General features: G+C 43.7%; 2 protein-coding genes across 5 annotated transcripts in view; both read right to left on the bottom strand.

Annotated features, from left to right (window-relative positions):
* The window catches only part of SPTAN1 (spectrin alpha, non-erythrocytic 1), a 119,775-nt gene extending 72,509 nt beyond the window's left edge, over nt 1-47,266 (bottom strand). For all 4 annotated transcript variants that reach the window (XM_089669021.1, XM_089669022.1, XM_089669023.1 and 1 more), the window contains exon 1: nt 47,114-47,266. The gene's annotated coding sequence lies outside the window, so the exon portion shown is untranslated. The remainder of the gene's footprint in view (nt 1-47,113) is intronic.
* A 19,426-nt stretch (nt 47,267-66,692) lies between these two features.
* On the bottom strand, nt 66,693-134,783 carry GLE1 (GLE1 RNA export mediator). The gene is made up of 16 exons (XM_089669020.1): nt 134,599-134,783; nt 121,488-121,685; nt 121,285-121,410; nt 113,322-113,470; nt 113,169-113,229; nt 102,540-102,788; nt 101,949-102,168; nt 92,963-93,075; nt 92,103-92,172; nt 86,365-86,504; nt 86,022-86,212; nt 83,903-84,032; nt 82,310-82,414; nt 74,216-74,298; nt 67,267-67,330; nt 66,693-67,188 (listed from the first exon to the last, which is right to left on the bottom strand). The coding sequence occupies exons 1-16, from the start codon at nt 134,692-134,694 to the stop codon at nt 67,129-67,131; spliced, it is 2,055 nt and encodes a 684-aa protein (XP_089525146.1). The 5' UTR covers nt 134,695-134,783; the 3' UTR covers nt 66,693-67,128.
* Nucleotides 134,784-144,179: the final 9,396 nt, after the last annotated feature.

Raw genomic sequence — 144,179 nt, 5'->3', positions numbered from 1 at the left:
GGACCGTCCTTCCACGAGGACATAAATAGTAACACGTCAAGGAAAGAGGGACCGTCCTTCCACATGATGACATAAAGACATAGTAACACGTCAAGGAAAGAGGGGCCGTCCTTCCACATGAGGACATAAAGAAATAAGAACACGTCAAGGAAAGAGGGACCGTCCTTCCACATGAGGACATAAATAGTAACACGCCAAGGAAAGAGGGACCGTCCTTCCACATGAGGACATAAAGAAATAGTAACACGTCAAGGAAAGAGGGACCGTCCTTCCACATGAGGACAGCTGGGAGCCATGCTGATGTTATTTTTGCCAATTTTAGTGCCTTTTCCCCCGACTTTCTGACTGTGAGTACAGCTGGTCACACCAGCAACTGTGTTCAGAGTTCAGCACAGGGCTACAGGAACTGGTTACAGACTGAAACCAAAAGGTTTTGAAAAAGGAGCCTCTTGTTAAAACTCGCATCATATGAGTGAGCAGGGCACGTGTCCATGTTAAACATTAAACTATCGCTTTCTTGTCCTGGATAGAATGGAAATACATGCTGCTCCCAAGCTTCCTTCCAGGACCTACAGCCTAGACAAAGATCACATGTTCTAGGGTTGCAAGGGGCATTAATGGAGCTTTCACATCACCAGAGACTATGGATGGTCTATTAGAAATCACACAGATCTTGTCTGGTAGACTTCTTCTGTGGATCACAGCAGTGCAGTTCGTTCTGCACTCCTGTGACCAGTTTTCAGCTGACTGAAGCCTGCTGTTGGCTGACCTCACTCAGCCGATCCAGGCTGGGGAAAGATCCCGACTTTAAAGTCGGGATCCACCCCAGAGAGCGGAGTGGCACCTGGCTCAGCCTCTTAGCGAACCTCTGAGAGCCTGAGCGAGCCACTCCCTCCCCCTCCATTGACTGATGCTGAATCCACCTAGGTAACTATATTGGGGGGGTCCCTACTTTTCTTTTAAGGCACAACAGTGCTTAACACCATGTTAATAAGCACCTAGTTTTTTTGAATAGGAACTCTACATACTGTAACTAGACACTTGAGAACACACACAGCTACATACTATAATTTACACTACGCAGGTCACACAAAATATTAGTGACTACAGTTCCCGTTTATGTGCTGTACTACATTTTACTACAATTACAGTTGCATTCCTATAACCAGTAATGCGGACTTTTCCAATACAGTGGACTAGTGGTTGGCACTTTTGCCTTGCAGCACTGGGGTCCCCAGTTTGAAACCCGGACAGACACTATCTGCATGGAGTATGCATGCTCTCCCTGTGCAGGTTTCCTCCAGGCACTCTGGTTATCTTCCGCACTCCAAAGAACCATGATGGTTGGATAATTGGCTTATATTCAAATTGGCCATAGTATGTGTATGTATGCAAGAGAGGGATCATAGATTGTAAGCTCCTTGACAGCAGACTGATATGCATGTACAGAATATGTAAGTGCTTCGCAATTTGTCTGTGCAAAATATATTCCTGTAATATTATACAGGCTCAGTGCCCTGTGTAGCCATTACTGTTATTTTATAGCTTTCCTGGAAACTGCTATCACTATAAAGGCCCCTTTCAGCAATGCAAACTGCCATTTATGCATCCGACCCACATTTCACAAACTGCCAAACATTCATTCAATGGGAGCTGATGACATCAGGGCCTCTCTTACATTTCATACAAAGTTTTATAGGACGCATACAGCAGAACAGACCAGGATCCGTCAGCCACAGTCATATTACAACATGTTAGAACGTTTTTACATCCAGGACTATTCCCTGCATCCCTTTAAATTCTGATACTGGTTATTCAGTTTGCCATGAGCCAAGAAGATGCAAATCTCTAATTTAGCTGCACCGGTTCCCCCTTCTTCATGACCCACCCCCCACCCTGGGAATGCCTCCCTACATGCACCAGATGCACTAACCTATTTTTGCTTTGCCTCCGTCAAAGTCTTGAAGACAACTGCAGGATCAGAGCTGGAGTGGAAATTACAATAAGGAAGACAGATGGTTCCACTCACATTCCATTGCTGGCTGACCACACCTAGACTTCGCTCTCCTCCCCCCCCCCTCTGTCAGCACCCTGCATAGAGAACGCCTTCCTGCATTCATTTCCAGGCTGGATAGATTGTCACCCAGCCAGCAACATTCCACCGCCCTCATCCCAGAGCCAGACAGCAGCTGATCAATCTATGATGTAATGTACGGTCAGATGTTCACCCCAATATTCAGGAACCCCTTTGGAGAGCTCACATTTGTGATACTATGTGGGAGCACTAAAAGCAGCACTTGGCTCCCATCCCTACTGCTAACCGTGTAAAACCGTTTATCAAGCCTCAGGGATCAACATCAAGTGTTCAGGGAAGTAATGCAAATTGGTTCCAGCTCTAGAATGACAGACATCCAACAAGAGAAAGTCAATATTGCTGGAAAGTACATGGCACCTAAATACCAAGCGGCATAGCTCCCAGCTCTGAGAAATTTATTTTATTTATTTCAGGTACTTATATAGCACCATCAATTTACGCAGCGCTTTACATATATGTTGTACATTCACATCAGTCCCTAACCCTCAAGGGGCGTACAATCAAATGGAAACCTGCCATGTCTTTGGAGGGTGGGAGGAAACCAGAGCATATGGAGGAGCAAAAGGAAAAAAAAACAAAAACACGTAGTTGGGACTGACACCCAAATGGGTTGGGATTCAAACCAAGGACACTAGTGCTGCAGGTCAGGAGTGTTACCCACTAGTCAACTCTGCTGCCACTTGGGCAGACAACCAATGGTTAAAACCACTGCTAACCTCCACCTCCCCCCAAGCAGTGCTTTTCCCTGATACTTGTATTTGAAGTTCCTAACCAAGCAGAAGTATCAATTCCACATCGGGGTATAGGAACCAAACAATGGGAGTATGGGACTGGTTCTCTGATTGATTAGAAATGTAATGGGATTCTCTGCACTGACAAACATTGACTTGATGGGGTTTATTTACTAAAGCTGGAGAGTCCAAAATCAGACTCCCTTCTGCCTAGAAACCAATCCGCTTCTAACCTCAGCTTGTTCAATGAAGCTTTGGCAATGAAACCTGGAAGCTGATTGGTTTCTATGCAGAAGGGAGTCTGATTTTGGACTCTCCAGCTTTAGTAAATAAACCCCATCAGGTCAATGTTTGTCAGTGCAGAGAATCCCATTACATTTCTAAAGCTGGAGAGTCCAAAATCAGACTCCCTTCTGCCTAGAAACCAATCCGCTTCTAACCTCAGCTTGTTCAATGAAGCTTTGGCAATGAAACCTGGAAGCTGATTGGTTTCTATGCAGAAGGGAGTCTGATTTTGGACTCTCCAGCTTTAGTAAATAAACCCCGATGCGTCAGATGACATGGAAACATTGTACCTCAATTTCGCGTTTTAATTGAATAAAAGCAAAAATCTCACTAGTTGGAGCCAACTTATGAATTTGCTGTTTTTTTAAATAAAAATAAAGAAGGATTTTATTTTCCCAGCTATTTATATGGTAACACTCAGAACCAGGCAATTAAAGATTCAGATTTACACAGAAAGACATACCATGGGGTCTATTGAGTCAAATTATTTTTTTTGCCTGAATATGGATCTAGGTTTGTCCCAAGCATGTACAATCCACTTACTGTCGACTGACTGGAAGTCTATTCCAAGCATCAACTACCCTTTCAGTAAAATAATATTTTCTAAGATCAGTTTTGAACTTTCTTCTACTTTGTTTGAATTCATGTGTAGCACAGTGGTTAAATGGTTAGCACTTCCACCTGGCAGCACTAAGGTCGTTGGTTTGAATCCCAGCCACGGCACCACCTGCCTGGAGAAGAGAACAAAGGACGTCCAATCAGCTGCACTCCAAACAAACAATCCACTGGAGTACCTGGAGGAAACCCACACAACAGGAACATACAAACTCCAGGCAGGTGGTAAATGTATTACCGCTGCTCAAGGTAGGGAGGCTCCCAATATCCAAGCACAACGCCTCCTGTAGGTGCTAGCCCAGTCGTGTGCTGCATAGATGAGAACAAAGGACGTCCAATCTGCTGCACTCCAAACAATCCATTTTATTGAACCAAGATAAAACCACGACAGACAGTGGAAATTCATTGGGGAAATGAAGAAGTGCTGTCTTTACCTGCCAGTGCCCCACTGTCTGTATTGGTTTTATCTTGGTTCAATAAAGTGGATTGTTTGGAGTGCAGCAGATCGGACGTTCTTTGCTCTCATCTATGCAGCACACGACTGGGCTAGCACCTACAGGAGGAGTTGTGCTTGGATATTATATCCCTACCTTGAGCAGCGGTAATACATTTAATCGCCTGCCTGGCGTTTGCATGTTCCTGTTGCGTGGGTTTCCTCCGGGTACTCCGGTTTCCTCCCACTTTCCAAAGACATGCTGGTAGGTTAACTGGACCCTGTCTAAATTTGCCCTAGTATGTGTATGTATGAATGTAAATTAGGGACCTTAGATTGTATGCACCTTGAGGAATAGGGACTGATGTGAATGTACAATATACATATATGTAAAGCACTGCACAAATTGCTGGCGCTATACAAGTACCTGAAATAAATACATTTCTCCATGTTCTTGGTCTTGACTTCCTAAAATTCTGCCCTCTTGAACCCTATTCACCCCTTTAGGCTGCATTCACACCTGAGCGACTTGGAAATGAGGGCAGAAAACACGAGTCGCACTTGCGATGCCATTATTCCTTAATGAGACCCCAAACGCAGGTAAGTCCCGTGTTGTGTTATGTTATGTGCGTTCCGTGTGCATAAATGCAAGTCGCTAAACGCACTTGGCTCAGTGTTAAAACTGGTACTGGAGCTGCTTTACCCCATTTGTTGTGCAACTGGCAACCCATTCGCCTAGTACGCAATACGCTCAGTCTGTACATATGTTCTTATAGTCTCTCCCGATAGGTTTTATCCCCCAGACCCTTCACCAGTTTTGTTGCCCGTCCTTGCACTCGTTCTATCAGATCAATATCTTTTTGAAATATTGGAAAGGTCTTTAACATGTTAAAGCTAATATAAAATCCCATCTGTTAACGTTACACATACGGTACTTACTGTATGAAAAAAGAGAAGTGGACCACTTTTATCCGGATATCTAAAAAGACAACCCCCAGCCCCCCCCCCCCCAAAAAAAAGAATTTCCCTTTAGTTCTAGCAGGCTGCAGTGACCCGTTGTGCAGAGTTACTGCATTCCTCCTTTCTGTACTGAATTTTTTAATAAGTAGTATGAATGAATATTTAATCACTGTCAGCTGCCCAAGATCCAGCCTTGTAGAATGTAAAATTATAGTTGTGATCTTTTATTGATGAACCAGCAGCCTTCCCATCAACACCAGGGAGAGAGAAAATCACATAAGGGCATTCCTAAGCTCGAAACGGTCCTTTGGTCTCTCAGAATCTACCAGTTATGTAAAATCTACCAGTAAAATGGAGATCTTTGCAAATCAGTGGATGCCACTCTGACCAGCTACTGGAGTCTGGTGTGTGTAAGATGGCCTCAGCCACCAATCTGGCCCTGCCCTCCGACATGGCTCGCCCACCTCTGATCAAGCCCCCTGATGGGCGGGGCAAAACAGAATGTGGCCGCTGCAGATGCTGAGGCCATGCTACACACACCGGACTGCAGGGACTGGTCAGAGCGGCATCCACTTCTCTACTGTCCTTGGTCATTGGAGCTAACAGCTAATACTTAGGGCAGCACAGTGGCTAAAAGGTTAGCACTTCTGCCTGGCAGTACTAGGGTCACTGGTTTGAATCCCAGCCACAGCTCCACCTGCCTGGAGTTTGCATATTCTCCCTGTGCCTGGGTTTCCTCCGGGTTCTCCGGTTTCCTCCCACACTCCAAAGACATGCTGGTAGGTTCATTGGATCCTGTCTAAATTGGCCCTAGTATGTGTATGTATGAATGTAAGTTTAGGGACCTTAGATTGTATACCCCTTGAGGGTTAGGGACTGATGTGAATGTACAATATATATGTAAAAGTGCTGCGTAAATTGACGGCGCTATATAAGTACCTGAAATAAATAAATACTTGGGCTGGTCAAAACAGGGGGCCCCATGTTGGCCACAATGATTCCTCCTGTGGACCTTGTCAGACACAATAGTAATACAGGGGTCCTCCACAGGGACCAGAATGGAGGGAAATGCTATGCTACACACCCTGGAGTGTGGGGTAGGATTGGTGGCTGAAGCTCTGCTACAGAGCAAAGTTTCCACAAATCTTTGATGAATGTTTTATTATTCATGCTTCATGCCTAAATAAAAATAACTTATCACTTATGGGTGATGTGTATATGTTTTTTTTCCTGTAATGTTCAACTGGTTTTGACATCTCTTATTATACACATAAAATCGCTTTTATTATTTTTATACTTTAGGACTTATTTACTCTTTACATGGAGATAGTTTTTTTTCTTTTGGCATTTTGTTTTTATTTATAGTTTTATTCTTTGTTTTTATTTATAGTTTTATTCTTTGTTTTTATTTATAGTTTTATTCTTTGTTTTTATTTATAGTTTTATTCTTTGTTTTTATTTATAGTTTTATTCTTTGTTTTTATTTATAGTTTTATTTTTGTATTATTTAAGGTTCAATGTGGACAGATTTTTATTTTACATACCATTCGCAATAAAGTTTTTTTTAGAGACCAAATGAGGAATCTGCTCTATCTAGAAAAAAATTTTTATAATATAAATAACATGCCACAGATTTTTGCTTTGCACATGGTAAAAATCCATAGTGAGTCTATAGAATGTATACAATGTATCTTTCTCTACATACTAGCCCTGAACGGGAGGCAATTCCCCCAAAACGTGTTTCTTCCACTTGTATATATTTTTATCTTTGATAAATGACTAACAATCCACAAGTGAGACATTTTTCTAGACACCAGGCACTTCTCTCCGATCAACCAAGTGTCCCCTGTGGTAATGCCCCCATTGTCAGTATCAGAAAAGTAGCAACCCTGGACCCCACAGAGTCTATCACCTACAACTGGGATATAATCCAGTGGAAGCAAATCCCCCTATACCCTCCAAATAGTAATCTGCCTCCAGCAGCTCCAGTCCAGTGCTGTCTTCTGCCAAATTACAAATAAGTAAATGGACACAAGTCATGTTTCATCACGTGATTCTGTCATTTTTATTTAGTAACCCCCCCAACAGGGTCCCTTTAAAATAAAAATGCACTCCGTAATCGTGATGCTTGGTAGCAGAGTAGCCTAAGGGAGCCTCTCTCAACTGGGGTGCCTTCAGAGGTGGCTTGGCAACATGTTTAAAAAATGCCCCAAATGTATAAAAGCCAGCAGATGGAAAAAGCCTGCCTTTTAGTTACACAAAGCCACAGGTTGTCATTGTACACCATTACCACCTTCTAGTCGCTGGCGTCCTGACAAAACAATGACATCGGTTGATAAGGAGGATGTCAGCTGCCTGAACAGCATCCTAGTTGGACCCTCTCCTGCCCCTCTCCATCAGTACTGGGGTCACATTATCTGAGTGATGGAGAAAAACTGAGGGAGAAGAGAAACATTGGAATACTAGTCAGTACCAGTGTGTAAAAGTGTGTTTGTTTTGGAAGAATATATCACCTCTAATGTTGGGTGTCCTACGCGTGTGGATGTTGCGGTGTTATATAAAACTATTAGAATAGTTTTTCACATTTCAGAATGAGGTGCCTCAAGACTGTCCATCATTTTAAAGAGAGTGCCTCTGGACGGTTGTCCATAATTTTAAATGGTGCTATTGACTGAAAAAAGGTTGAGAAACACTGCCCTTGCCAATCTGTAGCTTTGGCACCAAAAACCTGGGTAGACCAATGTATGGAGGACACAAGGCACTCCCCCGTTCCATCTCAAAGTTCACTGTTCACGATTGAATGGCCTATCAAGCACTGTCATGTGAAGCCGCATGGAAGTATAGGCAAACTGAAAGGCAGTCATTTCCTAGGGTTTTCTGGCACTACTGCAGTTAAAGTGAACTTGAGCTTTTTATATGAAAGGCTCTAAGGAACAGGTTCATGTCAAGGTTTTCCACACCAGCTTTACATATTCACATTCTCTTCACCACCCTGATAGCAAAGAAATGAAGCCACATGTACAGTGGATATAAAAAGTCTACACAACCCTGTTAAAATGTCAGGTTTCTGTGATGTAAAAAAAAAAAAAAAAAAAAAAAAAAATAGACAAATCAGAACAGTTTCCACCTTTAATGTGACCTATAAACTGCACAACTCAATTGAAAAACAAAACTGAAATATTTTGTGGGGGGGAAGTAAACATAAAAATCTAAAATAATGTGGTTGCATAAGTGTGCACAACCTCTTATATTTGGGGATGTAGCTGTGTTCAGAATTAAGCAATCACATTTAAAATCATGTTAAATAGGAGTCAGTACACACCCGCCATCAGTTAAAGTGCCTCTGATTAACCCCAAATAAAGTTCAGCTGTTCTAGTAGGTCTTTCCTGACATTTTCTTAGTCGCATCCTACAGCAAAAGCCATGGTCCGCAGAGAGCTTCCACTGCATCAGAGGGATCTCATTGTTAAAAGATATCAGCCAGAAGGGTACAAAAGAATTTCCAAGGCATTAGAGATACCATGGAACACAGTGAAGACAGTCATCATCAAGTGGAGAAAATATGGCACAACAGTGTCATTACCAAGAACTGGATGTCCCTCCAAAATTGATGAAAAGACGAGAAGAAAACTGGTCTGGGAGGCTGCCAAGAGGCCTACAGCAACATTAAAGGAGCTGCAGGAATATCTGGCAAGCACTGGCTGTGTGGTACATGTGACAACAATCTCCCGTATTCTTCATATGTCTGGGCTATGGGGTAGAGTGGCAAGATGGAAGCCTTTTCTTACAAAGGAAAAACATCCATCCGGCTAAGTTTTGCAAAAAACACATGAAGTCTCCCAAAATCATGTGGGAAAATGTGTTGTGGTCTGATGAAACCAAGGTTGAACTTTTTGGCCATAATTCCAAAAGATATGTTTGGGGCAAAAACAACACTGCACATCACCAAAGGAACACCATACCCACAGTGAAGCATGGTGGTGGCAGCATCATGCTTTGGGACCGTTTTTCTTCAGCTGTAACTGGGGCCTTAGTCAAGGTAGAGGGAATTATAAACCGTTCCAAATACCAGTCAATATTGGCACAAAACCTTCAGGCCTCTGCTAGAAAGCTGAACATGAAGAGGAACTTCATCTCTCAGCATGACAACGACCAAAAGCATACATCCAAATCAAAGAAATGGCTTCACCAGAAGAGGATGAAAGTTTTGGAATGGCCCAGCCAGAGCCCAGACCTGAATCTGATCAAAAATCTGTGGGGTGATCTGAAGAGGGCTGTGCACAGGAGATGCCCTCACATCACAGTATCTCAGAACTAGAACTAAGTGCATGCAGAGCTTCCAGAGGGGGGGGGGGGGGGGGAGCGAATTTAGATCAAGAGGTATTAAATTCTGGACAGGGACAAGGTCAGGTATATTTAGAAAGGGGAGATCCCCATGCCTGCAAAATTACAATAGATGCCCACGTTAAGTCACAAGATTTGAACTTTAAAATCCTCATGCTTTCAATGAGAAGTTCCAGCAGACTGGCCTAACAGCAAACATAGGGATTTACTGCAACCGACATAAAGAAGAAGGGAAGCACCACCTAAGTGCCGCATTAAAATCAGGCGGTTTATTCGCAAAGGGTTAAAAACTCAAGATTACAATATCGCTCATTGTATGTATAGACCTCATCGGCTGCTCATGTCCATCCTGCAGGTACAGCCACTGCAATCCAACAGCTGTGGATGGTGAAGTTGGGGCATGGATGCCCTCTGTACACTAGGAAGTCCTTTCCAACCAGCATGGAAAGCATGGGTGGGTGTGATGTCATCGGAAGAGAGGGAGGACTGGAAAGTGACATACTATGCGCTCGGAGTCTCAGCTCCTTCTACAGGCCTCTAGACCTTGTGAGTGTTTTTTACCCTCTGAGAATAAACCGCTTGATTTTAAAGGATAAGTTCACCTTTGCAACATGTTCCACCCGTTTTTAGGGTGGAACATGTAACATGTTCCCATAGCTGCACACGCACCCCCCCCCCCCTTCCTGATAGTACAGGGAGAAGTTTCCCCGTACTCTCAGATTTAAAAACAGCGAGGCTCCGCCCACACGGCCGCGTCACTCATTCACTGTGTCCTGTGAATGAGTGCCTACAAGTCCCGGCAGCCTTAGCGGCTTTCAATGAACTATCATGGCGCTGTGGAGCACCGTGGTAGTTCATTGACGCTTCCTGTCAGAATATGTACTTGCCATATAGGATGTACATCAAGCAGATATTCTGACAGGTCTGCAGGAGACCTGCATGGCATCAACCATCTACTGATCACTGGTGCAATGCTTTACAGGCTCCTTTGGACAAAAATAATACATGCATATTTTTTTACCTGCAAAAAAATGTGCACTTATTACTTTTGTCTAAAAGGTGAACCTATCCTTTAATGCTGCACTTAGGTGGCGCTTCCCTTCTTTATTCCCTTACACAGAGCAGGCCAGCCTCTGAGGAGGACTGCCGTGGGTGCTCATTAGCGATTGTGGACTGTGGAAATTTTATTGGCATTTTTATTTCCAAGTGTTCTTAGAGTGCATTACATACAAGCTGGACAATGACTTTCTGCCATACAAAAAATGAGAGGCACCATTCTGGTAGGTTGTGTCCCCGGTGTCTGGTTAAGTATCTCGTCATATTTGCCTTGAGTAAACCTTAGGACTGACTACTGAACAAGAGAACAGGAGGAACAGGACAATATGTGGATGGCAGGGTCAGATGTCGGCAGGGTCAGATGTCACCAGGATCCTTCAGTGGTCAGATTTTAGGCAAACAAGGAAAAAAAAATTAAAATTAAAAAAAATGTGCAAGGCCAATTTTTTTTTTTTCAGATAATGTATATGCTGTAAATGACAGGTCTACAGCAAGGGTTAACACACAGCTCCTTCACAATATCCGAGAGGGTTCATTTGGCAGCAGTTCTCAGGACCCACCCAGTGAAATACGCACACACCGAATGGGGCCCCATCCTCCCGGAATGGAGCTTCCTGAACATTGTCTAGCTGAGCCAGAGATGCAGGAGATGGGTGGATGTGGGCCTTCACAACACAAACACAAAGTCCTGCCTAGCCACATAGTCCCACAGTTCATGGAAAGGTCTACAGTAGGTCTTCCATTTTGCTCATTTTTATTGAATTATTCCAGCATAAGTACAATGTCCAATATACTATTTAAATGCCAAGAGACTGTATTCTGAAAAGAAGAGTGCACCCTGAAAGTCACGTCTTACAAATAGGACGCAAGTTCTTCCTGCGCTCCTCCTATGGTATAGCTCTTGGACATTCCGGAACAAAGGATGGAGTAGCCCCCAGAAGGGAGATCACATGTTTCAACACAGGAGCACCACTACTTTATGGTAGAACTCACTTCCATGCAGAGATTCAAAAGAACCCAACAAGACATAAGAGGAAGAAAGGGTCAGGAAAGAAGAGGGGTGGGAAAAAAAAAAAAAAAAAAGGAAGAAGGGGGGAGGTCTCAGCCCTTCATCCAATCGTTTAGAGCATCCAATAATTTTTCAATAATCATCAGCCAAGAAAGTCTGGCTTTAAAGTTGTTCTAAAGGCTCACAGGTTTTTTTTTCCTCTGTGCTTTCTACGCATGAAGGTTAATAAACCTTCTGTGTGCAGCAGATCCCCCAGCCCCCCATAAAATTTACTTGAGCCCCATTGCAATACAGCAACGTCCACAAGAGCCTCAGATGTCCCGGAACTCTCTCTCTCATTGACCGGGACTGCAGCAGAAGCCATTGGCTCCCGCTACAGTCAATCACAGCCAGTGAACTGATAAGGAGAGAGCGGAGGGCAGGGCCAAGTCACGGCTGTGTGTGAATGGACATGCAGAGCAGTGGCTCAGGCACGAGCCTGCTCAGGTGCCCCCATAGCAAGCTGCTTGCTCTGGGGGCCACTTGGCAGGAAGGAGGGGCCAGAAGAAGAAGACCTAAGAGAGGAGGATCGTGGCTGCTCTGTGCAAAACTACTGCACAGAGCAGGACCATATGACAGATCTGTCATTTGAGAAAAAAAAAAAAAAAAAAACAAGTTTGCCTTTGAAATTGCCTTAAGCAGTTCAAGTGGATTTCCAGGGTCTTCCAATGGCGATTCCAGTGGCTGCTAAAAATGTTAAAGCAACACACACACACACACACTCTTAAATTATATTCAGCTTACTAAAGCACTGTAAAATCTTGAACAAGATATGATTTTCTGTAAAAATCAAATTTTTCACCTTTTTACATCTCAATGCTGCAGATCTCCATCAGCGTCTTCCAGCAGTTTTCCATCTCCATACTCTCTCCAGCTGACTTCGCATAAATGCTCAGGAGGACCATGCCTATGCATTCTGTGTCAGCGTGGCTGCTTGTAATTTCAGGCTGGGGTGCTAGTGACAGGAGCACAACTAGGAGACAGTTGTCACCCTATAACAGGAAGTGACTGAACAAGGACCGTCATGGCAGGACCAGGTATTATTTTAAAGAAAGCCACGGATTGGAAAAAAAAACAAAAAAAAAACAAAAAAAAAAACAACAACTTCTGAAATCATATTAGTATGTTAAGTGTGGTTTATCGCGGTGTCATGCTGTGATGAGCAATCTGTGATGGATCACTTTTCACAGTAGTACAGGTGCAGCTGACTGACATTTAGAAGTGGACAATATCCTCTCCTGAATGCCTAGTTTTGTTTTTTGATAGCCAAACTGTCTCATGATTGTGGTGAAGCCCCATTCAGTTGAGTATGTTGTATTAGGCGTTTTTGCCATTCTGCAATTCATCGTATCATGTGTATACCCTTGTATGGCTGTCTTTGCAACTTAAGGGGGGGGGGCATAAAAATGCAGCTCAGCGACCTACTATTACCACCACTGCAAGTGTAAGGCAAGATTTTAGGAAGTGGGTTTAGATCCCCTTTATAGTGTTACTAAACCCAGGACCCTGCATTCACTCTATCCGCTCTCCCCGGACCCTGCATTCACTCTATCCGCTCTCCCCGGACCCTGCATTCACTCTATCCGCTCTCCCCGGACCCTGCATTCACTCTATCCGCTCTCCCCGGACCCTGCATTCACTCTATCCGCTCTCCCCGGACCCTGCATTCACTCTATCCGGTCTCCCCGGACCCTGCATTCACTCTATCCGGTCTCCCCGGACCCTGCATTCACTCTATCCGGTCTCCCCGGACCCTGCATTCACTCTATCCGGTCTCCCCGGACCCTGCATTCACTATATCCGCTCTCCCCGGACCCTGCATTCACTCTATCCGCTCTCCCCGGACCCTGCATTCACTCTATCCGCTCTCCCCGGACCCTGCATTCACTCTATCCGGTCTCCCCGGACCCTGCATTCACTATATCTGGTCTCCCACAGTACACAACATGGAAGTGCAATCATTTCAGTAATTATAAACCGCTAAATACCTTTTCTCATCAGCAGTTAGAGCAGTCTTGTGACTTCCATCAGTGTCCAGCAGAGCACTGGTTAAAGCTTGTAGGATGAGTTTATTTATCCCCAATTGTCCTATGAGGCTGCAGGATCCCCTGACCATCTGTCTGGACAGTGCTGGCCACATAAAAAGATAAAACTCTCTAGCAATACACATCAAACTGAGCATGTGCAGCTCGTGTCCAAGCCTCTGTTCTAGCAGGAGTAATATTGGGGATATTAGAAGAAGGGGAGGATCAGAGAGGACAGGGTCAAACAGCCTTTTTACACAATGCAGAGGATTAACCCCTTAGGTTCCACAGTGAGTATAACAAGCATGCTTTACTGCATATACAGACTGATTGTACTGTTGTGGGTTTAGTAACACTTTAAACACAGGAGAGCACACACACATCTCAATACAACTTGCAGTTTTAAAATTAATTTCACACCAATAAAATGCAGCCATTGTGTCTGTACTTGGGAACCTAAGGATTCTGGGACATGGAATGCTATTGATCACCATAGTCTTGGCGATGTAGAAATACAGATAATTCAGTGTTGCAGTGCAGGAGGGGAGTCCTCTGCAGAAGGAAGGTTCAGGAACTGGAAGGTCTGTCTGTGCAGCTCTGGGATGGCTGCTGACCATCCTGATTTCCATGCTGGAATTAACTAGATAAAAGGTTATAGTATACTGTGATAGTCAGCAGACTAGACCATTGTTCTAGAAATGCAGCGAGGCGGCACTAATAGACTGATCTTTCCTGCGGCAGATTAGATGATGTCATGGTGTCTGGCCATTGCCAAAAAACAAGGATCAGCAGCCGCTCTGCATATCCCCATCTCCTGAACTACTGCAGACAGCTGCAGACTGAATCCTAACATCCTCACTGCAGGTCTGCAGACACAGCAGGGGCCCTTCTACATACTACAGCTCGCTGCAGGAGCCCTTCTACATACTACAGCTCGCTGCAGGAGCCCTTCTACATACTACAGCTCGCTGCAGGGGCCCTTCTACATACTACAGCTCGCTGCAGGGGCCCTTCTACATACTACAGCTCGCTGCAGGGGCCCTTCTACATACTACAGCTCGCTGCAGGTCTGCAGACACAGCAAGGGCCCTTCTACATACTACAGCTCGCTGCAGGTTTGCAGACACAGCAAGGGCCCTTCTACATACTACAGCTCGCTGCAGGGGCCCTTCTACATACTACAGCTCGCTGCAGGGGCCCTTCTACATACTACAGCTCGCTGCAGGGGCCCTTCTACATACTACAGCTCGCTGCAGGGGCCCTTCTACATACTACAGCTCGCTGCAGGTCTGCAGACACAGCAAGGGCCCTTCTACATACTACAGCTCGCTGCAGGGGCCCTTCTACATACTACAGCTCGCTGCAGGGGCCCTTCTACATACTACAGCTCGCTGCAGGGGCCCTTCTACATACTACAGCTCGCTGCAGGGGCCCTTCTACATACTACAGCTCGCTGCAGGGGCCCTTCTACATACTACAGCTCGCTGCAGGGGCCCTTCTACATACTACAGCTCGCTGCAGGGGCCCTTCTACATACTACAGCTCGCTGCAGGGGCCCTTCTACATACTACAGCTCGCTGCAGGGGCCCTTCTACATACTACAGCTCGCTGCAGGGGCCCTTCTACATACTACAGCTCGCTGCAGGTCTGCAGACACAGCAAGGGCCCTTCTACATACTGCAGCTCGCTGCAGGTTTGCAGACACAGCAAGGGCCCTTCTACATACTGCAGCTCGCTGCAGGGGCCCTTCTACATACTACAGCTCGCTGCAGGGGCCCTTCTACATACTACAGCTCGCTGCAGGGGCCCTTCTACATACTACAGCTCGCTGCAGGGGCCCTTCTACATACTACAGCTCGCTGCAGGGGCCCTTCTACATACTACAGCTCGCTGCAGGGGCCCTTCTACATACTACAGCTCGCTGCAGGGGCCCTTCTACATACTACAGCTCGCTGCAGGGGCCCTTCTACATACTACAGCTCGCTGCAGGGGCCCTTCTACATACTACAGCTCGCTGCAGGTCTGCAGACACAGCAAGGGCCCTTCTACATACTGCAGCTCGCTGCAGGTTTGCAGACACAGCAAGGGCCCTTCTACATACTACAGCTCGCTGCAGGGGCCCTGCTACATACTACAGCTCGCTGCAGGGGCCCTGCTACATACTACAGCTCGCTGCAGGGGCCCTTCTACATACTACAGCTCGCTGCAGGGGCCCTTCTACATACTACAGCTCGCTGCAGGGGCCCTTCTACATACTACAGCTCGCTGCAGGGGCCCTTCTACATACTACAGCTCGCTGCAGGGGCCCTTCTACATACTACAGCTCGCTGCAGGTCTGCAGACACAGCAAGGGCCCTTCTACATACTGCAGCTCGCTGCAGGTTTGCAGACACAGCAAGGGCCCTTCTACATACTACAGCTCGCTGCAGGGGCCCTGCTACATACTACAGCTCGCTGCAGGGGCCCTTCTACATACTACAGCTCGCTGCAGGGGCCCTTCTACATACTACAGCTCGCTGCAGGGGCCCTTCTACATACTACAGCTCGCTGCAGGGGCCCTTCTACATACTACAGCTCGCTGCAGGGGCCCTTCTACATACTACAGCTCGCTGCAGGGGCCCTTCTACATACTACAGCTCGCTGCAGGGGCCCTTCTACATACTACAGCTCGCTGCAGGGGCCCTGCTACATACTACAGCTCGCTGCAGGGGCCCTTCTACATACTACAGCTCGCTGCAGGGGCCCTTCTACATACTGCAGCTCGCTGCAGGTTTGCAGACACAGCAAGGGCCCTTCTACATACTACAGCTCGCTGCAGGGGCCCTGCTACATACTACAGCTCGCTGCAGGGGCCCTGCTACATACTACAGCTCGCTGCAGGGGCCCTTCTACATACTACAGCTCGCTGCAGGGGCCCTTCTACATACTACAGCTCGCTGCAGGGGCCCTTCTACATACTACAGCTCGCTGCAGGGGCCCTTCTACATACTACAGCTCGCTGCAGGGGCCCTTCTACATACTACAGCTCGCTGCAGGTCTGCAGACACAGCAAGGGCCCTTCTACATACTGCAGCTCGCTGCAGGTTTGCAGACACAGCAAGGGCCCTTCTACATACTACAGCTCGCTGCAGGGGCCCTGCTACATACTACAGCTCGCTGCAGGGGCCCTTCTACATACTACAGCTCGCTGCAGGGGCCCTTCTACATACTACAGCTCGCTGCAGGGGCCCTTCTACATACTACAGCTCGCTGCAGGGGCCCTTCTACATACTACAGCTCGCTGCAGGGGCCCTTCTACATACTACAGCTCGCTGCAGGGGCCCTTCTACATACTACAGCTCGCTGCAGGGGCCCTTCTACATACTACAGCTATTGTAGCATTTTATAAACCCCTGCCCAGCATCCCCTGACATTGGGGACCTGTTTTTTATGTACCCCTTATGACACCCGACCTGTCACAGTCACAAGCAGTCTATTTCCAGTGCCCCTTAATCAGCTCCTGTTATGTCATTAAAATGAAGGAAACTAAAATGTACAGAAGAGACCTCTGCTGCCGATGAACGCTGCTTTGCTGCTGAGAAGTGCTCACCTAGTGAAGTGAACCCAACACTTCTGGGAGTGTCGACCACTGTGGTCCACCTCAGATCCCGCTGGCTTACGCCTGCTGACCTGCATGACATTGGCTCCATCTGTTGACCTTCATGTCACTGTAGCAGGTAAAGAAAGCTGCAGGGGACCATGGAGATCGACACTCCCAGAAGAGTCGGTTTCCAAGCAATGGTGCAGAATTCAGCGGCACAGATGACAAGACAGGTGCATACTGCAATCTTTTCTTTACAGGTAAGTACTATGTTCAAACAGTAAAATGATGTGACAAGATTTCTTTAAAACGTCCATAAAATGGTTTTATACACAGTCCATTATATTCTTAAATGTGCTGACTTCGAATGGTGCAGAAATGAATTGCTTAGCTGTCAATCGAACACTCTTGCTTCATTAACCTACAACAAATAAAGGACTTCTGACAAGCCAGTGGGTCAGTGCAACAGCCAGGAATCTAGCATTTTCAGAAAGATGTCCACCAGATCAGCTTCTGGATTTCTCAAAGAAAATGCTTACTTTGAGTGTACAAGATTTCCTTTTTATTTCTGAAAAAGGTCCCCTGTAACCTTCATCTGTTGCTAGAACTTTGTGTTTATTAAACATGCTCACATCTCTACTTTTGGACTGTACCATGCTACCTTGTTTGATTGCTTACACTAATACAAATTAAAAAAAATGGAAAAATGTCAGATCTCATAACCCAGACCAGTGGCCTCTAAAGTGTGGCCTGGGGGCCGGATACAGCCCTTTGCATGCTTTTATCTGCCATTGGGCCATTATACCCCCCTACTGTCAGAAACAGTTCCCGCCCGACACCCACAACAGGGCACCATTCCTGGCACCGACCCCAAAAACGGGGCACCATTCCTGGCACCGACCCCAAAAACGGGGCACCATTCCTCCCCCCGACACCAAAAACGGGGCACCATTCCTCCCCCCGACACCAAAAACGGGGCACCATTCCTCCCCCCCCCCCCCGACACCAAAAACGGGCACCATTCCTCCCCCCCGACACCAAAAACGGGGCACCATTCCTCCCCCCCGACACCAAAAACGGGGCACCATTCCTCCCCCCGACAACAATGGGGCACCATTCCTCCCCCCGACAACAATGGGGCACCATTCCTCCCCCCGACAACAATGGGGCACCATTCCTCCCCCCGACAACAATGGGGCACCATTCCTCCCCCCGACAACAATGGGGCACCATTCCTCCTCCCGACAACAATGGGGCACCATTCCTCCCCCCGACAACAATGGGGCACCATTCCTCCCCCCGACAACAATGGGGCACCATTCCTCCCCCCGACAACAATGGGGCACCATTCCTCCCCCCGACAACAATGGGGCACCATTCCTCCCCCCAATACCAAAAAATGTACGCCATTTACTCCCGCTGATATCAAGACATCTTCTATTCCCGCTGGCCGCCGGCCAGCCCTCCTAACGTTTGAAGGACAGTAAACTGGCCCTTTGATAAAAAGTTTGGAGACCTCTGACCTAGACCATGGTTTCTCAACCAGGGTTCCTCCTACGGTTGTTAGGGGTTCCTTGAACAGTGAGCACTTTCTACCCCTCATATAAAAAGTTCCCAATGACCCTTTCATCCATCTGTAAGGGGGTGATTCTTCCCAATGTCCAAAAGTGTAAGGAGCATTCTTCCCACTGACCATCACACTAAGGAATCAAGAGTTGTAGATGTAGTCATTTTAGCAGGGGTTCCTTGAGATGGAAAAGTTTTTAAGGGTTCTTGTGTGGAAAAGGTTAAGAAAGGCTGACCTAGACATTTACTACAGTGGGCAGATCTGCGTGACTGACCCAAATGAAATGTAACTAAGGGCTGTCGTAGTGGGGAAGCCTTTCTCAACCAGGGTTCTTCCAGAGGCTGCTAGGGGTTTCTTGAGCAATTTCTCCCTCTCAGATGAATAGCCACTGACAATTTAAGGTATATGTAAGTGGAGATTCATCCCAATGAATGCAAATGTAAAGAACATTCCTCCCAGTGACCTCCAAACTAATGTACTGTGAGCTGTAGACAACTATTAGTAGGGTTCCCTTAGCCTAGAAAGTGATTGCATGGGTTCCTCCATGTTAAATAGGCCGAGAAGGGCTGTAGTAGAGGACCATACAGTACAATGCTGAAACGTCGTCTTAGACAAGTATTCAGCCTACCCACCATTACGACCAACCCATGCCAGTGAGTGCAGGGTGACATTCCACCATGGTATACATGTGGGCTGTTTATTAATTTACCAATTAGGGATGGATGTTACACCATTTTATATGCTCTGATCTAATTAGTGATTTTGTAGACTTGTTTTAGTGAAGTTGTCCTTTAAAAATGACCCTCATCAGTGAAACAAAGTAAAATACTATTCAGCCCCTCTGGAATCCTTCACTACCTAGCGCTGTACAAAAATGGTCTTGGTTGGGCCCTTTACATACATACTCATAGCCACCCCAGAAGTAGAAGGAATGGGGCAAACAGCACAGACTGGCAGTGGACACACAACCTGTCCAAGATGCAAAGACTCCGCAACGCTGAGCATGAGCTGCTTGGTAGCCACATACAGACAAAAACTAATGTATATACCCTAAAAGGCCAACGTGAATATGGACTCTGAAAGGAACACTTTGAGTGGTGCGATTTGCATAGGCATTTATGTCTTAGCAGTGTCTATCAGCACTCTCCAGCTTTAGATAAGGCTGCATGCCTACACTATGGAAGGCCTAGTATTAGAGAAGTGGAACAAGTCATCGGCCCCTCCCTTCTGCAGGCAGCTGATAACACAGACCTACAGCTAGGAGCTCATAACAGACCTAGCTTGGAGCTCTCATGTGACCTTCTAGAACTATTGACCGACATGTAGGACCATAATGGCTGTTGAGGACCATTATTCCAACAGTTGCACAGCCTTTCAACAGAAACATGCCTAGGAAGTGCCCCTCAAAGAGCCTTGGTGTTGGGTATTTACTAATGCATCATGGAACACCTACATTGTGAATTTTTGGAAATAATTAGAAGCGACAACTTAAGTCCTAAAATAAAAATTCAGTGTATGAAGCCCAGCTACCTGCTGGACATGTGGTGGCATGACCAAAAGTGGTGTACGCAGCTGAAGGATAGGTTCACCCTCAACGCACATCTTTTCAAGGGGGGGGGGGGGGGGGTGGGAGTGCATTTATTTATCTTTTTTATTTATTTTTTTAATATCCACTGGAGTCTATAAAACATTGCACCAGTGATCAGCAGATCATGGGTGCAATTCCAGACTCTCAGTTCGCTGTCTGCCCATACCTCAAGTTACTGAATTGCAAGAAGATTCCATGAAGCACCTAGAGCGTCCACCAGCACCCTCACAGTTTATTAAGAACTACAAGCTGTCAGCCATGATGGATGACGGTAGACGTAGTTCATTCATTCAAAAAACTCTGAATGAATGACATGGCCATGTAGGCAGAGCCCCAGACGGCCACACCGTTTTTAAATTGTGACAGTGGATGCAGGGACAAGATCCCTGACTGACTGCCCCCAAACATGGAGGGAACATGCAGCATGTTCCGAAGGTGAACTTAAGCCAGCCATACATGGAATAAAATTTTGATCCATGTATGGGACCCTGGCTGTACACAAGTCAAACTATCGATCAACCTGTGTACAACCAGCCTGTTGGGTTTTTCCCGAACACTTAGTGCCACCGACTAAACTGGCAACACTAATCATGGTCTTCTAACAGCAGGGAAGGCTCCCTGCTGGCAGAACACAATGGTGTTGCAAGACGCATTTCCCCCATCCTCACTAACTGCTGATGGGGTAATCAAGCAAATTTCCTGTGGTAGAAGGAAAGAAAATTGCATAATCTATTGCCTGCCTTAGCCTTTTAAGTTGGCATGGCCTCATGTCACACCTTTCCCTCAATGCTTTGCTAGGATTTAAACTAACCAAGGCTCTACGCTGTAGACACAGGGGTGTCAAACTGATGGCCCTCCAACTGTTGCAAAACTACAAGTCCCATCATGCTTTTGCCTGTGGAAGTCATGCTTGTAATTGTCAGCCTTGCAATGCCTCATGGGACTTTTAGTTCTGCAAGAGCTGAAGGGCCACCAGTTTGACACTTGTGCTGTAGAGTATGCATAAGCTCTATCATTGGGGTCAGTGGGAGTAAAATAAGTTCCATTTTGGTTGGGATAATATAACATTACATATTGTTGGTGTTATTGGGAGTAAAAGAAGCCCCACTGTTGGGGTCTGTGGAAGCAATGAGCCCTTCACTGGTCTCTGTCCACCTGGACCATACAGCAGCCCTCTGCTATGCATCCTAGATCCACTTGGACAACCTTGGGGGCACAAAAACTTGTCGCAGTGTCCAAAATCCTGGGACTGTCCTGCAGAATCCAGGATACTTGGCAATGATGTTCCACCTGTATACATCCAAGCTTGGTGCTCCCGGGGTAAGACAAGAATGCATGCTCCAAGTGTGTTGTTTTCAGGATTACCAGGTGAAAAAGCAACAATTGCTTGAAAAATGAAAACTAGTACAGCCACAAAGTCTAAATACTAGTAAGCTGCAACAGACTACATTATGGTTTGGGGTTTAGATTCCCTTTAGATGCATCAGTACATGGTCAACCTTCGAATAGGACTCATTTCCACCTTACAAATGAATACACCGCACTATACTCCTTCCTAGGAATAGAAGATACAATCTGCCCTGTAGTAGCAGACCGTCTAGCCTGATACTTGGCTACATTACAGTGCAAGCAGTTCATTCATAGTTCAGCCATATTAATGGCCAATCCATGTGCACAGGCTGGCTGTATGTGCCAAGCCTACAGCTGCTGTCATCTGACATATTTTACAGCGTATTAAACATTTGCACCATGCGAGCAATTCCTCTCTGCTATGCAGGGACACGGGGAAAAGTATCCTAAAGGCCTGATAAAAGACATTCCGCTAAGAATATTTATAGACTTGCAATGCAAACGCTTAGCACTTTCTACTGGATGTCCTGGATGGAGCTCTCGAAATGTGTCACAAAAGGTGTGAGAGAAGCACACTAGTGCCCGGAATACAGATTATTCCAGCATGCTGCCACCTTATTACAGATTAAATAACTAGTGGTTCAGATCGGAGATACAAATTGCAGCTTAGTGGTGGTGTAGGAAGGTGCCAGGGTTTTACATTTTCCCCATGGGGTTACAAGATCATCACTCTTAAAAGAGAAATTGTCCCTTTGTTCATTCAAGGTAAAGTAAGGCTGGCCATACATTATACAATTATCTGGAAATTTTTGGTTTAGATTTACCAAAAACCATATAATAGGAGGACAAACCCAACAACACTTTCAGTTGTATCCAATTAGGCAGGCCTTTGTACTACACAGTTGAAGGTAAATCTAAAGGAAATTGGAAGATAATTGAATAATGTATGACCAGCCTAAAAAGGTGCGTGGATGTTCTTCTAGTCGTGAACAACTTCCAATTTGTAGCCTTAGCTGGTTAGTAGAAAATTTCCTCCCAATAATTCCAGCCATGGATATTTTATACACAGAGTTACATAGGTCCAGCTTGGATCAATGTAACTATTCTTTTGGCTTCCCTGGCTGTCCCTCCCGGAAGCCGGAAATCACCAATGTAAACACTGCTACTACAGTCATCTCCTGTGCTTCCGGGTCCAGCTGCATTCTAAATACAGGTGGCATGGGTGCCGCTCAGAGAATGCTTTGCATCATCCGAATAAATGCAAAGCATTCTCTGATTGGACAAGGAGGGAAGCGTGACATTTCTGCCCCACCTCATTCAATCAGAGAATGCATTGCATTCATTCAGGAAATGCAAAGCCAAGTAGTCAACCTGTGTTCAGCTTGGCCCAGGACCCGGAAGTGAGCGGAAATGATGGAAGTAGCGGTGTTTATTTCCAGCTTCCAGCAGCATCAGCCAGATACGGTCTATACATAGTAAGATTAGTCCAAGCTGGACCATTGTACCCATGTATAAAATATCCATACCTGCAATTCTCCTTTAAGTGTTGTATCATTGCACCTCGTATGTCGGCATGTCATAGCAAGAGAGCTGGTTCTCTTCAGTGAACTAGCAGGGAGAGAATTCCTTCAGCCAAAATAATTTATCTTCCATGTAACAGGATCACTTGGTGGGAAAACACGATGGTTAGTAAATACTACTGAAAGAACCACATGAAATGGTCAGAGCACAACTGCCAATGATGTAATCCACCATGACTCACCATGGTTTGGCCACCAATATTATTCACTCGGTTATTAAAGGGAAGCTGGGAGAACAGAACCTTGATGCCACCATTGCCAACTGGTTTATTGAAGATGCAAGCGTTACTAGAATCACTGACCTGTATGAAGCAGATAACCTGTGTCAGGATCTGGACTCTAGCTATGTGTATCTGTGTCCTTTGTAGAGTTTGCATTCTCAAACCAGGTTAGCAAGAAGAGTGGAAATCTTGTTCCTAACACTGACCCAAACATTGATTGCTCTACTTATGTGAACCCTAAACATATCCTCCCAATAAATGACCTAGATTGTAAGCTCCAAGGATCAGGCCCTCCTATCCCTCTTGTATTGAACTGTATTGTTGCTGTATTGTCTCCCGTTATATTGTAGAGCGCTGAGCAAACTGTTGGGGCTATATAAATCCTGTATAATAATAATAATATATAAATCCTGTATAATAATAATAATATATAAATCCTGTATAATAATATTAGTAATAATAAATGACGTAACCCTTTAACTTGGTTCTACACTTAACCCTCAAGCCTTGGCTTTGAGCTATTCAGGGTAAAGCCACAGCACCTGTGTAAAGGTCCGCACCCCAACGATCCCCCAACACTCCTTCTGACATCACAGCCACCGTGTGTAGTGTCAGCTGGTGGCGGAGCTCAGAGGGATCAACCTTATCATAGGACTAGTAAATTATCACTGTGCCTGATGGGATACTGCGCTGCAAACATGTGCCTAGCGTATGACTTGCACTTGTGACACTGCCGCCAAATGTGACCAGGGGGGTTTGGGTGGGCGAAGGAATGTTTTCTGTCCTGTGAAACAAAGCCTTGCGGAATGTGTGCAACACCATCAGGCTGCCTATGCAGCATACTGGGGGGTGGTCAAACCACAGCTCAACTGCCTATTTTTGCCCCCCCCTCAACTGCAATTGTAAACCAGCCACAAGGGGTACAGTAACATAGTACATTCAGCTCCGATAAACAAATAAAAATATCTGTAAAGTGCTGCATAAAATTGTCAACACCTGTAATAAATAAATATTTTTATTTATTCCATTTTACATTAGATTTGTGTGTTAAAACCCCTTTATGGCCATTACTAGGAGCGCACTATTGAAAGCAAGGGCTTGTTCACACTTGACATCATTTCTAACACTTAACAAAAGGTTCCTATAGCATTAGGCCGGCCATACATGGGTCAAAATTCGACCGATTTTTTTGTCCGAAAATTGGACCTAAGAACAATCGGCCGATTTTCGCTCTGTTAGTGGGTCAATGGCACCAGCCGATTTTTGTGGTTCCTCCCCTTTTCAGTGACCGGGCATGTAGGAAAATTCGTGAAAAACGACCGATTTTCAACTCAATGATGGTCAAATTCTACGATAGTTTTTCCGAAAAGAATATGCGCATGAGCTGTAACCTGGAAGGAACAGAAGTTTCACCTGTTATATGGGGTGAACTTTATGACTTGGTCAGCCGATTTTCGAAATCATTGATGGCACCATCGGATTACCAAGCAAACAACGTTTTCGATTTTCGGACGAAAAATTGTTTGGAATTAGAAGTAAACGCTCCTAAAAGCTAGTACAAAAACACTCTATATCACGTAGGATGTCCACACTCTCTGACCTACCATTTCCTTTATTAGGTCTGCAGTCTCTGACAGTCCTCCCAAGCATTACATATACTGAACATTATGTGTGGCCCTTGGGTGATGACGGGGACACCATTTGAGACCACCTTTAGCACATAAGTCGACAACCTCTGGCCTAGGCAATGCAATGATGTTGTCACACACCTACCAGCTGGATCCTGGGAAATACAAAGCATCCACAATCTTGGGGAAAGATACTTTTATAATGGACTAGAGTGTTTAACAAGACTTGTCCCACTCTGCATTCCCCGGCAGTCTTCCAATGGATGGCGACATACAACCAGTGATGTGGAAGACCGGGAGCAAGGCGAGTTCTAGAACACGGGTGTCAAACTGGCAGCCCTCCAGCCAAACTTCAAGTCCCATGAGGCACTGCAATATTGACAGTTACAAGCATGACTCCCAAAGGCACAGGCATGATGGGACTTGTAGTTTTGTTGGAGGGCTGCCAGTTTGACACCCCTGTTCTAGAAGAATACAAAATCAGAAGCCCTGATCTATTCCTGGTCAATCAGAAATGAGTGCAGACACTAGATTCCAACAATGGCCCAGTACATAGGTAGTGTTGATGTAAATACCATGGCTGCACCAATTCCACTCAGCTGGCTCAGTCTGGCATTTACAGAATGAAGTCTTGCTATCAGCAGAGATTCTGGTCTGCAAGTCATTCTCTGATGTCAGCAATCTACTCTCCACCGACCCACAGTATAGATCCTTGGCAATCTCCCAGATGAAATTCCTTTAATATTTTATATCTACAGATCACTTTAGGGTCCATTCACACTATTGTATTATGCATTGTGGGCCATTATTCTGAGAGGCACTCCGTGTACCTAGACAGTGCAGAACACTTGCAGAAACATCTGTGCATTGCGGTATACTGTGTTAGAATAAAAATAACGCATGTCTGTTATTCAGTTTAATCACTTACCTACCAGGTACTTTCACCCCTTTCCCGCCTATGGCAATTTTCAGTGCTGTCGCAGTTTGAATGACAATCGTGCGCTCAGGCAACACTATATCCAAACAAAAGTTTTATCTTTTTTTTTTTTTTTTTTTAACAAATAGAGCTTTCTTTTGGTGGTATTTAATCACCACTGGGGTTTTTTATTTTTGCTAAACAAATGAAAAAATATTTGGAGGAAAAAAAAAATTCCTTAGATTGTTATAAAGTTTTGTAAATAAGTGATTTTTCTCCTTCACTGATGTGTGTTGATGAGGCTGCACTGATGGGCACTGATAGCCTAGTGGAAGTGGGAGCAGGTTCCTGTCAAATTTGAGTACCCGTTCTCCAAAAGGTGCCAATCCTTAATAGCGGAACTTCTCCTTTTGGGTGGAGCTCCACTTTAGATAACACAATTGGTGATATACAAACACTGCCTATATGATTATAACTAGGATACAGTTAAAGTGTTCCTAAACCCCGGACCCCGCATCCACTAGATCCGCTCTGCCCGGACCCGGCATCCACTAGATCCGCTCTGCCCGGACCCGGCATCCACTAGATCCGCTCTCCCCGGACCCGGCATCCACTAGATCCGCTCTCCCCGGACCCGGCATCCACTAGATCCGCTCTCCCCGGACCCGGCATCCACTAGATCCGCTCTCCCCGGACCCGGCATCCACTAGATCCGCTCTCCCCGGACCCCGCATCCACTAGATCCGCTCTGCCCGGACCCCGCATCCACTAGATCCGCTCTGCCCGGACCCCGCATCCACTAGATCCGCTCTCCCCGGACCCCGCATCCACTAGATCCGCTCTCCCCGGACCCCGCATCCACTAGATCCGCTCTCCCCGGACCCCGCATCCACTAGATCCGCTCTCCCCGGACCCCGCATCCACTAGATCCGCTCTCCCCGGACCCCGCATCCACTAGATCCGCTCTCCCCGGACCCCGCATCCACTAGATCCGCTCTCCCCGGACCCCGCATTCACTAGATCCGCTCTCCCCGGACCCCAAATTCACTAGATTCACTCTCCCCGGACCCTGCATTCACTATATCTGGTCTCCCACAGTACATACAACATGGAAGTGCAATTCTTTTAGTAAATATAAACTGCTAAATACATTTTCTCATTAGCAGTTAGAGCAGTCTTGTGACTTCTATCAGTGTCCAGCAGAGCACTGGTTAAAGCTTCTAGGAGGAGTTTTTATTTTCCTCGATTGTCCTAGGAAGCTTCAGGAACCCGACCCTCTGTCTGGGTCGCATTGATTGGCCCTGTACTGATAACATGTATTCTGCCAAGAACCCCCCCCCCCCCCCAAAAAAAAACCCTGCGCACTAAACAGAACAGAACCTTGGGGGCAAGCTGCACATGCTCAATCAGCAGATGGATTGAGTACTGTGGATGAAAGGGAGGATCAGAGAAGACAGGATCAAAACAGCTTTTTTTTTTTACTATACACAATGCGGAGCATTGACCCCTTAGGCTCCACACCGAGTATAACAAGCATGCTTTACTACATATACAGACTGATTTTACGGTTGTGGGTTTGGTAACACTTTAAAAAAAATTACACCTTAGAATCCAATGTTTGATCTTTTCAAAAACTGACTAAACAATCATATAAATTCGACCAGATCTAAGAAACCAGAGCTGATGCAGTCTAGCCTATGCAATTTTCTGATCAGTGCACCAAATAACCCCAAGCACAGGTACAAAAAGCAAGGCACCAAAAAAATAAAAATAAATAAAAATCTTTTTTTTTTTGGGCTGGGTGTAATAAATGCATCCGTATTTGCAGCAAAAATGTTCAGTTATACATTTTGTCTCCCTGCAAAGCATCCATCAGTGGACTGGGGGTGCAATGCCAGCTCTTCCACCTCTATGATCGCATTGAGACAGTTTTTCAGCTACTGAGGAGGAGGACTGAATGAATGATGCAGCTGAGTGGGCGGAGCTCTGCTGTGCAAAACTCAAGTGACGGCAGCTGCAGGGGAGCAGTAAAACTCCTGTAGGAGTCACTTCAAGCAGTGGGTGCGAGCTGATTTGGGGGGGGGGGGGGGGGGGTCAGCTTGGCACCATGTTACAGTCCAAATATGGGTGTAACAGAGTTAGCCTTTACAGCCCGACCAAAGCCTCAGTTTAAATCAGCTAAATATATTTCAGGTTTTCTCATCATAGCAGCTACAGTCACAAGTAGAAAAGCCTGCCCCTGCCAGAAGCTGCAGAGCTGGACCCAGGGGCGGACTGACCATTTGGAAACTCGGGCACTGCGAGGGCCCGGAGTCAGTAGGGGGCCCCATGAGATGTCCGTTACCTTTTTCATAGGCTTTTTTGAGTTTGGGCAAGGACACAGGGGCCCCATGATCCCCTATTGTTCGTGGGCCCCATGAGTTGTCAGTCTGCCCCTGGCTGGACCCTTATTCTAAAGCCGTGAGCTCTTTACAGAGGTGACACCCCCCCGATGGATCAAAGCTGCAACTCTCCAATCAGCAGCAAGGATGAGCTTTGCTGATTAGGTCTGACTCCACAGGGGGTGTGATGTACCTCTGCAGAGAGCCCACTGCTTTCCCACAGAAAGAGTACCATTCCACAGCTGCTGGCAGGGCACACGATCTTCTCAGGCTGTGGCTGCTTTACAAAGAAATAAAGCTGTATGACTTTGCACGCCTTTTGTTTTGATGCAATGGAATGTTTTTAGTGGATTTAACTTCACATAACCCCTTCTATTGCACTTGCTCCATATTTTACATTTTTATTTTTTTTAAGTAACAGAGAAAAAATAAATAAAATGGCAAAGTATGTCTAAACTCAGTGCAAAATGTTGCAGTTTAATTCGGGGTCCTTGTGACTGTATCAAAAAAAAAAAAAAAAAAAAAAAACACCACACACAATGTTTTTGTTTCTATTCCAAGCCATTTTCTGTAAAATACCAAATAGAAATTAGTTATCAAATAAAAAAAGAAATTTTGAATAATTTAATGCTCCGCTATATATCCGTTAGGGTCCCTTCGATGGATGAAAAAAATTCCAGAACCTCTGGCAGAAAAAGCAGCATAAAAAAATGGTCATAGCAACTCATATTGTACAAGATATTAGGCGCATTTATGGGCATCTGCTTTTAGAAGTGGGTTTTCCCCTAAAAACATTCCCTGCTGCTCATTTTTCACTATAATCAATGCACATTTGAAAAAACACTGACTGCTCCTAAACACTTCATTTATGTGCGTCAAGCGTGCTTATACCCAAAATCTCCTCTCAAAAACGCACTCTTTCCAGCCTGAAAATGCTCCTCTGTAAATATGCCTGTAAACACGCAAATGTGTATGGACAGACTTATACAGACTGAAGAAAAGGAAAAAAAATGCCAAAAGTCTGTATAAAGCAGCAAAACACATCAAAACACATCAGTCAGACAGGATAACAATCAATATCTGAATAACTGAGGAAGCATTTTAAAATGAACCCTCCCATCATTAAGACTAGGCGCACACCAATGATGTGCGGGAAACCCCACGATCCATGCACTTTTCCCGCACCACATTCCAATAACACTGCCCTTGTGATCTGCAGTGGGTGTCAGTGCAATCTTAGCAACATCCTAAAAACACATGTAGACAATGCAGTGCCGTTTGCCTCCACCAGATCGGATGGTACATAAACGACCATGTGATCCAGTTGCAGAACAGTTCAAAAAATTGCTGCATGCATGATTTTGCTGTGATTTGAGCCCATTGATTTTGAATCGCACTAAATCACACGTGAATTAAACAGGAATGCGGTGCGGTTCCTGAGCGATTCCCATGCAGTTCACAGTGTGAACCGAGGCTAAACAAATTGAAAAAACAAACTTCCATTTAAGTGACATGATGGATGTAAATTTGTGCATACTTTGCCTTTATCCAACAGCTGTAAAATGAGAGTTGAGGAAGAAAAAAAAAAAAAAAGCAGCAAAAAGGAGAAAAGATCAAAAACATGGGAAAAGGTCTGTTCTGCAAAGCCACCATGAGAGCACCATAGCTGGTCAGTGTTTAATACACAATATATTCATACCAATAAAAAATATAAAATGAAGAACATAAAAATAAATAAAACCCAACAAACAAAACTACCCTTTTCCAGACGACGTCTATTTCTCCTACACCTTATCTATCCAACTTTCCATACAACTTTATGAAACACGTTGGCTTTCCCTGCATTTTAATGAATTGCACCCTCCGTCGTGCCCACAGGCAGGTCATCGTCCTGAATAACCGATGCAGTATTTGGCAGTAATGTGTTGTGGACTGACTGATGCTGCAGAGATGATCCAAATCCCGCCCAGAGTACTGCAGAGAAGTCCTGTACTAATGTATCAGGTGCTGCATCAGAACCAGCACAGCAGAATTTCACTGCACCAAAGCGGACTCTACGGCTTTATCATGAATGATTTAGAGGATGACATTTCCCATAGTGGGGATGATTTAGAGGAGGACATTTCCCATAGTGGGGATGATTTAGAGGAGGACATTTCCCATAGTGGGGATGATTTAGAGGATGACATTTCCCATAGTGGGGATGATTTAGAGGATGACATTTCCTATCATGGGGATGATTTAGGGGATGACATTTCCTATAGTGGGGATGATTTAGAGGATGACATTTCCTATCATGGGGATGATTTAGAGGATGACATTTCCCATAGTGGGGATGATTTAGGGGATGACATTTCCCATAGTGGGGATGATTTAGGGGATGACATTTCCCATAGTGGGGATGATTTAGGGGATGACATTTCCTATAGTGGGGATGATTTAGGGGAGGACATTTCCTATAGTGGGGATGATTTAGGGGAGGACATTTCCTATAGTGGGGATGATTTAGAAGATGACATTTCCTATAGTGGGGATGATTTAGAGGATGACATTTCCTATAGTGGGGATGATTTAGGGGAGGACATTTCCTATCATGGGGATGATTTAGGGGAGGACATTTCCTATAGTGGGGATGATTTAGAGGATGACATTTCCTATAGTGGGGATGATTTAGGGGAGGACATTTCCTATAGTGGGGATGATTTAGAGGATGACATTTCCTATAGTGGGGATGATTTAGAGGAGGACATTTCCTATAGTGGGGATGATTTAGAGGATGACATTTCCTATAGTGGGGATGATTGCAATGTAACCATTATGTTCTGGACAGAAGACATCAAGCTGGTCTTGCAGAACCGTCTGCTTTGCTAGGTCCCAAATGGAATTTATTGCCTTGGAATTCAGAGGACGGTAAATGTTGCTGTATTCTACAATAAATCAGAACAATTCAAACTGAGCAAATGATGAAATAATGCATCAGCAGAGGAAATCCATAAGTCATGAGTAGACTTGTTATACATTTCCTATATGGTTCAAGTGTGGGAGCCTCCTTATTGGTTCTTTAAAGCAGAATTCCAGGAATACAACAAAATCTACTCTTGCATTGTTCCTCGGTCCCCTGCACTGCGAGAGTTAAACACTCCTTAATGCAGGCCATAGACGGGTCATTTATTGGCCGAATTTTCATTCGCACGAAAAATCGGCCGATAATCACGCAGCTAGTGGGGCCAGCCCGTCGGCCATTTTTCACGGATCTCCTCATTTATTTTCATCGGTCATGCTGGAAAATCAGTGAAAAGCGACCATTTTTCGCAGACATGGGTGGCAGCATCGGCAACGGGGCTGACCGATTTTTCGTTTATCGGCCAAAAATTCAGCCGATAAACGGCCCATCTATGGTCTGCCTTAGTCTAGGGGTATGCAGACAAAGTGTATTACTTAGCTTATCCCTTGCTTTGGCAGACTCCGGCACAGGGCTGCTGGTGGACGGTCCCTTGATGTCATTAACCCTGTAATGTAAATGAAGAGGCAAGCATGTGACTGTGGGCTAAAGCCCAAAGAATGGATGGGGGGGGGAAACCGACTGCATGGAATGGGGACGCCTGCCAGAGCCAGGAATAAGGCATTACACCTTGTACTTCCACCCCTCGACTAAATGAGCTTTTAACCCCTGCAGTGTGGGCACCTTAAGGCCCCCTTTCACACTTCCACTTGTCTGTTTTTCATCCATCCACTGATGAAAGAAAAAACAGACATTAAAGCGGAGTTCCACCTGAAAAAAAAAAAAAAAAAAAAAAAAGTCAGCAGCTACAAAAACTGTAGCTTTTGACTCTTAAATTACAGGCGCTTACCTGTCCCTTGGTTCAGAGGTGTCCTCCCCACCACTGGTTTCACCGGTCGTCTTATCTCCTTGGCGCGGGCATCTTTGGTGTGGGCACCCGGCTGTGACACTTTGGATGCTTGAGAAGTGCTGCGCTTTGTGAATGGCCCCGTAGTCTTCTGGGACCTGTCACATGTCCCAGAAGACTACGGGGGCATGGGGTTGAGGACAACTTCCGCTCGTAGTGGAAGTAGGTACCTGTCAAATTTGGGTACCCCCCGCTTCCCAAAAGGTGCCAATCCTTAATGAGGAGTGGGGGACAAAGGCTTAAAGCCGAAGGTCCCCTTTTGGGTGGAGCTCCGCTTTATAGACATTTCTATGGAAAAACGAGATGTTGTCCACTTCCATTCAAGTCTGCATTTTTGTTCCATAAAATAAAAAAAATTATATATAATAATATATATATATATATATATATATATATATATATATATATATATATATATATATATATATATATATATATATATATATATATAAATAAAAATGATCCATTTTTTCATTGAAAGAACACCACTGAACTGATAAAAAACAAAAAAAAAAACAAAAACAAAACACACTACAACAAACACCAGTGTGAAAGGATCAGAAAGCTGAAAATGAGTGGTCAAGCTCGACATTTAGCCCTGGATCACACTGCTGCAGATTATGAAGTTTTGACTTAAGTCAAAGCAAATTTAATTTAATGGGGGCTGTCTTAATCAATGTGACACAAAACACAACACAAAAAACGCCCAAAACAAACACCACACACAGGTTCCTACACTACTTCTCTGCAACTTTGGTGCCATGGACTGCAATGTTAAATCACAAGAAGTTGCACAACTCTGGGGGTGGCAGCAGTGTGAACTGAGCCTTAAAGAAAGGCTTGAGCTTCTTGTATCTCTAGATCTACTTGTTTGCAGATTTTACTGGAGGTAACCTTTAGTTACAGCTGAACCGTGGGCGCAAAAACAAACAAATACATTCAATAGCCACAAAGGATATAAACCCACTTTATGGTTTTATTCTATGGTTGAACTAGATGGACTTCTGTCTTTTTTCAGCCAGACTAACTATGTAACTTGTGCACAAAAACATTTGCAAACCCAGCTGTTACCTTGTAAAAGTAGCCGTGATCTTGTCACTGTGCTGCGCATAGCCTGTGCAGAGAGCAGATCTGTGGAAGGGATCCAGCAGGCTCCACCCACTACAGAAGGGGGCGGAGACCAGACAAGTCACCCTGCACAAGAGGAGAGATCAGCGGTGACCAGTCTTTATTACAGGAAGCTCCCAGGGAGGTAAAGTGTCACACTGGATTACTGCACAGATCTGGGAGAAATACATAAAGAACACCATGGTTCTAGGAAGAATACACATGAACGGATGTAATTATCCTGGAGTTCAGCTTTAAGAGCTGAATCATCACGCTTCTCAGTTTAAATTGCTCAGCTTTGTTCACATTACATCATTCTATTCAAAAGTGAAATTGCCTGCTAGCGGCCATCATTTACACCCTCCAACAAGGAGATTTTCCAGTAGCAGCTTGCGTCTCCACCCCTCCCACAAGACAATGATGGAGTCCGTCTTTTGCATTTGGGTTCCATATTCTAAAATGATGAAGAATCCATTAAGGGAGGACAATATACGTGTGGTCTTAGTTGTGCCGATTTCAGGGACCATTGGGGACCCCGAGATATATACAAAGCCAGCAAATGGTTCTTATCTGCCAGTAAGCAGTCGATTGTAAATGAATTTTATCATACAGTGCCTTAAAGGGGATTCACTCTGTGTATGGGATTTACCATTATGGGACTGCAGCAGGAGGAGACTGAGCATAAAGCTGCAAGGCTGTACCTGCAACACTGCAAGAGGATCTCTGCTGCAATCCTAATGGTCATACAAAGTCCTAATGGTCATACAAAAACCTAATGGTCATACAAAAACCTAATGGTCATACAAAAACCTAATGGTCATACAAAAACCTTAACACTATCTGGGTTTTGCTGAAAAAAAAAAGAAAACTATAAAAAAAAAACCCACAGCCGTGCGTCACTCATTTGCAGTATTCTGTGAATGAGAAAGCTACAAGTCCCGACAGCCTTAGCAGTTCTCAAAGAACTACCCAGCGCTGTCATAGTTCATGGATTCTTCCTGCTTGCTTGTACAAGAAGCTACACGAACAGGTCTGCAGGAGTCCTGCATGGCACCAGCCATCTGCTGACCACTGGTGCAATGCTTTACAGGCTCCTGCATCAAAATAATTGTGCAACACACACACTATATATATATTTTTTTTCCAATAAAAGTTATTTTAGGTTACTGGATATATAGGACAGCACAGTGGCTAAATGGTTACCACTACTGCCTGGCAATACTAGGGTCGTTGGTTCGAATCCCAGCCACGGCACCAACTGCCTGGAGTTTGCATGTTCTCCCTGTGACTGCGTGGGTTTCTTCTGGGTACTCCGGTTTCCTCCCACACGCCAAAGACATGCTGGTAGGTTAATTGGCTCCTGTCTAAATTGTCCCTAGTATGTGTATGTATGAATGTGAGTTAGGGACCTTAGATTGTACAGCCCTTGAGGGTTAGGGACTGATGTGAATGTATAATATATATGTAAAGTGCTGCATAAATTGATGGTGTTATAGAAGTACCTATAATGATAATATTTAAACACAAATTTTATATATATATACATACATATACACACACACATTTTTTTTTTTTTTTTTTTTTTTTAAACTGCCCATTTTGGTTTTCAGCCAAGTGCACCCTGAATTTTTGGTTTCGGTCCAGATTTTTCATTTTGGTGTACCACTACTTAGCACCTCACATATCCATAAAATAACAGTTTTGGAGGTCATCTTTGTACACAATTCAAGCATTGACATTTTTAACAGCAGAACATTTCCTAAACCATGCAAATAAAGAGTATAGCACATGCAAAGACCACACAATACAGTTTGCCATCTGACACCCTTCAAGAGAGAAACTGCATATAAAATAACCACAGATCAGTTGAAAAGCAATAGAACTAAAAACAGAAAGATAAAAAAACAAAAACAAAAACCCAGCACACAACACACACCTTATAGTAGATAACATGAAAAGCAAGGAGTGATCACTGCAACACACCAGATACCTGTAATACCTGAATTCGGATTTTACGAAGGGTGAACATGGTGGAACACAGACAAATGACACCCTTAAAAAACAGAACAAATAATTATTGCAAATGCATCCAGATAACAATAGCACCACTCAACACCTCCTATGCTGTACTCCAAAGAGACCCACTCACTAGGGTTCAGCCGAGTTCTGGTATAGTGCCAACATCCAAATTAATTAGCATTTTTTATCACTGAAGCGCTTTTGTCCCCCCAGGAAATAGAATCACGACTGATCAGTTGAAGGTCGTACTTTTACAAAGTCATTTTACATGAATTCCCCAGCCATAGGTCCAGTTTACACAGGCCTCAGCCAGTCAAGTCTAGTTTGCATAGCACTAGGTACAGCAAGCATGTACTGACCATTGAAGCACAGATATGTGTAAAATAAAAAGAAATTAAAAAAAAAAAAAAAGCCAAGCATCTTTAGCACAAATCAGCAATACATAGCCATGGCGCCATGTTTTGTCTTTTTTTTTTGAACTGTGAGAAATCCAGTGAACTCCTAGTTCCCAGAGTTCTTTGCCTCTACTGCCATGAAATCCCAAGCAGTGTAATCAGTCCTGCTGGACTATAGAACACCTCCATTGTCATCACTATAATGTAAGGAGGAGGTGTAGTGTAGTTCAGCAGGGGAGAACTGGGCAGGCCTGAAAACACTGCTGGCGATTTCAGTGAAGCACATGCAAAGCACCAACGGCATAAAGAGCTCTGGATTGCTGGCAGGTTATTTTGTTGTGTGTGTATTGAAGAGATGTACTGCATATGTTTTCTATTCTGCCCAGACATACACTTTAAAGCCCTCTTTATCTTCAAACAGGGAGGGGGAGTGCTGAATGCAAAAACTAAAAAGGGGGACAAAAGCCTTTAAAAAAAAAAAAAAAAAAAATATATATATATATATATATATATATATATATATATATATATATATATATAAAATGCAGTTAGAAATATTAGTTAAAATGATATATTGATGTAAAGAACCTCAAATAAACAAAAAAAAAAAAAAAAAAAAAAAAAGGATATACGTTGCCAGCTTTTGGTGGTGCTGGACAAGGTCTACTTTCAGCGTTCTTCGTGGCTGTAGCGCTCCATTGCACACACCCTCCATAAAGATGAATGCCGATTTTCAATCCCAAAATATGGGTTCGCTGAAAGTCCACTTTATTTCTCCTAATGCTGACAGCATTAAGCAGGGGTCTTGTAATTTATTGTAGTTCACAAGCACTGACTAGGTCTATCAACGCAACAGATGACAGTGGCCAAGCATGGGAAGATGTTTCACCAAGATTGACATACAACGGGGATAGCTAGATCTAGCTAGAAATGCTGCAAAATGTAGCACACTGACTTCTGATCAATGGATACAATGGTTCCCACTTCTGAACCTGGCTGGCTGCTCGTCTGTCTCCTAGCTTGCCTCTGTTAGGCTGCACATTACCAGGTAGAGCCTCATTCTTGGCACCAATGTCAGGGCATCTACTGAGGACATAAAGGCTCTTTTTCATGTTCTTTGTCATCAATCAATCCTTTGTATGAGGGATGAATTGTACATGTTAGATTACAGTAGGAGTCTCATGCTGTGTGGAAGTTCAAGCCCAGCTGCCTTTACCATAGATAACAGGGTATGTCTGGAATCTATAGAAAGCTCTCCACTGGGACTACAGTTTAACCCAGGGTTTCTCAACTAGGGTTCCTCCAAAGGTTGCTAGGGGTTCCTTGAGCAATTTCTGCCTCTCAGATAAGTTCCCACTGACATCATTGATCTTTTCAGCTATCAGGAAGGGGGGAAATCTTCCCAATGACCGCAAGTGTACTGAGTATTCTTCCCACCGACCATCACACGGAGATATTTTTAGCAGGGGTTCCCTGAGACTGGAAAATTATCTCAAGGGTTCCTCTGTCTCCAAAAGGTTGAGAATGGCTGGTTTAACCCCTCACTCAGGGATCCTCATCTAAGCAATGCCTGGATGGGTAAGAATTGCAAGTTAGAAACAAAACTACTTAACAGGTGGCTGGAGATGGAAGATAATCTCTCCACCTCCGATGGAAGAGGATCAATCTGCATACTGTAACACCAATGGCTACATTGCCAAACTTACTGATGCAGGGAAAAGGGCCATTCCCATGGAGAACTGGAGAAAGACTGATACAAAATGACAGCTTCTGTCAAAGAGCAGATAGAAAAGTCCAGTTCAGTTATCAGAACTATGCAGGTTTGTTCCATCTTAATGCCATTCAGAGAACTGTAGGGGAGATGTTGGGACCAATGTGACCCTAGTCCGACACAGAGAGCAGTGTACAGGCAGTAGTTTGACTCCATAATAGAGGACAAGATCAGTACACCCTATATGAGAAGTGCCTCAATTGCAACTTTTCATTTCTATCAATTCAGAAAAAGATGGAAATTTAAAGTGTTCCTAAACCCAGGACCCTGCATTCTCTGTATCCGGTCTCCCCGAGCCCTGCATCCGCTGTATCCGCTCTCCCCGGACCCTGCATCCGCTCTCCCCGGACCCTGCATCCACTGTATCCGGTCTCCCCGGACCCTGCATCCACTGTATCCGGTCTCCCCGAGCCCTGCATCCGCTGTATCCGGTCTCCCCGGACCCTGCATCCACTGTATCCGCTCTCCCCGAGCCCTGCATCCGCTGCATCCGCTCTCCCCGAGCCCTGCATCCGCTCTCCCCGAGCCCTGCATCCGCTGCATCCGCTCTCCCCGAGCCCTGCATCCGCTGCATCCGCTCTCCCCGAGCCCTGCATCCGCTGCATCCGCTCTCCCCGAGCCCTGCATCCGCTGCATCCGCTCTCCCCGAGCCCTGCATCCGCTGCATCCGCTCTCCCCGAGCCCTGCATCCGCTGCATCCGCTCTCCCCGAGCCCTGCATCCGCTGCATCCGCTCTCCCCGAGCCCTGCATCCGCTGCATCCGCTCTCCCCGAGCCCTGCATCCGCTGCATCCGCTCTCCCCGAGCCCTGCATCCGCTCTCCCCGAGCCCTGCATCCGCTCTCCCCGAGCCCTGCATCCGCTCTCCCCGGACCCTGCATCCGCTCTCCCCGGACCCTGCATCCACTGTATCCGCTCTCCCCGGACCCTGCATCCACTGTATCCGCTCTCCCCGGACCCTGCATCCACTGTATCCGCTCTCCCCGGACCCTGCATCCACTGCATCCGCTCTCCCCGGACCCTGCATCCGCTCTCCCCGGACCCTGCATCCGCTCTCCCCGGACCCTGCATTCACTGTATCCGCTCTCCCCGAGCCCTGCATCCACTGTATCCGCTCTCCCCGAGCCCTGCATCCACTGTATCCGCTCTTCCCGAGCCCTGCATCCGCTCTCCCCGAGCCCTGCATCCACTGTATCCGCTCTCCCCGAGCCCTGCATCCGCTCTCCCCGAGCCCTGCATCCGCTCTCCCCGAGCCCTGCATCCGCTCTCCCCGGACCCTGCATCCACTATATCCGCTCTCCCCGAGCCCTGCATCCACTATATCCGCTCTCCCCGGACCCTGCGTCCGCTCTCCCCGGACCCTGCGTCCGCTCTATCCGCTCTCCCCAGACCCTGCGTCCGCTCTCCCCGGACCCTGCGTCCGCTCTATCCGCTCTCCCCGGACCCTGCGTCCGCTCTATCCGCTCTCCCCGGACCCTGCGTCCGCTCTATCCGCTCTCCCCGGACCCTGCGTCCGCTCTATCCGCTCTCCCCGGACCCTGCGTCCGCTCTATCCGCTCTCCCCGGACCCTGCGTCCGCTCTATCCGCTCTCTCCGGACCCTGCGTCCGCTCTATCCGCTCTCCCCGGACCCTGCGTCCGCTATATCCGGTCTCCCCGGACCCTGCATCCACCATATCTGGTCTCCCCGGACCCTGCATCCACCATATCTGGTCTCCCCGGACCCCGCATCCACCATATCTGGTCTCCCCGGACCCTGCATCCACCATATCTGGTCTCTCCGGACCCTGCATCCACCATATCTGGTCTCCCACGGTACACAGAACATGGAAATGCAATTATTGTAGTAAATATAAACTGCTAAATACCTTGGCTCATCAGCAGTTAAAACAGTCTAGATCAGGGGTACCAAACTGGCAGCCCTCCAGCTGTTGTGAAACTACACGTTCCATCATGCCTCTGGTTTTGGGAGTCATGCTTGTAACTGTCAATCTTGCAATGTCTTATGGGACTTGTAGTTTGGCAATAGCTAGAGGGCCGCCTGTTTGACACGTGATCTAGAGCACTGGTCAAAGCTTGTAGGAGTTTTCAATCTGCTCTAGGATGCAGAACCCCTGACCTCTGTCTGGACAGTGTGGATTGGCCCTGTGCTGATCACATGCACTCTTCCAAGGAAAAAAAAAAAACAAACAAAACTTTGTAGCAATACACACCAAACTGAGCTTGTGCAGAGTGTCTACACATTAATTTGTCTTATCAAGAGATAAGAAGGGGACACTGGAATAAGGGGAGGGTCAGAGAAGTCAGGATCAAATAGCGTTTTTACACAATGCAGAGAATTAACCCCTTAGGTTCCACAGTGTAAAGCATGCTTTACTGCATATACACACTGATTTTACGGCTGTCAGTTTAGTAACACTTTAAACAATCCTCAGAATTAGAATTCTGTTTCGATAGTAAACAAGATATAGGAATATTAGGCCACATGCATGCAAGCGTCCTTCAAAGGAAGCCCGCCATGAACATCAGTAGCTGCCAGGGCTAAAAAAAAAAACTCCTTTTAAAAGATATCTGGAGTTTAGCCGACTCAAAAGCTAAGAATATTCTGTTTCAGAGAAAGGAAGCTGATCAGAAGTTTGAGTTCATTGGCTGCAAGCCTGCTCAGCTCAATTAAAATATTGAGCCCACATACAGTTGTGCTCAAAAGTTTGCATACCCTGGCAGAACTTGTGCAACTTCTGCCAGGGTATGCAAACTGTATATCCGAGTGACTAGCATTATCAGGATATTCGCAATGGCAGCCCTCGTCTCTCCATTCTGCATCCTATGCTGCCCCTCACCTACCATTAGCAACATAAAAGGGTGAAATCTCATTCATTGCTATGGACTGTATGGCATCTTTGTAAAGATCAGGGTCTCCGATTCTTATTCCAGCTATGTATTAAATACACAAACACCTTTACTTTGATCAAGCCTCCAACAATTTACACCGCGTTCCAAATTATTATGCAAATTCTATTTAAGTGTCACAAAGATTAAATATTTTGTTTTTCAGTTTAACTCATGGATGGCATTGTGTGTCAGGGCTCTTTTGATCACTGAAATCAATCTCGGACACGTGTGATAATTAGATTGGCCGGTGACCCCAATTTAAGGAAAAACTACTAAAGGAGGGTGTTCCACATTATTAAGCAGAGCACCATTTTCAAGCAATATGGGGAAGAAAAAAGGATCTCTCTGCTGCCGAAAAGAGTGAACTAGTTCAATGCCTTGGACGAGGTATGAAAACATTATATATTTCACGAAAACGTAAGCGTGATCATCGCACTATTAAGAGATTTGTGGCTGATTCAGAGCACAGACGGGTTCGTGCAGATAAAGGCACATTGAGGAAGATTTCTGCCAGATCCATGCATCAGATCAAGAGAGCAGCTTCTAAAATACCATTACATAGCAGCAAACAGATATTTGAAGCTGCTGGTGCCTCTGCAGTCCCACAGACATCAAGGTGTAGAGTCCTCCAGAGTCTTGCAACTGTGCATAAACCTTCTATTCGGACACCACTAACCAATGCTCACAAGCAGAAACGGCTGCATTGGGCAGAAAAATACATTAAGACTAATTTTCAAACAGTTCTGTTCACTGGTGAGTGCCGTGCAACCCTGGATGGTCCAGATGGATGGAGTAGTGGATGGTTGGTGGACGGCCACCCTGTTCCAACAAGGCTGCGATGTCAGCAAGGTGGTGGTGGAGTCACGTTTTGGGCCGGAATCATGGGAACAAAGCTGGTCGGCCCCTTTAGGGTCCCCGAAGGTGTAAAGATGACCTCTGTAAAGTATGTGGAGTTTATGACTGACCACTTTCTTCCCCGGTACAGAAGGAAGAACTATGCTTTCCATAATAAAATCATCTTCATGCATGACAATGCACCATCTCATGCTGCAAAGAATACCTCTGCATCAATGGCTGCTATGGGGATAAAAGGAGAGAAAGTCATGGTTTGGCCTCCATCCTCCCCTGACCTCAATCCTATTGAGAACCTTTGGAGCATCCTCAAGCAAAAGATCTATGAGGGTGGGAGGCAGTTTACATCCAAACAGCAGCTCTGGGAGGCTATTCTGACATCTTGCAAACAAATTCAAGCAGAAACTGTCCAAAAACTCACAAGTTCAATGGATGCAAGACTTGTGAAGCTGCTATCAAATAAGGGGTCCTATGTTACAATGGAACGTGACCTGTTAAAATGTTGTTAAAAGTTAAAATGTTGTTAAAAGTTTGATTGAAATAGCTTTTGATTTCAGTAAATATGCTGCAAACACAACAAATGACAATTTTCAGTTCTTTACAACCTATAAAGTGTTTTGACACTCACTGTGCAGAATAATTTGGAACAGTGCATTGGAAGTGTTTTATGTTTAAAAAAAATCCTGTTATCATTAGGAGGTTTGTTCAATAAAATGTGAATTGTACCCTTAATAGTTGATAACATGAGAATTATGCTGACTGTTCTTTACATCAATTATTTAGGCAAATGAGAAAAATATAATTTGCATAATAATTTGGAACATGGCGTATTGTAGCAGCACTATGGCTTTCTCGGGTGGCCCTGGGACATAGGTGAAGTGCAATCCAATCTGAGTGCTTATGGGTGGACTGAGAAATGACAGAATGACAGTATGCGACCTCCGTACCCATTCCAGGACTCCTAGATCTTAAGCCAGAGCTCAACACAACCAAAATGGACTTTCCTGGATGAGATAAGGTGGTGCCAAGGCTGTCTGCTCAATGTCCACAATAAATTTGAGTCACAATCGTTCCACGGACCTATGGAACTTCCAACCATCATCTAGACCAGGGGTGGGCAACTGTGGCCCTCCAGCTGTGGTAGAACTACAAGTCCCAAGAGGCAACTGACAGTTACAAGCATGACTCCCAAAGGCAGAGGCATGATGGGACTTGTAGTTCACCAACAGCTGGAGGGCCACAGCTGCCCACCCCTGATCTAGACTGTTAGATAAACCTGACAGTTTGACAACAAGATTTGAGGACTATGAATAAATGCATTCCTAGTTCTCTACTGCAAAGGTAATGAATGTTCTCATGGATGGGTCACAATGTTAAGGAACGTTGAACTTAACATATATGTGAAAATTGCATTGTAACCGTTGCAAACAGGGTGGGGCACCGACTCACCAATTGGCAGATTGTAGTATGTGATCGTAGAGGCAAAGGGCAATACTGAAAATTCTGCAGATTAGTATCCAGATTGGGTGTGGTCAAGGTCAGAATTCACTTTCCAGCATAAACTATGTATCCAACAAAATGAATACATAGTATTGATTACAGCTTTATTTTTCTCAAAATGATGTCAGTAGAACATTTAAAGTGTTACTAAACCCCAATACCCGGCATTCGCTGTGTCCGCTCTCCCCGGACCCCGCATTCGCTGTGTCCGCTCTCCCCGGACCCCGCATTCGCTGTGTCCGCTCTCCCCAGACCCCGCATTCACTATACCTGGTCTCCCACAGTACACAGAACATGGAAATGACACTATTTTAGTAAATATAAACTGCTAAATACCTTTTCTCATCAGCAGTTAGAGCAGTCTTGTGACTTCAGCAGAGCACTGGTTAAAGCTTGTAGGAAGAGATTTCTTTCTGCTCTAGGAGGATGTGAAACCTCTGACCCTCTGTCTGGACAGTGCTAATTGGCCCTGTACTGATCACATGCACTCTCCCAAAACAAATCTCTAGCAATACACACCAAACTGAGCATGTGCCTATGGATTCAGTCTGTATCAGGTGGTCACTTCAACAAGAAGAGGGGCAGAGAAGACAGGATCAAGCAGCATTTTTGCACAATGCAGAGGATTAACCCCTTAGGTTCCACAGTGAGTATAACAAGCATGCTTTACTGCATATACAGACTGATCTTACTGTTGTGGGTTTAGTAACACTGTAATGCTAAAGGTTTGGAGTACTCAGATTTAAACAATCATGGCAATTATTCATTAACACAAACTAGAATGTACAAAGGGCAGTAAGCCAATAACATTTTTTTTTTCTTTGGACTGAAGAAAATGTAAAATATGGCTGCAAGCATTCACTTTATGAAGCTACCTTGGGACTTCAGATGATGGAGCTTCCTTGCATGCACCATCCATCCAACTGCCAACATTCTATTATCAGTTCTGAGAATGTTAGGCAAACGTCACATCTAGTCTATGGAGAAAGTGATTAGGAGCTGGCTTACACCCAGAGAAACCATGGCACCCACAAAAAACCCAACTCAGCCAATTCTTCCCCAAAAACACTCAGCCTGGTATCACGGAGGGAGTAAGGACCATGAGAAACCATGGCACCCACAAAAAAACCAATTCTTCCCCAAAAAACACTCAGCCTGCTATCACGGAGGAAGTAAGGACACTGTTGCCCATAACTATAAGCAGCCTGGCTGGTCCGGCATTATTTTTGTTGGTAGTCATCTTATCACTGCTCTTTGCCAGGTTATACTAAACAACCAAAGCTCTTAATCCGGCCATAGACACACAGATACCTCTATCACGGATGGAGGAATCTCCCCTGCTGGCTATGGTATGCTGACAGCTGATGCCTGGCCAACAATTTTCCAAGCAGCTCCTTCAATCTTCAGATTGAAGGTTGATGAGCATCAGGGCCAACCATGAATCAATTTTCTGCCAATTCACCAGAAAACACATGACGTTCGATCCATTTATGGCCAGTTTTTGGAATGAGGATTTAGGTGTAGTCCAGTTTACTTCCATTGATAGCCAAAGCAGATAAAAGAACCTTGTATACCTTCAACTATCAGAAAGACTAACAAAATATAAACTTTAGGCAGTACTAATATATATATATATATATATATATATATATATATATATATATATATATAAAAGAAAAGAACTGAAAAATGCAGCAACCAATCAGATCTCTATGAAGGTCATCAAACCACCAAAGGAAGCATGACTGGCTGAAATAAGTACCTCCAAGATCCTCTAACCGACTGAAATGGGAATTTACTAAAGCTGGGTATACACTAGTAGAATTTCATTGGACATTTGTGTGGGAAGAACATTCGCTCATTTTTCTAATCATTACTGAAGCCAAACCAATGTCCATTCCTGACTGCAGTGGCAAGATAACTTGGAGGAATGTGGAACAGTTGTGAAGTAAACGAATTTCTAACAGTGCATATGGCTTTCGTTTGCTGAAGTCCATTCATTCCAAAATCAAATGTTAAAAAGCAAACAAAATCTTGAACTACTTTCAAATGTTCTGGGAATTTCCATACCAATTCTTGTTCCACATTCTACTTGAGACTGGAGTAGACAGAATCTGGAGCAACCAATCGGCTTCCAGGTTTTATTTTCAAAGCTCAACTGAACTAGGTAAAGCTAGAAGCTGATTGGCCACTATGAGAATCAGTCTGCTCCAGTTTTGATGCGTCTTACACCACCACCCTGGGCTAGATGTCCTTACTGTACCGTGAGCTGGATGCCCCCATTGCAGCTTACTGATGCAAAGAAACCCCCCCCCCGCCGCCCCCAATAATAAAAACAAATGCATTCAACTAGATGGTTTATTATTGGTCATATTCCGCTCAGCATTGTACAGGATAGGAAGTGGGTGCAGGGAGCATGTCCTTGTCACAGAAGCCAGCACAGCTCATATTTTCCTGAATGACATTCCTACAGCTAACGCCCTACAACACCCACAACCCAACACAAAACATTCCAGCTCCATCACACAATGCAACCACCCCTCTCCACAACTACACCAGCAGGCAAAGCGTTAACCCCGCTGTCAGGAGCCTTGGTAACCAGATTAAAAATGCATGCTCTGCTGGAGGAGAGATATCGGATAAAAATAGGATTGTTTACGCAGGAAAGCCGGAGATGGTGTATGGACAATGCAGATCCACCTTCTACACGTCTGCCATCACATGCATTGTCTGCTAATCGGGAGATGGTGTATGGACAATGCAGATCCACCTTCTACACGTCTGCCATCACATGCATTGTCTGCTAATCGGGAGATGGTGTATGGACAATGCAGATCCACCTTCTACATGTCTGCTAATCATTCCCACCCAGCGGGGGATCCCAACACCATTGTCACAGGGAGAAAATACATTCCACACCCTGTACTGGCCGGGCTGTCATCAGCACTGAGCTCTCACAAACAATGCCATGGACAGACTAGAACATGCAACACAACCCTCTAGGTACAAGCAACCAATCAGAATGCAGGATTTGCAGCAGATCACTGGAATAGATCAGAGGTACTCTGTAGTCATTTTCTGTGCTGATCCCCCCAGTGCAGATATACTCTCCAGAATTTTCTGTGCTGATCACCCCAGTGCAGAGATACTCTGTAGTAATATTTTCTAGGAGGATCACCCCAGTTCTATGTAGTATTTTCTGTGGTGATCCCCCCAGTACTATGTAGTATTTTCTGTGGTGATCCCCCCAGTACTATGTAGTATTTTCTGTGGTGATCCCCCCAGTACTATGTAGTATTTTCTAGAAGGATCACCCCAGTACTATGTAGTATGTTCTAGAAGGATCACCCCAGTACTATGAAGTATTTTCTGGGAGGATCCTCCCAGTGCAGAGATACTCTCTAGTAGTATTTTCTGTGGTGATCCCCCCATACTATGTAGTATTTTCTGTGGTGATCCCCCATACTATGTAGTATGTTCTGTGGTGATCCCCCCTGTGCAGAGATACTCTCTAGTAGTATGTTCTGTGGTGATCCCCCTCATACTATGTAGTATGTTCTGTGGTGATCCCCCTCATACTATGTAGTATGTTCTGTGGTGATCCCCCCATACTATGTAGTATGTTCTGTGGTGATCCCCCCATACTATGTAGTATGTTCTGTGGTGAGCCCCCTCATACTATGTAGTATGTTCTGTGGTGAGCCCCCTCATACTATGTAGTATGTTCTGTGGTGATCCCCCCATACTATGTAGTATGTTCTGTGGTGATCCCCCCATACTATGTAGTATGTTCTGTGGTGATCCCCCCATACTATGTAGTATGTTCTGTGGTGATCCCCCCATACTATGTAGTATGTTCTGTGGTGATCCCCCCATACTATGTAGTATGTTCTGTGGTGATCCCCCCATACTATGTAGTATGTTCTGTGGTGATCCCCCCATACTATGTAGTATGTTCTGTGGTGATCCCCCCATACTATGTAGTATGTTCTGTGGTGATCCCCCCAGTGCAGACATACTTTGCAGCAATGAATATTTCACATTATGACATTATAGAAGCCCAGAACATGCCCATTACACAATCACAAAGGGAGCTCCTGCAATAGCAAGCTGGCCCAGGTCACCTCCCATTCATTAGCACAGGCCGGGACACTGGTAGGAAATGCATGGAGCAGAGGGGGGCCCTGTCAGTACAATATAAGCAGCACAGAGCCATGACAGCCCCGGCTCTGGAGGAGGAGGAGGATGGGGGGGAGGGGTGCGGCCTCACCGGCTCTACAAGGGTCCCGCACTCTCCAGCTTCCGCGCTCAGGATCTCCGTATCTCCGACTGAGAGTGTCGCGCGCGGCTCGCCCTACTTGTACCCGGGGCCGGCTAGGTTGACGTCACCCTCCGCAGCTTCTCCGGAAAAGCACGAAGAGGCAGAGCACGGCAGACACGCCCCTATACTCCCGACTGCAGCTCCAACACGAAGCAGAGCCGAGGCTTTCCGGAAATTGCCGAGGACAAGGAAGGATGAAAACGCTGGATTTCGAGGCCAATGGCTGCGTGTGGGGTGCATAGAGCAGGCCTCAGAGATGGAGAAATGCAGAAGGAGGAGGATGGCGACCCTTCTCTACCATACACACAAACTGAAACTCATTGTTTATATCAGCTACATACATTCCGGGTTCAGGAAAAGAAAAGGTTGTCAATGTCATAAGGTTGTCAGACACTACAATGTCAGTGTAGTCTCCTTTAGGCCTCCTTCACATGGGGGGGTGGTAAGATCTGTGCCCAGGTATTGTTGTGTGATACCAGCATTGGGATGTGCAGGTGTTGTGTTCATCCCTGTGATTGCAGTCCAGTACATGGCACCCCCCTCCCAGGACTTGGCCCCTGCACCCAATGTGACATCCATGTGGGTGCTCCACCCCCAACACACCCAGGATGGGGTCAGGGACATACACACCCACACAGATGTCACATGGGACACAGCGGCTATGTCCATGCTACCAATAGACATCACTGGGACTACCATTACAGAAGTCCAGTACATGGCCCCTCCTCCCAATGTGACATCCAATGGTAGATTTTGGTTTTGTGCTGCCCTAGGCAAGACTAAAATGGGGTGCCCCCTCCTCTAAATATGTCCTACCCCTTCCTGTTTAAGATCCACCACTTCAGGACAGGAGGGGGTCAGCGGGAAGGGGGGCAGGAAGCACCAGTCCTCCAAGCTCTTACCTGTCCAGCAGTGGCTCCTCCAGCTGGTGTCAGGATCTGTAGCTGAGCCTGTGTCCCATCTGCACCCAGCAGCTGCAACAAAGTGTGGGGTGGGGGGTTCGGACCTCATCCTCTTCTTCCTCTGCTGGCCTCACCCAGCCCGCTGCACACTCACAGCAGGCTGCGACCCGCGAGCGCTCCTTGAAGAAAACCAGGGATCCGGCCACCACTCCACCCTCCTCTACAGCCAGGCCCTTGGCCACTACTTGTGTGTCACCCCCTGTAAAATTCTGGCCAAGGCAAACACCTTGTTTGTCTTGCAGTAGATGCTCCCCTGGTGTCATCCGGGTAGGGTCAGGGACAGGCAAGCACTCACACAAATATACAGGGACACAGCAGCTATGGCCAGGCAGATGCTGTGTCCCAACAGACATCAATGAGACTACAGCTGCAGAGCACAGATGTAATTCCCCCCCCCCCCATGTGAACAAGACCATACCACACCCCATGCAGGCCATCCCATCGATGGCAGCCATCACATCCCAATATGACATCTGAGCGGGTACAAGTCCTCAAATACAGACAGTATGCATTTGGGGACCTGCACACATGGATGTCACATTGGGAGCAGCGGCAGTGTCAATGCAGCCAACTGACATGAATGGGACTGCCTGTACAGGGGTACACAAATACCTGTACATCCCTGTGGGGGCAAACACAGCCCTCACTTGGTGTAAAACTCCCCTCTGTTAGCCTCTGTGTCCATGTATACCTAGATGTTTAACCCCTTCACGCCAGCGCCTCCTGGCCCTTTAAGGGTTCCAGAAGCCGGGAGGCGGGTGGGGTTTAAGGTCATGTGACTGCCGTGACATGATCGGGAAAGGTCCCGATCGAAAGAGGAGATCGGAACCTTTACGTGAGTACCAGACATGTGTGCTGGGAGCTTTTTGTATTTTTGCACATGCTCTTTTGACACACTTTTGATGCGTTTTGCATTTTTTTTTTCAACTTGTTGCTAGGCGGATTAAAACACATCAAAAACGCACTACATGCTTTTCTGCAGTGTCTCCATTGAAGTCTATAGCACCAAAAATGTAACATTTTGCATTTAAAAAGTCTCTGACTCTGCAAAAAATGTACAGGGTGAAAACGCAGAGATGGGAACCCATCGCATAGGAAATCATGTTAAATGGACTGCTGTGCGTTTCTGGAAACCGCAAGGGCGTGAACCTAGACTAAAACGTGTTTAACTGCATCTAAAGATGTGTTAACACTTGGGGCATTTAGCACTTGAGTGTTTTTTCATTTCTATGGCCAGAATAAATGAATATTCCAGCCAATTAAATGAATAAACGGCAAAGCACTTGACATGCCTAAACGAGTCTGAAAAAAATCACAGCTTAGGTGCATTTTTGAAGCTGCTTTTCTCCTGCCAGAAGAAAAATGTGCAAAAGAACCCAGCATGCATGAAGCCTTAGATCTACCAACAGCTATGCAGTACAAGATTGATGGGATACAAACTGATTGGATAGTTTAGGGTCCTATCACAGCTCCAATCTATTCAACAGAGATCCCTGAGCAGATCAGAGCAGCAGATGACGTTTGTCATAATTGTGATATTCAGCTTTTTTTTTTCCTGTGAACTGTGGCTGACCAGTGGTGGTTCTATGGAGCAGCCGGCCAGATGTAAACATATCCATACTTCCAATCCATCATGTTTTAGGCCTAATTTAGATGTGCAGGGTGGGGTGGTAAAAATACTTTGTTGAGCTGTGTTTTTACCACTTTCCCCTTAAACTGCAAATGGCAGGGGTGTTCACATGTCAGGGTCACAATGCTTCGTGCCCACAGCAAAATAAATCAAGCAAATGTCACAATTGGCGGGCAGCAAGGCTGTTTAAGCACATGGGGAAGCATTGCAAACCACCTGTCAATCACCTGTGAAAATTGATCTGCACACAGATCACATGATACGTGGATTTAGTGTTTTGCTGTCACAAACATTCAGCAATAAAAAAAATCACAACAAACAAATAAGTCAACTCATGGGGCCCCATGATCCCCTATTGCCTGGGGGCCCCATGAGTTGCCAGTCCGCCCCTGGTTGTAACAATGCATCTGACCACCCTTACACAATGAACACACAGCAGAATATCAGCATGCGTACTTGTGTGAAGGAGCCCTTACAGTTTGTTATCTTTAGAAACTGTCATGGATTGTGTAGAAAAGCGTGGGCTCTGCCACCATGCTCTAAAAAAGGAACCTTGCTCTCTGCGGGGAAGCAGTCTAACATGCCCCTTGTTAATCAAGTGTCCAAAGCTCTCCAATCAGCAGGAAATATGAACTTTGCTGATTGTCGAACTATAGGACTGACTTAACAAGGGGTGATGGGATCTCTGCAGAGAGGCCACTTCTTTCACGCAGAGCACAAAGGCCCATCTCTACAGCATACCAGCAGGAGACAACGTTTTCTACTGTCCCTTGTAATGTATTCAGTCGATACACTGGAGGTTCAGTTAGGCATGATTATTTCTGTTAAAACAACCTTGACACTACTTAATAAAAAAAATAAAAAAAGCAGAAGCATGTATAAAAAGAAAAAAAAAAAAAAAAAGGAGCTAAATCTGCAACTGGTGCTCAAACTGCCATGTGTGGATGGATGCTGTGTCTCCTCCGCTGCTGTTGCTATAGTTTCCTCCTGCTGGCCACTATGTCCCTACAAGACACAGTACTGTAGGAGCTGGTGGGTAGAACCACAGTACACATTCAACATATCCAAAAAAGTTAAATACCAGTTGGCTGTAGATATGGCTAATTTTCAAGGTAAGTACTGGGGCCTACGTTGATCTATTTGAGACACTTCCAAGATTTAGTGACAGATGCAGTTGACCTCCTTTTACGCTCCTTTAACATGAAGGGTCTGATCAGGTCCACCTCTATGGACCAGCGGGTGTAACTGAACTTGTGTCCATTTACCCCCCTTCCTCCGATCTGGTCCACTAAAACAAAACAAAAAAAAATGAGACAGGGAACCGTTCCCCCGTCATCTAGGCAGAACGGATCGGCGGGCAGTCGGGTGTTAACAGACAGCAGACTCCAGGGCGCCCATAGAGTAGAGTGAGTTCTGTCTGTCTGTGCTCTGTATAAACTGAGCTGACATGGACTGGTCATCCTCTGATCAGCAGGGAATCAGTGGACAGATCCCTTGCTAATCAAAACAGAGTCCACCCCATGTGAAAGGGGCCTAAAGAGGGTTTCACATGTCCATATATTTGTAGGAGGATGCAAAAACCAATCTGAGACTAACAAAATCCCATCAACACAAGCCATTACTAATCTTCCTTTACAGGGTGCTTCTGCTTTAGTTATTTTCAGGTTATTTTCAGATTGCTTTTTAAAGCGGAGCTCCACCCAAAAGGGGAAGTTCCGCTTTAAGGACTGCTCCCCATTAAGGATTAGCACCTTTGGGGGGCGGGTACCCGAATTTGACAGGTACCCACTTCCACTTCCGGTTGCCTAGGCGATTGGAAGCGGAAGGTGTCCTCCTTCCTTGTAGTCTTTTGGGACACGTGGCAGGTCCCAGAAGACTACAGGACCATTCATGAAGCACAGCGCTACTAGCACATGCGCAGTGGGCACCCAGCTGTGAAGCCAGCAGTCACAGCTGGGTGCCCACACTGAAGATGTGAAACGGGCTGCGGGGGGGGGGGGGGGACACCGTGGGACCGAGGGATAGATATTTTTTGACAGGGTGAGTGGAACTCCGCTTTAAAACAGTTTAGACTTTTCTAACTTACAGTTTAAGGCAACCTATTCTGAGAGAAAACAGGATTTTTGGTTAACGTGTAAAATATTTTACTTGGAGTACCTCATGAGACACAGAGCATCTTCATAATCATTACAATAGGGTTATGCGGCTACCTACATGTGACTGGACCTTGGCCAAAAACAAGACAGAAGTCCCCCCCAGGCATAACCCCTCACCATTAGGCAAGCCTTTAGTTTATGAAGCAAGTCATGAACCACAAAGGAAGAGGGCCAGGGTCTCTGTGTCCCATGGTGTACTCTAAGAAAAGGATTTTAGAGGTAAACCAAAAATCCCATTTGTTTTATACTACAATGTGGGATACATAACGACTTTATAATCAGCACAACCAGGATGTCCCAAAGCAATGAATATGAGGGGAGGGCAAAATGGCAGCAAGTCAACTAGTCCCAAACAGCTGAACCAAAGACAGGTTAGAACAACATGCAGCAGCCTGCAAAACATGCCCACCAAAGGTAGCGTCCTCAGTGGCATTAACATGTACATGATAAAAACCTCATAAAAATGCAAAAACCAAAGACAACATAGCAACTGTACAAAATTTGAGCTATCAAAGCCTGAAGTCGAGAAGCCCAGGAAGCAAGTGAGCTGTCACTGAAAATGAGGGAACATGCCCTTTAGACTGAGAAATAAGCTGGACTGATCGGACTAGAAAATGTAGCCTTGAAAGCTGCATGACCCTTCCTTGGGCCTTCAGAAAGCACAAAAAGGGAAACCGATTGACTTCATGAAACACCTGACAGCATGGGCCACATCCAAAGTGTATACAGCTTTGTCCCCTGGAGCCTGTGGCTTAGGACAGAAAGAAGACAACCCAATGTCCTGGTTGAGATGGAATGAAGGAACCATCTTAGGTAAAAATGACATCTGAGGCCATAAAAGCACGTTGTCACAGTGGAGTACCAGCAACATTTCATCACAGGAATGAGCAGTCAAATAAAGAACTGAGTGGAAAAAGCAGCAACCAGAAATATTGAGCCAGAATGACTAAAGGAATATCCCAGGGTCAAATGCAAATTTCTGTAAATTTGGAAATACAGAAATTGCCAAGTTGTGGTCCCACAGAGTCAGTGGAATTTGAGGAGTGAAACAATACACGTGACAATCTGCACGTAGACAAGCACCAAGGAATGTGAAGCAATTGGTTTCTCAAAAGGAACCACCAAAGGACAAAATCTGACCCTTGATCAAACTCAAGGCCAGCCCCAGATGTACTCCAAATTGGAAAAAAGCCAGGATGTGCCCCCCAGCAAGCTTGTGAGGAGAAAAAAAACTAGTTTCACATCAAACAGCAGTTTAACTAAAGCAGAATAACTCAAGCAGCAGGAAGAAACAACAAAGAACTTTACTGCATGCTGGATGGACTGCAAGCAAACACCCTGGGAAACATCTCCTACAAAGCCTGAGTCCCACTCCATCTGCCTTTTAATATGCCACCTCTACTCCCCCTTTTCATATTACTATCCTGTGTTCCCAAAATCTCATTTCTTTACCCCTCTGCTCCACCTCAAAGCTTATACATCTCACCCTCACTGCTACCATCTCCCTACTACTGCTCTCATCACCTCCTGCTGATACTTTACTCACCTGCTGACCCAAACACCAGGACTGGAAGGCATGTGCACTTTCTTTACCCTCCTTCTCCTAACCTCTGGGGATATCTCCCCAAACCCTGGTCCTCCACTATCTCACCCCCAAACCAGGCACCCTCCTTCCTCTATGAATAGCCGCAATCTGCTCAATTTAATCTCTTTCCCGGTGCTCCTAAAAACAAACCTCCCTTTTTCATGTGCACTCTGGAATGCCCGCTCTGTCTGTAATAAGCTCACCTCTGTCCATGACCTTTTTGTCTTCCGCTCCTTTAACCTACTGACAATTACAGAAACCTGGCTTCAAGCAGCAGATTCTTCTTCTCCTGCAGCACTTTCCTATGGAGGCCTTCTCTGGACCCAGACCCAGTGGTTGGAGTTGGTTTCCTTCTATCCCCACTGAGCACCTATTATGTCCTCCTTAACCATCATTCTCTATCACTCTTCTTTCAAGACTCATTGCATTTGGCATTTTTTTCCCCATTTCTTTGAGGATTGCAGTGATCTATCGGCCTCCTGGACTGGTGTCTCGCTTTCTTGGTGACTTCTTTGCCTGGTTACCCTACTTTCTCTCCTCGGAAATACCCACTATCATTCTTGGAGACTTTAACATCCATATTATTGTCAACAACCCAGCTACATCCCAACTCTTCAACCGAAACCTCATCTTTTGCCTTAACACAATGGACACAGTCCTCCACTCGCTCTGGTGGGAATACATTAGACCTTGTTTTCTCCCATCGTTGCACTCCCTACAACCTCACAAACACCCCCTTTCCTCTCTCTGATCACGATCTCATCACCTTCACAGTGTCCTCATCTTCAAACACTTATCCCTCCAAGTAGCAAACAATTACCCGCAGAAACCTTCACAACTTTAACCCTTCTCTTTTCCACTCTGTAACTGACCGCCTCTATGACAGAATCTCTCCCCTGTCCTGCCCTGACCTGGCCACTGCTGTCTACAATAGTTCACTTTTATCCACATTAGACTCACTTGCTCCTCTAACTACACAAAGTATCAGGCCCCAACCATTACAAGCTTGGCAGACTGACAACACCAGAAATCTTAAGCGACATAGTAGTGCACTGGAGCGATTGTGGCGTAAAACCAAATCTCAGCAAGCATTCACGCTTTATAAATCTGCTTTCTTAACATACAATTCCTCCCTCCATGCTGTCAAACAAGCCTACTTTGTCATTCTCATCAATAGCTTGTCATCCAGTCATCATCTCTTCTCTACTTTTAACTCTGTACTTTCTCCACCTCCACCCATTACCTCACTTACTGCTTATGAAATTGTAAATCATTTCAAAAACAAGATTGATGCAATTCGTAGGGGCATCTCCACTGCATAGACATCCATCCCACTTAACATACCTTATACTAAACCTCCCTCAACACCTTTCCTCTTTTGACCTTGCTACTACTGAAGAGATCACTAAGGTTTTCACAGAAGCCCATCTCACAACCTGCCCCCTGGATCCTGTCCCCTCACAACTACTACGGTCACCCTCTTCTTCTATCCTATGCTCCCTCACTCACATCTTCAATCTCTCCCTCTCTAACGGCGCCTTCTCCACCCCTCTAAAGCATGCACACATCACTCCCATACTTAAAAAGCCCTCCCTGGACCCCACCAACCTGAACAACTTAAGACCCATCTCCCTGCTGCCATTTACCTCTAAACTCCTAGAACGCTTAGTCTACAATCGCCTGAGCTCCTACCTCACTGATAACAACCTTCTTGACCCCTTACAATCTGACTTTCGCTCACTCCACTCCACTGAAACTGCCCTACTAAAACTCACTAATGATTTACTAACTGCTAAAACCAATGGCCACTACTCCTTACTACTTGACCTCTCTGCGGCTTTTGATACTGTTGACCATCCCTCCTCCTCAAAAAACTCCACTCTCTTGGCCTCCGAGACTCTGCTCTCTCCTGGTTCTCCTCCTACCTATCGCAGTGCTCCTTCAGCATTACCTATAACTCTGTCTCCTCCTCTCCACTCCCTCTTTCTGGAAGGGTCCCTCAAAGTTCTGTCCTTGGACCCCTTCTCTTCTCCATCTACACCTCCTCCCTTGGTCGCCTGATAAACTCCCATGGCTTTAAGTACCATCTCTATACTGATGACACACAAATCTATCTATCTTTCTACTCCTCACCTCACCCCTTCAGTCTCCTCTCGCATTACGAACCTACTAAGTGACATATCGGCATGGATCTCACTCCACTTCCTGAAACTCAATCTTTCCAAAACTGAGCTCATACTATTCCCTCCAGCCCGTGCCCCCTCCCCTAACTTCTCCATCAAGATCAATAACACAACCATTAGTTCCATCTGTTCTTTCAGCCCCAAATCCAATCGCTGTCCAAATCTTGTAGTCTTCACCTCTGCAACGTCTCCAAGATACGCCCGTTCTTAACCTCTGAAACTACTAAGCAACTTATTCACTCCCTGGTTTAATCTCACCTTGACTATTGTAACTTCCTCCTCATTGGCCTACCTCATCGCAGGCTATCCCCTCTTCAGTCTATCATGAATGCTGCTGCCAGACTCATCCACCTTACTAACCATTCCATATCTGCCACCCCTCTCTGCCAATCCCTTTACTGGCTTCCCATTGCTCAATGGATAAAATTCAAAACATTAACAATAACATATAAAGCTATTTATAACTCTGCCCCAAATTACATCACCAATTTTGTCTCCAAATATCACCCAAACCGCACTCTCCGCTCCTCGCACGACCTCCTGCTCTCTAGCTCCCTTGTCTCCCCCCATGCTCGTCTCCAGGACTTCTCCAGAGCTTACCCCATCCTCTGGAATGCTCTACCCCAATTTATCAGATTATCGCCTACTCTGCTCACTTTCAGGCGATCTCTGAAAACCTCTCTTCAGGGAAGCCTATCCTGCCCTCAGCTAATAAGGGAATCTTCTATTCCTCCTACCAGTTCATCCCCCACAGTTATTACCTTTTGTACCACTAGCCCCTCCCTCTCGATTGTAAGCTCCAAGGAGCAAGACCCTCCTAACCCTCTTGTATTGAACTGTATTGTCTCCCGTTATATTGTAAAGCACTGAGGAAACTGTTGGCGCTATATAAATCCTGTATAATAATAAACAAAACAAGATTTCAAAGATCTGTGGTAAATCGTTGTTGAAGTCACCTTTCAAGCCTTTAGTAATGTAAGGAATAACTGAATCAAGCTCCCCAGCCTTTCAGTTGTAAAGAGGAAGAAAGATTTGTCCTTGTGACAGAAGGTCAGTTGGCTCTAGAAGACCCAAGTGTCATCTGCCGACATGTTCACATTATTAGCTAGTTATTACCATGTACAGATTACCTAGTTCCCCTTGGCTAGACTAAGGTTAGAAACACCAATATACCTTCTATTTTAATTCAGGGAAGCAAATGAAGTAGAAGCTATAACGGCAGAAAGGCATATATTAGGGAGAACTGGTCCCATGGCATGACCAGAGAATCCGCCGGAATGCTTGAGGATCTCCTGTCCTGGAGACAAATCTGCTCAGCTTTGCATTGAACCTGGACACCAGTAAGCCCATGCAACGTGAATCGCAGACAGCAAAGTAAAGTGGGGTTCTGCCAAAACAAGATTCCCTGCACCTACATTTTGTCCAAAAATCCACCCCAGTTCTGCAGGCTAGTGTCCATCGTTAGGATGCTCCAGGATAAAGAGAGGAATGATTTTCCCATCTCCAACATCTGTGTGGAAATCCACCAGTCCTAAGAATCTAATGCATGGATTTAACAGCAGTGGGGGATCCCAACTGTGTCCTCCTGTTCTATGAAGCAAAGACATTCTATTGGAAGGGCCTGGAATGAACACTGGGCAAAGGGCACTGTCTCAAAAGGAGGCAGCCAACTTTCCCAGAATCCTCATGCAAAAGCAAATTGAGGGACATTTCTGAGACTTGAGCCTTAAGAGCAATACATTTTTCCCTAGGGAGGAAAACCTTTCGCGTTGACAGTATCCCGTGTCAGGCCTAAACATTCCAACCATTGGGATGGGACTAAGGCTGACTTCTGTAAATTCAAATCCAAACCAAACCTTTTCAGAGTGCACACTGTGTGAGACACATTGGTCCCCAGAAGTAAAGCAGATTGCTCTTTCACATGTAAGTTGTCCAGGTATCCTATAACAGAAAATACCCCAGGTATGCAGTAGCCCCAGAACCAGGCCAAAAACCCTTGTGAATGATCAGAGAGCTGAGGCCAAGCTGAACAGCCAGGATGCAAACTGAAGTGGTGGACACCCCCCCCCCCCCTCTTTCAACCACACAACCTGCTGGGAATATGAAAAATCAGAACATACAGGAAAGCATCTTTGAAATCCACTGTCAGGAAACCCTGTTGAAGACAAACCACCACAGGCCATACCGATTCAATTGGGAATATCCCCACTCATGGAAAACTTGCTGAGTCGCTAGAGATCCAAGATGGGACAAACACTGCATCCTGGTTTCGGAACCGTTATAGGTTTGAGTTGAAACTGCAAACCTTTTCATCCTATGGAACCAGAAAGATTTCTTGCTGAATAGAAGATAATTGAGCCTGCAGAAAAGCAAATTTTTTGTGCACATTCAAGAAAACATTGGAAAACCCAGAGTACTGAGGAGGCTAGCTTTGAAACTCCAGCTTGTCACTACAAGCTGAGATATTTTCTGAAATTTTCCCCCATGCCAAACCTCCATGAGGGCCTCCATCATTGAGGAGGGCTTATTCCCCAGTTTAGCAGGCTTTGGGGTCCATGTTTTTTTGTTTAAACAGAACTGGGACTGGTTGCTTTGGCCTGAAACCCGAGGCCTGAGATTGATGAAAAATGCTTTTTTGAAGTACAAGCAGTGGCAGGTTGTGAACCATGGGCTTAGCCTTCTTTTCAAGCGCTAAAAGAGTACTCTTAACCACAGTAATCTTCTGGATGAAATCATCCAAGCAGGATCAGACTAGCATTTCCTTAGAAGGGGTGAACGTTCCACATGTTTCTCACAGGGCAATACTGCAGATCAATACTTCAGCCATAAGATCCTGCACATGTGTACGGAGAGGACCACAAAACAGTGTATGTAGTTCTTTCATGTGTCCAGAGAAGCTAACAGCAGTTCAAGTCATCTGAAAGGACACTGAGCTAAAATGCAGCAGCACGCCGGAATCCCAGGAAAGTTTCTATTAAAATCTGTCAGTGCCCCTTACGAATTCACCCGCTAGGAAATGTTGGGAATTCTGTATTCCCACCAGGCAGGCTAGGCTGTGACCTGTTAACGCCTTTGATCGGTCTGCTGGGACCTGTAGTCCCACTAGGCACCACTAATGCTGCACCCTGTACCTGCTGCTCTCTGTGGGAATCCAAGATGGCTACCGCCAGAGCTCTCCACCCCCACTTCTGATCTCACCAGCCATTCCATGCATGTGTGCCAGCCTAGTCTAGTTTAAAGTAAATGCAGGGGTCCTAAAGGGGCCACTCTGCCACTGTTATGTAGCTCTTGGAGGGGCCCGGGATAATGTACTGTGACAGATACACACCTACACTGTAAAACAAAAACTCTTTGGCACAACAAAAATTCCACCCACCAGAAGGGATGGGGGGTAAATGGGGTCACCAGATGTTGACCTCAGAGCACTCACCAGTCTACAGCAGGGCCACTTAGCAAGTCCAATCTTTACCCATCACGGCAAGCTCTGCCACCATGTCTGGGAGGGGAATTCCTGTCCTGTCTTTTTCCCAGTGTTGAATCACTTGAAGGTGGCTGCATAACTTATAATGATTATGAAGATGCTGTGTCCTGTGATCTACTTTTAAGGAATAGAGCTTGCCTTTGCTAGCCTCTTTGTGGAAATGCCAACTAACTGGCTTGCATGCTGACCATCCTAATTCAGTAATTTCACCGACAGCACACGCATACAGCAAGTGAGTCCATTTAAACCATGCATTGCGTTATAGCAACACATTAGAGTGTGTTGTTTTCCAGTGCCTGTGATAATTTGACGGCCAATTGGTCACGCAACACTATACTTAACTGTATTTGAAACTAGACACTCCAAGGTCATCTCATTTTTTGGAAATTAAGATACAGGCTGGTATTGAGTTTAAAACATGAGACATGCTCGTTGGGGTTTCGGGGATTCTATCCTCTCTTGGATTCAGGCCTTGTATTCCTTTCCTTCGGCCTCCGTTAAATACGCTGGGTATTTCTCGGATCCCTTTCCTGTTGGGCGAGGGACGAGGCAGGGTTGCCCGCTGTCCCCGGCGCTCTTTGTCCTGGCGCTTGAGCCACTGGCTTTAGCGCTCCGGACCGATTGCAATATATCGGGGGTTCCATATGCGGGACAGGAGTTTAAGCTGAGCCTCTTTGCGGACGATGCCCTCTTGACCCTTACTAATCCTCTGACGACGCTTCCTAACTTGCAACGAGTTCTTGAGCGCTTCTCCTTGATTTCGGGTCTACGTATCAATTTAGATAAAACCGTCGCTCTCAATATTACTTTGGCTTCAGATTTGGTTTCGCGCCTACAATCCCACTTCCCTTACCGGTGGGCTTCCTCTTCTCTGGAATACTTGGGCATTCGCTTGACCCCCACCTATGACTCCCTTTTTGCTGCAAATTATTATCCTTTGCTTAGCTCTTTATCTTCTCTTATGCATTCCTGGCAATTTCCGCACCTGTCTTGGATAGGACGGGTTCATTCAGTGAAAATGACCATTTTGCCGAAATTGTTATATTATTTTCGCACCCTCCCTGTGCGGGTTCCTCCTCACTTTCTTCGGTTGCTTCAGGCGAAGTTTATGCGTTTTATTTGGGCCGATAAACACCCCAGAGTCTCTAGAAACACGCTCTTTGCTCATAGACTCCAGGGTGGTCTTGGGGTACCCAATGTAACTAAGTATTATCAGGCGAGCCAGATTGCCCCGCTGTCTATGTTGCATGCTTCCTCCGATGTTCCTCTCTGGGTCCTGCTGGAACTACCTAATTGTGCCCCTATCGCACTGTCAACACTCCTATGGCTTCCCCCTGCCCTGCGCCCTATGGCGCTGAGTCCGATGTTGCTCCATGGCCTACAAGTCTGGGACTCAGTACGTTACTCCAGTGGCCTGATGTCACCCTTTTTGCCCTTGCTTCCAATCGTTAACAACCCTCTTTTCCCACCGGGTCTAGATCACCCGAGGGCATTCTCTTGGTGGGTGGCTCATGGTTTCTCACAGGTGCAACACTTTTTGACTTTTCGGTCCTTTCCCACCTGGAATGTCCTTCGGGAGTCTCGGGATGTTCCCCCAGCGGAATTTTTTCGGTACCTTCAATTGCGGCACTGGCTACTTTCGCTGAGGGCCACTTCTGCTTTCCCATATCAGAAATCTGCCTTTGAACGGCTTTGCCAGCAGCACCCGGGCGCCCCAGGCCTTATCTCCCTTCTTTACGCAGCTTTGAACAGACGCTCGTCTCACACTTCTCTTTCATATGTTGTTCAGTGGGAACGCGACCTGGGAGTGGCTGTGGATCCGGAGGACTGGAGTAGGGCCTGGTCACTCATAGCTAAATGTTCATTTAATACGACCACGCTGGAAGCAGCCTACAAGGTGTTGTTCCGTTGGTACTGGGTTCCAGCTCGTCTGGCCCAGGCTAACCCTGCCTGTAGTGATCGATGTTTTCGGGGTTGTGGCCATCGCGGCGATGTACTGCATATCTGGTGGTCATGCCCGAGGTTGGTTCGTTTTTGGTCTCGTGTGTTTGGCCTCCTTTTCACTTTGTTCCATCTCTCTATACGCCGGGATGCTCGGTATGCTTTGCTTCATTGCCCCATACCGGGCCTTTTGGCTCGTCAGCAGCGGTTGGCTTCCTATTTGTTTTTATCGGCTACTAGGACAATTGCTCAGGCCTGGAAGAGTCCGTTTGTACTTTTCCAGGGGGTGCGGGATCGTATGACTACTATGATGCTCAACGAACAGATGTCGAGCATATGCAACGACTCTCAACATAAATTTTTGAAAGTTTGGGAGCCTTGGTTGCAATACGCCTTTCCCACGCTCCCCCCGACCAGTGTGGGGAGGTAATGGAGTTTGGTATTGGCGCTCGTGGACCCCTGCTCTTTGGTGTGGTTCTTTTTTTTTTTTTTTTTTTTTTCCCCTTTCTTCTCTGCTCTTCTTCTCTCCTTTTCTGTTTGTTTTGATGTGACAGTGGACAGCTGTCTTTAGTTGAGATAATCAAAGTCTCACTGATGTTACTGTAATCTATGTGCCATTGATAGCCCCTGCGTGGGCATACGTTTTGCCTTATTAGAATTAGAGCGTTGTCTGCTCTATTTTGCCTTTTTTATTGGTGCAATTGATAGCCCCTGCGTGGGCGTATTTTGTTGCTTGTGTTTTACACTGTTTAAAATTAATAAAAACCATTGAAATACAAAGAAAAAAAAAAAAAAAAAAACATGAGACATGGTGATGGGGCACTAGATACAGGAAGAAGTGAACTCTAAGATGTAAACACTACACTGTTAACATCTATGATCACTGTGATTGGTCTCTCTGACCAATCACAGCGATCTCATGGTACAAAGTCGCTGAGATTTGTGCTGTACGCCGTTGTCTGTGAATGGAGTCGTCCAAGCATGACACCATTCAGACATTAATGGATGCAATAGGTGTCTGACAGTGCTACTATAGCTGTGCGTGAAGTGCAATACACAATGAATGGCACTGCACAGCAGACTGTATGCCCCCAGCTACATCACCAACCTCATCTGCAGATATCACCTATATTGTCCTCTCCACTCCTCTCAAGACATCTGGATCTCTAGTGCCCTTGTTATTGCCTAGCATGCTTGCATCCAGGACATTTCCAGAATATATCCTATCCTCGAACTTCCTACCCCAGTATGTCCAGTCAGCTCCTACCCCGTCTGCCTTTAGGCGATCCTTGGAAACTCATTTATTCAGGGAAGACTTTCCCTGTGTATACAATGGAGCATGGGGGAGCTCTTGTCCATGAGCATGGTATTGACAGCTCCAGATGATCCACATTGGCTCACAATTGATATGATCCAAAAATATTCAGGCAGAATAAAGGTGAATAAAGCACCTGGACCGGATGGCATACACCTACGGGTCCTTAAAGAATTGAGCTCTGTCATTTCAAAGCCATTGTTTCTAATTTTTAGGTATTCATTAATGACTGGCATAGTACCATTGGATTGGCGTAAGGCCAATGTGGTGCCAATATTTAAAAAGGGGTCAAAATCTTTACCAAGTAATTATAGACCTGTTAGTTTAACTTCTATAGTTGGGAAGATACTGGAGAGTTTAATAAAAGACCACACAGATGAGTTCTTGCTGGAAAAAAATATTTTAAGCAACAGACAGCATGGATTCATGAAAGACAGAAGTTGTCAAACAAATTACAAGCCGACCTCAATGCACTGTTTAATTGGGCAACTATGTGGCAAATGAGGTTTAATGTTGATAAATGTAAGGCTCTGCACTTGGGGGCTAAGAATATGCATGCATCATACATACTAGGGGAGTACAACTGGGGGAATCAATGATGGAGAAGGATCTGGGGGTTCTGGTAGATCATAAGCTTAATAATTCTAAAGTGAGCAAAATCCTCTCTTGTATTAAAAGAGGTATAGACTCCATTGAGAGAGATATCATATTACCCCGGTACAAATTAGTAATAACTCATCTGGAATATGCAGTTCAATTTTGGGCACCAATTCACAAAAAGAACATTGGGGAACTGGAGAAAGTACAGAGAAGGGCAACCAAACTGATACGAGGCATGGAGGAGATCAGCTATGAGGAAAGATTAGAGGAACTGAATTTATTCTCTCTTGAGAAGAGGAGATTAAGGGGGGATCTGATCAACATGTGTATATACATCAGTGGTTCATATAGTGTACTCGGTGTAGAGCTATTCACCCTGAGATCATCACAGACGACAAGGGGAGGAAAAGAAATTTAATCTCCAAACACGGAAAGGTTTCTTCACAGTAAGAGCTGTGAAAATGACTCCCTCAAGTGTTGGGTTCTGGCCAGCTCAGTGGATTGCTTTAAAAAAGGCCTGGATTGTTTCTTGGATACACAGAATATAACTGGATACTATTTATAAAGTTGATCCAGGGGATATCCGATTGCCTCTCGGGGGATTAGGAAGGAATTTTTTCACCTGCAGGAGCAAATTGGATCATGCTTTGCTGGGTTTTTTTGCCTTCCTCTGAATCAACTTTGGGTATAGGATTATAACTTTTTTTTTAATTTTTTTAATGGTTGAACTGGATGGACTTTTGTCTTTTTTCAACCAGACTATGTAACTATCATACCTCCACCTAAAAACTGTACTTGAGTCACCTCCATCAGATCATCCCCTGCAGCTATCACCTTTTGTACCACCTCCCCCTCCTTTTAGATTGTAACCTCCAAGAACAGGGCCCTCCTATTCCTTTTGTATTGAACTTTATTGTAATTGTAAAGCATATTGTAAAGCACTGCGCAAATTGTTGGCGCTATATAAATTCCATCAAATAATAATAAATAGACCCTTACACTAAATAGTTATGATACTTAGCTGTCAACAGATCTAATATGAAGGCACCTAAAGTGTGACGATCGCATGTCAGACCGCTGACCTTCTCACCAAACTCGTGACCGAAGGACTAGCCAATCTGAAACCGCGATGTCACGTGCGTAACAATGCCATGCCCAGCTGCACCCTGCACAACGATTTTCCAGCTAATGGACCACAAATCGATGTAATGGCAGCCTGAATGCGATTGTTACTGGGTCAGGTTAATTACGCAATTAACCCTTCACACTGCCACCACCTCCTTTTTGTACAAAGAAAGAGGAAACTCAGCAATATCAGCAATAACACTATGATGATTGAGATAATCGTCTGTATAGCACTGTCACCACAGACAGGTTATACAGAGGGTTAAACACACACACAGTAGCACTCTTTTAGAGGCAGAAATTCGTAAGTTGCATTAACGAGCTATAGAAACATTTCAACACGTTCAGAAAGAAAGATTTATTACTAAAAGGTCAAAAGGGTGCAATAAAAATATTTACAGAAAAAAGATGTAACCAATATATATATATATATATATATATATATATAAATACACAGAGAACAATAGCTTAGCAAAGAGGTAACAGAAAGGAGGTTAAAGGGATAAAGTACTTGCCAATCAGCCTTGGGTTAAGCAAATCAAGTTTCAGAGCAAAAAGGGCTCCCAAGTTGGTTCTGATGTTAAATGGGAGAATTCTTCAACTCTTAGGCCTGAAAGCCTATTTTGTAGTCCCCCAGCAGGGGGTGTCTCTGAAGCCAAGGACCAATACCTCATTTGGGGAGGGATTGTCTCGGCGGAGACCTAAACTAGAACCAAAATCTCTCATAGCTCATAAAACTTTTCCTAGGCACAAGTACCATTCCACCCACGGGTAGATTAATATGCAGACGCATCTGAGGAATGGTTACATGTGAAATATGAAATACATACTTGAATGGTTCCAGAGATGTAATTTTCTGCTTTCCTAGGTATTCCAGTCAGGGAGTGTGACCTATCAAACAATTTGTCTGATCGTGGCCAATCTGAAGATATGCCTGGCTTTTATGTACGTCTCTTATGTCTCATATTCCAAGATATGAGACATAGGGGAAAAATGGATTTTAAAAGTGTTATCTAGTTTCTTACTCCTCTGGAATGTCTTTGAACTCAGGGTGGCTTGGGTTATCTTTTTACGAGGTGCCAGATTGCTCAGCTTCCCAGCCAGCCCGGCACCCAACTCAGAGATGGTTTATAGCTCGGAGCTGTGCCCTGGCAAGCCTGTGACACTTCCAACACACACACACCGACCAAATGTCACTGTGACTCTCAGAGAGGGAGGGGTAGAATGAGGGGAGATATGTTTGTACAAGATGGATGATCCTTTGCCAAGATGGAGGTTGGAGCCAAAATGGTTGAACTGCGTCCATCTCTGTGGCATGATTGCTACATAAAGGACTAAACATTCCTGTAAAAGTCTTGAATCCTTAAGTGCTATCAGTTGTCTCTTCTTATTGATAAGTCAGTAAGAAGGGATGAGCTGGGGCAGACCAGCTCTCAAAACTACTAGGTATTGTCTAGGCGTACCCTGTGATTTAAAGCTCCCAAGAAGCTTGAGAAGACTTGTGATATCAGATTTTTTTAAATGGTCAATGTCAGGACTCAGATGTCATAAAATCAATAGTGGATATTGTGGCTTAGACCATTGCTGTAATCATCCCTCACCCTGTGTCTATGGCTACCTTTTGGGCATGTTGAAGCCAACTGAATGATCAGATATCCAGTTACTTTTTGAACCATCATGGAAATCTACTAAAAAAAACATTTACACCTTTTTAAGTCCTGTATCATCATCACGAGTCTGAAATCTTTCTTTCCTCAGTGGCAGCGATTAACTGGGCACATAGGTACGCCAAGCCAGAATACAACTCCCACTATCCCCTGGGCTGCCTGCATGGGCTGGTGTTGGGGAGTGGCAACAGAGATTCAGGAAAATATACAAGCTTTTCAATGGCTGGCAGGCAGAGATTGACCAAGGTTAATGACACTGGGGGAGATTTACTAAAGCTGGTTCACTCAAAATCTGGTGCAGCTGTGCATGGTAGCCAATCAGCTTCTAACCTCAGTTTGTTCCATTAAGCTTTAGCAATAACACCTCTAAGGTGATTGGTTTCCATGCAGAACTGCACAAAATTCTGAGTGAACCAGTTTTAGTAAATAAACCTCACTGTGTGCAAAGCGGAATGACAGATCTAGCAACCACCTGCCCCCAGTGTCTACCTCCTACAAACATAATGACATCGGCCCTGCCACAGTCTTTTTCATAAATTGCATTGGGGGGGGTAACCAACTCAGCCACTGAATCGCTCTATAATTAAAAGACTTCTCTTTTGTGTTCAAATGTAGATTTTATAGGATGGTGATAAATGGAGTTCCTATGGAATGACTTGTTTAGCCCTGTGCAAATTGTCAGCATTGTAGCCCTTGTTATTACACATTTAAATTCCTGTCCATGTTTGATTATAGAATGGGTTGACATTTAACAATACTGTAGTATCAAAGTGCATTTTGCAGTGTGCTACCAAACTGCTGCATGTTCATTTTTGGGCAACAAAGCCAGTGTTTGACAACATGTTGGCATATGATATACTAGAAAGACTTTGAATGCAGTGGGTTGACTTAGAATTTTACACATTTATTTAAAAATATATATATAAAAATATTGAACAAATGCATTAAAAACTCAAGCTTAAAAAACGAAAAAGAGAAAAAAAAACATATCATATTGCAGATTACCATCTTTAGATGTAGTGGTTGCATTGATTTTCTTCTTTCCGGCAGCATGCCCCCCTCCCTCCTGTTTTTACATGATAATTCTGCTGGCAAAAAACTTTCTGTCCTTGGTGAGGGGGCTTTGGGCAACGCTCAGTGTACTGCATCTCTGAGTAGCGTTATTATTGGACAGAAGATTGTTAGGCATTTCAACAATATTATAATTAATAGAATAAAAGGGAGTGAATAAGAGAAGTTCATTGTGGAGGTTTCCAAACACTTTGAATTCACTGCTGCTTCAGTTATTTCAAACTCCAAAAAGTAAAATTAAAGTTTTTTCAGGGTGCAAAATATTGATATCCCTTTGGCAGAGGTATCATCTTTTGTTGTATGATTTTCTGTTAAGAAACGAAACAAACATGTAAGTAAGGTAGTCATTCAGAAGTTATCCAGAAAACTAGACCATATCAACTTACCTCCAAAAAGAGACTTAGTCGCACCACCGCCCCCATTTGCCCCTCTGGAGTTACCAGCTTGATTCTGTAGGGAAAAAAAAAGAAAAGAAAGGTATCCTAAAATTCAAACCCTTTTCTCCATTGAGGGACACAGGCATCTTACACAAGTGGATTATACTGCTGCCTTCAAAGAGGATTGGACATTGGCATCAAAAACTAATGCTTGTTTTGTCCAGAGAGCAGTGACCATAATGGAGGGAACAGTGTCTCTCAATGTCAAAAGTATTTTACATTGTAAGTATAAAAACCAGGATTTTTGTATTTACTGTAAAATAATTTTATTGGGGTCCATTGAGGGATACAGGAAGTCATTTACTGTCAGGTTATACTGTAGCCTACAGGAGGATTGGACAAACAAACAAAAATTAATCTGTAAGCCCACCCAGGATAACTCCTCCTCTACCCCTCGTCCACTGAAGGACAAAGGAAGTCAAATACTGCAACTAGCAACAAGCTATTAGGACGAAATAAAACAGAACTGGAAACTGCGTGCAGCCCAAGAGCCATCTGAAGGGCCAGCGCCCAACCAGACACAAGATGAAGCTGAACCCTCTGTTTGATAGGGTAACCTTCCAACATAACACATCAACCTGATGTACAATACCTAGAAAACACAGACATAATTCAGAGAGCAATGAAACAACATGGAAGGAAGCACCAAAGAATCTACCAAGAGAGAAGCTGAACAACCTGAACCCTCCAAGAATTGAAACAATAACAAATTCCCATTGGGGAAAAAAATGGCAACAACCAACATGATTAGCAAGGAAACATCAACAAAATTCCGGGTAGAAACAGATACCAGGGACCTTGAGAAAACAAAAGAACAAGACCAACTATATAGAAAAAAAATTATCCCATGTCTCTAATCACTTGACCCCATAAAGGACAAGAAACAAGAACTCAAGATTTTCTTGGAAAAGACAATCACCTCAAACCTAAGTGAGACTCACCAGAGAAGAACCCAAACTGACCACAAACACAACCTGCTAAGGGAGTGAAAATGACTGCTAAGTCCTACTGAGAATCCAGGATTTGATACCACAAAGTCTGCATGACTGAAGGAGAATGTGTATGGAAAAACAACCCAACAGAGGTAGGCAGGAGAGGAAGGATAGAACCTAACCATAAACTGGTGAGATGGGTTAACCAAGTTATGCAAAAGACCTCTGGGGCAGGCTCCAGGAGAAGTCTGCTGAGAATATATCCTGCCTAAACACAGAGTACAGCTGGCTTTAACATGGATCGAAATTTGGCCGGTTCAGCAGGGATCCATGTGTGGCCACTGTGGTTGAATAGAAGTCGATCTATTGATTGAAAACACTGAACCCTAAAGAAACCAGATCTGGACAGGTCTGCTGATCACTGGTGCAATGCTTTCCAGGCTTCCACAGACAAAAATAATAAATGCACATTTTTTTAACCTGCAAAAAAAATGTGCATTTATTATCTTTGCTCAAAAGGTGAACTTATCCTTTAAGGAGGGATTCCAACTACTAGTCAGTAGAATTATTAAAGGTAAGCATGTCGTCTTCTAAGGTAGCGGTTTCCCTGTTAAGGTGGTTTTTGGCAGATGCACGGTGAAGAATACTTGAAAAGTGAGTGCATTGGAAAGGTCTTTGCAGCTGTGGGAGCTCTGAAAGACACAGGGATGGAGACAAGTTGATCCTTAAATGAAAGGCAGATCACACTGCATCAATAAGAGCTAAAATGGTCTCTTGTAAGTCTGAGGTCAGGAGGTTGAGATGCTCCAAGAACAGTCTCATCATCAGATGTGTGAGCTCTTACGACTCTCTGCAGTTAGTATCTACAAAGATTTGTCTGAACTTGGCCACAAAGACTTGTATAATTATAGTGGATACATCTAATGACAGGGTAAGGAACTCCACCTCACACAATGGAGTTAAAGACCCTATAACCACAGGGTCACTAGATTCCAAATTACAGATGTCCGTGCACTTGGGGATAATAGCCTAAATGATCCTAGAACAATAAGAAATTATTAGCAGATTGTGAACACTCATGGCAGAGGGACTGTCCCACCATATGGTGGTGATGCAGAGAAGTTCAAGGTGCAAGACAGAGCCTCAGATACTCATAAACCCAGGCAGCTGATGGTTGGGCCAGTGTTACTGTTGGAGGGCAGTGGGAACAAACCAAGGACTAGGCTACCTCAAGGCAATTTTGCAATGCAGAAGCAACAGTGGTACAATGTTTTCTCTGTGCTAGTTTGCAGGAGAGAATATGAGACTCTGGTAGAGGCAACAAGGTGATTCTCCAGCTTGAGGGCAGTGCACAGTACGTCAAAGAGGAGGCAAGTTCCCTTTGCTTATTTGTAATGGCTGCAGACGGAGAATCCTCCTCACCAGGAATGGCAGACACACAGAAACAGAGAAAGTGGCAGCAAATGACCAAGTAGCAGCAGCCAGCCATGCAAGCAAGTCTGGCTCAGACACAGACCAAGAAGGAGAAGTGGTATGCTTGTGAGATTTACAGTCATAATCTGTGACCAATCAAGTAATCTGGGGCATGAAGCCTTCTTCCAACATTAGAAACCAGGGCATAAAGACTTCCGATGAGGGAAGGGGAAGGGAGATTCACTTATCAGGATTTTCTACCCCTCAGTTCTAATGGCCCTGCTCAAGAGGGGGGCTAAGTCAAGAACAAGGAGTAACAGGACTCAAAAAATATTGTGGCCCCATTTTTAAGGGATGCACTATATGCAAAGAGGAGCTAATAGAAATATGTGCACAAGGATCACCCACAGTAGTAGGATAATTCTCCCCTGCGCTTACAGTCAGATATGTTGATGCCGCAATAGTGGTAAACAACCAACAATCTTAAGGTGTGAGGCCAGACCTCAGTTGCTCAATGGTCAAGAATGGCCAGCTGAGCAAAGCTGCAGCAGACATGGGCCTGTGCTACATAATCAGGTTGGAAAAAAACAAAAAAACCCAAAAAAATAACACAACACACCACGACACTAGACCATCTAGTTCAACCAATAAAAAAAAAAAAAAAAAAACCACCACGCGCACACACACATAGTTGGAAAACCTCCATATACACTATCCTATACCCGCAGTTGATCCAGAAGAAAAAAAATCTAATAAAGCATGAACCAATTTGCTCCAGTGAGGCAACTGGATATTCCCTGAATCAACTACCTTTGGTGTTATTACCACTAAAATTGAGTATCCAGTTACAATTTTGGCCATTTAGAAATGCACCCAGCTCTTTTTTAAAATAGGCATGCTGGCTAGGGAAATAAAAAATTGTGCTCAATGGCTGTACCAATATGACTTCATGGCTAGTGAGGTCGGTCTGTATCAGCCAGCAGCTGTTAAATTGAAGAATTCCATGATTTTTGTTAAGGTTAAAAGAGAAGTTCACTTTTGGTAACGTGACATGTTACACCTGTATTTAGGGTGTAACGTGTTACTGAAGAGCACCTGCCCACACCTCCCCGATCTCTCATTGCAAGAGGGGGATTCTCTCCCTGCACCTGCTGTCTCAATTCAAAAACAGCACAGAGCTCCACTTAAACGGTCACGAAATTCATTCATAGGAAACTGAATAAATGACAAGTACCCTCTGCCATTGTGCAAGATGGCTTGTAGTTCTCAATGAAATGTAAGGGCACTGGTGAGCACTCTCGTAGTTTGATTCTTCCTGAAGTTCAGCAACTGTCTGCCCATATGGAAGGAAAAGGCAGACAGCCAACAGAGTCTACAGGGTCCTTGCGGCAGCAATGCTTTACAGGCTGCAATGTAAATACATTATAAATGCACTTTTTTTTAACCCGCAAAAAGATGTGCATTTTATTTTATTTCTTTTTTCACAAAAGGTGAACTTATCCTTTAAGTCGGAGATCAGTTGGCTTATGTTTTTTTGATTTGCCAATGTCCAATCTTTCTGTAGGTGGCAATACAACTCACTTGTCTAAAATTCCTATGCCCCTCAATGAAAAAGCAAGAAAAAAAAACAAAAAACAAAACTCTTTAGAATTTGCCCCATATTTAAAGTGTACGTGAAGTGTAGACCCTTTAGACACCATTGCCCATGTAAGCTGAAAAAAAAAAAAAATCCAAAACCTTACTAGAGATCAGTAGGTGTTCATTATAGCCTGCATATTAACCAGATTCTATTTCCATCCTGTTGTGCTACTGAATATGTCACACCCAGCAGTCACTAGAGTTCTTAGGAAAGACAGTAAAGGATCTTTGTTCTTGTTGACAGGAGATGGCATTCTCCAGCGTAAGACAACTGCTGCTGGGGGCAGGAAGCAGCAGCACAGACATATAGAAAAACAGAAGCGGGAGGACTGCAGGCCACAATGGATCTCCTAAATTAAGGTAAAGGGTCTTATTTAGTTTCTTGAGGCTAGAGACATGACAGTTAAAGTATCTGCAAAGAAAGCAAGATTATTCTTTATATTACACATGCTCTGAGGAAAAAAAAAAACACATTACCTTTCATCAGTATTTAGTTTCTCAATGGTATAGGAATTGATTAATTCAGATAATGTCAGCATAAAGCAGTATGGTGGCTACATATTCAGCACTGTTTACTTGAGTTATTGTATTGTTAACAATGTACACAAAGAGGCTCAGTTTTGTGTTTTATACCATTATATACAAAACTCAATAAATAGAGATTTAAAAAAACAAACAAAAAAACACTGTATTCAGCACTTAGCTTGTAGCTCTGTATTCTGGGTTCAAATCCCATCACTGAGACTATCTTAATGTCGTTCAACATGTTCTCCCCACAATCCAAAAAAAAGCTGGTAGTGTTACTGGTACCTAGAATCTAATAAGTAGTGTAGGTACATTGTAAGACATTAAAGCAGCAGTGTGTGTGTGTTTGTGTTGCAATAATGTGCAAATATGCACAGCAAACATGCTCTATGCCATTTGTGACAGCCCCACAGGCACTGCCAGCATCTCCTTCGGCTGTCAATGATGATGCAACTCCCAAGCATGCACCATATCGACACCAGGCTCCACTGTTTGGCTATATACAGTCAGGTCCATAAATATTGGGACATTGACACAATTCTAACATTTTTGGCTCTATACACCACCACAACGGATTTGAAATGAAACAAATAAGATGTGCTTTAACTGCAGACTGTCAGCTTTAATTTGAGGGTGTTTACATCCAAATCAGGTGAACGGTGTAGGCATTACAACAGTTTACTTTTGGTCCCTTAACAAGTGGGAGGCACATATGCAATGGGACAATTGGCTTCTCAGCTGTTCCATGGCCAGGTGTGTGTTATTCCCTCATTATCCCAATTACAATGAGCAGATAAAAGGTCCAGAGTTCATTTCAAGTGTGCTATTTGCATTTGGAATCTGTTGCTGTCAACTCTCAAGATGAGATCCAAAGAGCTGTGACTATCAGTGAAGCAAGCCATCATTAGGCTGAAAAAACAAAACAAACCCATCAGAGAGATAGCAAAAACATTAGGCGTGGCCAAAACAACTGTTTGGAACATTCTTAAAAAGAAGGAACGTACCGGTGAGCTCAGAAACACCAAAAGACCCGGAAGACCACGGAAAACAACTGTGGTGGATGACCGAAGAATTCTTTCCCTGGTGAAGAAAACACCCTTCACAACAGTTGGCCAGATCAAGAACACTCTCCAGGAGGTAGGTGTATGTGTGTCAAAGTCAACAATCAAGAGAAGACTTCACCAGAGTGAATACAGAGTTCACCACAAGATGTAAACCATTGGTGAGCCTCAAAAACAGGAAGGCCATATTAGAGTTTGCCAAACGACATCTAAAAAAGCCTTCACAGTTCTGGAACAACATCCTATGGACAGATGAGACCAAGATCAACTTGTACCAGAGTGATGGGAAGAGAAGAGTATGGAGAAGGAAAGGAACTGCTCATGATCCTAAGCATACCACCTCATCAGTGAAGCATGGTGGTGGTAGTGTCATGGCGTGGGCATGTATGGCTGCCAATGGAACTGGTTCTCTTGTATTTATTGATGATGTGACTGCTGACAAAAGCAGCAGGATGAATTCTGAAGTGTTTCGGGCAATATTATCTGCTCATATTCAGTCAAATGCTTCAGAACTCATTGGACGCCACTTCACAGTGCAGATGGACAATGACCCAAAGCATACTGCAAAAGCAACCAAAGAGTTTAAGAGAAAGAAGTGGAATGTTATGCAATGGCCAAGTCAATCACCTGACCTGAATACAATTGAGCATGCATTTCACTTGCTGAAGACAAAACTGAAGGGAAAATGCCCCAAGAACAAGCAGGAACTGAAGACAGTTGCAGTAGAGGCCTGGCAGAGCATCACCAGGGATGAAACCCAGCGTCTGGTGATGTCTATGCGTTCCAGACTTCAGGCTGTAATTGACTGCAAAGGATTTGCAACCAAGTATTAAAAAGTGAAAGTTTAATTTATGATTATTATTCTGTCCCATTACTTTTGGTCCCTTAACAAGTGGGAGGCATATATGAAAACTGTTGTAATTCCTACACCGTTCACCTGATTTGGATGTAAATACCCTCAAATTAAAGCAGACAGTCTGCAGTTAAAGCACATCTTGTTCATTTCAAATCCATTGTGGTGGTGTATAGAGCCACAAATGTTAGAATTGTGTCAATTTCCCAATATTTATGGACCGGACTGTATATATATATATATATATATATATATATATATATATTTATTTAGTACATTGCAGCAGGTAGCATAGGAAAAAACAGAAGTTGCTAGCAAAAAGTTTTTTTTCTTTTGTTTCACCTACAATGGCTCTTCTACCAAACACCTGTGATTACTAGCAAATTATATTTTTTTTCAGGCTACGGTTCCAGTTACGGAGTACAGTATGTGATATGCAGAGTTCCCTTAAAAACAGTTTTCCAAAACACACATACCTAGGGAAGAGTTCGTCTTTGAGTAACAAGATTAATTTCCAAAACTGGCCTTGGTATTGTTTCATTAAGGCATTCCCGCACACCTGCAAACAGAAAGCAGAACATTCAGTGCAAGTAAAAAACAGAATAAACTTTGAAGTCATCTTGTCCTCAACATCCAATGCTGTGTTAGTTTTCATTTTATACCAACCCCTAACAAAAATGAAAGCTGTAATCAAATTCATTGCCAAATAGCCTTGTTTGCCATAAAGGACTTATGGGTCTCTGCCCAGTCCGGTGGAAAGAGGGAACATCATCAAAACTCAGTTATAAATTTTAATAGCTTAAAGCCCATTCTTGGGAAAACAAAAAGGCTCCCATAGAGTGGGGCTGCAAAAAACTGTTTTACTTCCAAACTGGATTTCCTGACTAATCCCTCTTGCTTGCAATTCAGCTTTCAATGTCTCTAGACTTCTAAATGGACGTTAATGTTAAACCAGAAGTAGCAGGGTGACTAGGAAAGCTTTGTGGATCATAGGAAGAGCTGGCCATAGTTGCACACATTCTTTGACAGGTGAAACAATAAACAAATTATATCAACTATGTATTTAACCTCTTGGCTAGAGTACCCCCTTAATGTAGCTGTGTGGTTTTTTTTTTTTAAGAGAACATTAAGTGTAATTGTAAGTGCAACTAGTAGCTATAATTGTAAATGCAGTTAGATTATGTAACTGAAACTATCCTGCAAGTCCTCCAAGGCTGTATCAGCATCCTGTATAATAGTGCTTAGGCTAGAAGAGAGGGTCCAGTCAGGCTTTGCAGCTGTAAATGTGTTAGCAGCAAACATGCAGACAAGAGGAGAGAGCAGAGTGATGACCTAATTCGTGCAATGCTTCTTCTTCATTGCATAATTCAGCAGCGCAGTTTGTGTCTGAGACTGGAAGTAGTGAAGGATGAGTACCTGATTTTACTGTCTGGAAGGGGTTACAACACTGAACAGAATTACAAATCCTTTGGAAGCTGAAACATCTCTCATACAGTAGGTATATGAAAGAATCACACCCTTTAAAATAATCACATTTTGTTGCTTTGCAGCCTGAAATGAAGACAGACACAATTACAATGTGTTAGCAGCTGGATAAAACAAATGCTGTGTCTTCATTTCAGGCTGCAAAACAACAAAATGTGATTTTAAAGGGGGGGGGGGGTGATTCTTTTCTATACCCACTGTATGTATTTTAAGATTTGTTTTTATCCATTTATCTGGTGTTCTTTTTGTAACTGTGGACAGACTTCAGTTATTTGCATATTCCTAAAGCCCAAATGAACTTCCAGTTTAAAGTTTCAAAACTCTCATGTAGAATCACATAGTCTTAAAGCTACTGTAGTCAAGAGCAGAGAAACAGAAATGATTCTGGATGAAGGAAAACTCTGACTTGGGCTGTGTCTAGGACTAGTTCAAGATTCTCCAAGTGGTGTGTCTGCTCCAGAGCTGATCTGTGAATATTTGGACTGACTGCATCACATTGATGGTCAGAGTTTGATATGACTGTCCTATTATATTAATATGAAATCATCTAGGTATACTACAATACCCTGGGGAGCATAGCAAGGTGAGGGCACAGGGGTCAAAATGTTGGTAAACACTTAAGGTGTGAATGATAGGCCAAACAGCAGGGCTTTCTGCTCCAAGATTGGACTAATACTTCCTTTTGGTTTTGGAACAGTGAAGAGTTTGGAGCAAAACCCCCTGAAACCTTTCCTGCATTGGCACAAGCCTGCAAGAGCAGAATAGAGGTCTGCTAGTCCTTGCAATGACACGACTAGGTTAGACAACAAGAAATGAGGTGGAACCATAGAATGAATTTTAGCTAATAACTGCCAGACAACACTTCTCTTATACAAGTATCCAAGGTCCTTGCTCACCAGGTGTCTGCAAAGGCCAACTGACATTCCCCCACTTAGGAAATCAGGAGTGCCCCTTCATGCTAAAGAGGACTTGTCTGAAGGCTTGCAGGTTTAGTGACCCAAGGTTTGTGGTTGTAAGCCAAAAAAAGGGCACCGCTCTTAGGCTGCAATCATACCTGAGACTTGCAAACTGTGACATAGAAATGTGCAAAAAACACATTACGCTTGTGGTGCCATTATTTCTTAATGGCACCCCACACGTGCGTAGCAGTCGCGCAACAAAACGCGCACAAAAATGTGCACCACCATATGTGCTTGGCTCAGTGCCAAAAATTGACACTTAAGCTTCTTTGACGTGTTTGTTGCACAATGGGCAATCCATTCAACTCCATGGGCTGTTGCTCCAAAGATGCAACTGGTGTTCATGCAATCCTGGGCTTGGCCTTGGAATTCGAACCCTGGAGGAAATGAAAATAACTCTTTTGGCTTCAGAGGTGGGAGATGATTTGCCAGTTTGAAGCTTGGGCTTCTTCAGCTGAGCTAAATGAGTACTTTTATCACTCCATAAAGAAATTGTCCAATGAAGCATTAAAAAGTCATTCACCATGAAAGGAATGCAGAACAAGCATGCATATTTATTTATTTTTACACTGCTGTTGCACAGACCAACATTTTAGCCACAGAGACCTTCTTACGTGGACAAACCAGAAACTCATTTGAGAAATAAGATAGATGATATCAACTAGATAATCCACACAATAACTTAAGACAAAAAGCTCTAAGCTCTCTATAACGGACATTACTGCAGGATTCATAGCAGGGTTTTGCTTGCAAAAATAAAATTTTAGAAAGAGATTCCAAACCGTTTATCAGTGGGATCCTTAAAACCAATTTAGGACCAGCACATTGTAGCTTTACAGCTCTGCCAGCATCACGTATATATGTAGGATCTTGGACTTCTCGGAAGGGGACGCACATGTGTGCTGAACCGGTTGTGCTGTCATTCGCTACAGCACATGCCGATCAGCGGCAATGATTCATGGCCAGGACCCAGTGATCAGTGGAGTGGATGACAGAGAGAGGTCTGTGCTGGTAAACAACACAGATCTCCCTACTGACAGCGGCGATGTGCCAGTTTTTGTCTCCCTGCAAATGCAAGGAATAAAAACAGACACATTGTTTAGTAAAAGCACCACACGGGTAACCTACTAACACTTTTTAGGCACACAGTTAACAGTTTGATTGCCCCAGATGTTAACTCCTTCCTACTCCTAGTACATTGTCAGTGCGTTTTATTAGCAAAGATCATTGTTTTAGTGTCACTGGTGATGTTAGTGTCAGCCGGTGTCGGATTGCCCACCATACTATCACAGTCCCGCTATAAGTCGCTGATTGATGTCATTATTAGTATACAAAATAAAATTTCTATATATATTAATATACACTTGGGATTTTTTTATTTCACCAAAGACATGTAGCAGAATACATTTTGGCCTAAATTTATAAAGAATTTATAAAAAAATTTTTGTTTGTATTAGATATGTTTTATAGCAGAAAGTAAAAAAATATAGTTTGTTTTCTCAAAATTTTAGATCTTTTTTCGTTTATAGCACAAAAAATAAAACAAACAGTGGTGATCAAATACCACCAGAATAAAGCTCTATTTTTTATTTGGGTACAGCACTGCATGGCCGCGCAACTGTCAGTTAAAGTAGTGCAGCACTGTATAGCAAAAAAATGGCCTGGTCATGAAGAGGGGTAAATCTTTCAAAGGGTAAGTGGATAAATTACAATGCAACACCCTCAATAGCTGCAGTCAGTGTTTTGTTCAGTTGAGGACAGCCCACTTTTGATGAAAATGCTCAAATGGATCTGCAAAGCATTTGGGAAGGGTAAATAATTTCTTAGGAGTGTCCCAGTTTCTGTAAAACAGGATGAAATAAGAAGTGTATTGGGAAAGCTTTGATATTCTTTGGCCCTTTCAGGGAACCCAGACTGGTAAAAGCACCAGTAGAAGCTCCAGGTTGCTCCATTTTAAATGTGACACACACAGCATTGATAAGAGCCCATATAGTATCTTTTAGCCTGGGAGCTATATCAGCTAAGGGTCCTTGGGAAAAAATCTTCATCAAGGATTTTTTCAGACAGTAGGTCCGCAACACAAGACTCAGAAGGTGCTACAGTTGCAGAAATTTCACACAAGGATTACTGCCTCTGCATTCAGAGTCACCAATCATATTTTCAATTTTGCTCATGAAACCTAAAAACAACTGCAGGGAACTCTTTCCTGAATAAGGCAGAAGAGGGGACCCTCCCTTGATGGACAACGGTCCAGACCACTAGTGTCTAGTACTTTAGGAAGGTCACTGCAGGCTATACCTAAATTATTATTAGATCCTAAGATAGAGCGATCCATGTTTCAGGACTGCTCCCCTTGTGCTTGGGATCTGACATGGTGTACTGTGTTGACGGAAAAACTTAGTAGCAAAAGTAGATAAAAACCTTGGTTTACTTACAACCAACTGCTTAAGCAGAAGAGATTATTGACTGAAGTTGGCAGGGTCGCTGTAGGTGACAGCAAAAACTGAGCCGAGACTGTGTCACTTTTAGATATGGCAGGAAGAAGCCAACTCATGCTGAAGGAAAAAAGATGGGAACAGAGTGGGGAGTGTGTGTGTGTGCAACACTCAACTAATGACGCAGCATGTAATTACTCAGTATGTTAACCTTTTTTGCAAAAACAGACAAATTAGGAGATTAATGGTGGCACCGAACAATACCAATTCGAGTAGTAATTGTTGCTGCTCAGTGCAAATGGCATACCCATTAAAGAGTCTTCGGAGACTTCGTCAAACCAGAGGCTGTGCCATGGCTTTGGATCGGAGAAGTGCTCTGCAGCTAACACTGTACCTAAGGGCTGTGAAGCTCCATTTCAGGCAAGGTCTGCAATCTTTGGCAAAGTAGGGTCTGGGTACCGCTTCTAAGCCTTCACTGAGGATTAGTTAATCCAAATAGCTGCAAAGAGAGCCTAGCTCAGCAGCATTTAGATATTATCACGACTGAAGAATATCTTGCATGATATAAAAAATGTAAAAAGAACAAAAAATAGCTAGTTTAAAAAAAAAAAAACAAAGGGGGGAGGGGCCTTAAACTTTTCTCAATAGAGAAAAGACGTCTATTCTCTGAGATCACTAGCAAGAGACTGAAGTATGAATAGGCCAATATCTTGGAGTTGGACATTAAGAACAAAGGCACAGAGGATCTGGTCTAAACCAGGTCAGGCTCCTTCTCTCAGCAGTTAACTTGGCAGCTCAGCACACCAGCTCCCCCTTCCAGCAGTGACACAGCAGCTCATCTTACCATGCTACCCCCCCCCCCCCCCCCCATCAATGACTTTCATCTTGCCCCCACCTTCCTCAGCATCTACTCAGCAGCCTTACAATCTCTGTAAACATGGGGCAGGAACCCAGAGGCAGAGAAGGGTCAGCTGAGCTGCTAATATATCAGACTTTGACAACTTCGCTTCTTTTGCAGTGAACATGGAGGATGAAAGTTCCCATAATGCCTGCAGCTACAAAGGTCAGTGAGGGCATGTCAATAGACCGTCTACAGGTTCACTTAAAAGAAGCTCAAACCAGCACCACCTACGTGCTAAACTAGTTCAGGATAATTCAACAGATTTAGCCCGATGGCCTCTGAATGAAAACATGGCATATAAAATATATGTAGAAAAATATGGGAGCTGCCCTCACCGATTTTGGCAAGCTCAAGGTCATCATCCAGATACTTTCTTCACTACACAGTATGGGGGTTATTTACTAAAACTGGAGAGTGGTTTCTATGCAGAGTTGCACTAGATTTTGCAATCAGCTTCCAGGTTTTATTGCCAAAGCTTAACTGAACAAGCTAAGGTTAAAAGCCGATTGGCCACCATGCACAGCTGCACCAAATTCTGAGAACATCAGTCTTAGTAAATCTCCCTCTAAGTGGTTGACCCAAGTTTAAAATGTAGCCAATGAAAACGGACTAGAAATATGGAAAGTTTGAGTCCTAACAGTTTGCCTTTAAAATGGACATGAACACCTGGGGAAGGGGTGGAACATTCCCACCATCATCAGGCAGGAACTGTGATCAGGTGTGTTTTTCCTGAACACATTTACTGGATGATTGACAGTGACCAATGATCCTACAGCTACGGTTTGACTTAAGATCCACAGCTGGACCAAGCATGGATAAGTTGTAAGGCATTAAAAACAAAAACACTTTAGGCTGCAGTTTCCAGGGCAGGACAGCACAGGGACTAGAAAAATAACTGGGTCATTCTGAAAGTTCCCATGGGTGGTAGCTATGGCGTTGACATATTGTTTGAAAACTACATATGTTAAATTTACGCATAAGGGCTTAAAGTAGAACTATAGGCAAAACTTTTTTTTTTCCTTGTGGATAGAGTATAGGTAGGGTGATAACCCGTCAGATTTATTTTCATACTGTCCCACTGCAGAGATTTCCCTTCACTTCCTGTCCCATAGTCAAAACAAGAAGTGAGAGGAAATCCCTTTAAATTAAAAGGAATTCCTTACGGACCGCCAGCTCATCAGAACTAATGTCCCCATTGTCCCTTCTACTACATTCCTTCTTTTTTTTTTTTACTTTCACTTTTGATGATATTGGTAAAACAGGACAAATAGATAAGATGTATTTACTTATCAAGGGCACAGACAGCAATAAAAACTAACAGGTGTTCTTTCTAATCCATCTCCACTCTATCCAAAACAAAACAAAAAGTTTTGCCTTTAGTTATACTTTAATGAAATGGACCTAATGGAAACCAAACCATATATAGAACTGGTCAGTTCCAGTAAGGTCCCTCCAACAAAAGTAGGAAAAAATATGGCTTCTTATTAAACTACTAGTAGCCATATTTATAAAGCAGTACAATTAACATCCGGTAAACATTCTTCACAGGTTACATAGTCTGGCTGAAAAAAAAGACAAAAAGTCAATCCAGTTCAACTATAATAAAAAAAAAAAAAAGTTATAATCTTATACCTACAGTTGATCCAGAGGAAGGCAAAAAACCCTGCAAAGCATGATCCAATTTGCTCCTGCTGAGGAAAATTTCCTTCCTGATCCCTTGAGAGGCAATCGGATATTCCCTGGATCAACTTTACCTATAAATGTTAGTATCCAGTTATATTCTGTGTATCTAGGAAAGAATCCAGGACTTTTTTAAAGCAATCCACTGAGCTGGCCAGAACCAACTCTTGAGGGAGTCTATTCCACATTCTCACAGCTCTTACTGTGAAGAAACCTTTCTGTATTTGGAGATTACTTCTCTTTTCCTCCAGACGTAAAGAGTGCCCCCTTGTCCTTTGTGATGACCTCAGGGTGAATAGCTCTACACCGAGTTCACTATATGAACCACTGATGTATTTATACATGTTGATCATATCCCCCCTTAATCTCCTCTTCTCAAGAGAGAATAAATTCAGTTCCTCTAAGCTTTCCTCATAGCTGAGCTCCTCCATGCCTGTTATCAGCGAATCTTCCTTTAAATATGATATACAAGTGTGGCGAGGTATAACACCATACAAGAGACAAGATTGGAATCAGTGCTGGTAAACAGACCATACACGGATCGAAAATCATCCGGTTCAGCAGAGACCAGCTGAATTTCAAATTTCAATCCATGTATGGGCTCCCTGGTTGTACACAAATCGATCTATCGATCAGCTTGTGAATAACCAGTCTGTTGGGTTTTTCTCAAACAATTAGTACCGCCATTTTATTTAACGAACAGATTAGGCTGAGTTTGAAAATGGGCTCTGTAATATTCTCCACAGACAGTGATAAAATAAAAAATGTTTCCACCAAATCCAACTTACTCTCTTGTATAAATTGTGGCCTCACCACATAACCCTTCCTTCTCAAAATGTCATGAAAAGGCCAATTTTTTTTTATGTGTTTGGCTGTGTAGGCACACTCAGAGATAATGAAAGTGTATTAATCAGCACAGTGGATCCTTTAGCTCTATAGAATATCTACTGTATATTCCTGAAGTGCATGCTTGAAGATCCAGCTTTAAATAAACAAGTATAACTTGTTAACGGTTTATGGTATAGTGCAAGTTATAGACATCTTTTTTTTTTTTTAAATTAACATTGGTCAGGAAATGCACAAATACTAGGGAGAAAAAGAATGAGTTACCTCCAAGAAGTCATATAAAAGTGTAGCTGTAACATCTGCTACTGGTTCAAGGTTTAAGATTTGTGCCAGCCAACGCCAACCATAATTCAACCCATGAGGGTGATGCTGCAAACCAACAGACAAGGACAGGTTGTTACTCATAGATCAGTCAAGATGGTTCATCTGCACAAGTACTCAAGTTGGTCTTTCAGCAAGGTATTACAGGTGTACCTCGGTTTACAAAATGCCTTGTTAATGTAATTTTCGGTTTACGAATGAAATTCCATTGAAAATAATGCCTCAGTTTATGAAGTTGTTTCGCAATACGAAGTGTATGTCGGTGCCGATTTTTTAATGCAATTGCCGGGTTTTTTTTTTTCTTCATTATAGCTCACAGAATTAGCTGTCACTTTCCCCGGAGTTAAAGGAAATGTTGCTTCTTTCAAGAAACTAAAAGGAAAATTGTTTCTTTTAACTTGGGGAAATAAACTAAAAGGAAACTTACTTTCTTTTAGCTGGGGGGAAAGTGACAGCTGAATCTCTGAGCTATAGTGAAGAAAAAGGTCCCATAGCCCCCCCCCCCCCCAAAAAAAAAATCTCCATACCAAAACCTTATCCGAGCATGCAGGTCGGCAAGTCAGGAAAGGAAAAAGGTGGGGGGGGGGGGGGGGATGAGTGAGCGGCCTCCCCCCCCTCCTGAACCATGCCAGGCCACATGCCCTCAACATGGGGAGGGTGCTTTGGGGCAATGGGGGCTCCCCCCCCAAAAGCAGCTTGTCCCAATGTTGATTCCAATAATCCCCCTGCCTACAGACCCCCACAACCACCAGCCAGGCTTATCGGAATTTGGAAGCCCCCTTTAACAAGGGGGGGCCCCCAGATCCCACCCCCCCTCCCCATGTGAATGAGTATGGGGTACATGGTCCCGCTACTCATTCACAAAAAAACAAAAAGTGTAGTGTGAAAAAAAACAGGACACGGTCTTTGAGAAGTCCTTTATTAAAAGAAAGAAGAAATAAAAAAAAAAAAAAAAAAAGAAGAATGTCCCCCACAGTAGATCCAACGTCCGCCGGAATTAAAAAAAAAAAAAAAAAAAAAAAAAAAAAAAAAGGCTCCACTCCTGACGATGGCCCCTGGCTGGCTGCCTGCCTGCTCTGGTGGTTTGACAGTTCTTAAATAAGTAAGGGACTGGGCCACCCGGGGATATCACGCATGTGACCCCCCCCCCCCCATTCCTCTACCGGGCTCTCCTGTGCAATTAGAGAGCCTGGCAGAGATGTGACTGGCAGCATCCAGCTTTAGGCACACAGTGAGAGGCATGGATGTCGCTCCTCCAACTGTGTGGCATCAGAAACAGAAAGTGATGAGGATTTTGTCATTTCCTGTTTCAGTCCCAAGTTTACCTGGCAGTTACCTGCCAGGGAAGCAGCCGATCAGACTGATCTGTGTCTGATCGGTTGCATTGGAGGCAGAAGAGGGATCTGGGGTCTAATAGATCATTAAAGAGGACCTGTCATGGCCTATGAGGTAGCCTTCATACTTTCTCACTACAGTATTCCCTAAAATAAAACACACACACACAAAATCACAACACGTAAATTCACATACACATACCCCTTGTACTGTTCCAAACGGATAGCGTATTTGCAAGATAGCAGCATACAAACGGATCATTCCTGACATTCGTTTCAAGAAGTTGTCCTGTTGCTCAACCACAGAGCCCTCTACAACATAACCCAATGTCCTATGAAGAAAAAAAGGTAAGAGGGTATCAAATGTAAATCTACCTGCATTACCGGGACAGAAATCATCTCCTATGTCTTTTAGAGACTCCAGTCATTAAGTGAAGGGGGGAAAAAGCCATGTACTTAGGAAAGTTTTACTACAAAATACCCAGTCACAAGGAGACTTAGGCCCCATCCAGACACTGCATAGCAGGAATGAGCACTCCTGCTTGTGATATTTAGGCCCTATTCACATAGGATAATTTGAAAGGATGGGCAGAATCAACGTGATTTTGCCCGCAATTCCAAATAGATGCAGAACACGCAAAATTTGGCTGCCGTTATACCTCTGCCACGACTGTTGCACAACAGAATCACAAAGCAATCGTGGCAAATAGCGTGGTTAAAATTTGCGCTAAACTTGTAGCCCAAAAAAGGAGCGGGAGCTTCTTTTGGGTGACAAACTTGCATAGGGCAGTCCTGAAGTGAATGGGCTGCCCTATGCGCGACACGTATTTCCATGTGTGGGAATGCTTGTTTGTACTACCCGAGGTCTGAATGGGGCCTTAAAGCAGGATTTACACATGGAAACGTGTCGCACATAGGACAGCCAAATCGCCTCAATGAGCTGCCCTATGTGCATCTGCCGCCCAATAGAAGCCCCTGCTACTTTTTCATACCATGTCTGATGTGCCATTAAGAATAATTCTGCCAATGATCTCAATGGTTAGTCCATATACCCATAGATCTGCATTCTCTTCTGGAACTACTGTACTGAAGTATGTGACCTAAACTTTGACAAGGTTATTATACAAGTTGACTGGAGATCTATGCCACATGAGAGCAACATCACTGGAACTAGTCAGCTTGATTAATTGAACGGGTCACTTACAATACAGGATTAGAAAAAGAGAGATCTAGCACTTCTTACACAAGTAGAGTGAAGAACAAGGCATGATATGTGAGTAATAGGGAAAGGATCAACTGCAGGGAGCGTACAGAAAATACTGGGGATTAGACTTCAGCACTCTGCTTGAAATATTTTGGGGAACGCTTCCATAGTATAGGAGTGTTTAGATGAAGGGACAGGTTAGGTGTGAGTGACAAATCAGTGTTAATATAGGTTACCTGTGATGGGTAAGATTATTCTCCATTGTCATCATTATTAAATTGTTATTATTATTATTATACAGTATTTATAAAGCGCCAATAGTTCGCTCAGCGCTGTACATTACAAAGGGGGAAATTAAATAATTTCTACTTGTATCCTCAGGCTAGTTTTCTAGATATATGAAAGCTATACACAGGTATTTTCTTTGACTTTGTGTCCGTATATGTTCTGGAACGTTTGTTTTGCGAAATGACCTACTGCTATTCCCAAACAGCAAGCTCATTCCTAGTCTTTTCTATTTATATACACTTTGATTCATATATAATATATTTTAGCATCTATATTTAACTGATGTTACTCTCATAATTTTCTATCATGTTTAACAATCCTTTGCTGTAATGTAATGGCAGGGGACGCAGCCTATAATCTATCCATGCTACTATTTAAAACAGATCCCAGATGGCAGACAGATAGCACTGATGAAGACAGTTTAGCCCTCAAAATACGTTAGCTCTTGTATATGCCAAGTGATGTTGCTTGCGTTTGTCAAAAGGCATTGATCAAGTTTATGGCTGAAGCTGGCTTCTGTCTTTTGTACACGAGCGTCTATTCAGCTTTTTGAGTATAATCACTTGCGTTTTTAACTTCAATAAGTGGTACCTTAGGTAATGCACAAGGTTGGTGCACCCTTCTTGCTTTTTGCATGAATGCAGAAATTTAGCCTGTTCCTAGTGTCTGGTCTGTGCAAAGTTTCAGCCGCTTTAAAGTAACATGCCATGTGTGTATCTAGGCTTCCTTTAGATTGTAAGCATTCTTCAGTGGGTTTCTCCTTCCTAGCAGATAACAGTTGTCTTATGCACAGTGGGCTTGTGTATTAGGATTTTGCATTAATAATTACCTCTGGTAGTCTACAAGAGGAACACCCTTCTTGTATACTGGGTAAAAGGGCACAGCATAAGGGCACTTTTTATACAGGTGAGCGAGGAAGAGCTCTCCCACTTGGGGGTGCCTCTCCCATATACCAGAAAAAACCGTTGCTAAAGGAAAAGCAGATTCGTGATGGGAAGCAACTTCTTTCTCTGCTTGAGCCTGTGGACAATAAACATAAAACACTTCTATAAAAGGTCTGAAAACCAAAGGCAACAATAGGAGGTTTAAAAAAATACAGTAAAATGCAGTAAAGGATATTGCAGGATATAAGCTCCAATGTCTAACAAAAAAACAAACAAACAGCAACTTACCACAAACCTCTCAGCCAGCTTGTAATTCACAAATTCTGATGCCAGAGAATGTATGGCTAGAGACACGGAGCTATCTCGCATCCTAACTTCCCCTCCTGTCAGTAAGGTGTTCAATTTTTTAAAAACCTGCTGCACATTAGCTGTGGAAGGAAAAGAATATATTCAAGGTCATTCTCAAAGGGCAAAATTTGGGGGATTGCTTACCTTGTATGTACAGTTACAGCTAACAGGGAAACATCAGCTTTCAGAGTGAAAAAGAAGATAAAAAGCTTAAATATAGTAAGGCGGTCATAATGCAAGTGTCTTGTAACGATTGGGAGATTTACTTGTCCCTCCAGCAGCCTTTGTCTCCCATCTTATCACTGTTTCAGCTCTACAGCCAGTCTCCTCAGCATTCGACAACTCAACGAGCCCCGGATGCCAGTGTGCCCCAACGAGTGTTGTAGTTCCATCTTGTGTGCCCTGTGGCACAACAGGATAAAACAGGGACATGGAGCCCTGTTTTATGTAATCAAAGAGTACTGCAGGAGAAACAGCATCTGGAACTCTTGAAGTGTCAAATGCTGTTAAAGCAGAACTCTGGGCAAAAGCTTCTTTATATGTCCTTATTGCCTATTTCCTACGTTCACTGAATATGTCATCCACCTTCTGGTTCACTCAGTAGTTGCTCTGAAATAGCCTATTTATTATCAAATCAAACTGTTAATTCTCTTTGGTTTCCTGTTTGTAAGACCGGAGGCTGCCATGCCTCCTATTCCCCCAGCCACTGGTCTTGGCACATCCCTTTTGTAGCTCGTTCTCCAGGAAACAGTGATGTAATTCAGCCCCACTTGCTGTGGTGGGCTGACTGGGACTCTCAGACATACTCAAGGCCTAGTGTACCTGCCCACATTCACTACAATTCCCTGTGGTTGATGGGAACTGTAGTTTCCTTTTGCTGCAGAGAGAAAGGAGACGATATGATGTAATCCCGGCTGTTAAATCTCTTTCTTAGCACAGCAGATGCTGTTATCTTTTGAATTACAGAGATGAGGTCATGAAAATTCAATTAAACTTTTATCCTCCATGTTAAAGCGGAGTTCCAGTCAGTTTTGTGTTTATTAAAAGTCAACAGCTACAAAAACTGCGGCCGGAAGTGGGAGTGGGTACCTGTCAAAAACAGGTATCTGCTCCCCCCTCCCCCAAAAGGTGCCAAATATGGCAGTGGAGGGGGAGGAGGCAAATAAGCGCTTTAAGGATTTTCAATATTTTATTAACTGTTTGGTGTTTTGTGTAGGGGGGTGTACTAATCAGTGATTTTTTGCCTACCCTGGAATTCTTACATCTGTAGGAGGCTAGAGCACTGGAACAGAGTGAAGGAAGGGAATATGAATCCCCAGAGAATATAAATTAATAGGATTTTAGTATTTGCTGTAAAATCCTGACCATAAAACCCGCCCCCAAAAAACAGAAAAAAAAACAAAAAAAAACAAACTGTAGGCTATCCCAGAAAAACCTTACCACTACTAACATGCCCTAGTTTTGAAGCAAAGCAGAATTGGCAGAAGGGCCTTACACCAAAAGTTGGCACCACACAAGACCATAAAGTCCACTTGGAGAACGTGTGAAAAGAAGACTATGCGGCAAATCTGGGAAACAGTTGCTTAATGCCAAAAAATCCAAGCAGAACTCACAGATCTATTAGAGTTTCTTGAAATCTAGAAACCATAGATAAGGATTACCAGTCAGGGCCACCTAGAGATAGTGGAACAAAAGGGCAACGGGGTAATTTGTCTTCCTGAAAGAAGCAGTGGCTGGGAAATAGTATTATTGAATCCTGAATCATCACCAGACAATGCGGGAAACATCCTTTGGGGATGTGGAGATAGACAGAAGGATAGGTAAAAGATCTAAACTACCTTAGGGAAGAAGGAAGTCATGGACACCAACATCAACTAACAGCCCTTCATTCGTTTATTCATTCTTTTGCTGCCAGAGCTGTTTTTGTGTTTTTTTGCACACGTTTAGAAAAAAAATCATTTTACGCCTGAAGATTACATAAAACCTCCAAACATTAATTTCTAAAAGCAGACACCCTAAAGAATGAAATAATGGTAGTTGCAATTTTTTATGTTACATGATATATTATATAATAATTATTATTATTATTATTATTATACAGGGCGGCACAGTGGCTTAGTGGTTAGCACGTCTGCCTTGCAGTAAATGGGTCATGGGTTTGATTCCCGACCATGGCACCTCCTGCATGGAGTTTGCATGTTCTCCCTGTGCTTGCGTGGGTTTCCTCCGGGTGCTCTTGTTTCCTCCCACACTCCAAAGACATGCTGGTAGGTTAATTGGATCCTGTCTAAATTGGCCCTAATATGTGTACGTATGAATGTGAGTTAGGGACCTTAGATTGTACACCCCTTGAGGGTTAGGGACTGATGTGAATGTACACTATATAGGTACCTGAAATAAATAATAAATACATTATTGCAAAGGTCTAGGAAATGCAAAATTTCTGTAAATGCATGCAGCCTGAGATACATGGCAGGGATGGGTGTGCATTGGAGAGGGGAGGGGATTGTAGCCTTTACCAGGCGGGTTTGGAAGCAATCAGGTGGCTGCACAACTGCCAGTTACCATCCATCTGACAGCTGGCTTATCAGATACACACACTGGTACCACCACTGGGAGTGTGTGTAAAATCCTCTCTGCTGTCAGGTCCGCACGATGTACAGACCTGGCAATGAAAAGGTTAAAGGAGGAACATTCTCAACAGGAACTTTGGGGAGTTTACTGAAAACTCAAATTGCAATTATCAACTACCAGAATAAATAATTTTTTTTTTTAGGAAAGATATCCTATCCACAGGATAAATATCAGCAAAAAAAGCTTGGTAAGAACGCAAACCTTTTCAGGACATAGCTAGTTCTCAAAACGTGCACAATCGGTGCATGTAAAGGAAAAGTCTTTTTAGGTTTAGCCAGTCTTAATATCCATAGAGGTCAGTTTTGGCTGTGGAGAATCAATGCTTAGGCCAAAGACTAGTGTGCACCACATCAATTAGTGTGTCCATAGTGGTTTGTACTTCTTAAGCTTCAAGGGAGAACGCTCAGCTGCCTCTGCTACAAAATCAATGCCCTCAATATTTTCCTCCATAACATCTTCAAGTAAAGAAGGTTCCACTGAACAGGGTTGGGATAAAAGAGAACGTGTAGCATTTTTAGCCTCTGGAAACCAAAAGGTTTTAGAAGTGCAGAGAGATATCCAAAGAATTCAGACATAGTGGCTGAGAAATTTGCTTTTGTCAGACATGACTGTTGTGTAGCTGAGAGGAAGCCAGAGTTTGATAAAGGCCATGGTGTCATAGTACATTGCTCTGGGAGACAAGAGAACAGCTATCACCCTGAGCGATGTTTTGTGTTTCTATTAGGCTGTCTGCGGAACGCATGCTATTAGGCCCTTTTGCCTCTTCTTTCTTCCCGTGATCCACTATGGCTAGAAAGGGGACCCCCAGTGGAGTACTTATGGTTCAGGAGTGTGGAATAGATGAGATTTTTCATGTCCTGAAAAGGAGCCAATATAAGCCAGACGCTAACCTAGTACCTGTGTCTCTATGGAAGATGGCCGCAGGAATGCAGCACTGTATTGTGTGCAATCTTGGTGAAACAGGTGTGTGGGAACACGTCATCTGGGAGGCTTGTGGCAGTTACCTCATCCTTCTGAAACCAAGTCCAGATAGAAGTGGAAAAAAAAATATGCTAAAATCATTTTTTTTTTTATTTGTTGAGAAGCGTCTGAGGCAAAATAGCAACGGGTGCTAATAAAGTGAACACCCCCCAAAATCCTCTGCTTACTAAACCACAGTTGTTTTAAGGCAAGAACTGGATTCTATATACAGGGAAACCCTGTCTTACCCTATCCATGGATGCTGGATCGGTAAAGATCCATGCTTTGTTCGCCGTGTTAGGCATACTGCAAATTACAATGCACATTGCATTTCTAACACCATTCTATCGGAACCAGCATTAATGTTTTCAGCAATTTGAGATACAGTAGCTCTTCTATTCGATTGGAATACACAATCCAGTCTTCGCTCCCCTTATGCATCAATGAAACTTTGCCTCGCATGACTGTCACGGGTTCATCAATTTCCTTCCTTGGACCATTTTTGGTCGGTCCTGACCACTGCAGACTGGGAATATCTCACAAGAGCTGCAGGATGTCTTCAACTTACAAGTCGACCTCAATGCACTGTTTAATTGGGCAGCTATGTGGCAAATGAGGTTTAATGTTGATAAATGTAAGGTTATGCACTTGGGGGGCTAAGAATATTTATACATCATACATACTAGGGGGGGTACAACTGGGGGAATCAATGGTGGAGAAGGATCTGGGGGTTCTGGTAGATCACAAGCTTAATAATGGCATGCAATGCCAAGCTGCAGCTTCAAAAGCGAGCAAAATCCTCTCTTGTATTAAAAGAGGTATAGACTCCAGAGAGAGAGATATCATATTACCCCGGTACAAATCATTAGTAAGACCTCATCTGGAATATGCAGTTCAGTTTTGGGCACCAATTCACTAAAAGAACATTGGGGAACTGGAGAAAGTACAGAGAAGGGCAACCAAACTGATACGAGGCATGGAGGAGCTCAGCTATGAGGAAAGATTAGAGGAACTGAATTTATTTTCTCTTGAGAAGAGGAGATTAAGGGGGGATATGATCAACATGTATAAATACATCAGTGGTTCATATAGTGAACTCGGTGTAGAGCTATTCACCCTGAGGTCATCACAGAGGACAAGGGGGCACTCTTTACGTCTGGAGGAAAAGAAATGTAATCTCCAAACATGGAAAGGTTTCTTCACATTGAGAGCTGTGAAAATGTGGACTAGACTCCCTCAAGAGTTGGTTCTGGCCAGCTCAGTGGATTGCTTCAAAAAAGTCCTGGATTATTTCTTAGATACACAGAATATAACTGGATACTAACATTTATAGGTAAGGTTGATCCAGGGAGTATCTGATTGCCTCTTGGGGGATCAGGAAGGAATTTTTTTCCCAGCAGGAGCAAATTGGATCATGCTTTGCTGGGTTTTTTTTGCCTTCCTCTGGATCAACTGTGGGTATAGGATTATAACTTTTTGTTTTCTATGGTTGAACTGGATGGACTTTTGTCTTTTTTCAGCCAGACTAACTACGTAATTTTTCAAGATGATGTGACTCAGTCGTCTAGGCCATTACAATTTGGTCCTTGTCAAAGTGGCTCAAATTCTTACACTTAACTATTTTTTCTACTTTCAATCCATCGCCTTTAGGTACAACATGTTGATTTGCAGCCTAATATATTTCACACACTTTCAGGTGCCATTGTCATGAGATAATCAAGGTTTACCTGTCACTGTTTATAATGTTATGGCTGATCAGTGTATGTTTAGGCAGATTATTTAGCAATTCAGCACTGCATCCAAAATAATCATTTTAGAATCAGAAAGGGTTCTTTGGAGAATAAGGCTGCCAAGTCATACATTTTCCTCAAAGAGGGTGAGAGCAGAAAAATAAAAGTGTCTAACGGGCCCAAACAGCAGTTTCTGAATCACAGACAAAAACAGACTTAGATCTCATGGAATCGCTGGGGAAAGGACAAGTACAATGGTCTGTTTGCTTTCTCCTGAAACACTCAAGAAAACAAAAAAACAGAACACCACAGACACACACACGCAAACAGTTGGGCATATTCGCTTTAACTCACTTAGATCTGAAGAAATCTGTGAGACTGGTGTAAAGACCGCTCTTTGCAGATCAGCTCTGGTCTTCTTTTGCTGAAAGAGAACATCATATGTACAGTAGGTGATATCATGTATATGATTGTTCAATGCATACATCAAGGTGAGTCCACTTGTGATATTCAGATATTTTGGACAGCCAAAAAGGAGTCTGCTGCGATGGCTGATTTGTAAACACTGGTAGAAGAAAAGGATTGCTTTAAAAAGCAAATCCATATACTGATTAAGCCACCTAAAAGAATGTTCACTAAAATTATTTTTACTGAAGTTTCATAATCATACTATTTAAGGGACCCGGATTTGACTTGGTGGAGCTGGGGGGGGGGGGGATACTAGCAACTAGAAATACAGAAGAGTGACAGCAAAAAGACAAAGTGGTCTGGAGTCCACCCTTTCCCCCCTCAACCTTTGTGTCTAGGCATAGATCTCTGTTTGTCCTGTACATGTTTAAATTTACTTATGTTAACCAACTCACTTGCTCGGCAAAAAAAGTCAGTTTCAAGCTTCAACTATTCTTTTAATAAAAGGTCTCTACAAGTGGATCCAGTATTCTAAAAAAAACAGAGGTCTAACTAGAGATCGCTATAAAGGAAATCAGAAGCTTCTTTCCACCGTTGGTGATCCCTCTAGAACCTTTTTTTTGCTTTCCCAGACTGCCATGCTACACTACAGGGATCAAGCTAGCATGGCCGACACCATATTTATTGTGCAGACAGCAAATTACAAGACAGCATTTAAACAATTCCATCTAGATTCAACAATTTATTTCTTTCCTTTAGTTTCCCTAAATCAGATTTAAATGACACTGGAAAGAAAAAATTTGTACCTTAGTATCTGTGCTGGTTGTCAAGGCACTGATGGTATTGAGACACTGATCACATCTGTTTACCAGTTCATTGTACTGCTCCATTATGCTTTTATCAGTTGTAATCTGAAGTCCTAAGAAGAGAAGGTCACACATAATGGCTAAGTTTAGTAAACATTTTTTAAACTCAGCACAAGGGACAGTACTGTCAAAGCAAAGTGTCCCTTGTACTAATGGCTGCACTTAGTTTACAGCAGCTGTCAGTATCTGCAAAGTGAAAGGGTCTCTAATGTAAATGTAAACATTGTACAAACACTTTCCTTGTACAGTTTGGTAAAAGGTATGTGAAAAAAAAAAAAAAAAAAAAACAGGCCAGCTAGATATGCTCACAGTACATGCAAGCATTACATAAAACCAACATTAGGGCATTTATGAGCTTGTATTCCTCCCAAAGGAAGGCAGAAGCATTGCATGCTACAACTCCCCTACAAGAACATAGAGATGGAAGAATGTTGTACTGGCTCAAATGTCAGTAATCTCTGGAGTCTTCAGAATGCATCTGGGTGCTGAAAACCATCTGCCTGTATTCTAGTGATACTAAAAGGTTAATTTTGTTTTCTTTTTAACAACAGACATGTCATACCCGCTCTGTGCAATGGAGCCCCGATCCTCTTCTTCTTAGGTCCCCTGCTGGTGCTCCAGACCCCTCCTCTCTGCTGAGTGCCCCATGAGCAAGCTGCATGCCAATGGTTCCCGCTGCTGTGTCTAAGCCAATTAGGAGGGAGAGACCAAGGGGAGCTGCTGCACTCATGCACAGCAATGGCCCATGATCAGACACAGGTAAGGCGGGGGGGGGGGGGGGGGGGAGGGAAGGGCTGAAAACTGAAGAATTTTTTTACCTTGATGAATAGAATGCATGAAGGTAAAAAAAAAAATCAAATCAAAAAACCATCATTGGCCTTTTTCAACCACTTCAACCAGGCTAGGCGCATGCACGGAGGCTGAAGATGGCGGCCGCACACTAACACCGCTCTGCTTTTCTCTCTTCCTGCTCCTCCAGAGCGAACATTAGCCATAAACAACAGAGAAGCATCGGCACAAATCTCAGCGTCACCCGAGGATCCCAATGGGCAAAATAGGGCGTCAAATGTACCCTCCTTCACCCACCAGGCACCAGCGGCCTTCACACATGGAGAAATTCATCTCCCACGCCGCATCTCCATGATCAACCTCACCAAGCGGCAGTACCAAATGAGACAGTGGGGCACATGGTGGAGGTAACACACCAAACTGCTCTGTCTCCCCCATCCCACACCCCATATCTTATTGTAGATATCTTAGATTACAAGTTACACTTCCTACTGCAGAATATTTCTCATACTAGCTCTACAGCTGTGGGGAAATAGTGCAAGAACTCACGGGGAGATAGCATTGGTGGAAGAACGAACAGATCATCTAGAAACCAAATTTGATGACCTAGTACTATATGTGCAAGTACTAGAAGAATATAATCATACCCTAAAACAACAGGTCTCCCAACTGCAGTCACAGCAAGAAGATTTGGAAAATAGGGAGAGGAGACAATCTACGCATCCGAGGAGGACCTGAATCAATAGGAGAAGATGACCTACAAGATTATTTAAGGGGCCTATTTGTCACCCTGGCTCCTGCAATCTTAGATATAGACTGGCGTATGGATAGAGCTCACCATTCCCTAGCCCCAAAACCACCAATGGGAGTGAGACCAAGGGACATTGTCAGGTTTCACTACTAAGACAGTAAGGAATCCTTACTGAACGCTACACATAATAAGGCCTCCGTCACTTATAAAAGGGGAAAAAATTCAAATTTACAGTGATCTGTCTCCATTGCGCTAAGAGACGCTTGCTCCGTCCAATTACTCATCTTTAAAAGCATCGCATCATCTACAGATGGGGGTTCCCTTTTAAACTGACCGTAACTAAAGATGGAACTCAACATGTCATCAGAGATCTTCAGGAAGGAGAGGCAAGTCTGCGAAACCTGGGTTTACCCCCACTCCCGGATGAAGCCCTAGCACTACCCATATCTAAGCCTAGACCTGCCAGCACTTCTAGCAAGATCTGGACTCCGACAAAATCTAGAAACAAAACACGTTTGCCAATTCCACAACATTCTCCCAACCCGCGAATGTCATCCGTAACTTGAAAAACGTCTGATCTCCCTACAGTTGGTAATCACTAATATATGCAGACATATATGCCCTTTTTTCCCCCCCACTCTTTCATATCCTTAGTAGGATATCCTTGGCATCCTATTGGGATTAGCCCATGACCAATGTGATTTCCTAAAAGGTTAACTTTATTCTTGCCGCTTTTTATTCACTCTGGAAGTGAGGAGGGAAGACAAAGTCCAGAATTCATCCTCCCTATGCCACCCTCAGAAATCTATGGCTATTCTCCGTTACTTAGGCCTTTACCATATTCTGGTTCTTTTTTGGACTCACAGATCCTATTGACTGTTTTTTTTTTTTAATTTTTTCATCATGTATGGAGTTTGTTCTCTCAGGACAGTGTTCTGTTTTCTATACTATATTTGTACAGCATGATATATCCTTTTCTTTAGCCTGCACGTCAGCTCATTTTGATAAGTAATAAAACATGTCTTTACATTTATATTCATGCAATGTTAAGGGATTGAATACGATGAGGAAGAGGCGATTGGCTATGAGGGAATTTCGTCCCTCTATGGCTGATATTATACTTATTCAAGAAAGCAATTTTAACCAATTCAATACCGGGCAATTTTACACCTTCCTGCCCAGGCCAATTTTCAGGTTTCAGCGCTCTCACACTTTGGGTACAATGTTGTATGACCACGCAATTGTCATTCAAACTGAAATTTTATAATTTTCTTCACACAACTAGAGCTTTCTTTTGGTGGTATTTAATCACTGCTGGGGTTTTTATTTTTTGCTAAATTAACTACTTGCCGACCGCAGATAGCCGAATGACTGCTGCACTGCGGCCGGCCAGTTCTGGGTGGACGTCATATGACGTCCTCCCAGAACGCGCTCGGGGGCGCGCACCCAGCGATCTCCGTGATCGCTGTGTCCTACGGACACAGCTGATCACGTGACGTGGTAAAAGGCCAATCACAGCGGCCTTTTACCACGTGATCAGCCATGTCCAATGACACGCTGATCACCGGGAAATGCAAATGCCGGTTCTCGGCTGCACTTTCCTCACGCTGTCAGATCGTAAGGAAAGTACTGCCAAAAACCGGCAGTTGTCAGAGCGGGGATCGGCACCGATCATCAGGGTCACTGATCATCAGTGCCCTGATGATTGGTTCCCAGCAGTGCCACACAAAAGTTCAGCCCACCTGTGCCCAGCAGTGCGCCCACCTGTGCCACCCACTTGTGCCCACCAGTGCTGCCAGTCAGTGCCACCAGTCAGTGCCCAGCGGTTGTGCCAGTCAGTGCCCAGCAGTGCCACCAGTCAGTGCCCAGCAGTGATGTCAGTCAGTGCCACCTATCAGTGCTGTCTATCAGTACCCATTATCAGTGTCGCCAATCAGTGCCACATATCAGTGCCACCTATCCGTGCCACCTCATTAGTGCTGCCTATCCGTGCCGCCTATCCGTGCCACCTCATTAGTGCTGCCTATCAGTGCCGCCTATCAGTGCTGCCTATCAGTGCTGCCTATCAGTGCTGCCTATCAGTGCTGCCTATCAGTGCCCATCAGTGCTGCCTCATCAACGCACATCAGTGAAGGAGAAAAATTACCTGTTTGAAAGATTTTATAATAGAAACAAAGAAACTTTTTTTTTTTTTAAATTTTTTTGCACTTTTTTTGCTTATAGCACAAAAAGTAAAGTGCCCAGCAGCGATTAAATGATAAAAATTTCATATGGGTACAATCTTGCATGACTGCGCAATTGTCAATCAAAGTGCGACAGCACTGAAAGCTGAAAATTGGCCTGGTAAATAAGGGGGTATAAGTGCCCGGTAGGCAAGTGGTTAACAAAAAAAGACCAAAAATTTTGAAAAAAAAACCCAAACACACGTTTTTCTTTGTTTCTGTTATAAAAGTTTGCAAATAAATAATTGTTCTTCATAAATTTAGGCCGAGATGTATTCTGCTACATGTCTTTGGTGAAAATAACCCAAATTAGGATGTATTTTTTAGTTTGTAGGAAAGTTATAGAGTTCACAAACTATGGTATAGATCTGAAAATTGATCAATCCTGAAGTACTGACTGCCAATCTAAATTTCTTGAGGTCCAAGAATGTCAGAACAGTACAGATATCCCCCAAATGACCCCTTTTTCCAGAGTAGACAGTCCGATGTACTTCATAAGAGGCATGGCGAGTTTTTTGAAGTTGTATTTTGTCATAATTTTTCGGAAAATGAAAAAAATTTTAAAAATTAGTTTCACTATTTTTTTTTTTACATATTGTCACCAGTGCAGTACAGCGTCATCATAAAACTGGCATGGCGGTGATCAGGGACACTGACTGGTGACAGTATGAAAAAAAAAAATATATATATTTTTTTATTAAATTTTTCATAAGATTTGTTTTTCATATTTCACTATGACCAAAGTAGTAGAATGTTACCATAGTAACATTGTACTACTTTGGGGAAGTGATCAGTATTTTTTTTTTTTTTTACACAATTTGCTTATAGCAAAGAATTACTTTGCTATAAGCAAGCATTTACCTGAATGACATCGATTCATTCAGGTGTTTTTTTTTTTTTTTTGTGCTTAGCTGTGATTTGACCACAGCTAATCACATGACATGTGCATGTGATTAGCTGTGACCATTCACAGCTAGACACTAGTATACAATGGATGGCATGAATGAAGCCATGCATTGTATACAAATGTCATGTGACCTGCTGTGATTGGTCACAGCAGGTCATATGGTACCGGCAACGGGGCCGATACTCAGATCTGTAATCGGCTGTGTCCGAGGTACACGACCGGTGACAGATCGCGCCGTTGTGCGGCTCTGCAGGAGTGCAATCTGCGCATGTGCGGGAGGACGGAACGCTGATGACATTTGCCAGCCGCCATTCGGCCATAGGGCGGGCGGCAAATGGTTAAAAAAGGAACCTCGTTCAATTTTGCTCTCAAATACTACCCCACAGTCTATTCTGTTACAAACTGCACCGGCAAAGCAGGTGTAGCTATCCTTATAAAGAAACATTGCCCTATCCGAGTGCTTTCATCCACACTAGATGCCCAAGGTAGATTTATACTACTGAACTGTCAATACAGCAAAACCCATATTACGATTATGAATGTTGATGCCCCAAATTCTAATCAGATAGAATTTCTCAGAGATTCTATTTCTCCTTTGCGGTCGACATCTCATCCTTTTACGATTATAGGGGGTGATTTCAACTTAACTATATCTCCTACTAGAGATCAGAGATCCCTTCTGGGCCATCTACCTTCCAAGCATGTTCTAAGCAATCCGCTTCTTTTCATCAATGGATCAGGGGGCACAAATTGTTTGATATTTGGCAAGTAAACCACCCAAATGCCAGGCAATTTTCGTTCTTTTCCTCTGTACACAACACATTTATACCAGATTGGATTAATTTATGATATCTTCTCCACTGCTTACACAGAAGGTAAATACTGCTATTGTCATTAGTTCCTGGTCTGATCATTCTTTTTTGACTTTAGATTTACTTATAAATCAACCAAACCCCCGCATATGTCATTGGCGTCTGAATGACACTTTTTTTGTGACGCAGACATCAACGGCACTGCGTCAATTCTTTGAACTTAATGCAGGTTCTGTACCTAAACCCTCAACTTTGTGGGAAGCCCATAAAGCATTCATTAGAGGTCGCTTCATTGCAGAAAGCTCCCGTTTTAAGAAAAGTTTGGTCAAACTGAAACTGGATCTCATGCAGCATCTATCCCAGGCAGAAAAAAAATCTTGTAGAATCTCCATCCACCTCTAAACTAAGGATAGTAATACACCTTAAGAATCAACTTAAAATACTAGAAGCAAATTCTGCAGCAAAGACCTTGCTGTGGATGAAACAAAAATTCTATCAGTATGCCAATAAACCACACAGATTATTAGTCAACAAACTACGGGCAAAATCATCTAGTACCGTCCCTGATTTCCTATTTCAAACAGATGGCACCCCCACATACTGCTCTCAAGGGATTGCCAAGGTTTTTGGTGATTTCTATAGCAGGCTTTATAACGGTCTGCCCCCAGACTTACACCCAGTGTTTAATAAGGAATCGTTTGACGATTTCATGTCCTCTCTTCACCTTCCTAAACTTAAGCAAGAAGATAGGCTTAATTTAAATGCCCCTGTCACCATGGAGGAATTATGCAAGGTTGTAAAAGATCTTCCAATGCAAAAAACACCTGGTCCTGATGCTTTATCTTATGCTTACTACAAGCATTTTATTGCGGAATTAAGCCCTGCATTATTGGATTTATACTCCTCTCTGATGAAAGGGTTAATACCTCACCCACACTTCCAGCACTCTTACATCAGTCATCCCCAAACCAGGTAAGAACCCAGCCCCCTGGTCAATTATAAACCCATAGCCCTATTTAATACAGATTATAAAATGTTCACTCGTGAATCGTTTAGCTCCCATACTGCCTAAACTCATACATAAAGATCAAGTGGGATTTATTCTAGCTAGACAGGCGGTGACAAACAAGATGAACGGTCAATTTGACATACTTAACACCTCACACTCTCCTGCTTCGCTGTTAAGTCTGGATGCTCAAAAAGACTGACAGGCTAGGGTGGCCCCATATGTTTGAGTTGAGTTGTTACAACATATAGGCATACAAGGCTCTTTTTTGTAAAGCGGTTACAGCACTATATTCATCACGCACTGCACAAATCAAACTCCCTTACAACATGTCTGACACTTTCCCAATGTTTAACGGTGCTAGACAGGGCTGTCCGTTATCTCCACTTTTTTTTGTGTTCTGCCTTGAACCTTTAGCTATGGCGATTAGAATGCACTCAGATGTAACAGGGGTAAATGTTAGACAGAAGGAATATAAACTCTCATTGTTTGCAGATGATGTCCTACTAACGATCACTAAACCTCACCTCTCTTTACCTGTTCTACATAAACTTTTACAAGCCTTCGGTGACCTCTCTGGTTACAAAATAAATACTTCAAAGACAGACGCTTTACCTCTTAACATCCCAGCCCATGATCTTCAACTCTTACAACAAAATTACCCATATCACTGGTGTTCCGACTCTATTAAATATCTGGGTGCTCATATAACCTCAAAATACTCACTATTATATGAAGCCAACTTCCCTCCCTTGTTTAAAAAAAAAATATGCTCTCCTGAATCAATGGGATAAATGTGATATTTCTCTTTTAGACAGGATAAATGTGTTAACGATGTCAATTCTACCGAAGCTACTCTATCTCTTTGAGACACTTCCAGTCGCAGTCCCACAATATCAGCTGCAATCCCTGCAATGTCTATTTCTCAGATTCATATGGCACACTAAAGAACCCAGGATAGCAAAAACGGTACTTTTATCCCTGAAAAATAGAGGTTGTCTGGGGGCCCCGGACATAATTAAATATTATTTGGCAACTCACTTAAGACAAACAATAACCTGGTTTTCCCAGACTCCCTATAGCAGATGGTCGGAGTTAGAACTGAACCATTTATATCCCATTCATACCTGCTTAACATATGAGATTTTATACAGGTCAACCATATCTTATTATCCACCTGCTCTCCTCTGATAAATATATTATATAACCCAAAGATCCCTAACAGTCTGTCCTACACTCTAATGCACTCATTGGCAATTAACGGGATATTCCAGCTTCGTCATTTAATCAATCCAGTCACTCGTAAGATTAGATCGTTTGAGGAAATCAGTGTGGAAACCATCCATACCTTTACAAGCTCGTTATACTTACCTCCAATTCCGTAATTTTTTCCATGCCGTGAGCTCCTTCTTTAATATTAGATTTCCCCAAGGACTTTGAAAGAATAGTTACTCAAGGTCCCTGCCAGATACATCTAATATCTTCACTGTACAAATTACTTCAAGATGACAATCTTTTTGGAAGATCATCCCCATCATTATATGATTAACTGGGAGGAGGCCCTTCAATATCCAATATCCTTAAAATGTTGGCAGATGATTTGGGAGGCAGCTACTGAAACCTCCTGATGTGTCACTTATAAAGAGAACATATATAAGATATTGATTCATTGGTACAAAACCTCTGTTGTCTTACATGCTATAAACCCGACTTTGTTGGAGATGTGTGGGTGGGATAGGCTCTTTGGAACATATCTTTTGGATATGCCCTCAGATCCAACATTTCTGGGCTATGGTCAAGTGCGTCTTAGAATGAGTTTTAAATGTAGCTCTCCCACTAGATCCACTTCATTAGCTTTTAGGTCTTCCAATTAAAAGGAAATTCTAAACACTCTAAAAAACTAGGGGTACACATACTGACTGCCGCCAGAAGATTGATACCTAGATTTTGGAAATCAGTGGATATCCCAACGCTAAGCCACTTATTACAATTTATTTCTGAAATTAGAGCTATGGAATACCTTGCAGCTTTAACTGGCGATTACCAGGGTCATTTTACAGCCGCTTGGGAAATATGGGATCGATCTCCTTTTGGTAATACCTCCTTATCTACCCCTGACATTTCATAAATCACTAATCTGATCTACACATATTCCTTTAGCAGGTCTGTGTTATCCTATGCTGTTAATATATAATGTTGTATCATGCTGTCCGTTCATTTTCTTTTATGTTGACTATGTTACATACAACGTCCATACCCATAATGTTGTTGTATTTCTATACCATTATAATAGTAATTTTCCATTAATAAAAATATACAATAATTAAAAAACAAAAAACCATTTAGGCTGTTAGACACAACAACACTGTTCTACATCTTCCCCACCTCATGAAGGCAACCATTTTATTAGTTACAGAGGTAATGAGCATAATCCGTCACCTTCTTTCCTGTCCTGGGTCTTCTCCCGAGTGGGACCAGAGGCTTGGGCCTTTGATTGTTGCTGTTCAGCGTCTTTCTGCTTTTGTTTGGAGGCTTCCTCCTCAGCTTTGCATCTCTCCTGTGCAGCTGCCACCTCCTTCTCAACATCTCTGAGCAGGTCCTTCAACTGTAGCACAGAACGCTCACCAAAAAGGACATCATCCTGAGAAGGGAATTGGCCCTGTATGGCAGAAAAAAAAAACGTTACTCAAAAAAAAATAATAAGGGAAGTGCATGTGAGGTAAGACATGGTCATAGTGTAAGTGATAAAGCCAAAAGGTTTGTAGACACCTGACCATCCTTTTCTGCAAGGCCAAAAGTATGTGGACAGCCCTTTATATTTTAGTTTAGGCATTTCCAGTTAAGTATGCTGTTAAAGCCACACATTTTTCAGTCCTATCTGCTACCTCCTCTGATGCTCAAACTGCTGCTTTTTAAATTTCTTACCCTCTACTCCCCTCCCCACTGAGTACGTCTTTTATTGAAGGGTATTGCAGAAGGCACACTTCCTATCCATAGCTGCCCAGCCTTCCACTGAGCAACGTGCATTACCTCACTGCTGGAGCGAACAACGTTGGACAAATTTCCACATATCTGATTCCCATGTTTGCTAAAAGAGGACAAGTCTACACGCAACGTCTCTTGTAGCTTCTGGTCTATTTCAATCTTCTGGATGAGCTGTAGAGCTTCCTGCTGCAGCGCACACAACCGGCGCATCCTCTCCCGACCATCTTCTTGACGGGTGCGCTCCAACTCCTGCTGGCGCTGTTGTTCGGCTTCACGCAACTTCAAAGTAAGAAGCTGGATGCATAAAATAGAAAAGTGTTAGCACTGTAATGGAATTTTAGATTTCAGCTTCTTAAAAAAAAAATTATTTGATTATTTTTGGGCAGAGATGGTTTGTGTCAAAAATTTCAACACACTAATATTCAGCACAAATAGCCTGTTTTTTACACTTGCAATGTATGTAAACCTTAAGGCTACTTTCAAACTGAGCTGAGTGCTTTCAGATGTTTTTGTGTAGCCAATAGAAACCTGTGTCCTAAGCACATACAACATAAAAACAAGAATCAACCACGTGGCTGCTGTACACAGAAGTTCTGTACCTTCCTCAATCTGGGGAGCAGTCTAGCTCATCCCACGTCCTCCCAGGCTCTGGTGGTTCTTGCATGGCTCTTTATAATGAGAATCCCTGGGATCAAAGATGCAGGAGTGGCCACAAATGAAAGCAATGAATGTCTCAGCTTCCATGGCTTGCCTCCATTTGATCACAAGATGTGCATTTCTAAGGTGTATCATGATATTAGAAAAGGGAAGCTGCTGTTTGAGCTAAAACCTAGAAAAACTTTCAAAAACTCTCAATTGCTGTTTGGGCATTTTCCATTCAAGTCTATGGGGACAAAAATGCTCAAATATGCCTGAAAAGTACCACATGTACTTTAAGTGACAGGCGTATTGCTGCAGGCGACAAAATGCTCAAATGTGAATAGGGGCAATTGAAATGAATGAGATTTTCCTTGTTGAGCGTCGAGCTGAAAAACGTTCAAGTGTGAACAGGGCCCAAATCTATTTTTTCAGTAGGTTTGGCATCACGCCTCACTGAAAACAGTAAGGAAATTTTTTTTTTTTGTGAAGCCGTTTCAAACCTGGAGATCCTGCTAACAGCAGCACTTTCTGTTGGAAGCTGACAATGCCAAGCAACAGCCTCACAATTGGTAGCAAGCTGACAACTCTGCTAATCATTGCAAGACAGTGCATTAATGTTGTCATCCTGCAACAGGAAATACACTTATTGGCAGGATCTCCAAGTAAGAAACTTTGCGACACACAGTATTCAATTTCATGTATAGCTCCCAAATAATTAGTCACTTGATGACTCTTAAGGCTCTTTCACTCATGTCAATACCATGTGTTTATGCAGCATTTAATTAATTCAGCAATTTTTAAAGCCTCATTACCGCCTGTCATGAACATTACAATGGTACTGTTCACACAGGAGCAGTAGCATTTTTTGGGGGGTTAATAATTAAGCAGCGTGCAGCTTTTGTGAGGCATTGACGCTTGTCAACTACTTCATTGATTTTAACGGCAATGCTCTGTAACTGCACCTTAACAGCACCTAAAGCATTTATGAAGCTGGGTACTGGGGAGAGAGAAAGTGGAGGTTCCTGTATCCCAGAATACACTGGGGAATAATAGAGAATTAGGACAGAGCAGTGTCGCAAATGCGCGCATCTGAGATGGATGCGGTTCAACCATTTTGGTTTCAGACTCCATCTTGCTCAGGGTATCCATTTTCTCCCCTCATTCCTTCCCACTCCCTTCCTGAGAGGCACAGTGACAGATGTGGCTGGTTATGGGTCACTGACAGGCCAAGGCACCTAGTTTGGTGCCTAGCAGTCTGTGGAAGTGTAGCCTCTCTCACCTAGGCCAGGATAACTCAGCTGTCCTAAGAAAATTGGAGACTCACTGTCCCAGAAGCTGTAACAATTCACACCTCGTAAGGACATAAGGCATCTCTCCCAGGAATTGAAAGAATTGTAACCTCATAAAACCTAGCTCAGCGTAGGTGGCAGGATCAAATAACTTCTGGTAAAATCAGTTTTTCCCCTAGGTTTCATATCTTGAAATATGGAAGACTTACATAAAAACCGGGCACCTTGTCAGATGGCCAATGCACAGACGAACATTTTGATGGGTCACTCGTCCACCTCAGATCATCAGGGGAGCCAAAACATAGAACTTGTACACTGTGTAACGTACAATTTCATAATTCATATCTACATGATCCTTAGACTTATCTGCATAATAAAATACCCGCGGAGAGATTGTCGCTTGTGCAGCTGGGAAGTTATATCAATTATGAAAGATGCTGGTTCTAATTTTGGGTTCCGCCTGCCAATCCCTCCCTAAAAACAGAGTATTGGTCAGTTACTCAGAGCCACCCCCCTGCTGGGGGACTTTAAAAAACAGGCTAGCAGGCCTAAAGAAGTAAGTTGAAGACATCTCCTATCTTTCCATTGTAACATATGGAGATCAAATCCTGCTTCTGCAACTTGGATCGGCTGACCCAGGACTTTGGCAAGTAATTTAACTCTTCCCTTTCTCTCTGATATCTCTTTTTCTATAGCTTTTAATTGCAATTTACGACTCCCTGCCTTTAAAGAGACGCTACTGTTTGTTTAACCCTCTGTATAAAAGACCTGTGTTATGACCATTTTATACAAACGATTATATCAACCATTATAGTGTCATAGCTGAAGCCGAGTTTCCTCTTTCTCTGTACCAAAAAGGAGGTGGTGGCAGTGAATGGTTAATTGCGTGATTAACCTGACCCAGTAACAAGCGCATTCAGGCTGCAGGCACAGATTGTAGTCCATTAGCTGGAAAATCGCTGTGCAGGGTGCAGCTGGGTGTGGCATAGTTACGCACATCACATCGCGATTTCCGATTGGCCAGTCCTTCGGTCACGAGTTTGGTGAGAAGGTCTGGGGTCTGAAGCCGCGATCGTGACAAGCAGCTCCAGTCACTTTCTGTTTGTACAGCCGTATGGTAATATAAGTTGCTTCTGTGTGCAAGGAAAAGCATAAACCAGCCAGCAATCCTTCCAGTGTCAGGCAGGAACAGAGGTACTGAGAATTACTGATGGTGAACCAAAATAAAAATTCTGGTGCCGAAACTGAAGATTCAGAATACACTTGGCCAAAAACCGAACTCGAAATAGACAGTTTTTAAAAAAATGTATATATTTTTCAAAAGTAATTTTTTTTGGAAAAAAATACACTTTAAATGTTAAAAAAAAAGCACATTATATACCCCAATGTTTTTGTAAAATATGAAAGATGATGTTATGTCAAGTAAATAGATACCAAACATGTCACGCTTTAAAATGGCACATGTTCGTGGTGGAATGGCATCAAACTACGGTTCTTAATCTCCATGGGGGACAATTTAAAAAATTCTACAGGTTACCAGTGTAAAGTTACAGAGGTCTAGCGCTAGAAATATTGCTCTCGCTCAGACGTTCGCGGCGATACTTTACATGTGTGGTTTGAACACAATTTTCATATATGGCCATGGCCTACATATGCATTCACCACTACATTTGAGCACTTTAAACTTTTTTTTTTTAATTACTTTTTTCTTTACAGTGTCCCTTTAAAAAAATGTTTTTATCACTTTTATTCCTATTACAAGGAATGCATACATCCCTTGTGATAGAAATAAGCAGCGACAGGTCCTCTATGGAGAAATATGGGGTCAATAAGACCCCACATCTCTCCTCTACAATATAAAGCATTAGATCAATCAAAGCAAAACAAAACAAAAAAAAGGCCTCGTTTCCAAGGCACCGGAACCAGATGGGACATTGCTCCGGTCCTCCAAGGGCATAGAGATGAGTGGAGTCTATTTTTCTTTCACTTATCTCTATGGCCAGCGCCAGGATCGTTCGGTGATTTCTCAACTAAGGCTGAGAACCACCGAGCAGCGGCGCGTGGCGGCAGGAGGGTGGCGTTATTGTCGGCTTATTTTCAGATCTGCCAAAGGCCGATAGGGGTGTTTTCGGCTGAAACATTTCGGCCACTGAAATTTTGGTGCATCCCTAAGAATTACTGTCAGTGGCAAAGCTTTTTGAGTCAACAAAGTGAAGCTGGACCAAGCCGTGCCAAAGAAATCAAAGTGTACGATCCATCTTGCATATAAATTCACAAAACTGTCTGCTATCGCACCACAACCGAACCACAACTCAGAGTAGATCATTTCCTCTACATTACTTCCCCTTTAAGCACTCCCCACTAGAAAAACAACACTTCCATAGGCATTTATCAAGAATTATTGGAACTTTTTGAATGCTTCATAAACACAACGAAAACACATCGTAAAGGTCATACGAGTGTTAATGATCATTGCTTTGTTCTTTATAATCAACACACATGTGAACTAATCCTTAAACATTAGTTTAAAGGAGTTCTATGGTCACGGCACACACTTTCATTTTATAACATCAGCATTGTAAGAGCAATACAACCAATTGTTATTTTTGACAATCCAATACAAATTTACTTGAAAAATCTCCTGTTATGTTGTGAGTTCTGACTGTCTGCTGGCCATCTCTTTTCACAACTGCTGGGATTCCTTGCATGCTTTTCAGCTTTTCTACTTTTACTTTCAAATTCTATGGATGACATATCCCATGGTACTTTGTCTCCAGCAAGCAGTGACTCCTGTACTGACTCCGACTCATGAAACACTTCCTGTGAGCACCTCTGTAGTTCAGAAGGCAGGCTCAGAATTCTGTGACACAGCAGTGCCTACCCACAGAGCATGGTGAATTTGTATCTCAGAATTCAAGGAAGTCAATATTTGGGGATCTTTCTAAAGTTTACAAACATCAAGGTTGCTCAGATTAAGTAGAGTAGGCCAAAAATAAATCGAAATACAATGTGGAAATTATTATACGTTTTCGCATTTTGATTATAGATACAGGTTACCATTTAAACCTAAACCAAACATATTTTTAGAATTTCAAACAGATTTTGATCACAAAATTCACTGAACATACCAAAGGCAAGGTTTAGACATGCATCTAAACATGCTGCTAATCTGAAGAGCAATCCATGTTTGATCAGTATTCAGAGTGGACTGACAGGCAGTGAGGAAGCGATGTGATTCCTCCTCACTGCCTGCTTTAAACATATTTTTGCCAACCAAATGCACAACTACATGCATCACACAGGATTGCAGGATGTTTGTGGCGTTTCCCCATTCACTTGAATGGGTTAAGTTTGGCATGCTTTCTGCCTACTGATGGCGATATGTTGGATAGTTTAGGTCATGGGCGCAAAGTATTGTGACTGTAACATGTGAACACTCCAGTCCCCTGCCATTGCAGCTTAAGGAGGGGCGGTCAGCAGGGGCGCATGTCTATACTTAAATATCATTTTTTTTTTGTTTAAATATAATAAAAAAAGTTATACTCCCCTGCTCTGTGCAATGGTTCTGCACAGAGCAGCGTCAATCCTTTTCTCCTCAAGTTCATGTCAGCGCTCGTGGCTCCTCCTCATTTGCAAGTGTCTCCAAAAGAAGCCTCTTCCCATGGGGGCACTCATGTGGATTCACTCCCGGCTCGACCCCATCCCCCCTTGTCACAGATTTTGATTGACAGCAGCAGGAGCCAATGGCTTTCACTGCCATCAATCTGCCCTGTGATGAGGGACAGAGCTGGGAGAACCGCTGCTCTCATGCACAGTGCTGGATCCAGATTGGGCTCAGGTGAGTATGAGGGGTGGGGGGGGGGGTGTCACAGAAAGTTTTTTTACGTTCATGCATGAGAAGCATTAACAAAAAAACATTAGGCTTTGGAACCACTTTAATCAAAGTAGCTTATCATCAACTGTTTCTATTGGCACTGTGAGGAAAAACAAAAAAATTGCTGGTAGGTGGTTGTGGTATGTGTGATCAATTTTGCAATCAAAAAGGTGGGTAAGCAATATAGAAATTACCACTAAAAACTGTCATGTGTATGGCCATCAGAGATCTAAACCCATCTCTCAAACCAAATCTAAACCTTAGATTAAAGCGAAATGAAATAAACACCCAAGCCTATGTTAACCAAAAAATTAATGAACATGTACAGGTGCTGTAATCAACACCAATCGTGTCAAATTAAAACAAACCTCAAAACAGCTCTTGCACTTATCAGGAATCAATCAATAAATAAATAATACATGCTGGGGAGTCATCAGCACTTCCTGGTTGTTATACAGTGAATGCTATACATCGTTTAGATGGCAATTTTAGTGACCTTCAAAGTAAATAAAGCACTTTTACACTGCGGGAGGCTTCTCCTTTCCTTTTAATATTGCTGCCATGAGTGTACAAAGGCTCAGAGGACCAAATAGAGCAGTGGTTCTCAACCTTCCTAATGCTGTGACCCTTTAATACAGTTCCTCATGCTGTGGTGACCCCCAAACATAAAATTATTTACCCAGTAATTATAATTCATGAGTGTCGTTTTACCTCCAATACTGCTGCTTTCAACACAGTAGCTGCTTTTAACAGAGTAGCTGCTTTCTACACAGTAGCTGCTCTTTACACATCAGAAATATGTGTTTTCTGATGGTCTTGGGGGACCCCTGTGAAAGTGTCGTTCGACCCCCAAAGGGGTCGCGACCCACAGGTTGAGAACCACTGAAATAGAGGAAAAAGAGGGATCGGCTGAAGAAGTATCGAATACAACAATTTTGGGCAATCCTACTGGCTGTATGATGTCCCTAGCTTCCTTACACTTTGGGCTCAATTGATGGTTTCACCCAAAAGTGATTTTTTACTTCCTTGTGTAAACAAGGGGTCAAATTGATCCAGTGAGTGCAGATTATTTTGTTTTGGGCACACTGGAACGGAGCACTTATTTACTTATTTCACAGAAAAACATGGATGAATAAGCATTCAGAACACTATCTATTAGGACTTTTATTAGACATTTACCATCAATTTATTTATCATTTATTGATTCTTGATAAGTGCAAGCGCTGTTTTGAAGTGTTTATTTTGAATTAATGTAAACCTGATTAAAAAAAGATTTTTAAGGCTATAGCAGATCCCAAGACCCGGCTGTAAATAGGGCCTTAAAGTGGTTGTAAACCCTTTCATATATTCAAATACCCAGTGAAGTGACTGGCCTTGGGTGATATGCAGAGATGAAACAAATCCTCTTGCATAAATTGTACCCGTTTATCTACAGTCCTCTCTTATCTACATCCATTCAAATTGCAGAATTTATACAACTTGTTTGAGAATTATTACATTTAAAAATAAAAAGAGAAGAGAGCTGAAATTACAATCTGCAGTACTCAGTGAGGACTTTATGAGCTGAATGGAGGGAAGAGACACCCCCCCTCCACACGGCTCACAGGAAGAAAGCTGAGGCTGTCAATCTGCTGCAGATCCCTCCCCATTACCATTATTTTTTTTTGTGTTCGGAAACCTGTCAAAAGTGATTCATGTGGACAGCAGAGGAACAAAGCAGCAGACAGAAATGGCAGTACTCTGGACAGAGACAAGTACACCTTATAGAGGGATATGCTTTGTTCATATTTCACATCTGAGGTTTACAACCTCTTTAACTTCTCAAAGAGTTGAGATCAACCTAGCTCCCTCTTGGCACTAAACTACATTCCTTGTGGTACAGCTGTCATGGGAAGTAGAGGCTTTGGAATTTAGAATTAGCCTAATAGAAGTTTTAACTTGCAGAGGCTAAACTTTCACAGAACTTTCTGCATGCTCTGGTGCAGTAATACAGCAGGGAAGGTATGTGTAGGTCTTATAGTGCCAGCCTTGCAATTTTTATTTTCCTTTTTTCAGTTTGAGAATAGAGTCACTTTAAGCACAAATTAAAACCTTCAACTGCCTCTCCCCGCTGCTTACTGGGTGGTCTGGGTGGCACATTCATCAACTAGAGGATCCAGCGTTGTCCTGTTGAGATTCTCTTGTATTCCACCTGTGCCGTCACGTTGATTATGACATCAGGAGGCCCACTGGCACTTCCTGGTTAATCCGGCGTGCTTCCTGATGCTGTGGTCCTAGGCCTGCCCCCTTCCTGAAAAAAGTGATATGCCTCCTGGGACATGTGATGTGCATACCCAAGGAGGCCTAGGCAAATGACGTACAAGGTGGGCGGTGTCATGGATCGCAAGATCGCCGCCACCAACATGCGACAATCTCACAATCGCGATGTCCAATATGTCACGATTGCGGCGTCAGACCCCAGACCTTCTCACCAAACTCGTGACCGAAGGACTGGCCGATCTAAAACCGCTATGTCACATGCGTAACAATACCACGCCCAGCCACACCCTGCACAAGATTTTCCAGCTAATGGACTATAATCTATGTACCTGCGATCTGAGCGATTGTTACTGGGTTGGGTTAGTTACGCAACTAACCCTATCACACTGCCACCACCTTCTTTTTGTACAGAGAAAGAGGAAACTCACGTTATCGGTTATAACACTAGAATGATTGAAATAATCGTCTGTATAAAACGGTCCGCAGGCCGGTTATACAGAGGTTTAAACAAACAGTAGCGTCTCTTCAAAGGCTGGGATTCGTAAATTGCAATTGAGAGCTTATAGAAACAGTTCAACACTTTCAGAAGGAAAGATTTATTACTAAAAGGTCAAACGGGTGCAATAAAAATATTTACAGAAAAAGATGTAACTAAAATATATATACATATATAAAGAACCATAGCACAGCAAAGAGATAATAGGAAGGAAGTTAAAGAGTTAAGTTACTTTCCAGTACGCCTTGGCTTGTAAGCAGATCCAAGTTGCAGAGCGAAAGGGTCTCCCCAGGTGGTATTGATATTAGAATGGGAGAAGTCTTTAACTTAACTTACTTAGGCCTGCTAGTCTGTTTTTAAAATGTCCCAGCAGGGGGGTGGCTCTGAGTAACTGACCAATACTCTGTTTAGGGAGGGATCGTCAGGCGGGAACCCTAAATTGGAACCAACATCTTTCATAATTCATATTCTGGTCTATAACTTCTCAGCTGCACGAGCGACAATCTACCCGCAGGTATATTATTATGGAGACAAGTCTGAGGATTATCTAAATATGAATTATGAAGTTATGTGTTGCACGGTTAACGAGTTCTATGTTTTGGCTCCCCTGATGGTCCGGGATAATTTGAATGACCCATCAAACCTTTCTCCTGCTCCTCGCCAATCTGACGGGATGGCTGGTTTTTATTTACGTCTCTCATATTCCAAGATATGAGACATAGTGGAAAACTAGATTTGAGAAGTGTTTGTCTAATTCTGTCACCTACGCTGAGCTAGGTTTTATGAGGTTAAAAACTCTTTCAATTCCTGGGAGAGCTGCCTTATCTCCTTACAAGGTGTGAGATTACACAGGTTCTTGGACAGAGAGACTCTGGCTCTCTGGGAAAAGCTGCCCTTATCTTGGCTTAGGTGAGAAAGGCTACAACTTCCACAGACCGCTGGGCACCGCACTAGGGATGCATTGCCCTGCCATTGACCCATAACCAGTACACACACATCTGTCACTGTGCCTCTCAGGAAGGGAGGGGGGGGGGGGGGGGAGAATGATAAGGAGGAAGATGGAGATGCCTACAAAATGGTTGCACCGCGTCCATCTCTGATGCGCAAGTTTGCGACAGGCGGGGCTGCACTTTTTTAATGAAAAGACAAAAAAAAGGCATCTCTATTCTGGCAGCGGGGAGGAGGGGGGCAGAGAGCAGAGAAGTCTTTCCTGAGGGTGAGGATCCGCTTTACGGAGGAATTGATGAGGCATTTAGGTGCCAATGACTGTCTTTTATTGTAAGAATCTCCATCTTTAGGGCTTTAAGTTTGGGAGAGAAGCTGCTGTAGAAGAATGTTCAATACCTGCCCACAATTTTGTTATTGAAGTGCCAATGTAAAGTACAACTAGACCTCTTAGGAAATACATGTGCTGCCCCACTTGATTATCACTGCATTTGCACCTTCAGTCTTCTGTTATTCCCCCTACAAAAACCTGTTGTGCCTGCCAGAGAAGTCCTCCTAATGCAGGCGATGAACCTGAATTCAGAACAGCATTGCAACTCTCATGTTGCCTGCACCACAGTGGAATGAAAAAAAAAAAAATTATATAAAAAAAAAATTATCAAAGAAGCAATCCAGATCAACATCTAAATTGGTCTAAAAATTCAATGGATCAATATAGGCCCCACACACTGGATTGCTGCGATAATATTTATGTATTTGGAAACTTCTTTAACAGAAAAGCAGAAAGGTATGAATGTTTTGCTGCAGCAGGCACACTTTACACTGCCAAGTCAACCACTCTCCTGTATATCCAAGCCCTGAACAAGGAGATTCTGGTACCACACCCCACCCATCCCAAAATGCAGTGGCTATTCAAATTACAATAACATTTTGGACAACTTACAGCCTAATCGATTTGAGCTGTCTGGCACTTTTTTCTTCTACACACGAGGGCTCTCAATAAATAGAGGGTGAGCCTGGTTATACAGAAGCTCTAAGGCAATATTCTTCCCTACTAAACCTACAATTCTTCACAACATCAGCACAAATTCCTCATATCCATTATCAATCCCAGGCAAACCGTTCTGTACTTGAAGCGCACAAGCATGTGACAATCTTAAATATCATCTGACCTTTGCCCTGTGGCGATGTTCCTCCTTTAACTTCTCTTGTCGTTCCAAGGCCTCCTTTGAGCTAAAAAGAAAAAAAAGAAGACCAATATCATGAAGCAAACAAGCCATTAGAAGGCATTGAATGAACTGGATGATTGTTCTGTGTTTTCTCACTCCTTCTCAAGCTGTTCCTCCAGTTCTTGTTTTTCTTGTCTTTGTTTTAATTCCAACATCTCATCAAAACGTTTGAACTGCTCTGCGGCCTTTTCTGCCAATGACCTGTTGTACCGATTAGCATAATCCAAGCGGGCATTCAGTTCTTCCTGAAAAAAGTAGAGTAAAAAGTGTATCTCTAACCAAGACTTTTATATATTTTTTTGGACAGACTGAGGAAGGGTTCAACCACTGTCAAGTTTTCTTTTTTTTGCTGTCTATCCTAGAAAAGCAACAAGAAGCAAGAGGAAATCTCCTCAAGGTAAGGAAAAATCCCCTCTTTGTCAGACCAAGAGTCCCCATTGGGATATACTTTTCCCAGCTGGGATACAGGCGTGCTAAAAAAGCTGAAAGAAGTTCTAATTCTTCTCAAGGAGCTACCACTGGACAAAGAATCTTCCGTATTCCAACAAACTTCTGGAAGTTGCAGATACCTGGTCCCCCTCTGTGACACCAGCTCTTTATCATTACAAGAGACGCTAGTGAGGTAGCAGCCGGCAGATGGAACCATAGCACTTAGCAGGGAACAGAGCATTCAACACAGACATGTCATGGATGCAAAAGATACAGGGGTTATAATTGTAAACGGGTTAGAAAACGTAAACACTACATGATTTGCAGGTGTGAAAGTGATGACGTGTTTTATGTTGAAAGCAGAAGTGATGTAACATTCTTTTGCTTCCACTGTGTGATGAGACACCTAGCTAACAGGTGGGAAGCCTCACTTTCGTCATTCACTGCGTACGCTGCTAGTAATACGGAGTCATGTCAGAGCTTACTGAGCTTCAAAGAGGGCAAATTGTTGGTTCCCGCTTATTTGGTGCCTCTTTGACTGAAGTTGCCAATTTATTTGCCATTTCGCAAGGTACATTATCAAAAGGTTAAGATGGCATATACTGTTTCTGGAAAAATGTTGTTTGATGAGCTTAAGTGCGGTTGACATGGTCAACTGACCGAAAGAGACAAAAGAACATTGTGAATAAAACAACTGCTGCAAAAGTGACTGTAGAGCTCAATCTCAGACCTATGAAGCTCAGTAAGCTCTGACATGACTCTGTAACACTAGCAGTGAATACAGTGAATGATGAAAGTGAGGCTTCCCACCTGTTAGCTAGGTGTCTCATCACACAGCGGAAGAAAAAGTGTGTTACATCACTTCCGCTTTCAACACAAAAAATGTCATTTTCACACCTGCAAATCTTGTACCGTTTCCATTTTTTTTTTGTCTAACACCTGTACTTTGGCAGTGCCATAGATCCAAGATCTGCAGTTCAGGTGGCAGGATGGAAAACTATTATTAATGTTAATATTATGAATATAACCCTATAATGTTGCGCTCCCAAAACATATATATATTCACTAATCTATGTCCTGAGAACATATGCAAAAAAGTGAAAAAATTATATAATGAATACCTTAACCAAGTAACATAAAATTAACTTAATTAATTTTTAAAAAAATGTCCGTGATTATACTAAAATAAAATTATGTGATTAAAGAGTACCTAAATTAATATTACTTCAAAAAAAGAAATATATACAAATGATATAAAGAAGTATAAATAAATGAATTAATTGATATATCTGTGAAAACAGTGTCCCATATAAACAAAAGTGACTTTGTGCTTTAATTAATCTTCAATCCATGATTGCATGTAAATCCGTGACTGATTGTGAATCCTCCCATTAGTGCAGATGTACGCTCACCTCCTTATCTGCCTATAATTAGGCTATATGCGCTTTCGGTTCTCCTTCTATGGAACCTGCTTGATTAAGACTCTTTCTTTTGGAATACTGGATATCCGTTGTTGCTGATATATGCTCTGGGATTGATCCCTGCTCCAGAGGATTGAACTCCTCTATACTCTCATCTCCATACGACTCTCCACATAGGAAAAAGATCTATACATGGTGTTTTATCCTTTTTAAAGATTGGCTTTATTGACTCCAAGTATTACACTCACATGTGTTGTATTCAAATAAAAGCGTATCACAATGTAGACCGAGTCCTCCGCTGACTGTAAGAGGCATGCACCCGTGGTCCGGCAAACGAACTGACTCCCTCCGAGTGACGTTGCAGTCCCACCCCTACGCGTTACGCCACTGGTCACGTGGCTTCATCAGGGGGATTTGATTGAATCAAATCCCACTGATGAAGCCACGTGACCAGTGGCGTAACGCGTAGGGGTGGGACTGCAACGTCACTCGGAGGGAGTCAGTTCGTTTGCCGGACCACGGGTGCATGCCTCTTACAGTCAGCGGAGGACTCGGTCTACATTGTGATACGCTTTTATTTGAATACAACACATGTGAGTGTAATACTTGGAGTCAATAAAGCCAATCTTTAAAAAGGATAAAACACCATGTATAGATCTTTTTCCTATGTGGAGAGTCGTATGGAGATGAGAGTATAGAGGAGTTCAATCCTCTGGAGCAGGGATCAATCCCAGAGCATATATCAGCAACAACGGATATCCAGTATTCCAAAAGAAAGAGTCTTAATCAAGCAGGTTCCATAGAAGGAGAACCGAAAGCGCATATAGCCTAATTATAGGCAGATAAGGAGGTGAGCGTACATCTGCACTAATGGGAGGATTCACAATCAGTCACGGATTTACATGCAATCATGGATTGAAGATTAATTAAAGCACAAAGTCACTTTTGTTTATATGGGACACTGTTTTCACAGATATATCAATTAATTCATTTATTTATACTTATTTATATCATTTGTATATATTTCTTTTTTTGAAGTAATATTAATTTAGGTACTCTTTAATCACATAATTTTATTTTAGTATAATCACAGACATTTTTTTAAAAATTAATTTTATATGTTATTTGGTTAAGGTATTCATTATATAATTTTTTCACTTTTTTGCATATGTTCTCAGGACATAGATTAGTGAATATATATATGTTTTGGGAGCGCAACATTATAGGGTTATATTCACAATTTTTTACACATTGGTAGTTATGGGTCAGATGTTTGCGATCCCACCATATAGAGGATATACATTTTATGTTGTATATTAGGGTGACCTTTTGTTTTTTGGCTCGCAAGATACTTTAAATAATGTTAATATTATGCTGGCTGTGTTTAATTTCTTGGAAATGAGCTGCTTTAATTTAACAAAAATGTCCCCACAATCCCTTGTCCCATAGCTTTCTGTAATCTGCCTACAGAGTACACCTAGGTATGAAAGCTCCCAGACTGTACCTGATATTTTGAAGAGAATGAAAGGTAACACGTTTAACTGAATGTCTTGCTATGTTACACAGATGCACTAAGTAAGCAAAAATATATTGTTACTTGGATTTCAGAGCAGACATCTGCAGTTACCTTTGCATAAAGTAACTCAATTAACCAAATACTGGCATCAGCTTACAAAGTTAGGCTTTGACAAGCCCCATCCACATCTCTCTATAGGTCAACCATCAAAGAGGCCCAAAGTGGCATGCTGGAGACAGGGTGAAAGCTGAACTCTGTACTTGCATGACCCCCTTCTGAAAATGTTAGTTGGTTGTCTGAGACGTCAATATATTGAAAGCCTGGTAAACAGTATTTTCAAAATGAAGCCAGTGATGGCAGCCCACATATTGGTCTCAGCACAGCATTTTCATTTCCCATAAAACATTTGCTGAAAGTGCAATTTTGCATTATAAACGCATCTCCTGTGCTGTTCCTTAGATGTAAGATATAATTTAGTACATTAGAATATCTAAAATATATTTTGGAATCACATTGGACTTTTCTAGTAATGTATATTTAAAAAAACAAAATTGATATTTAGAAATATTATGGCATGGTCACAGCAGCCTTGTTGTGTGTATATGCTCAACACAATTAAGAACATTCTAGCTCTTGAGACAGCAGCTAAGTTCTCTCTTCCGGTGCAGAGAAGGGTATAGCACACAACAGAAAAGCAATGCCTCTCTGTTTTCCCTATGTAAATCCTCCTAGGAATGGGGCTTGTAGATGCGCCATGTGCCTCAATGAACAGATGAAAAAGACCAGTTACATCAAGCTCCATCAACCTAGATAAAAATGTTGTGATCTATCAGACACGTTAAAGTAGAACCTAATCTGGAATAGTCTATATTGATATATGACAGAATTGTTTTGTTAGATCTGTTTATTTAGTGATTTGCCTCATTTAAAGTGATACTAAAGGCTTAATTAATTTATTTTTAAATAACAAACATGTCATACTTGCTTGCTCTGCAGTGGTTTTGCACAGAGCAGCCCTGATCCTCCACTTCTCGGGTCCCCCACCGGTGCTCCTGGTCCCTCCCTCCTATCAGGTGCCCCCACAGCAAGCATCTTGCTATGGGGGCACCCACTGCTCCGTGTGTCCATTCACACATGGAGCTGCAGCTCAGCCCCACCCCAGCTTTCTTCTCATGGGCTCACTAGCTATGATTGACAGCAGTGAGCCAATGACGCTGGACCCAAAGTTTAATACAATAATAATGTAAATATATACATGAGCATCCTGTTTCCTGTTCCCCATATAACATTGTTTAACTGGTTTAAGTGCAAAGCGAGTAGTTATTTATTTTGGATTATCTACAAGAATACTAAATGGCCTATAGACTTGAAATATTGACTCTGAAATTTGGACAACCTTCTCTTGTGACTATGGGCAAGTAGAAACTGGAGGTAAACAGATTAAGAAATTATTTAAACATCACAAGAAATGTTACATTTCTAAATAGAAAATGGGACATCTCTTTACTGGAGTCCAATGGTAAAATATGGCGTTATTACCAGCGGCTTGAAAGATAAAGTTATTCCGGCTGACCATCTTCAGACAGACAGATTTCTAGAGAAGTGGAAGGGACATTGTACTGAACATGCGATGTCTGTAATGAAGTTAATTATTGAAGAAGAGAAATTACAGTTAAAGAGATTCAGGTTGGATGAGAGTATTAAAACATTAGAACCCCTAAGGCTAGGTTCACATCTCCGTGTTCCTGCGGGACGCGTTTTGCACGGACTCCTGTGCCCCAGGACACGCAGGGACGAAGTCCCTGCACTTCTTCGGAAAATGCAGCCTGCATGAGAACCTTGGTTCAAAGTACGTTTGCGATTTCCAGTGCGGGCGGCGTGCCATTAGAATTAATGGCACCTGCCTGCGGGTCCGCATTCCTCTGTGCGGGTGGTGCGGCTGCACGGATTTTTGTGTGGATCCGCAATGGCACCATCCGCACAGATGTGAACCAGGGGTAAAAGAAGATTATAAATTTGAAAGGCTTAATGAGTCACTTAAGAAGGAAATAGAGAAAGGCCAAAGGAATTTAAAAAATATTAAACAAAAATTCAGACAAAACCTGGAAGACTGGTAAAGGGGAGATGTCTTTGACCTTACAGCCCCCCAAGGACGTAGTAGGTCCAGACATGCTACATTTAGGTCTCGGACTAAAATCGAAGAATACCCAGTCATCTTCCGTAAGTGAGAGTGAAGGTGCTATTAAATCTGACTTTTTTAGAGGAGGTAGAAATGAGAGACATAGCTGTAAGAAGAAGGAAAAAAGCAACCAAAGAAAAACCCAAAGAAAAAGGAGGAGCTACAGGAAGGATTCCAAAACAGGGGAGGACACGCAGTGGAAAATGATGGAAAGTGGTTGGATTAATGAGGGTAATTCCTCCCTGGTAGAGATACAAAATAGTGAATCTATCGGATTTTCAACTTACTGAGAGCCATATAAGGTTCTTGAGAGGAGGCTTATCTTTCTCACCGGTGCCTACCACGGATGAATCTGAGGTAAATAAGGACATCAGCCTGTTCTTACGCAAAGCATTGTTTCGATTGTGGCATCAAAGGAAGACAGGGACCATGAGAAGAAGTGAGAGACATTCTTCAAAAGTTGTGTCCTTGGATGATAAAACTGAGCAAGAAGCGTTGAACATGCTGTTGTCCTTACTCAATGAGACTACCAGAGAATGGGAAGATGAAGGTCCTTAGCTACCTGAGTAGAGGAGAAAGTGTGATTTAATAATCAAATCTAAAACATGCCCCCTTGATTAAGGTGTTCCTAGACTTGGTTAAAGAAGATCTACATAAGATCGATTGGATCTGGCAGGGACAGAGAGAGTTGCTTTAAATGAACTAGAAAAAGCACCTAAACCTAGTGAGTAAGAAAATTAACAAAGGGGGCAATGTCGTCTTGATGTCTAAGGAGTTCTATAAAAAAGAAGCAGTTAGGAAGCTTAGAGAGAGTTCCACCTATAATAAGGTTCTTTCAAATCCATTTCCTGCCCTTGTATAAGCCTTAAATAACACATTTTCTCTAGCACAGAAAGTAGGGCTGCTATCTAACAAGGAGAAGGAATATATCTTTGGGTCAATGAATATAATGATCCCATCTAAACTATACCCAAGCTACATAATCTTTAGAAAACCCCCCAGGCAGACCTATTGTTCTCTGCCATTAAAGGCTTCCTAGAAAAGGACTGGGAAATATATTGATTCCTTGATAAAAAGTGCTAGTTTTTAGATACAACTGATGTACTATGGAAGATATCACACCTTAGGGTCCCCCCCTGAGGCCCTTTTGGTGGGCATCAATGTACAATCTCTATATACCTCGATTCTTCACGAAAGGAGCCTCAAAGGGGTTTCCTTTTTCCTTGAGCAAGAATTCCCCACCTTTGGCGCACATAATGAATTTTTGCTGGAGCTGTTGTAATTTGCCCAGTCCAATAACTTTTATTCAGTTTCTTAGGCATTATTACCAACAGATAAGGGGTACCTCAATGGGGACTGGTTAGTGGGGGGGGGGGGTAAATCCTCCGGAGGGCAAGTGGTTAAACAGACCCCTCCTATCTCTGAAGAAGCCCGAGCTGATTGGGCATAACATGTTGGGACATTATGTCATCACGTCTTTGACGTGACATCATCACATACGGCAGCATTGTCAGCCAGTGTACACTGTGTCATGGCCCGTCACCAAGACCTCCTACAACTGGATATACATACGCGACCCCGTTACAGAGGACGGTCCCCGCTAGTGTTACATGTGGAATGCGGAGACGCTACAAGGTCTAAACTTTGCTGAACTTGACAGTGGATGTCTGGAACTCGGTTGGGTGAGCTCACTTATGGGTTTCTTGAGTGTCAATTTGGACATAAGGTTTAGAATTGCAATATCCCGATGTGGATTCATTATATCACCTGAACTGGATCCAACACTCTAGAGTGTTCTCTATTCATTGTTGTTCTGGTTGGCCTGGTCTGTTGGAATCTATACATCTACTTATTTATGCAGGTTATTATATCTACTGCACCACCATCTGTTGTGCAGACAACAGGGAGTACTGACTAAGGCAGACAATTTTCACAGATATTCTCCTATATTCAATATGAAAGATTAAGTCAGTGCCTACTGCTCCCTATGAACAATACAAATTGGCTCATCACTCTTTGGCCTTGCAGTAGGTTACCTTCATAGTGTGTGGCTGTGTGTGGTGGCTGTACAGCTGCCTATGATGACTAGACAACGGTGTCTTTTTATTTTATTTAATATGGTGACGGGTAACATTTATGCTCTTTATTGTCTCTGTATGTTTTTGATGTTAAATAAAGCTCTGTTTTTTAAGCTGCTTGTTCTGCACAGTAACATCCTTTGGGCTTCTTTTAGCCTATCTTTTCAGTAGATTATTTATGGGTTATGCGGATCTCACCGTCTGTTATTTTGTAAGGTGAGTCAGCTGGCAACACATGGTGAGTACAATGGTATTATTATACCATGCCACATTTTCAAGGCATTAGCTGTGTGTTGGTCCCTGGTGTTTTTTTTATTTTCCCTCTCCAATCTACCAAAAAATGTTTGCCTTTAGTTATACAGTAAAGAGGATATTCATTCCAGACAGACAGGCATTCTGAAGTAACAGTAACATAATCAATAAAATACATACATACCCTAGACTTTGTCTTCTGTTCCTCCTCAAACATGTGAATCTTATTTTCTACAGCCAACGTTTTTGCAGATGGCAGCCTTAAAAAAGGTTCTACATCGTTACAGGGTTCCAAGATGATCTGCTTTTCCTAGAAAATTGTTCAAAGATACGTTATATACATATCCACCCTGCATGAAATAGGATAAAAGCATCGACTTGGCTCACCTGTATTTTGTCAGTCACTGTTGTGGAGTTGAATGCAGGGACTGGAGATGTTGGGATTGACTTTGAGGAGAGACCATCAGAATCTTGAATGTACTCCTGACATTCGGAGCCATTGATTAAGGTTTTATTTGGGAGGATGTTCTCTAGTACCCAGCCAGAATACAGTGACAGCTCGCAAAGAGACTGACTGATCATATCCTAGATAAGATGATCAAAAAGTACGGTGAATGTAGCTGTACGAGTAACAATACGGTTGAGAACTGTACATCACTTTTTACATAAAAAAAAACAAACTCCTTTCAGCCTTTAAAAAGCACTTCGGGTGCCCCTCCCCTAAAATAGTGTTTTTTAACCACATCAAAAGCAGGTCAATTCTGACATTTCTCACATACATGTAAAATTCGGCATTTTTTTAGAACCTTAGAACCCTCAAACATTACAGGTTTTCTGAAAGCAAAGTCCCCAGAGAATAAAATGGTGGGTGTTACAATTTTTATGTCACATGATATTAACGGAGCAAATTAGTGATCATAAATAATCAGAAAAATTACACTTTAATGAATTTAACAAACACAATACCCATTTTTTGGATAAGCAAAGTTACAATTACCGGTAATGCCTTTTCTGGGAGTCTTTCAGGACAGCACCCTTGAGAGACTGCGGCACCTCCCCACCTAAGGAAACACCACCTCCACCCAGATTAAAATGCGGCCTCCCCACTAGGACCTCAGTTCATGCCTTAGCACCTCCGGTCACCTGGAGAAACACACAAAACAAGACAAAAACCGCAACCATATAAACAGCAAGACCGATAAAAGGGTGGGTAACTGGCGCTGTCCTGAAAGACTCCTGGAAAAGGCGATACCGGTAAGGGTAACTTTTCTTTCCCCCTACCATCTTTCAGGACAGCACCCTTGAGAGGATAAGTGGACACCTACCCCTAGGGCAGGACCACCGCTTGCAAGACCTTGCATCCGACGGCCTGCTCTTTTACCGCCATGGTCCAGGTGGAATGAGCCACAATGCCTTCTGGGACTTCTAGCCCTTTGGCCAGATATGCCTGTCTACATGCCAGTCTCAGCCACCTAGCCAAGGTGCACCTAGAAATCTTACAACCTTTTTCACCCCTGAAAATAATACAAAAAATGGGAACCTGACTTCCAGATATCTTTAGTTCATCTAACCAGGTATGCCACCATCGAGACTTCTTTTAGACGAAGAGACACCAGGGCATCGGCCATGATTTTTGTGAAAATCCTGGATGAGGAGGAAAGCCCAAAGGGCAAGGATCGGAACTGCAGGTGGAGTATTCTCTCCTGGGGCCCCTACCCTGCCAACTTGAGGAATCTCTGAAAGGGCTCCACAATTGGGATGTGTAAGTAGGCTATTAAATCTATTGAAGCCAGAAAGCAATTCGGGGGAAGAAGAGATCTGATTGAAAATATGGAATCCATACACAACTTCTTGTATTTTTTGGACTCGTTCTAAGGTCCAGAATGTGCCTGTACTTCCCTGAGGGCTTTCTGACCACAAAGACATGGGAATAAAAGTCTTTGCTGATCTCTGTGGAGGGAACCTGACAATGACCCTCTGTTCCTCTAACTCCTGCAAGGAAGAGAGTAAAGCCGACACCTTCACTGCACACTTTGGGAGTTCCGTCACTAACAGCTTCTGTGGCGGAGGTTTCAGGAATTCTAGGCGGTACACCCTCCTCACTATATAGGTGGAGGAAACTGCTTCCCACAGTGCGAGAAAGACCTCCAATCTTCCTCCCACTGCGGGAACACCGTCATTAAGACTTTTGGGGCTGCTCAGGAGAATGGAAAAAAATTAAAAATAAAAATTGCTCCTCCCCTGCCTCTTCCCTTCTGTCCCCAGGACCTTTTCTGCTTCTCTGGTCTATTGGCTTGTCCCCACTTTTTGGGGCGTAATCTCGTCATCCCCTGCGCCTGGGGTTTTCTTAAGCGGAAAGGCCTTTTTCTTGTCAGCAGTGCAGTCCAACACTGTTTCAAGACAGGGCCCAAAAACAAGATTCCCTGTGAATGGGATGCCAGAGTTTAACTTTGGAGGCAGCGTCCCCCTGCCAGATCTTAAGCCACAGGGCTCTATGGGCCGAGTTAGTCAAAGCTGCCGACCTTGCTGTCATCCTCACTGACTCTGCTGAGGCATCTGCAATATAACTGACCCCCCCGCAATAAAAGATGGGAAAAGAGACAATTTCTTTCGGGAACCTGCGACAATATGGGCCTGTAGCTGTGTGAGCTAGTATTCCATGTTCCGAACTACCACAGTAGTGGCCATGGCAGGCTTTAAAGCAGAGTTCCACCAATACTTACATGTTGCTGATATCAGAAAGCCCACCCACAGTACAGTTATAAATAGATATTCTTTTTTTTTTTTTTTTTTTTTTAAATAACTTTTATTCCTGTATACAGGCGGTACTTCCAGTCCTGGCCGCCTAGGCAATTTCCTCATCAGGCGATTCCTGAGGTCTCCTAGGATATCAGCATCATCTATCCCAGCGGTCCTCGGGAAGCCCAATAGTGAAATCTGACGGTATTTGGATACCGGAAATGATGCGATCGGGAGGGCTTAGGCTCCATTTTTGAGAAATAGAATCTGCAAGGGGGTAAAGTAAAGACGCTGTGTTTTGGACACCACTGGATTCATTGATTGATAGGTTGCCATAACAAAGGGGCAGGAACTTTCGCCAACGCTGCCATTAGTATGGCAACCTGTAATCAACACAGTGCGCCCCACAGTGTCATTACTGCACAGGCACAAGATCTGGAGGTGCATGCTGGGTAGTCAACTGCACCAAATTCTGGAAACAAATAGGAGAGGGCTCCAGATGCCCACATCATAAATGGCTGCTGCCTGTCTGCCGGGATCCTGTGAGTAATGACAGATTTTGGAGTAAAAAGAATGATTACACTTGTAACAATCTCCTAATTTGATTGTACAAGTACTGTAAAGAGAATAATGGGGGGTGATTTTTAAAAAAAATTTGCCAAAGAGACTGGCTCCGCTTTAAGTTGGATAGTGTGGAGTCCCAGGACTTCTTAAAAAGAGAATCCGCCCTGCTGTCCATGATGTCAGCCATATCCTCAAAAGCTAGGTCAGTCTTTCTGGCTACCTGGGAGAACCCCGCATCAAGCTTGGGGCTCTTATTCCACACAGAAGACAAATCCTCATCAAAAAGGAAACCTGCGTTTAAGGGATTTAGCAAAGACCAAATTCTCTCTGGGTCCTGCCACTCCTTTACGGATTCTACTAGAACCTCGTGAACTGGGAAGACTATGTTTTTGTTCACCCATACCCTGATACATCTGATCATGCAACATTAGGAGCTTCCTATCCTTTAATCTTCAAGGTGGTATAAATGGCCCCCAATAACTCCTTCATGTCCTCTAGAGATAACTTATACCTAGAGGTGCCTCTTGGCTCGTTGGTGGTACCCTCCCCATCTGAGTCTGCCTGGGAATCTGAAACCAGGGACAAATCCTCCACCTCTAATTCAGCTCTTGCTTCCCTACTGGTCGCTGGGGAAACCTGAAGGGCCTAAAAGAATCAAAAGTGGCCATCAACATCTTAACTGACTTAACCAGGTCCCCCTGGGAAGGAGCTTCCTCCTTAATAAGGCCCTCTATACAAGACCCGCTAAGCACCTTAGTCCAGGAGTCTCTAAGTATCACCCTGCATGAGGGGCACTTCTTTTAGTCCCATGGTGCAGACTGGGCTTCTCTCTGGCTTTCACCTAGAACAAAACACACATAAAAGGCTGCCAACTACACCACAGCTTTCCAGGCCCCCGCACCACAGTGCAGCGCCTGGTAAGGTGTGGGAATCTCCTAGACAGACCCCCACCCCATCCCCCTGCCCTGTCACTCCAACCACCAGGAGGACTGAGGACACCCCATGGAGCTAGGGGCCTAACAGTTAGGGGAAGAGGATCCTCTGAGCTGCCTACCTGAGTCTGGCTGGTGAAGACATCACCTGGTGCCGGTGCCTCTGCTCCGGACATGTTCCAATGTGGTGGTCCGCGTAGCATGCCTCTGCAGGATGCAGCTCCCTGCATCAGCCTGATATCCGGTATATCGGCGCCACCACCGGAAGACGCGCACCAGGAGGAAGTCCCGCCTGTCACAATCCTGCTCACAGTGAGAAGTGCGCTTCTCCATTTTACCCCAAACTATACAAAGTAACTATACAAAGTAACCCCATATTGAACCAGGCACAAGAGAATGCAGAAAATGCGATATCTGGAAGAAATAGAATTGCTTTGATTGAGGTATTTCCAGAACCTCAACACAGTGGCGCAGTGTGAAAGGCCCTCCACAGTGGGAAGCTAGGATTATTGAAAATATGGGCCAGTGGATAGAAAGGGGAAACTAATGCTGAATTATGTCTGAGCTTATCCCATAATGAAACCGATTGGGAAAGTGTTGGAGCCAAAATAGGTGGGCGGTTCCTGGGGGGGGGGGGGGGGGGGGGGGGACACACCAAAGCAGGTAGTCTAGCATATGGACTCTGCATTTTTACTCACTTTTTTGAATGAGTATAATGTACCCCTACTCATTCACATGGGGCTGCGGGATCCGGAGGTCCTCTTGTTACAGGGGGCTTCCAGAATCTGATAAGCCGCGCCCGCAGACCCCCACAACCTTCGCCCAGGGTTGTGGGGAAGAGGCCCTTGTCCCCATCAACATGGGGACAAAGTGGGGACAAAGTGCTTTGGGAGGGGCCCTACCTCAAAAGCACTCCCCCATGTTGAGGGCATGTGGACTGGTATAGTTCAGGGGGTAGAGGGCAGCTCATCTGCCCCCCCCCCCCTCCCCTCATTTCCCGTGCCTGCCAGGCTGCATGCTTAGATAAGCGTCTAGTATGGATTTTGGGGGGACCCCTGCATTGTGTCTTTTTTGACGTGGGGCTCCTCATAAAATCCATACCAGACCTCATTGCTGGCAATTCTTTTGTTTACATGAGGTGAAGTCATCAGTTGTTAAGGGAGCAGCAGCCAGCTTGCTGGTCCACTCCTTATATACTGCTACAGGGTGGCATGGGTGTGCAAGATCACGTATTATATATATATATATATATAAAAAATTTGGAATTTCTGGGTAGGGGGCGTGCGCGCTGTCAATCACCAGGTTCTGGTCGGTGATTACTCGCCGGCGCCTGGTGATTGCCAGGCATCTCTGACGGCGGTGTGCAAGGTGGGGTGCCATTAGTACAGTGTCAGTGCTTTTTATTAGCACTGATCACTGTATTGGTGTCACTGGGGATGTCACTGACAGCAAGTCAGTTCCCCCCAGTGTCAGAATGCCCACCGCAGTCCCACTATAAGTCGCTGATCACCGTCATTACTAGTGATAATAAATAAAAAAAGTATATACAGGTGAAAATCAAAAAATTTGAATATCGTGCAAAAGTTCATTTATTTCAGTAATGCAACTTAAAAGGTGAAAATAATATAGGAGATAGACTCATTACATGCAAAGCAAGATAGTTCAAGCCGTGATTTGTCATAATTGTGATGATTATGGCTTACAGCTCATGAAAACCCCAAATCCACAATCTCAGAAAATTAGAATATTGTGAAAAGGTGCAATATTCTCGGCTCAAAGTGTCCCACTCTAATCAGCTAATTAAGCCATAACACATGGACAGGGTTCCTGAGCCATTAAATGGTCTCTCGGTCTGGTTCAGTAGGAATCACAATCATGGGAAAGACTGCTGACCTGACAGTTGTGCAGAAAACCATCATTGACACCCTCCATAAGGCGGGAAAGCCTCAAAAGGTAATTGCAAAATAAGTTGGATGTTCCCAAAGTGCTGTATCAAGACACATTAATAGAAAGTTATGTGGAAGGGAAAAGTGTGGAAGAAAAGGTGCACAAGCAGCAGGGATGACCACAGTCTGGAGAGGATTGTCAGGAAAAGGCCATTCAAAAGTGTTGGGGACTTTCACAAGGAGTGGACTGAGGCTGGAGTCAGTGCATCAAGAGCCACCACACACAGACGGATCCTGGACATGGGCTTCAAATGTCGTATTCCTCTTGTCAAGCCGCTCCTGAACAACAAACAAAGTCAGAAACGTCTTACCTGGGCTACAGAAAAACAGACCTGGTCTGTTGCTCAGTGGTCCAAAGTCCTCTTTTCTGATGAGAGCAACTTTTGCATCTCATTTGGAAACCAAGGACCCAGAGTATGGAGGAAGAATGGAGAGGCACACACTGCAAGATGCTTGAAATCCAGTGTGAAGTTTCCACAGTCTGTGTTGATTTGGGGAGCCATGTCATCTGCTGGTGTTGGTCCACTGTGCTTCATTAGGTCCAGGATCAACACAGCCGTCTACCACAAAATTTTGGAGCCCTTCATGATTCCTTCCGCAGATGAGCTTTATGGGGATGCGGACTTCATTTTCCAGCAGGACTTGGCACCTGCCCACACTGCCAAAGGCACCAAAACCTGGGTCAATGACCGTGGGATTACTGTGCTTGATTGGCCAGCAAACTCGCCTGACCTGAACCCCATAGAGAATCTATGGGGCATTGCCAAGAGAAAGATGAGAGACATGAGACCGAACAATGCAGAAGAGCTGTAGGCCGCTATTGAAGCATCCTGGTCTTCCATAACACCTCAGCAGTGCCACAGGCTGATAGCTTCCATGCCACGCCGCATTGAGGCAGTAATTGCTGCAAAAGGGGCCCAAACCAAGTACTGAGTACATATGCATGCTTATACTTTTCAGAGGTCCGATATTGTTCTATGTACAGTCCTTGTTTTATTGATTGTATGTAATATTCTCATTTTCTGAGATTGTGGATTTGGGGTTTTCATGAGCTGTAAAACCATTAATTTGCACGTATTGGGATTTTTTTTTTAGCAAACACATGTAGCAAAATACATTTTGACCTAAATTTATACCGAAGTTTGATTTTTAACATTTTTTACTGGACATGTTTAATAGCAAACAGTCAAAAATATTGTTTTTCTCAAAATTAATTAAATAAAAGTCGCACAGGTGATCAAATACCACTAAAAGAAAGCTCAATTTGTAGGGAAAACAAAAAAAAAGGACGTAAATTTCATTTGGGTGAAGCGTTGCACGACTGTGCAATTGTCAAAGTAATGCAGCGCCGTAACGCAACAAATGGCCTTGTCAGGAGGGGGGGGGGGGGGTAAATCCTCTGGAGGGCAAGTGGTTAGCAACCAGCTAAATGCCAGCACATACACACACACAAAAAAAAAACACCTCATATTGAGAAGTTTTTATAGAACATTTTTCCAGCAGTCTTTTCATCTCCTAATGTGCATGGAGCCTTACAAGTTGGTAACGGTTTAAAAACCAAAACAAGAAAACAAACAGAAACTGAATGCGAGGGAATCCTCGTCGCTTCCGGTTTCTGACATCAGAGGGAGAAGAACAAAAGTTGAACGTAAATGAGAGGCTGCATATCAACTCAGATCACTTTAACAAGAAAGAATCACTTGCTGAAAAGAATGGTACGAGGAGCATGGCTCTAGCTGTAGCCATGATCCTGGTATAACCACCTCAATACAAGGATGTATATATACATGTACGGTATTAAGGAGGTGGTTACATGTTCATTCAGGGAGAATGTAACGCAGAGGAATTCTTGTATATTACTCACTCCTGCAGACTTTTTCCTTGCCAGTAGCTGAATGTATGACCGGTTCTCCAAAGCCAATGCACTTCGATAGTTGTGCTTCAGGGATGTGCAATTCATATCGCCTGATGCATGTAGGTTTTTTTGCCTTTAGCCCTGCTGCAGGAAAGCAGCAGGGCTCATCTGTAAAGTGTAAGCATTCAGGCAGCACCGCTGTCGCCTGAGTGCTTTCACACAGCCCACAGTGCCAGCCGCCGCCCCCCTGCCTGCTATATGTCCCGGGCTCTGCGTGCCCATCTGTGGACCCGGGACCAAAAAAATGTAAGTTAAACCCAAGCATATAACCCCTCCCCCTATTTTTCAAGGGCCCCTCACTTCCACATATGTACACACGCACAAATGTAAAAGGACACGCTGGGGCACCCACACATGAAAACGACGATTGTGATACACGTTACAGATCACCACGCACGCCAGAATGACAGTAATAACTCTAGCACCCGACCTCCTCTGTAACACTATACTGATGAAGGGGCTTTACATGCTTCATCTATAGAAAATATAGGGTACTAAAGTTTGTTGCCGTTTCACAAGCTCGCGCAAATTTAGGGTTTGATATGTTGGATATCTATTTGCTCGCTGCAACCTTGTCTCTTTTACTTTACAAAAATTTGTGATATCGTGCGACATAAAAAATTGGAACTACCACTATTTTATTCTCTAGGGTCTCTGATTTCAAAAATATATCGTCTTGGAATTTTGTATAATCTTCAGGCCTTAAATGATTTTTTAACCATGTGCAAAAAATGCAAAAATGGCTCTGGCAGCGAAAGGGATAAAGGATAAGCCGGACACTCCCCTTTCCTGACAAGCACGCAATCGGTGCTCATTACACTGCAAGGTCTCTCCCCTCCCTGCTAGTCCCCAGGTGCGGTGCTGGAGATGGGCAGGGAGGGGAGAAGGAGATAAACAGCGCAATGTTAAAAATATTAAAATGTTTAAGTCGCCATAAAGCCCATTTCATTTTTCAAAGTTTCAGACATTCCATAAAGCACCTCCGCTTTAGGCTGGGTTCTCACCGATGCGGTGCGGAACTCACAGTGTTTTCTGTGCGAATTCCGCACCGCATCAGAATCGCACCCCATTCATGAGAACCGCTGCGGGTGTGTATGTTAAGTTAACAACAACCCGAAATCGGCCCGCAAAATGCGGTGCATTATCGGATCACATAGGTGTGAACAACCATGCGATTCGATTATAGTGCGGACCCAAAAAATGGTCCTGCACCTTTCTGGTGTGGATGCGGTGTGATTGGAGCCATACAAAATGTATGGCTCCAATCGCACCGCACACAAATCACATGTGATTTGCACAGGAATGAGGTGCGGTTCCTGTGTGAATCACATGTGAAGTACCACACGTGTGAACCCAGCCTTAACCATTAGCCGCCCAGCCTATAGCCGTTTGGCGGCCGCAAAAGTGCTGCAGATTTCCGGGGTATACGCCATTTGGCGTCCTCCCACACATGCGCAGTTCACGCGGTTGCAGAGCCGTGCAGTGGCGCGATCTATCACCGGCCGTGTACCTCGGACACGGCCGATGACAGATCTGAGTATCTGTTGCCGGTACCATGTGACCTGCTGTGAAAAATCACAGCAGGTCACATGACAGTTGTATACAATGGATGGCTTTATTCATGCCATCCATTGTATACTAGTGCCTAGCTGTGAATGGTCACAGCAGGTCACATGCACATCATGTGATTAGCTGTGGCCAAATCACAGCTAAGCACAAAAAAAAAAAAAACCTGAATGAATCGATTTCATTCAGGTAAATGCTTGCTTATAGCAAAGTAATTCTTTGCTATAAGCAAATTGTGTAAAAAAAAAAAATATATATATATATACTGATCACTTCTCCAAAGTAGTACAATGTGGCCTGGGCAGGAAGGTGTAAAGTTGCCCAGCATTGAAATGGTTAAATACGGTTTTGGTCAAAAAAAAGTTTTTTTTTTTTTATCAGGACAAATAGATTGGGACACCAATTTAGTCCCTGGACAAGCAGTTTTTTCAAATATTTGCACACCCCTGTACCTCTTTCACGCTGACATCATCAGGTGCAATGTAGGACCAGCGATCTTACATTCTAAGCATGGGTGTCAAGGGCTTGACCACATTTAGGGACTCAAGTGGATCGTAAAAAAAAAAAAATGCAGCTGGTGGGGGAGTGAGGAACAAGGCAAATATTCCTCTATTTTACAACTCCCTAGATTAGTCACTTCAATACCAGACACTTTCACCCCTTTGCTGCCCAGGCCAATTTTCAGCTTTCAGCACTATAGCAGATTGAATGACAATAGCTCAGTCATGCAACACTGTACACATATGAAATTTGTATCATTGGAAATTTGAGATAAATCGAGCTTTCTTTTTAGTTGAATTTAATCACCACTGGGTTTTTTTTACTTTTGCCTTATGAAAAATCTTTTTAAAAAAAGACAAATTTTGAAAAAAAAGTGGTTTTCTTTGCTTCTGTAAAAAATTTTGCAAATAAATAATCGTCCTTCTTAAATTAAGGACACAATTTAATCTGCTACATTTCCTTAGTAAAAAAACAAAACCAGTGCATATTATTTGGCCAGTGTGAACGTTACAGCGTCTACAAGCTATGGTACATATATATGAAAATTAGTGATACACCGATATATTGGCTTCCCGAAAATTATTGGCCGAAAATAGGGTTATCAGGGTTTTGCCCCTATTGACTTCAATGCAAAAATCACATCCCATTCACTTTAATGCAAAATTGCTCCCTAATGACTTCAATGCAAAAACACCTCTATTTAAAGTGGAGTTCTGCCCTGCCCCCCCCAAAAAAAATTAAAATTCAGCAGTTACAAATACTGTAGCTGCTGAATTTTAATATTAGGGCACTTACCTTTCCAGGGATCTAGTGGTGTTCTCACCCCCAGCCGACGGCGCTGCCATCTTGACTAAGGGAAACTGGCAGTGAAGTGTTGCGGCTTCACAGCTGGTTTCCTACTGCGCATGCCCGAAGCGTACTGTGCTGTGTGAATGGGCCACAGTCTTCTGGGACCTATGAAGTGACCCAGAGGGCTGTGGGGAAAAGGAGGAGGGGGTGCTGAATTTTCGGCTCAGTTTGCCCTGTCGAAGCCAGGTACCCGCCTCCCCCCAAAAAGTGCCAAATGTGGCGGGGGGGGGGGGGGGGGAAGAGAGGAGGAAGAGGCAGGCAAGCCTTGTTGGATGAAAATGCATTGTTGATGACAGAGGTCAGAGGAGAATGAGCAGACTGGTTGCTGCGACATTCAGATGGTAGGGTCAGAATTTGACGTAAACAGCATAAAAGCATGGATCCATCCTGCCTTGTATCAACAGTTCAGGCTGGTGGTGTAATGGTGCGAGGGATATTTTCTTGGCACTAGCAAGGTGTACATAATAAAAGAGGCCGGCGAGTGTATATTTTAAATTCATATTCATTTAACGAATGACATTAAAAAGTTGAATACAATTATATACAAAAAAAATATATATATATTTTTTAAAACTCTCTCTTTCGGTTTTCAGCCAAGTACATTCTGATTTTTTGGTTTCGGTCCATAATTTTCAGTTCGGTGCTCCAACGAAAACTGAGCAATCCTGATGTACTTACAGCTTATCATTTCTTGGGGCCCTAAAATGTCAGGACAGTACAAACACCCCACAAATGACCCCTTTTTGAAAAGCACACATTACGAGGGATTTAGTAAGAGGCATGATGGCTTATTTGAAGTTGTAATTTTTTTTTCCCACAATGCTTTGCAAAATAAAAAGATTAAATAAAATTAGTTTTTTCCCCCCACAAAACTGTCATTTTAGCAAGTTATTTCTCACACCTGGAATTGGCATACTTGTAGTTATACCCCAAAATAAGGAGATACCATGTGTGACGTTTTCACAGCCTAACCACATAGAGGGGCCCAATATTCAAGGAGCACCTTTGGGCTTTCATGACACAGAAATTACACATCATTCCCTGACTACCTATCACACTTTTGAAGGCTCTGATGAAGAAGATATAACCTTTGAAATGTGTTAGCCTGTCAGAATCCTGGTGAGATTCCCCCAGACTCTGGAGCTTTCTGAGTCATGGACTACTGGGCTACAGACAAGTAGCTCGATGAGCTGTTTTTAGTCACATTTGTTGACTATATTTTATGTTGCTTTTTATTAAATGCTGTGGGATAATGTACTAGACTGGTGTGCTCTCTTTTGTAGATTCTGCTAGTAAGTCTGTTGTTTTTCAGCAGAACAAGTTGACCTGCCGGTGTAGCAGTTCGAGAGATGAGACAAACCATTCACCACTGGAAGGAGTGCTTACATCAATCTGCTTTTATCTAAAACCTTTATCCTAAAAAGGTTAAAAATAATTTTCTGTAACTGTTTATAAACTGCGAGCTGAAGTTTGGTTTCAATTTGTTAGTGTATCTAAATCTGCTAGTCCATCTAACACTCTCCTCCCCCCAGACTGTCAATGCTGCTGTGCCCTTGCTTCCAGAGTGGGGGCACTCTGATACAGGAGGGGTGTTACTGAGCAGATAACTACGTGAAAACACAGGGAAACAGTCTAAGAAACGAAAGCTAATGCAGCCACCACATCTAATGATTGGCAAGTTGTATTATATAACACTTCTGGTTTATAGGAGATTTTAGTGATTGGATTTTCCTAGCCGAAGCTTGGGTTCACACTGATTCGGTTTCTGCACCGCATCATAATCGCACCCGTTCATATGAAGTGCTGCGGGTGTTTATGTTAACAACACCCCGAAATCAGTCCGCAAAACGCAGTGCGATGTACAGAATCGGATCGCATAGGTGTGAATACCCATGTGATCCGATTCTAGCGCAGACAATAAAACGATCCTATGCTATTTTGGTGCAGATACGCTGCGATTTCAGCCATACAAAAGCTGCACGGGATTTGCACAGGAATATGGTGCAGTTCCTGTGCGAATCAGGTGATTATGCCGCACCACAGAAGTGTGAACCCAGGCGTAAAGTGGTGTATATGAGGGCTGACCTTTGTTTTCTTAGATGTGAATATAGTAGTGGTGGTGGGGTGGGGGTGTTAGGCCCTCTGTTAAGGTGTACTGCTCAGGTGTGCTCTAATTGGGGAACCCTTCCCTCCACTGTCACCAAGAGAGGTAACAAGCGGAAATCTGGAATTGTAGCGTTGTCACAAAGGGAAGGGGTGGGGGGAATGTTCCCATGGGGGCACACGTGGTGGTGACAACTCTCTAGGGTTGGAGTTCGCCTGGCTTCTTTTCATTTCCTGTTTTGTCTCCCAAGCAGGAAGTGAACCCTCAGCAGGTCACAGGCAGACAAATACTAATAATAATGCACGGGGTTGCTATCAAATAACTGTGACCGATGACAGGTGCGCTTGGTTCCAGCCTCTTCTGGGGCGATAAGTCTCCTCACCTCCTCCTCTGGAGTCCATTGCTGGTTGTACCGAAGCCTCCCCTTCGGAGAGTTCTTCAAGGCCTCTATAGTGGCCCAGTCCCGGTGCGAGGACATAACGGAGCCGGAAACCAACTGAACTCCCTCACGAACCCCTTGTAGGACCTGCCGAAGTCACACTACAGAAGAAGGACCTGGATGACATCACGGCCACGTGACGTAACATCCCTCCTATCACATAACCGACCCTTGCGAAATCACGTGTCCCGTGTTGCTGAAGCGCGGCTTAGCGGGCGCGAGTCAGTGCGTTGCTAGGAGACCCCGCAACAGCCAATAACATTCAGCACCGTTATGCCGGCCAATCACCGTGCTAGTCTGTGGGATAGGCGATTCAAATCCATCCATTAAAAGTCTGTGTGGGCGTGTCCCGGAAGAAGCCGGCACGGTGCTGGGTCTAGTGGGGTATACCGAGTAAGGAGGAGGGGGATGATGGGGGTTCGGGGATAAGATGACGCCGCCTATGGTGAGAAGATTGGTAATGATATGTGACGTTTCCTGCATGTTCTCTCTTGTATTTGGTCTTCAGCTAGAAGTCACAGCTGTCTGGGGGGTCACTGGTGTGGGCTATGATAGAGGGAAGGGCATGCTGGCACTTGTAGTGCCATTAAAGAGGACCTTCTTCCCCACCCTCACTTCTATAGCTGGCTTCTGCCAGGTAAGATCCAGAGGTGCTGCATTGCCACATACTGGGTCCAGCTTGGCCATCTCTTTGGTTGGGTTGTCTCTTCTGGATTCTTGCAGCCACATGCGCTGTCATCGGGGGGGGGAACAGAGCCATGAGGAAACCCCCAATGACACAGCATGTGCACTGTAGAGTACCTCGTGGCCTCCTGGGACATGCGACATGGGTATCCTAGGAGGTAGCGGGCAATAAAAACATCATTGTCACCTAGGCCTGAAACCAGGAAGTGGCTGGAGGTGTTCCCTCATAAAAAATGTATTATGCAAAATATCCAATAGTGTGATAGGAGGGGGAGGGTGAAGGCCCCCTGTGTATTGTAGCTTACTGATCTTATATATATATATATTTTATAAAAAAAAAAAATTTTCAGTCCCGCGGTGTAGTGAACACACTCACAAAACTAGCACCTGGTGCAAAATAAAAGCGAGCACACAAAAGTGAAGCACACAAAGAAGTGCACAGGGTGTGTGTCTGGCCCTCCTCCGACAAGAAATGGCCCTAACCCTGATCCCCCTGGGACGCAAGGCTCCTGACTAGGACTGAGGCACTCACTGGTCCACCTGGCCAAAACGGTCTGGTGTGACTGTGTGGGTTTCCTCCGGGTACTCCGGTTTCCTCCCACACTCCAAAGACATGCTGGTAGGTTAATTGGCTCCTGTCTAAATTGTCCCTAGTATGTGTATGAATGTAAGTTAGGGACCTTAGATTGTACGCCCCTTGAGGGTTAGGGACTGATGTGAATGTACAATATATATGTAAAGTGCTGCGTAAATTGACTGCGCTATATAAGTACCTGAAATAAAATTAGAATGAACAGGATGCTCTGCCCACGCCCCTTGACACATTTTGCCCTCCCACGGGGGGGATTGGTCACATCTAATTTTCTAATGGATGTTGTAGGAACATTTGTTAAAAAGTCTACTAGTGTATGGCCAGCTTTGGAGTGGAAGCACAAGAACCCCGTGGGGTACATGTACTGCTGGTCAAAGCAACCCTGCCAGTGGCTGGAAAAAATCAGTTTGCGTTCCACAATAGAAGAGTCGTTATCCTCACGTCTCTGGTGACCATGTCCCTTATCTAAAAAAATATAAAAGTTGATGCAGCGCTAAAAATACTTAAACCTAAATAAAATACAAAATCAGAATATATAGATAGGTGTTGAGATGACCCAAATCCACCTGGGGATAAGTAGGATGCAATGGCCCTTAATAAACAGATAACAGTGGTTAAGTGCAGGATAAAGTGTCCATAGTTCATAAATCTACAGAGGTGCAAGTGAATCACAGCACACTTCAAAAACGTGATCCCAGGCAGTCTTGCTGCAATGGCCTCTCACCTCCACTCTATGACCCTACAGGGCCACAAAGCATACTGCAGATCACCTCAGAATCCTCCAATTCAGTGACTCTTTAGATATGGTCGGCATCACATGAACAGGGCCAAAATCCCTCCAGACCAGTGGATAAACGGAAACCACTCTCCTCCGATGTCACAACCGCTCATATGCTCATAAATGAGGAGATAAACACAGTCCTCATAGTGTATTACCGCTTTAATTGTAAATGGGCAGCAAATATCCAAACAAGGAAAAAGATAATCCACTTACATGGCAAACAGCTTGTATAAAGATGACAATACTGTGCTAGGTGTACAGCAGGATCAAAAAGGTGCACCAAGATGGCGTCACGCCGGAAGTGCGTCACCACGCTATTGCCGCTATTGGACGGCAATAGCGTGGTGACGCACTTCCGGCGTGACGCCATCTTGGTGCACCTTTTTGATCCTGCTGTACAACTAGCACAGTATTGTCATCTTTATACAAGCTGTTTGCCATGTAAGTGGATTATCTTTTTCCTTGTTTGGATATTTGCTGCCCATTTACAATTAAAGCGGTAATACACTATGAGGACTGTGTTTATCTCCTCATTTATGAGCATATGAGCGGTTGTGACATCGGAGGAGAGTGGTTTCCGTTTATCCACTGGTCTGGAGGAATTTTGGCCCTGTTCATGTGATGCCGACCATATCTAAAGAGTCACTGAATTGGAGGATTCTGAGGTGATCTGCAGTATGCTTTGTGGCCCTGTAGGGTCATAGAGTGGAGGTGAGAGGCCATTGCAGCAAGACTGCCTGGGATCACGTTTTTGAAGTGTGCTGTGATTCACTTGCACCTCTGTAGATTTATGAACTATGGACACTTTATCCTGCACTTAACCACTGTTATCTGTTTATTAAGGGCCATTGCATCCTACTTATCCCCAGGTGGATTTGGGTCATCTCAACACCTATCTATATATTCTGATTTTGTATTTTATTTAGGTTTAAGTATTTTTAGCGCTGCATCACCTTTTATATTTTATTCATATTGCCTTTGTTTGGTATGGGACAGATGCTGGCTGCTTCCTAGCTTATTTTACTGCTTACCATAAGAGCGCAGGAGGATATATATGTGATCATGTCCCTTATCTCCCCTCTACTCCAGCACTGTGGCCTCCTTCACACTCTTTGCCATGTGACACTTCTTGACTGCACTCTGTGAATTCTGACATCACGGCTCAGCCCTGTATTGATGTAAGGGGCCCTAGGATGAAACCACAGCTTAAAGCAGGGGCCACGCAGGTGTCCAACACTGAAGAGTCTGACAGAGGCTGCAGTGCTGGACCAGATGAGTATAGTACGCTTTTCATTGCAGGAAAATGCCATTAAGATATTTTGGAGTGAATACAAAGTCACTTTAACTACCTGCCGACCGCAGATAGCCGAATGACGGCTTCACTGCAGCCGGCCAGTTCTGAGTGGACGTCATATGACGTCCTCCCAGAACGCGCTCTCCTGCGCGCCCCAGGGGGCGCGCACCCGGCGATCTCCGTGATCGCTGTGTCCTACGGACACAGCTGATCACGTGATGTGGTAAAATGCCAATCACAGCGGCCTTTTACCACGTGATCAGCGGTGTCCAATGACATGCTGAAAAGAGGGAAATGCAAGTGCCGGTTCTCGGCTGCACTTTCCTCACGCTGTCAGATCGTGAGGAATGTACTGCCGAGAACCGGCAGTTGTCAGAGCGGGGATCGGCACCGATCATCAGGGCACTGATGATCAGTGCCCAGCAGTGCCGCCCGCAAGTTCCGCCCAGCAGTGCGCCCACTAGCTCCGCCCACCTGTGCCCAGCAGTGCACCCACCTGTGCCACTCTGCAGTGTCACACACCAGTGCTGCCCACCAGTGCCACCCACCTGTGCCCACCCACCAGTGCTGCCCACCAGTGCCACCCAGCAGTGCAGCCCAGCAGTGCTGCCAGTCAGTGCCCAGGGGTTGTGCCAGTCAGTGCCACCAGTCAGTGCCCAGCAGTGATGCCAGTCAGTGCCGTCTATCAGTACCCATCATCAGTGCCGCCTATCAGTGCTGCATATTCGTGCTGCCTATCCGTGACACCTCATTAGTGCTGTCTATCAGTGCCGCCTATCCGTGCCACCTCATTAGTACTGCCTATCAGTGCCCTTTAGTGCTGCCTATCAGTGCCGCCTATCAGTGCCCATCAGTGCTGCCTCATTAACGCACATCAGTGAAGGAGACAAAATGCCTGTTTGAAAAATTTTATAATAGAAACAAAGAAACTTTTTTTTTCAAATTTTTTGCACTTTTTTTATTTATAGCCCAAAAAGTAAAGCGCCCAGTGGCGATTAAATACCACCAAAAGAAAGCTCTATTTGTGAGAAAAAAATGATCAAAATTTCATATGGGTACAATGTTGCATGACCGCGCAATTGTCAATCAAAGTGCGGCAGCGCTGAAAGCTGAAAATTGGCCTGGTAAATAAGGGGGTATAAGTGCCTGGTAGGCAAGTGGTTAAGAACCATTGTGATAAGGAATGCTGGATCTTGTAGTGATGTAAGCCAAAAGTTTACATATTGAATCCTAATTGAATCCTCTTTAAATAAAAACCTTTCTGTTTTATTTAGACATGATGACATCATCTGTGGGTCTCTGTGCTCTCTATGGAAAGCATGCAGATCATGGCTGGTGGAAGGGGTTAGCAGGGTGCTGTGCATAGTCCTGAAAACATTACAGCACCCTGCCTCACCCTGCCTTTCAAGAGCTCTCATCCCTTATGCAGGATTTAGACTGTCATTTGGGAGAAGTTATGCAAATTTGAAATTGCCTAAATGTGTTTCTAAACCCACAACAGTAAGATCAGTCTGTATATGCAGTAAAACATGCTTGTTATACTCACCTGGAACCTAAGGGGTTAATCCTCTGCATTGTGTAAAACGCTGTTTGATCCTGTCTTCTCTGATCCTTCCCTTCTTTCAGTGCCCCCCTATTATCTTCTGATAAGACATATCGTGTGGAGACACTCTGCACATGCTCAGTTTGTATTGCTGGAGAGCTTTTTTTTTTTTTTCTTTACTTGGAAGGTGCATGTGATCAGCACAGGGCGAATCAACGCTGTCCAGACAGAGGTCAGGGGTTCTGCATCCTCCTAGAGCAGAAAGAAAACTCCTACAAACTTCAACCAGTGTTCTACTGAACACTGATAGAAGTCACAAGACTGCTCTAACTGCTGATGAGAAAAGCTAATTAGCATTTTATATTTACTAAAATAATTGAATTTCCATGTTGTGCGTACTGTGGGAGACCAGATATAGTGAATGCAGGGTCCGGGGAGACCAGATATAGTAAATGCAGGGTCTGGGGAGACCGGATATAGTTAATGCGGGGTCCGGGGAGACTGGATATAGTGAATGCGGGGTCCGGGGAGACCGGATATAGTGAATGCAGGGTCCGGGGAGACCGGATATAGTGAATGCGGGGTCCGGGGAGACCGGATATAGTGAATGCAGGGTCCTGGATTTAGTAACACTTTAGGTAGGCAGGCTGTATTTGCAATACATAACACCCACGTGTGATGCTAAGCCTCTATGATTAGTGAATGAAAGGGGCAGGCCAGAGACAGTCAGGCTGGGGAACAGGTTTTCTTTTGAAGAATTACATTTGCTCCAAAATCCAAAACTAAATTTTGGAGTACTTCCCATTGATATTCGTTAAACCATGGAAGGTTCTGATCAGAATATTGGTACAAAATTTCCTCCAGAAATCTGCTAATGTATGGCCAGCTTCATTTATACTTTAAGTAATCTTAAGGCCAACAATGGACATTTTATTGGTTGCATAAAAAGTTTGAAGAATTTGTTCCGGCAGCAGAATGGCCGCATGAAGGAGATACGGAGAAGAAAAGTCTGGTGGATGGATGGTTGTTTTTTTTTTTTTATCGGTGCTAACTGCAATGCTGGGAGTTTTTGTTGCAATAGTTGCTTATTTGTGTGCAGTGTTACCGGTTGTCATGCACACTATATACTAGAGAATTCCTTTTTATTGCACTATACACCATGTACTGCAATGGCGGAGTGCAATGCATGGGGTCATGTGTTCCTCCAGCCTATCATACCCATCACTGGCTTGGCTCTTGGTGCAGGCAGTTGTAGGAAGCATCAGTATCCATAGGAACAGCTTGCTGGGAGTCGGGAGTCACCTGGGGCCCCATCCAAGCTTGGTTACTATAGACAAGTGTAAACTACGACCAGAGCAAGCACACTCACTCCCCAAGTCTCCTGGATTTCCTTCATACATTATCAGTCAGAAATTATAAGGTAGGAATCTGACTATAGTATCTATGAGCTGACTTTATACTTCTATACTGTCTGTATACATTTGTGTGTTTTGTTGTTTTATAACATGGAATGATTTTCAGTGGCTTCCTTCCATGGCTGTCCTGGATTAGCAGTTTGCTGTGTTTTCTTCTTGTTGGCTTTTCATTAGTATTGTGCTTTGGATACCTAGTTCAGCTGAAGGGTTTCCTGATTCTATAGTGTCAGCAAATCTCAATTGTTATTCGTGTGGATTAGTGATTCTCCAACTGCTCACATACTAGATAAAGTCAAGGTGCTAGGTCCTCATGCACACTGGAAGTTTTTACAGCGGCTGCTTTTGATGTTTTTTTTCTACAGCCAGTAAACCCCCCAGCATGTTATCCTATGTGTCCATGCACACATAGACTGGAATCACGTTTTTTTTTTTGGCAGGGATTTCTTTTTGGCTGCAAAAAAAAAAAACCCAGGACTAGTGGGTTTCTAGAGGAGTTTTTTTTAGCTGTAAAAACACTCTAACGCTGAAAAACGCAGCAAAACGCCACAAACCAACGTTTTGACATTTTTTTTAAAAATGCAAATGCAGAAAAACGCCTATAAACGCTAAAAAAAGCTGAAAAACTCACATTTTAAAGTGACTTGACACAGCTAACATTCGCAGTGTTATCAAAACGTCCCGTGTGCATGAGGACTTAGAGGTGACATGGATTATTATACAGGATTTATATAGCGCCAACAGTTTGCTCAGCGCTTTACAATATAAAGGGAGACAATACAGCAACAATACAGTTCAATACAAGAGGGTTAGGAGGGCCCTGATCCTTGGAGCTTACAATCTAGGAGGGAGGGGCGACATGGATGAAGTTGATCGCTCTCATACAATAGAAGCCTGTTGCTTTGGTCAAAGTTGTCCATAGATGTTCATGGCTGTGTGGATATGCACCATCTAAGTGTGTTCTTCAAAGTAGTGTCACACTTAAAGTTACACTGAACAACCTTATTTTCCCCCAAAAAATGTTTTCATAACCACTATTTAATGGCCATGTAATATATTTTTTCATACAGTCATTTCTTACTGTCCTTTTCTGCCTCTTTGAAGAATATGTCAACCCAACATTTCATATTCCTGATATGTGCCTGCTGTACCATGTACTGGTAAGATAGAGTATACTGTTCTCTTTGTATTGCTTTCTTTGTGTGAAATCCCTGGTGTTCCTGTCAGTCCCTCTGCTTTCCTATTAAAAACTGACCACACTAGGCATGAGATCACCCCCCCCCCTCCCTGCACAGCCATTCACTGGGAAGATCAGTGTCCTGCTGCTTATGTCAACCCAACATTCATGATATGAGTCTGCTGTACCTTGTACTTGTTTGAAAAAGTATCCTGTTCTCTTTGTACTGCTTACTTTGTGTGAAATCCCTGGTGTCCCTGTCAGTCCCTTAACTTTCCTATTAAAAACTGACCACACTAGGCATAAGAGCAACCCCAACCCCCGTGCAGCCATTCACTGGGAAGATCAGTGTGCTGTTGTTTGTCAACCCAACATTTCATATTCCTGATATGTGCCTCCTGTACCTTGTACTGGTATGAAAAAGGTTCCTGTTCTCTTTGCCTCTTTGTATTGCTTCCTTTGTGTGAAATCTCTGGTGTTACTGCCAGTCCCTCTGCTTTCCTATTAAAAACTGGCCACGCTAGGCATGAGCACACACCCCACCCCCTTGCTGTGCCTATGACTGGGAAGATCAGTGTCCTGCTGTTTCTCCTCCCCCAGCTCTCTAAACTCCTTATGAGAAAAGATGGAATGTGATCACTTATAGAAAAAGGGAAAACATTTATTTAGAATTTTGTTTATATCTATACACAAATGTTTTACCTTTCATTTCTATTATAAACTCAATAGATTGTTTTATGAGGTGAGGGTTTACATATACTTTGTCATCTAAAAGCTTCTGAACCTTCTCCTTTTCCACCTCATTTCCATTTCCATTTCTTTGAAACATGCAGTGCACATTAGTTGTGATCATGTGCTCTTCTGTATGCACAATACAAATCCCACAGTCCATAGTCCATCTCAGGAGCAAGCAAAAGAAGGGTGGCTACATTCCTACATACAGTGGGACCATGGAGGATAAACGTAGCCACAGTCCGTCTCTAAAAGTCAGATTACAAAAAGAAAAAAATAACTGGAGATTTGGAGGAGGCTGAGAGCAATAGATGGGACTTTTGTGAGTTAAGAATATATATGTCTTTTAGATGAACTGCAGATCTTGGCTCTATGGCAATGCCAAAGTACAGGGGTTAGACAAAAAAATGGAAACACTACATGATTTTCAGGTGTGAAAATGACGACATGTTTCATGTTGAAAGCGGAAGTGATGTAACATTCTTTTGCTTCCACTTTGTGATGAGACACCTAGCTAACAGATGAAAAGTCTTGATTTCGTCATTCACTGCGTGCGCTGACAGTGATATGGAGTCATGTCAGAGCTTACTGAGCTTCAAAGAGGGCAAATTGTTTGTTCCCACTTAGCTGGAGCCTCTGTGACTGAAGTTGCCAATTTATTTGCCATGTTGCAAGGTACAGTATCAAAGGTTATGACGGCATTTACAGTTTCTGGGAAAGCGTTGTCTGATAAACATAAATGCGGTCGACGTGGTCAGCTGACTAAAAGGACATTGTGACCCGTAATAAGAAAACAACTGCTGCAAAAGTGACTGTAGAGCTCAATCTCAGTCTTCACAGAGCTTAAGCCACCTGGCCTTCAGGGCTAATGACTCAAGCTTAGACCTTTGGTCCCTTGGACCATTACACAGCACCTTCCTGCAACTCTGCCCCTCTTTCTGCTCTCTCGGCTCTGTTTCACAGCTCCTTGTTGCTCTGGCTCACACTCTGACCAATGGACAGGGATCTCCTGTATTTCAGGTGGAACCTGAACTACTGTCAGCCCCTTGACTATAAAAGGTGTGCACACCAGCACATACACAGTTTGCTGCTGGTCACTGGTAAAACCTGAACACAAGACGAGAGGGTTCTGCCTCTCAAAGCTCTTCAAAGCCTCTGGACTCAATTACCCATTCCAGGAGTTATAAAATCTGGTGAAAAGTAAAAAAAAAAATAAAACCATTTTCTCTGCCCAGAACTTGAGAACCTTGCATGCCATTTATGTCTGTAGTCAGTGGCAGGGCCCATCACTGTTAGAGTCACTGACTGG

Source organism: Staurois parvus, unplaced genomic scaffold, assembly GCF_062004578.1.
Source record: "Staurois parvus isolate SC_StPar_1 unplaced genomic scaffold, SC_StPar_1.0 ptg000068l, whole genome shotgun sequence".
NCBI lineage: Eukaryota > Metazoa > Chordata > Amphibia > Anura > Ranidae > Staurois > Staurois parvus.
Note: the sequence above shows the minus strand (reverse complement) of the source record. Positions and strands in the feature narration are given on the sequence as shown.

Excerpts from the sequence above, each read along its gene's own strand:
- GLE1 (XM_089669020.1), bottom strand. The coding sequence starts at position 134,694 with ATGTCCTCGCACCGGGACTGGGCCACTATAGAGGCCTTGAAGAACTCT. Across the intron at positions 92,173-92,962 it reads CAACCAGCACAGATACTAAG|CAAAAGAAGACCAGAGCTGA; the intron begins GTACAAATTTTT and ends GTTCTCTTTCAG. Across the intron at positions 67,189-67,266 it reads GACTAAGTCTCTTTTTGGAG|AAAATCATACAACAAAAGAT; the intron begins GTAAGTTGATAT and ends GTTTCTTAACAG.